The 106,043-nt window shown below is 33.3% G+C and overlaps 2 protein-coding genes and 1 long non-coding RNA gene across 15 annotated transcripts; all 3 read left to right on the plus strand.

Moving 5' to 3' along the window:
• Window positions 1–5,772: 5,772 nt before the first annotated feature.
• LOC127729478 (agrin-like) lies at window positions 5,773–34,499 on the plus strand. Of its 13 annotated transcripts, none has more exons than XM_052237299.1 (18): window positions 5,773–5,964; window positions 6,074–6,157; window positions 8,088–8,193; window positions 9,035–9,142; window positions 10,446–10,559; window positions 13,518–13,631; window positions 14,070–14,183; window positions 17,353–17,466; window positions 18,393–18,506; window positions 20,644–20,757; window positions 21,128–21,241; window positions 21,612–21,725; window positions 22,096–22,209; window positions 24,108–24,221; window positions 27,491–27,601; window positions 29,602–29,703; window positions 30,170–30,239; window positions 34,320–34,499. In XM_052237299.1, exons 2-17 carry the CDS (start codon window positions 6,091–6,093, stop codon window positions 30,210–30,212), a joined length of 1,677 nt encoding a protein of 558 aa, XP_052093259.1. In that variant the 5' UTR covers window positions 5,773–5,964; window positions 6,074–6,090; the 3' UTR covers window positions 30,213–30,239; window positions 34,320–34,499. The 13 variants fall into 13 exon arrangements, with proteins under 13 accessions (XP_052093259.1, XP_052093258.1, XP_052093265.1 ...); XM_052237298.1 differs by having other exon boundaries at window positions 5,773–5,883; XM_052237297.1 differs by lacking the exon at window positions 5,773–5,964 and having other exon boundaries at window positions 5,979–6,157.
• A 7,792-nt stretch (window positions 34,500–42,291) lies between these two features.
• LOC127729498 (peptidyl-prolyl cis-trans isomerase-like 3) lies at window positions 42,292–66,776 on the plus strand. The gene is made up of 6 exons (XM_052237339.1): window positions 42,292–42,347; window positions 47,275–47,349; window positions 49,153–49,246; window positions 54,815–54,882; window positions 60,984–61,102; window positions 66,385–66,776. Exons 1-6 carry the CDS (start codon window positions 42,345–42,347, stop codon window positions 66,509–66,511), a joined length of 486 nt encoding a protein of 161 aa, XP_052093299.1. The 5' UTR covers window positions 42,292–42,344; the 3' UTR covers window positions 66,512–66,776.
• Window positions 66,777–67,276: 500 nt separating this feature from the next.
• On the plus strand, window positions 67,277–69,899 carry LOC127729503 (uncharacterized). Its single transcript, XR_007994654.1, has 2 exons — window positions 67,277–67,781; window positions 69,719–69,899. It is a non-coding gene; the product is annotated as an uncharacterized LOC127729503 (long non-coding RNA).
• Window positions 69,900–106,043: the final 36,144 nt, after the last annotated feature.

Genomic DNA, 106,043 nt, shown 5'->3' on the forward strand with positions numbered 1-106,043 from the left:
GTGAAGGTCTTTAACAAGTGTTCAAGTCTAAAACAAACATTGAGAAGGAGGTTCCTGTGAAGGTCTTTAACAAGTGTTCAAGTCTAAAACAAACATTGAGAAGGAGGTTCCTGTAAAAGTCTTTAACAAGTGTTCAAGTCTAAAACAAACATTGAGAAGGAGGTTCCTGTGAAGGTCTTCAACAAGTGTTCAAGTCTAAAACAAACATTGTAAAGGAGGTTCCTGTGAAGGTCTTTAACAAGTGTTCAATTCTGAAACAAACATTGAGAAGGAGGTTCCTGTGAAGGTCTTTAACAAGTGTTCAATTCTGAAACAAACATTGTAAAGGAGATTCCTGTGAAGGTCTTTAACAAGTGTTCAAGTCTGAAACAAACATTGAGAAGGAATTTCCTGTGAAGGTCTTTAATAAGTGTTCAAGTCTAAAACAAACATTGAGAAGGAGGTTCCTGTGAAGGTCTTTAACAAGTGTTCAAGTCTAAAAACAAACATTGAGAAGGAGGTTCCTGTGAAGGTTTTAACAAGTGTTCAAGTCTAAAAACAAACATTGAGAAGGAGGTTCCTGTGAAGGTTTTAACAAGTGTTCAAGTCTAAAACAAACATTGAGAAGGAGGTTCCTGTGAAGGTCTTTAACAAGTGTTCAAGTCTAAGACAAATATTGAGAAGGAGGTTCCTGTGAAGGTCTTTAACAAGTGTTCAAGTCTAAAACAAATCAAAAAGATTCATTAGAGTCAGTAGATATATCTTACATTACAACATAAGCTCATCATTAAAACTGGCATTGTTGTTACATGAACTTTCATGTTCTAAAAGGCCTCCAGTAGAGATGGTACAGACTAATAAAGGTCTCAATGTTTTGTTGTTATTTGGAGACTTTGATGTTAATTTCAGATCTTGGATATCCTCTTTTTAAAACACAACATATATAATTTTGATTTTGGAAACGTTTATGACCTGATTATAAGTATAGGCACTTGTTTTAAGTATTGAATGCTTCTTTTTGTAAATTTAATAGGGTGTAAAAGTGTTGACCGAAGTACATTTTGCATGAAGTGCAGGAGTGCTTCATTCTAAAAATGTGCTCACGGTCAACGCTTTTACAACCCTATAAAATTACTAAAAGAAGCATTCAATACTTATAATTACATTTTTTTGCTAGGATCATGAAAACATTTCTATCAAGTTTTTCTTTTATATACCTGTGCACTTTATTGTGGAAGCTCGTGTCATCATGAATGTTACATTTTATTTTGAAATGAATGTTAATTTCAGAATGACGCGAGATTACTGTTAGCCAATCATAAAAACGTATTATAATGAAACATACATGTAATGTAATTATTGTATAAAGCATTATAGGTAGGTCTTTGGTTAATTTTAAGTTTTTACATGCATCAACTATTTGTATAAAGCTTAGTATTTCAGGGGTTAGAATACCTGAATCCTTCATACTTCATACATTGTACCTTGTATAAAGATGTGTTATGTTACAAGTTATGCAATCTCACATCCCTAGGTCAACTATCCTTGGGGAGAAAGCCTTGCTGGCAAAGAGGTCTGTTAAAGGCGATGAACACTCCGCATTGATGTCTCAACAGCTTAAATTTGAAACAACAGTATAACTATGCTAGTGCAAAAATTGGTTCTAACATTGCTGGACTGAATTCAAGACAAACAAATATATATGTATACATGTATATATTTTATCAGTGAAGTTGGGGCTATATTGCAATCAATGAAGTTGGTCCGTCTGTTTGTCCAACAAATATTTTTTTTAAACTGAACAGAATGACTTCCTAATTGGTCAGCAGCTTGACAGTGATAAGTTGTAATGGTTGAAATTGAGAATGGAAACGGGAAATGTGTCAAAGAGACAACAACCCGACCAAAGAGCAGACAACAGCTGAAGGCCACCAATGGGTCTTCAACACAGCGAGAAAATCCTGCACCAGGAAGCGGGCTTCAGCTGGTCCCTAAACAAACATGTGTACTAATTCAATGAAAATGGACGTCACACTTAACTCCAAAACATATAAATGAACTAAAATTAAAAAAACATACAAAACTAAAAAAGTCCAGAGGCTCCTGACTTGGGACAGGCGCAAAAATGCGGCGGGGTTAAACATATTTTGTGAGATCTCAACCCTCCCCCTATACCTCTAGCCAATGTAGAATAAACAAACTCACAGTAAAACTCAGTTTAAAAGAAGTCCGAGTACGATGTCAGAATAGGTAACAATAGAAACTAAATGACAACGATACATAAATTAACAAAGGACTACTAGCTATATATATATATAGCAGTTACTGACATGCCAGCTCCAGACCTCAATTCAACTGATTGAAAGATTATGTCTTCATGGTTGTTTGCTTTTCTAATCTGTCTAACACAATGTGATTAAAATGCACTCAATCTGGTTGAAAACCGTCACCCATTTCCTGTTTGCAGATATTTTCGACTTTTTTAATATTTGTATAAACTTAATATTTTCGTCAAATAAGTCTAATGAAGCACATATAAGTGCTTTTGGTGTAGCATGCATAAGTGTGTTTGGTGAATCATACATTGGTGAGTCTATTGTAGCATACATCAGTGTGTTTGGTGAAGCATGTATAATTGTGTTTGTTGAAGCATACATTAGTGTGTTTGGTGTAGCCTAGATAAGTGTGTTTGGAGAATCATACATCAGGTATCTGATGTTCAGTAGTTGTCGTTTTTTGATCTGGTTCATAAGTGTTTCTCGTTTTTTATATAGATTAGACCGTTGGTTTTCCCGTTTGAATGGTTTTACACTAGTAATTTTTGGGGCCCTTTATAGCTTGCTGTTCGGTGTGAGCCAAGGCTCCGTGTTGAAGACCGTACTTTGACCTATAATGGTTTACTTTTATAAATTTTTACTTGGATGGAGAATTGTCTCATTGGCACTCATACCACATCTTCTTGTATCTATTGGTGAGTCTGTTGTAGCATACATCAGTGTGTTTGGTGTAGCATGTAAAATTGTTTTTGTTGAAGCATACATCAGTGTGTTTGGTGTAGCCTAGATAAGTGTGTTTGGTGAATCATACATCAGGTATCTGATGTTCAGTAGTTGTCGTTTGTTGATCTGGTTCATAAGTGTTTCTCGTTTTTTATATAGATTAGACCGTTGGTTTTCCCGTTTGAATGGTTTTACACTAGTAATTTTTGGGGCCCTTTATAGCTTGCTGTTCGGTGTGAGCCAAGGCTCCGTGTTGAAGACCGTACTTTGACCTATAATGGTTTACTTTTATAAATTTTTACTTGGATGGAGAATTGTCTCATTGGCACTCATACCACATCTTCTTATATCTATTGGCGAGTCTGTTGTAGCATACATCAGTGTGTTTGGTGTAGCATACATAAGTGTGATTGGTGAATCATACATTGGTGAGTCTGTTGTAGCATACATCAGTGTGTTTGGTGTAGCATGTATAAGTGTGTTTGTTGTAGCATACATCAGTGTGTTTGGTGCAGCCTACATCAGTGTGTTTGATGAATCATACATTGGTGAGTTTGTTGTAGCATTCATCAGTGTGTTTGGTGTAGCCTACATCAGTGTGTTTGGTGAAGCATACATATGTGTGTTTGGTGTAGCACACATATTTGTGATTGGTGTAGCATACATTGGCGAGCTTGTTGTAGCAAACATTAGTGTGGTTGGTGTAGCATACATAAGTGCTTTTGGTCTAGTATACATCGGTGTGCTTGGTGTAGAATACATAAGTGTGCTGGTGTAGCATACATTAGCAAGTTTGTTGTAGCATACATCCATGTGTTATGTATAGCATACATATTTGTGTTTGGTGGAGCATACATCGGTGAATTTGTTGAAGCATACATCAGTGTGTTTGTTGTAGCATATACATCAGTGATATTGTTGTAGCATACAACTTTATGTTCGGTGTAGTGTATATAAGTGCTTTTGGTCTACCATATATAAGTGTGTTTGGTGTAGCACACATCAGTGTGTTTGGTGTAGCATACATTTGTGAGTCTGTTGTAGTAACACACTGGTGTAGCATACAAAAGTGTTTTTGGTGTAGCATACATCAGTGAGTTAATTATAGCATACATCAGTGAGTTTGTAGTATCATATGTAAGTGGTGTTGGATGTATCATACATCAGTGAGTTTGTTGTAGCATATGTAAGTGTGTTTGCTGTAGTATACATCGGTATGCTTGGTGTAGCATAATAAGTGTTTTTGGTGTAGCATATTACCATAGCATACATACGTGCGTTGTGTGTAGCATTCATAATTATTATTAGTGTAGCATACATATGTGTTTTTTGAAGTGCGTTTGGTGTAGCATGAACAAGTACGTTGGGTGTAAATTATATAAGTGCGTGGAGTGTAGCATATATATAAGTACTTTTGGTGTAGCATACATAAGTGCATTTGGAATAGCATACATAGGTACGTTTTGTGTAGAGTACATAGGTACGTCTTGTGTAGCATCCATACGTTCTTTAAAAGCTTGACACATGGTATAGCACTTTATTTTTCGAAGACCGTTGGTTGACCTTTAAGATTAAAGCATCTTCTCTTTTATTGTGTTGTTCTTGCTCTCAGGGTTATACCCCATACCTCCTTTCAATCATACAAAAGGTAGGGCCAATCTCCCCTGTATTTGTTTTAGTAGTCACGTGGTCAAAATCTGAAAATTGTTTAAATCGAACATTGAAAACAAACCTGCAAATTTTACATGTTTTTGTAAAATTTTGCATCGAAGGACGTCTTTAACCAAAATTAACTATTGCATATTCGAAAGACAATTTATAGCTTTACTTTTCTCAGAACTTTGGTTTTGGTTAAGGGTGTCCTTCTTTACAATTTGGCCACATATTCAGTAACTCACCAGAAAGTTCTTAAAACTCATAAGTTTACATTTGAATCTAAGATACTGTGAAATTTTGAAAAGATTGGAGGACATTTAGAAATTGGCCCTGGTGTGAAATAACTTCAGAGGAAATTGGACCTATATACATGATATACCTCTTTCAATTTTAATGATGACTACAGTTCAATAAACAGTGTTGACAATTTTCAGTATATTATATCCCACATCTTGCACCTAGCTAAAATATTACACATCTCTTCTTTCCCGAACACAATGCCTTCCAGGCAATGTAATTACATTATCTACCGCGAAATCGTGCCTTCGTTTTGTTCAACGCATTTAACATAGAAATTTTCGGTTTTATTGTATCAAACGTTTTACAACATAGTTTAACCTTAGAGCAACTTTTAAAATATTTGATAAAACAAAAATGGCCTTACAGTTTTCTTTGGGAATTGAAGTGTAACGTAGATGCAAAAACTCATGGACGTTTTCCCTTTGGCTATTTGATAACAAAATTCTGGAATTTTTTTTACTATAAGATATTCATAGTTTAAAAAAAAGCAAGCAGAAAATAAGTGAAACGGTAAGCACATTTTAAATTCTAAGAAAAACTGTAAGTTATTCATTCATCAATCTCCTGACATATATACAGGAAGAAGCGGTTGTAATTTATAAATGAAAACTCGAAAATAATGAAACTTATTTTGGAAACATTTGAGTTTCGTATACAATGGTTTTTGGTTGAAAAGCGTATTTATCCGTATTCTTATCATACTATTAGTCATACATTTGTATTGAGCGAATGAATCACACGAAATATATCTAAAAGTGCATTATATACCTTTTAAAATACGAAAGATAAAATTTAATATCCTGTTTTTTTTTTTTAAATCCGTCATATGATTGTTGCGTAATACTTGGACAGAATGGTAATGAAAACCACAATCTTGCCAATTTCCGAGAAATCTTTTGGCAAAGTAATGATTTATATATGGATGTGGTTCTAAAGTAAACATTTTTAGGTATACACTTATCTGAAACATGACAAATTACATATAAATATGTGTTAAAGGCATTGTAATAAAGGAAGAAACGTAAGAAAGGTAATACACGGATAACAGGTGCTTAGTGTCGCTTTAAAATGTACTATGAATGGAAACAGTTCTGTTTAAAGAAATATTTTTCATCTTTTCAATAAGACCTTTTTTGTAGATTCTTTTACATACAACATGGATTTCGTTATATTGGTACCAGCGATGATAGCAGTAATATTAATTCAATCGTCAACATCAACCCGTAAGTTTTTGTGTCATTTAGACAACTGTGTGTATTGTTTACTTATGACTCTTATATATATTTCTTTTATGATAACGGCATATATGAGTTTTTATAACTTTTACAATATTCTGCTGAATACTTTTAACTGTGTTATGGGATCACGAGTTGGTTGACCGATATGGCTAACTGTTTCACAGATGACGAATGATATGTTCCTACTGGCGTAACCACAGTCACGTCCTCTTTTTCTCGAATGTGACCTACCAAATTAGACTTATCACCAGGGTTTTCCTTCGCATGCGACGAAAGTCGCGTAAAGCGAGATATAGGGATTGCTTTTCCGGGTCATCGTCGTCGTAGTTGGCGTCAACGATTGTTAAGTTTTCTGCTTAAGTTAGTTTGATAGGAACTACTTGTAATAGATCATTGATATTTAATATAAAGTTGCATTACTATCAATACATATCAGTTTGACGACTATTTCAAGTACCTGCCCCCTAGGTCATAGTTCAGCGACTTTGAAAATCATGAAACAATTTTCAATGTAAAGTTTTCTGCTTAAGTTAGTTTGATAAGTACTACTTGTGATAGATCAATGATATTTTCTATAAAGTTGCATTACTATCAGTACATATCAGGTTGACGACTATGTCGACTCCATGCCCCCGTAAGTCATGGGTTATAGGTCCAGTGACTTTCAATTAATTACCAATTTTCAATGTTAAGTTTTCTGCTTAAGTTAATTTGATAGGAACTACTTCCAATAGACAACAATATTTTCTATAAAGTTACATTACTGTCTGTACATATTAGTTTGTTAACCATTTGGAGGCATTTCCCACTAGTTCATGGTCCAGCAACCTTGAATTAATTAGCAATGTTGCTGTCCATCAGATTGTCTTTTTCTGAATTTTATGCCGACAGGCGAGACATATCTCTGTGTCAACAGTTTATATACATGAGCAACACCACGGTTGCTACATGTGGAACAGGATCTGCTAACCCGTCCGGAGCACCTGAGATCACCCCCGGTTTTTGGTGGGGTTCGTATTACTCAGTCTTTAGTTTTCTATGTTGTGGTTTGTATACTGTTGTTTGTCTTTTGTTCGTTTTGTGTTTTTTGTCATGGCATTGTCAGTTTGTTTTCGACTTATGAGTTTGAATGTCCCTTTGATATCTTTCGCCTCTCTTTTAATGTATTGGTCTTACCTTATTTACTTGAACGGTAAAGTGACATTAATGACTTCTTTTAAACTGAGTTTTACTGTGTGTTTGTTTATTCCGCATTGGCTAGAGGTATAGGGCCAGGGGGAGAATTGAGATCTCAGAAAACATGTTAAACCCTGCTTCGTTTTTGCGCCTGTCCCAAGTCAGGAACCTTTAGCCTTTATTAGTCTTGTATGTTTTTTTAATGTTGGTTCATTGGTATGTGTCGGAGTTAGCTAGGCTTGTATACATTGTTGTTCAGGGGCCAGCTGAAGCCCGCCTCCTGGTGCGGAGTATTTCCTCTCTGCGTGAAGACCCATTGTGGCCTTGGGCTGTTTTCTGCTCTTTGGTCGGGTTGATGTCTCTTTAGACACATTCCCCGTTTCCATGCTCTATTCTATTAAGAAGTTCACTTTCTTGTTCTTAAGTGGATAGCTATAACATTGCTAATCAACATCTAATTGACTGACTTGAACGGAACAATATCGGCCATTCAGCAGTTAATAGAAAACACGTTGCACGAATAATAGCCCTTTTTCAGTTTTCTTCTAAACAGAATATTTCAACCCTGCACGTTGAGATGAAAAGATCTATATTTGACACACGGTCTTAATCGAGGGCTTGACCAGCAACAAATTCTCATTAAAACCTCATCGTCTATCTGTTTATTTCAAAAAATGTTGTCTTGATTTTGTGAGTTTTACTTGAGATGGAATGGAAAAGTACACTATTCTCCTTACAGCTATTGTAAAGAAGACGTTTGATTCGCTCTGTGAAAGTGTATGGGACCCAATATGTGGATCTGATGGTAGAACATACCATAATAGATGTTACTTAGCTTTAAATCCGTAAGTTTATATCAGATTTGTAAAACCTCTATAATTAATCAAAATAGTTTGTTATTTCAAGTCTTTCAAAATTGAATGTTTTTGTGTTTATGTAACAACAATTTGTATATCTTTTCACCCTAAATTGGCTTGTTGTTTGGATTACGACATACTTATGAATATGTAATAACAGACCTTGTTTATCATTCAAATATTCGATACTCCCAACCCCAAACCATAAATACACACACACACACGTATCTCCAAAGCTACAGCTGGTTTTTATTCCAGTGATATGTATTAAATAGTCCATACTATTACTGCACATTCAAAAAGAGAGAAAACATCAAGGTGGCATTCGAAAATCATAAATCCATTGAAAACAGTCAATACTATGGCCAAACATTAAAACGACGAATGGACAAACAACAATAACAAACATTACATATAAAACTATAGACTGAGCAACAAAACTCCCACCAAAAAATAGGTTGAACTCAGGTGCCTTGGAAAGGCAGCAGTTCTTGCTCCAGATGTGGAAATACGTTTTCCCCATGGAATATGCTCCTTCCACCCTTAATGTTCTTTCCAGATGAAGAACGGCAATGCACGCGTATTCGTTTACTAATATAAATAAATATACAATAGGAATATAAATATTATCATGTATAATACAGTTGTATTATTTCGCGTAGACACATTCAATAAAAGTGTCCCCAAAACATGTACAACTTCGCATCCTGAGATATGGAATAACTTTAATTTAAACTTTATTAATTATGATTGTGATTAATGGTATCATCAATTGAATATCACGAACTTTAGTAGGAATCAATTATAATAATATGTATATTGTTTACAGTTACGTCAGCTTCGTGCACCAAGGGAGATGTCGATGTACTCATCTATATCAACCTGTATGTGGTGTTAATGGAATCACTTATAGAAACGACTGTGTTCGCGATTTAAAGTAAGTTTTTATATTCTATGCAAGTATAGTCTTGTTCGTAATTTCTGCACAGAAACATTAATGTAGAAATAAGGAAATGTGATATGATTGCCTCTGTGACAACTATATCTAACAGAGTCCAACTGATGTGAATGTAGTAAGTAAATATAGTTCATTGTACGGCCCTCAACTATGAGTAAAACACATACTAGTACCGTATATTCAGGTATGAAAGGCTCCTGCCTGACAATTTGTTTTTAAACAATTCAAACGAGAATTTTCCTATTTTTAGTTCTCTTGTCAGATTATTAACATGTTACTCTCTATTCATCGTCTAGCGTTATCATTTGTGTATGTCAAACGTTTCTACTATTACAGAAAACATAGAAACAACCGAATAGAAAAATGTTTCTGAGACATTCCTCAACAGAAACTATTTCCTTCCAGAATACTAGGAATCGGTATGATCCAAGGCTATTGTCTTGGTGTTGTGTTGTCTGTATGATCCACTGATAATGTCTTGTTGTTGTGTTGTTTGTATGATCCACTGCTAATGTTTTGTTGTTGTGTTGTTTGTATGATCCACTGATAATGTCTTGTTGTTGTGTTGTTTGTATGATAAACTGCTAATGTTTTGTTGTTGTGTTGTTTGTATGATCCACTGATAATGTCTTGTTGTTGTGTTGTTTGTATGATAAACTGCTAGTCTTTTGTTGTTTCGGTGTCTGTATGATCCACTGCTAATGTCTTGTTGTTTTGTTGTCTGTATGATCAACTGTTATTGTCTTGTTGTTGCGTTGTCTGTATGATCCACTGTCAGTGTCTTGTTGTTTCGGTGTCTGTATGATCCACTGCTATTGTCTTGTTGTTGTGTTGTCTGTATGATCCACTGTTATTTTTGTTGTGTTGTCTGTATAATCCACTACAATTGTCTTTTAATTCTTTGTTAATTTGTTGCCTTCTGTACATTTATCCATCACAAAAAGATATGAAATTCTCTAAGGGGATGACTTAAGGCTCTTATAGCTTTTAGGTTTTTTTATAACGGACAGTTTTCATCTTTGGTACTACATTTTGAGTACGCTTTATTACCTACGTGAAACAGGCTTTGCTATTTTACAAGTATAAGTATATCTTTATCATAAACATTTGTAGTCTGTTTTTATTTCCAGCAAGCAAACCAACATCGATCTCTATCAAATACAATATTATTTATTTCCCCCTAAATTTCTCACCAACTTGAAAGCCTATTGTCTCTGATGAGTCTTTAAGACATTATAGAAATACATTTGAAATAAACATCAACATTAATAATGCTTTGTAGTGGAGTAAACTTAGCCTATGTAGGAACGTGTATACTAAGCTGTTCCACGGAGTATTTACCTGTCTGTGGTGTCGATGGACAAACATACTACAACAAGTGTTATTTAAAAGCTGTGTAAGTATTCAAGTAATATAAAAATAAGAAAATGTGGCATGATTGCCAAAAAGACACCAATCAAAGACAAAATGAGGTGGTTGTAAGCAACCATAGGTCACCATACATCCTTCAACAATGAGCAAAATCCATACTCTATAGTAAGCTCTAAAAGCCTCCGACATGACAAAATGAACAACAATTCAAACGAGAAAACAAACGGCATAATCTATGTACAAACAATTAACATGATTAACGAGAAAAAAAATGTGGATGACAGCAAACAACGACAACCACTGAATTCCATTCTCCTGACTTTGGACAGTCACATACAGACAGCAAACAACGACAACCACTAAATTACATTCTCCTGACTTTGGACAGCCACATACAGACAGCAAACAACGACAACCACTAAATTACATTCTCCTGACTTTGAACAGCCACATACAGACAGCAAACAACGACAACTACTGAATTACATTCTCCTGCCTGAACAGCCACATACAGACAGCAAACAACGACAACCACTGAATTACAGGCTTCTGACTTTGGACAGCCACATACAGACAACAAACAACGACAACCACTGAATTACATTCTCCTGACTCTGAACAGCAACATACAGACAGAAAACAACGACAACTACTGAATTACAGGCTCCTGACTTTAGACAGCCACATACAGACAGAAAACAAGGACAACCACTGAATTACAGGCTCCTGACTTTAGACAGCCACATACAGACAGCGAACAACGACAACCACTGAATTACATTCCCCTGACTTTGGACAGCCACATACAGACAGCAAACAACGACAACCATTGAATTACAGGCTCCTGACTTTGAACAGCCATATACAGACAGCAAGCAACCGAATAGAGATATAGAGATAACCACTGAATTACAGGCTCCTGACTTAAGACAGCCACATACAGACAGCAAACAAGGACAACCACTGAATTACAGGCTTCTGACTTTGAACAGCCACATACAGATAGCAAACAACGACAACCACTGAATTACAGGCTCCTGACTTTAGACAGGCACATACAGACAGCAAACAACTACAACCACTGAATTACAGGCTCCTGACTTTAGACAGGCACATACAGACAGCAAACAACGACAACCACCGAATTACAGGCTATTGACTTTAGACAGGCACATACAGACAGCAAACAACGACAACCACTGAATTACATTCCCCTGACTTTGAACAGCCACATACAGACAGCAAACAACGACAACCTTTGAATTAAATTCCCCTGACTTTGAATAGCCACATACAGAATGTGACAGGGCTCAGATTATTTGCGAGCACTAAACCCGACCCTTTCCTAGGACAGTGGCGTAACAGCAGAATATGAGAACAACATATAAACAAGCAGTTAAAAAAAGATTGATTCCTCAGATCGACACAATCCACAAAGCCAACTTACAAGAAAGCTAAATGCACTTAAATGTACTCTTAGTTACTGATAGCTACTTAAAAGCTTATTATTAGGTTATTACAACAAGTGACACCTTTTCATACTTTATTGTATATATGAGTATAAGCGAATGACATTTAGGTCACTTAACATTTTAATTATTTCATCTACACCCCTGTCAATTTGAACCAAATTTGGCCGAATTAATATACGGAATGGTCCTTATTGAAACTTTGTCATTTTGAATCAGACGAAAGGCATGGAGGCCGGTGGTAAACGTTAATTTCGATCAACCAATTTTCTTTTATTTCTTTTCTCAAACTGTAAGACGAAATGTTTAAAAACTTTGAGGAATTGATGAATGAAAGATTTTCTATTAACGATCTATCTTCATTTAATGTTGATATGAAGGCGAACAGGATGGCATTGATGACGTGGTTCCTATTGAAACCCTATGCAAAATAATATTTCTCTATCAAATACCAGTAAATGAAAAGATAGCTGACCGAAGACAATCTTTGATTTTGATTGTATTGATTCTAAAGAAGCTTCTAGTCTGATACTTGAAGGCAAAATAACTAAAACATCAGGAGCTAAATTACTGCAGAAATCATCGTTTCTTGAACAATTTGATATTGCGGCCTCATGTTAACGGAATGGGATGGAAACTAGCCGCGGCAACATGTGTAAACTTGTGAGATCGGCGATTAATGCTTCCACAAATCCTTAGTTTTCATTTTGAACTTAAATGTATTCCTGATATACAAATAGTCATGCTGTTTTGCATTATTTCTGATGTCAAAATTAAAAACAAATAGATATCTTCAAGTTTAAGATATGAACTTTTTTTAATATATTAATGTGTTAAAAATTTGAGTTGGAGTCTAAATAAAATCATCATAGATACCAGGATTGAAATTTTGTATTTGCGCAAGACACGCGTTTCGTTTACAAAAAACTCATCAGTGACGCTCGAATCAAAAAAAGTTAAAAAGGCCAAATAAAGTACGAAGTTGAAGAAGATTAAGGACCAAAAATTCCTATAAGTTTTGCCAAATACAGCTAAGGTAATCTATTCTTGAGGTAGACATATTGGGAATACAGAGATGAGAAACTTTGAATATTACAACTCTATACTCTAAACCAATGGTTATACTATTATTTATTGCTAATGTCATTGTATTTTAACGCTCCAGAATAGTTGGATGAAATTCTGAGGGAGTATATAATTTAGAGCAGTTAGATATACTTCTGAGATAGATTTGTAGTCTCTCATATTTGAAAGAAGCAGTAAGATGTGCTGTTATATAACATACTAGACTCTCATATTTGATAGAAGCAATATTTATTTTGTTTGTAGATAAATGTTCAAAAAGAAGTTATCATGTATATTATGTTTCGATGGAAATTAAATTGGTGAACAAAATGTAGTAAATGTGTAGAGTTTGTACTTGTTGTCAATAGATTATTCACTGGTTTCAGAAGGAGTTTGACGTGCTTATGGGGAAACTGTTTTTATACCGTCGTTATACTTTATTGTTTCAGGGGCGTTGGGTGTGCTTATGATGGAAAGTGTGTCCAGCAATGTCCAAGTGAATACGACATTGTCTGTGGCACTGATGGCCTTCTTTACGTCAATGACTGCCATAGGAAAATGAAGTAAGTTAACGTTGGAATGATTATTCATAAGTGGCCTCTTATTAGAGATTATTTTTCTTATTAATTTTAACTTTGCTTCTGAATATTCCCCATAAAAGTAAACGTGTATGGAAGGCAATTTTATCAGAACAAAATTCCGAAAACCAAGGTCTTCCATTGAAATATAGGACACGGGAAAACAGAATTGATTTTAACAGAGAACGCGCATAGAAATGAAAACTACAAAAAAATTGTTAAAAAGGATATAACTTTCAAATGAAAAAATCTAACACCCAACCCTGAAACCACCGCTTCCAACGAGAACAAAACAAACATACAATACATAGAAAGTGTAAATGATAAGGTATACAAAAACTCATAAAAATACCAGGCTTATAATTGGTACACCAGACTCGCGTTAAATCTCAGATACTTATATATACATTGTGTCTCTTTTAGTGGAGTTGGTTTAGCAGACATGTCACTATGTAAAGATAAATGTTCATTAGAGCTGGTCCCTGTATGTGGAGTGGATGGAAGAACCTATGACAATGACTGTATCAGACAAGCAGCGTAAGTAAAATTGAATTAAGAGCAGTAAAATATGCCCATGTTTTGCGATTACCTCGTGTTCATTGGAGTTTGTTTGATTTCAAAATATAGTTTGAAATCTTTCCTGCTATTATGACAGAAGAAAGCAAATCCCATGAGGCATTCATTTAGATAGATTATGAAATAAGATGATGTACGATGAAGTCTTGCTCTTGGGTGAGTACTGTGTCAATATTTTGAGTGTCGAATTAAACCATATAAAAGAAACAAAACAACAAAAATTAAACTGACTAGTAAAAGATAGGTGGAAGATACCTAAGGAAAATCCAAACTCATAGGTTGATAACAAACTGACAAAGCCATGGCAAAAAATATAAAACGACACAAAAAAACATCAGTATAAAAATACAACATAGAAAACTGAAGATAGAATAACACGAACTTCACCAAAAACTAGAGATGATCTCAGGTATTCCAGATATATTAGCAGATACTGTTCCACATGTAGCACCCGTCGTGTTGCTCTTGGAAGTACACACTCGGTGATAAGTCTATTTTGTTGATGTCAGAAAAGAGAAAACGAGGACGTGATAATAGTTATAACAATTGAAACCTCTCCGTTATCATCTGTGAATCAAATATTCCAAAACGGTCAACCAACTCATGATGACGTTCGTAAAATTTTCGAAGGGATGGCTTTAACCATTTGAAACCCTTGGTTCAATAGCTTTCTTGTAAGCAGTAATAGTCTTAGTTAGCAGTGAGGAGAGTTGATAAATATTTCGGTCGAAATAAGGAGGTTGATTGCCACAAATATAGGCAAATGACTCTTATACATATTTCAATCAATATTGTGACGTGATATTAAAGGACGGAGCCGTCTTTATCGGCACATTATAACACCAAAAAGGTTTTACTCGAGATTGAAAGTAGAAATAGGCTCTCCATTAATTTTTTATTGTTCATATGACATAATCCGACATTAATCTATGCTCTTGACGTGATATTTCCTACTATGAAGGTCTTATAAATAAAGTGAATATTCTGTGCAGTCATTGCGTCATGTTGTGTTATTTTCAGATATTGAGGAATCACAAATCAAGCATGTATTAATATATTTCATTTTATTTTAATGCAATTCTATGCGACTGTCATACAATTGACAGGTTTGGCTAGCTATAAAACCAGGCTCTATCCACCATTTCTACATAAGGAAATGCATGAGCCAAGTCGGGAATATGACAGTTGTTTTCCATTCGTTTGGTGTGTTTAAGTTTTTGATTTTGCCATTTGATAAAGGACTTTCCGTTTTAAATTTTCCTTGGAGCTCGGCATTTTTTGTTATTTTACTTTTTAATAACCCAGGAACATACATTTCAAGGAATCTCGTTGTGTCACCGGTCATGACTGTCAAATCCTTTCTGTAAGACCGACTACGTCGTTTTAACATACTAGTAACATCTGCTCTATCTTTTTGCTTTTACATATCTCAGTTTGTTTGTTACGTTCGTGCATGTTTTTAACGGTTGTTTATATTCCCGATTTTGACAGTTTGTCTGAGTGTAGTTACGCAGGGCGGGTGATGCATGCATAACATGACACGCTTACCCAGTCGACGTACATGGTTACTCTCCTATTGGAGTTCCCTTGCAATTCCCTTGGTCTTTTGTCGAGTCTGCGACTTCTGTTGCAGAAAGCGAGACATATATAGGGATATTGATTCGGCGGCGGTGGCGTTAACTAACTACTTAGAAGATTAATATTTAAGAAGGTAGAAGACCTGGATGCTTCATACTTTGTATATAGATGTCTTATGTCTTACAGTTTCCGTCTGTCATATGTCCATTGTCCTTGACCTCATTTTCATGTTTCAGTGACTACTTGAAAGAAAGAGCTCAGTTTTTTTGTAAAGTTAATTTCTCTCTTATTATGAGTAATATGATAACTATATTTATTATGTGTGTACCTTGCAAGGTCCTCATGTCTGTCAGACAGTTTTCCCTTAACCTTGACCTCATTTCATGGATCAGCGAACAAGGTTAAGTTTTCGTGGTCAAGTCCATATCTCGGATACTATAAGTAATAGGTCTACTATATTTGGTATATGGAATGATTGTAAGGTGTACATGTCCAACTGGCAGGTGTCATCTGACCATGACCTCATTTCATGGTTCAGTGGTTAAAGTTTAGTTTTTGTGTTTTCGTCTGTTTTTCTAATACTGTGTGCCATAGGTCAACTATATTTGGTGTATGGAAATATTTTTCGAAGTCAGTCTGGCAAGTTTAATTTGATATTGACATCAATTTCACGGTTCATTTCTCAATGTTTAGTTTTTGTGTATTGGTCTGTTTTTCTTAAACCATAAGCAACTATATTTGGTCTATCGAATGATTGTTAGGTGATATGCCTGTCTAATAGGTATCATCTGACCTTGACCTCATTTTCATGGTTCATTGGTCAATGTTAAGTTTTCCTGTTTAGGTTTGTTTCTTAGATACCATATGCAGTAGGTCGACTATATTTGATCCATAGAATGATTGTAAGGTGTACATGTCTGTCTGGCAGGGTTCATTTGACCTTGACCTCATTTTCATGGTTTGGTCTGTTTCTTGTATACTTTACAAATGCTATAAGCAATAGGTCAAGTATATTCAGTGTATGAAATGATTGTAAAGTGTACATGTATTTCTGGCTTAGTTAATCTGACCTTGACCTCATTTCTTGGATTATATCAAGTTTATGTGATACTTGAAGTAAAACTTTATATTTAGGACTATCAACATAAAGTCAATGGTCAGTAAAGCAGGCGATACATTTCAGTGTGTGCACTCTTGTTTGTTTTTTATCTTGACTTGTTATTCATTAATTTATCTAAGAGATTTGAACATTGGAAAAGTAATGTTATCTTAATATAAAGACTTCGAAAGCTCAGCTTTCAGATCAAGTTGACTGTCGCCAGCCACTGTTTGCCGGTTTTTCCGTTTAGCCAAAATCGAGATAGATCTTTTTAAGAAACATAAACACGACTTAACACTAACTCAGAAATTTTAACTACTTGAAAAAAAATAAGTACTTTAGTGACATGAAACAATTGTTATCTTCTTTTATAGCAGTGAATTTGGGTGTCCTTGACATACACAAAATGAATGTCTGTATGGATCAACTTTATTGATTTCTTTTTTTTAATAGTGGAGTTCAGTTATCATCAAAAGGGACATGTCCAGTTATCTGTACAGATGAGTATTCCCCAGTTTGTGGTGTAGATGGCAACACATATGACAACGATTGTAAAAGACAAAATGCGTGAGTGTTTTTCCATTTGTATCAATCTAATTTGACATTAAGGAATTAACTACAGAAACCTGGAATATCATGACATAAATGTGCATTGTATTGAGTTGTATCAATTCCCTAAATGTTTAATTTCCCTTTTTTACTGTCTTTACTTGGACATATGAAATTAGAAGCGACTTCAGTATACCGACTTCTTATTAATTGACAATACATTCATCAGTTGATTCTTTTCTCAGTGATTGGCGATAGGTTATCGTTTTTTTATGCATATTTAACGGAATAAAGGATCATAAAATATATATAACAGTAGAAAATAAACAAAGATAATGTTAGTGCGACCTTTACAGTTTTCCAAACTGCTGAAGTAGAAAATTTATAATTTCTAGAGGTCCACATAACATCTTCAGTATAACAACACACTACATGTAACCTTCCGATATTTTCTACTCAGAAGGTCTTATGGACAAAGAAAATATACTGTGTCTTCATTGTGTGACATTTTGTTTTTTTCATTCCATGAAGTTTCTCAAGTAAACATACATTGTTGATTTTAATGAAGCAACACAAATATGTTTCCAGGAATCTATTAATACCGCCATTTTGCATTTGATCGTGCCTGTCAAATCATTTCGATGGAACCTTCTATGCCATTTACTGCCGTTTTAAGACTAAGAATATTCGAGTTGCAAACCAAATGCATAGCCACCCTGCCGCCGGTAACTTGTTGTGGCGTGTCACTTCAATCAAGTTCGAAGTTATTTTTAGAAAAACAAATACGACTTGATAGAAATTAAGAATTTGTACGACTCGAAATCTAAGCAGTGTTAGAGTGATAAGAATACAATAAATTTTATCTTCTTTTGTAAGGATGGGTTGAGATTTTCTTTAAATACACGTAGGAAATAATAAGCTTTATTGATTTTCTATTTTCATAGTGGAGTTCAGTTAGCGTCAGCAGGGGCATGTCCAGTTATCTGTACAGATGAGTATTCCCCAGTTTGTGGTGATGATGGCAACACATATGGCAATGATTGTAAAAGACAGAAAGCGTGAGTTTTTTTTCCATATGTATCAATCTGATTTGAAATGACTGCATAAGGTAAACAAAATTCAAGATTATAACATACTCCATTGATTGTAAAAAAAAAGAGGCAAAAGACACCAAAGGGAAAATTAAAAAAAAAAGACAAGTCCAGGAATAACGTACTATACTAGGACAAAAAAAAAACAGAAACCACTCAGAGCCAAATGGTTAGATTTCCCTATATTTCTACTTCCCATATTTCTTCCTTTACCTAGACATTAAAAAAGTAAGAAGCGACTTCGACTTCTTATTAAATGGACAATACATCCATCCATTGATTCTCTTCTCAGTAAAAGAGTTGTGCTCCTTGGAAATATCAATTATATGGAAAATTGTATTGTGAGCCTCCCATGTGTACAATTCTTGCCAGATTTTTATGGAACTAATATCATAGGTTTATATCAGCAATATTACGGACAATAACGGAAATATTTTCTGATCAAATATTTTTAACGAGTTATGCCCCTTGAAAATATTATATCGGGAATTGCATTGCATTTGCTCTCAAGTCTTCATTTCTCAAAGATATTTATAAATAAAGGCAACAGTAGTATACCGCTATTCGAAATTCATAAATCGACTGAGAAAAAAACAAATCCGGGTTACAAACTAAAACTGAGGGAAACACATATAAGAGGAGAACAACGACACAACAGAAACACAACACTAAAATGCAACACACACAGAAACGAACAATAATATAACAATGGCCATTTTTCTGACTTGGTACAGGACATTTTAAGAAAAAATGGTGGGTAAAACCTGGTTATAAAGCTAGCTAAACCTCTCACTTGTATGACAGTCGCAACAAATTCCATTATATTGACAACGATGTGTGAACAAAACAAACAGACACAATAGGTAAACGTGTCACATATAGGGGTACAACAGCAACACGAACTATAAAAAGTTTTATTATGTGGTCATTTTATGAATTTCCTGTTTACAAAAGTATGAATTTTTCGAAATTCTAAGGATGTTCTTATCCCAGGCATAGATTACCTTAGCCGTATTTGGCACAACTTTTTGAAATTTTGGATCCTCAATGCTCTTCAACTTTGTACTTGTTTGGCTTAATAACTATTTTGATCTGAGCGTCACTGATGAATCTTAGACGAAACGCGAGTCTGGCGTATTAAATTATAATCCGGGTACCTTAGATAACTATTTACACCACTGGGTCGATGCCACTGCTGGTGGACGTTTCGTCCCCGAGGCTATCACCCGCCTAGTAGTCAGCACTTCAGTGTTGACCTGAATATAAATTATGTTGTCACTTTATAAATTTCCTGTTTACAAAAGTATGAATTTTTCGAAATACTAGGGATTTTCTTATCCCAGGCATAGATTACCTTAGCCGTATTTGGCACAACTTTTTGAAATTTTGGGTCCTCAATGCTCTTCAACTTTGTACTTGTTTGGCTTAATAACTATTTTGATCTTAGCGTCACTGATGAGTTTTATGTAGACGAAACGCGCGTCTGCCGTATTAAATTATAATCCTGGTACCTTTGATAACTATTAAAGAACAAAAAAAAGTCTTTTTAGTTAATGCCCTTGAACCTTGGACATATTAAATATGTGCAACGTGGGGGACATTGGAACTCTGGTCTTTCATCATATTTCAATTTCAAGGAATCTTTTAATGTGCCATCTTATTTTATATAAGTTGGCCTTTTTCTTTTTTAGCCATGGCGTTGTCAGTTTATTTTCGACTTACGAGTTTGAATGTCCTTCTGGAATCTTTCGCCTCTCTTTTGCAGATGGTCGTGCTTATCAAATGATTTCGATGAGATCAGCTATATAGTTTATAACCATTTTGCAAATGTTCGAGTTGCGGAACAAGTTTTCAGCCAAGCTGCCGCCGGTAAGCGGTTGTTTCGGCGTTTAGCCACTAACACATTCGAGCATTTTTAAGAACCACCAATACGACAGTTAACACATTCAGATTTTTAACGACTTGACAATTGACTAGTTTTATAGTGATAGGAAAAATATGTTATCTTCTTTTATAAAAGTTGGTTGAGGTTTCTTTAACATACACTAAAGAAATATCTGGTTTAAATAACATTATAAGCTTTATTGATTTTCTATTTTCATAGTGGAGTTCAGTTAGCGTCAGCAGGGGCATGTCCAGTTATCTGTACAGATGAGTATTCCCCAGTTTGTGGTGTAGATGGCAACACATATGGCAATGACTGTAAAAGACAAAAAGCGTGAGTAATTTTCATATACCCGGTATACAAGTATATCTATATCTTATTTGAATTTACTACTGTAACTAAAATTCTAAATGCTTACAAGACAAAATACAATTTTTTACTATTACTTGACTTCATTGATTATAAACACACAAAACCAAATAGAAAAAGTCCCGAGAACAACGTACAACACCATGACATGTAACAAAAAAAATTACTGTTAACAATAGGTACCGAGTAAACGTACAATATAAACATTCATGAAGATAAATTCTGAATTAAGATATCGATGCACGATGCAGTGGATTGAGGTTTCCTTTACATACACTAAAGAAATGTCTGTATCTCATGACAGAATTAGCTTTACGGATTTTTCTGTTTACAGTGGAGTTCAGTTAGCTTCAACAGGGACATGTCCAGTTATCTGTACAGATGAGTATTCCCCAGTTTGTGGTGTAGATGGCAACACATATGGCAATGACTGTAAAAGACAAAAAGCGTGAGTAATTTTCATATACCCGGTATACAAGTATATCTATATCTTATTTGAATTTACTACTGTAACTAAAATTCTAAATGCTTACAAGACAAAATACAATTTTTTACTATTACTTGACTTCATTGATTATAAACACACAAAACCAAATAGAAAAAGTCCCGAGAACAACGTACAACACCATGACATGTAACAAAAAAAATTACTGTTAACAATAGGTACCGAGTAAACGTACAATATAAACATTCATGAAGATAAATTCTGAATTAAGATATCGATGCACGATGCAGTGGATTGAGGTTTCCTGTACATACACTAAAGAAATGTCTGTATCTCATGACAGAATTAGCTTTACAGATTTTTCTGTTTACAGTGGAGTTCAGTTAGCTTCAACAGGGACATGTCCAGTTATCTGTACAGATGAGTATTCCCCAGTTTGTGGTGTAGATGGCAACACATATGGCAATGACTGTAAAAGACAAAAAGCGTGAGTAATTTTCATATACCCGGTATACAAGTATATCTATATCTTATTTGAATTTACTACTGTAACTAAAATTCTAAATGCTTACAAGACAAAATACAATTTTTTACTATTACTTGACTTCATTGATTATAAACACACAAAACCAAATAGAAAAAGTCCCGAGAACAACGTACAACACCATGACATGTAACAAAAAAGATTACTGTTAACAATAGGTACCGAGTAAACGTACAATATAAACATTCATGAAGATAAATTCTGAATTAAGATATCGATGCACGATGCAGTGGATTGAGGTTTCCTTTACATACACTAAAGAAATGTCTGTATCTCATGACAGAATTAGCTTTACGGATTTTTCTGTTTACAGTGGAGTTCAGTTAGCTTCAACAGGGACATGTCCAGTTATCTGTACAGATGAGTATTCCCCAGTTTGTGGTGTAGATGGCAACACATATGGCAATGAATGTAAAAGACAGAAAGCGTAAGTGGTTTTTCATATGCACCAATCTGATCTGAAATTACTACATATGTATATCATTCGAAATGCTTTTAATATAAAATACAAAGTTTATCTATTTTATGACTTCATTGTTTGTAAAAAAAAGATTCCAAAAGGAAAATAAAAAAAATCATATACCAAAACATACAATACCTAACAAAAAACAAAAATAAATAAAAACACTGAAAGCCAATCTGTTTGACTTGTTGTGATATTGTGGCTCTCAGAATGCAAATCATATCCTGACAAGCCAGAAACCTTAAGTATCTTTTCATAATTATGCAGTTTATAAAGTTGTAACAATTCCCTATTTCTTTACTTCCCATTTTCTGCCTTGAATTAAGATAGAGAATTAGAATCAAATTAAAATTAAACACATCCATCAATCGATTCCCTTTTTAGTAATTGGCGATAATCTATCTATTTATTCATAGATATATATCATACATATACATATAAAAGCAGATATGAAATAATGTCAGTACCAATGTTACCAAACTACTGAAACAGTCAAATTCAGATAATTTGAGGTCAGCATTATGAAACTTCGACAAGTTAAGAAATCTCTGACTAGAACTATGTACATTACCATGTGGCTGGTTATGTTATCTTTATGTATTCACCCCTCTCATATTTAGGTGATTAACAAAACAAAGGAAGCATGCAATAAAAAAATTCCCGAAAAATTTACTAGTTTCCAAAAACACAGGTAGAAGTTAATTGAAACAAAATAATATAAAATAATATAAGTAAAATTCATGAAATAAAAAAAAAATCTACCAATGAGAATACGTACGAAAATGCATTACATGGTTGATAGCACTACATCCTTAAAAAAAGATATTGTATTCGACAGGTAACACTCAAATCTATGGGCAACATGAATTCAGGAGTAATAACATGGAGTCCAGTCGCTAATTTTACAAAAACCCTAAAGATAAAATTAATTTTAGCTCTTCTAAAATTTTCATGACTTAGTTACTGGTATTTTTCTCGTAAGATGTTTTTGGAAAAATGTCGCACATATTATAGTTAGATCTTCAATAAGATTATTGAAGTTTTTGACTTTCAAATAGTTTGACACGAGCATCACTAAATAGACATTAATTATCTAAATGTGCATCTTGTACAGTTAAATGTGTACTATTAATGTTATAACTACACCTAGGTCGATACCTCTGCTGGTTGACTGTTAGTCCCCGAGGGAACCACCAGTTCATTAGCCAATACTTCGGTACAGGCATGCGAACATGAATATTGTTTTATTTAAATTTGCTGTTATATAATTTCGAAATCTTTTTATATTAAGGAATGTATCTCCTCCCGCAAGCAAAGCACTGATTCTTTGTACGAGTTTGACTTTACTTTTGGTGCCTTTTGGTTACATGAGCTCTTCAAAGTTTAAATAAGGTTTTGGACCTTTAAATAGTTTGGCTTCGAGCATCACCGAAGATACATACATTGTCGAAATGTTAAATTGGTACCGTTAATGTTGTCATAATTAATCATTACACATATTAGTATCTATTCTTTAAAAAACTGTCAGGAGTAACCTCCTCTATCTCTCCGAATATAGTGAGTTTACTCTAATCATTGAAAACCATGTAATGAGCTGAAGAGCATTGATAAGATTGAACTGTAAATAATAGTCATACAAGTCGAAGGTTTGATGAGCTACAAAGCATTTTTAATATCTGATCTTTAAAATGACTGTGCAAAGAGAAGATTTTGAATGTCAATCAGTGCGAAAGTTAAGAATAAATTGTTAAAGACATACCTTTTCCCTGAAGTGATCTGTGTATATAAACATTGGTGTTTTGGAAAAAGTTTTCATTTTGTTATTGTTATAATAAGAAAAGTTTTTTAACCAATTATTTTAGTAAAGTTGAACTAGCATCAACGGGTGAATGTAAGAAGTCGTGTACAAATGATTTTAATCCTGTATGTGGTAGTGATGGCTTAACATATATGAATCAATGTTGGCTGAAAGAAGCGTATGTATTTGATATTCTCATTTTAGCTCGACGTATCATAGAAGTGTTAAATTATTCTTTGAAAAATCGTATTAGGCTTTAGACAAAATAAAACATACGCATAAACTAAGTTTTTAAAGAAATAAAGAATATATATTATACTTATTTTTATGTGTGTGGCATATGGTAGTTACAACAACAAAAAAGTGTACACAAGTAATAAAGTCTTGATTCTGAATTATAAGAAGCAATATTCAGGAATAAGTTGAAAAAATCTGAGCAACTTTTTTGGAATGTTTATTTTTTAATTTTTTTAACTTCATAATCGATTTGCTTGAAACGGTTTTGATTCTAACGCTACTACTTATGGGTCTAGTTTATAAAAAAACGGAGCATGGAATATTGAATGAGCCTTTTAACCTCATCACATCTTGATATATGGATAAAGGATACGGGGTATACGTCAATGAGACAACAACCCAACGTCCAAAATAATTCAAAGACATCTAGAGACAGATGTCCATATTATAAGACTTTTAAAAAGTCTATATATGTAAATTAATTAAGCAGAAAGAGTCAAAGATCTGCCTTCAACACCAAGTTATCAAAATATCTAAACAGACATTTATATATGGCATGACGTAAAACGTTTGAGATGTCTGTAAAAGCAAGTTTCATTTTTGTTTAAGTACACGTATGTCTTCGTTCAAACCTCCTTTGATCTGTCTTTTGTCATATTCAAATGGGTTCCTGTTATTTTTGAAAATTGGGGTTCGTTAAATCTTAAATTGCTTTTGTTTTTATATATACACTACTGTTCTAGACTTGTGACGAATTAGAGGTTGCCAAATTAAGGAGTGATTCGTGGCAAACTAGACAATGATAAACTGAAGGTTGACAAATTGAACAGACGCCTTTATATTGTTGAAAAAGTGACTTGTGGCATATAAGAGGGTGACAAAATAAGAAGTGATTCTAGCAAACTAGCGGTTGACAAATTGTATAGGCAGCTATCTGTTGTTGAAGAAGTGACTTTTGGAGAAACAAAGCTTGACAAATTATGTAGATAGATGTCATATTTTTGTAGTAACTCTTGGCAAAATAGATGTTGACAAAATAGATATAGACACCTCTCTATTTTTGAAGGGACTCGTGGCAAATGAGTGGTTGACAAACTAAGAAGTGACTCGTGGCAAATTAGAGGTTGAAGAATTGTATAAACTGAACACATGTTTATTGTTGAATAAGTTAATTGTTGCAAATTAAACTTGTATCAAACATGTCTACTGTTGAAGAAGTGACTCGTGCTGAATTAAGTTTAGAAAAATTGTATAGACACCTGTCTATTGTAGAAGACGTGACTCGTGGCAAATTAGAGGTTGATAAATTGTATAGAAACATGTTTATTATTGTAATGACTCGTAGAAAATTAGACGTTGACAAATTGTATTGACACCTGTTTATTTTTTAATTGACTCATGGCAAATTAGAGGTTGGCAAAATAAAAAGTGACTCGTAACAAATCAGAGGATGGCCAATTGTATAGTCAACGACAATTGTATAATTCATAGTTGAACAACGCTTCTATCCCATCGAACTTTAGATAAAGAATACAATTTAATCTGTCTGTATACAAATTGGCAATGAGTGTCGGTTGAGAACAAATCTTTACAACAAAAGATCAGATTCAAGATATTTTTATTGTGAACTTTTCAATTCTATTTAGCAACATTCCAGCAGTGCCTGTAGTGTATATCTCCAAGTTCACACAATATTTTACAGATTGCGTTTCTTATTATGATTTCTTTGATTGAAGATTGTTGCTTACAAAAAAGTTTTTAAACCAAGGGTTTCTAGTGGAAGAGTTGAATTTATCCCTTCGACAGTTTTATAGACGTCATTATGATTTGGCTAACCGCTATGGAATATCTGTGCCACATATTGCCACGAATATTTTCCACTTGTTAAAACCACAATCATGTTCTCTTTTCTGAGTTTGTGATGTCATTGAAATAGAATTATTATTGAATTCGAACTTACCAAGGGCAACACGACGGGTGCCACATGGGGATCAGGATCTGCTTACCCGAAGCACTTGAGATCACCAATGATTTGTTGGTGTTTATGTTGCCCAGTCTTTAGTTTTCTATGTAATGTTTTTTGACTGCTGTATGTCTTTTCTTTCATATTCGGGTGGGGTTTTTTTTTGCCATGATTTCGTTGATTTCTTTGAAAATTGAATTTTGATTGCTCCTCTGGTATCTTCGTAGGCTGGTTCTCTCCCTTGTATCATACGGATATCTGTCAAGTATCTTCCGCCTCTTGTTTTTATTAAGATTATATAGAATTTGTATTCATGCAACTGACTTGTTATTGTTTAGGAAAGTCCACATTCTCAGTATTGGTGAATAGTAACACAATAAACGTTAAAAATAGTCCATGATTTAATTTTATTTAAAATAATAATTAAATCAATTATATTAATTACATATATAGTAATGTCAAAACATATTATAATTATGTTCAATTAACGCTTTTCTTTACGTTATCGAACATAAATATATTATTTTAACAACACTTGAAGTAAAACGATGTAAATTTCAATTAATAAACCTTCAGCTCTCATTTCATTTTTTGAAATTTAGATATGAATTAAAGTTGATTTTAATCAATTATCTCTATTTACATTGTTAATCTTGGTGTTAAAACGAAATGTATTCGCATAAAAGTCATTTTGCCAACTACATAATACACAAGAATAAAACAGAGCGTCGTCATTAAAAAAGAAAAAATAATTTTAAGTTCATGGCTTCAAATTACATTCAACCAAAGTATAGCACTTTCCATGCATCCGTAATGGCATTTTGGAATATCATTCAAATAATGTAATTTCCTGTTAACCAGCACACATTCAAAAATGTCAAATGTAAAAAAAAACCTTTCCTTAACCATTACAAATGAATTAAACGTATTTATAAGAATTAAAAAAAGTAAAACTTACATCTCTTCTGTGGAAGTTTCTAGTACAGGATGTTTAATTCGTGTGACGGATAATACATTCATAGCAGGAGAGACCTACTCTGATAACGCAACCTATTTTACTCCAATTAGTATCCATGCGTTTCCTAATTTGCTCTCCAATATTTCTTTGTTTCAAAATATGAGACTTTGACTAAACTTTGGCATACCACTTTAAGTTTTATATGTACATACAAATAAACTAAATTATTCTCGATTGCAATAAATGTCAATTACTTTGCTTTCCAATCAGAATACTAATGTAATTTCAGTGGCGTAGATGTAATATCACAAGGCGAATGTCCCAAATGTCCTAGCACAATGAATCCAGTCTGCGGGGCTGATGGGAAAACATATGATAATGACTGCTGGCTGAAAGAAGCGTGAGTTTATTTGGATGAAACATATTTATTTATAAATATTTGCATGATGCGCTTAGTTTGTTTGTATACAAAATATGTAATAAAGTATATCCTTTCACAGAACGGTATTTGCAATATAGAACTGGGCATATCCTTATCTAAGCAATCTCCAACACAGGCTTTCAACATTTCATTTTTTGAAGAAAATCTCTTCAAATCATTATTTGATAATAAGAAGAATTGCAAATTGTCGCTGCATAAATTACTTACTTTACTCTTTACTCATCCATTTGCTGAACCAGACGAGTTGACCATCTATTCAAAAACCATCAAAGTAACCAGGCTTATAATTCTATACACCAGACGCGCGTTTCCTTTTTGTAAGACTCATCAATAACACTCGAATCAAATTTCAAATCAAATCAAATACGATATTAAAGAGAATTAAGATCCGAAAATTTCGAAAATTCCAAAATGATTAATACCATTATACATGCATTCTGAGAAACAGATGCTACACTAAGGTTGCCACTTGATCCATGTTGACCTGACACTATTTGGGTTGTTCTGGTAAGCACCATGTAGTTTTGTTGGTACAATGCTTTATATCTTAATTCAACCAGTTCCCGTCTCGTGTTTGTCTGAAAGTGGCTTCTCTTTTCATCATACATGCTACTGACATCACAAATTATATTGATTCAAACATACGACTTGTAGTTGTTTACATTAATCACTGTACTTTTGGTCTTTGGTGGTTAGTTGTCTCATTTTCAATCATGCCGTACTTCACAATTTATATTGTTGTATAATAGTACAACTTAAATATGCGATAATCAATTGGTCTTTTTGTTTTCAATATAGTTACTAGACATTGTTGGAGACATTCCTATGATATTTTTATCTCCACGTGTTTTATATATAAACAGTGTTAGAGACATTCCCTATGTCATCATTATCTCCACGTGTCTTATATATGCACATTGACTTCAAATTTGCAAATTATATCTCATTTTATTTTATCTTAAAGGGGCATTAGCTACGAGATATAAAAAAAGAATAAAATATGATTTTTTTTTTGTCCAATCATTAATGAAAGTGAAAAAATGAAATAATAATTCGCTTTTAGCAGTCATTTTTGTTCAGTTTTGTCAAAATGAGCCAAGAAACATCGATGATGAATTATTCACTTGCAAGTGAATAATTCGATCTCATTGAATTCGTATTCATGTGACCTTCAATTTAACCCCTTAGCTAGAGATGGATTACGCATCAATAAGGCGTGTTCAGTTATTAAAAGGAAAATAATGTCAAAATTGAAAATGAAACAAGGGTAAACCATTTGATTGACTGATTCGATCTTCAAAAACTCATTCTTATACAGGCAAAAAAACGATGATAAACATATATTTTTAATCTATAATATGAAATCAAACAGACCTAGAAAAATCCAATTGCACGAGTTTGCTATCTATTTATATGTATATTTATGTTTATATCATGTTATATGACCGTCTGCAGTCTTCGGAGGTTTACCTCGATAGTTATTAAGATGGCGTCTAGACTAAAATACACACGAAATACTGATGCATATTATCGAGCCCATGCGTTGTAACTTGTTATTGACTTTTTATAATTTGGATATACGTTTTAGTATGTTATAAATCAAATATGAAAATTTGAGTCATAATCAGTGAACATGAATTTGACAGCTAATGCCCCTTAAAAGTGCGAAGTATTTTAAAGGTTGAATGATAAACAAACAACCATAACTAGCAGTAATGACTAATGTATTTACTTATTACCATGGTATATCCATAGCTAGCAGTAATGACTTATGTATTTACTTATTACAGTGGTACATCCATAGCTAGCAGTAATGACTTATGTATTTACTTATTACAGTGGTATATCCATAGCTAGCAGTAATGACTTATATATTTACTTATTACAGTGGTAAGTAATGACTTATGTATTTACTTATTACAGTGGTAAGTAATGACTTATGTATTTACTTATTACAGTGGCATATCCTTTCATCATCAAGGGGAATGTTGCAAAGGTTACAAACCAGTATGTGGTGTTAATAACAGAACTTTCAACAATGAATGTGAGCTGAATCTCAAGTACGTATATCTATATATAATAATGGCTTGTTGGTAGGTAAATGATAAAAAATTACAATTTCAAAGGTAATTAATTCTTTACTCATATCGGAAATTAGATTGGTCACTTTAAACATTGGAAGATCAAAGTTAAAGACAAAATGACACAATTATATAAACACAAATACTTGGTCCGACCATGGATATTTTTTTGTAAAATTTTAGATTCAACAAAAACTTTATCTGCTATCATGGTGGCATTTACGTTTTAATTGTTTAACTAAAGTTTAAAAAAAGGTTTTTTGCTGCTGAGTTGATACCATTTGACGTTAAGAGAGAGAGAATAACGAAACTATATATTGGCTAAATACTAATATTCATTGTACATGTATTTCTTTTATTCACATTCAAATGTTTTGATATAATGTTCTATTCCAAGGAAAACAAAATCTTAATATTATTTGATTAAACCTGTATTTTATTGCAGAGGCATTGCGAAACAGTATGATGGAGTATGTTTGGCTAAATGATAACACTTATCTGAGAAGATTTGGATGGTAAATGTTCTTTTCTGAACTCAAACAAGGAAATTAAACTGCTGACTGTATAAATTTAAGCTTCGCCAAGTGATAATTTTGATACTGATGAGAAAACGATAAATTTACAAAGAGGATTTATGGGTGATACAGTTAAGGAAAAAGAGATAGAAGATACCATGAGACCAATACAAAATTATAATTCGAAGAAAATTAAGCAACAGCGTGGAAAAACAAAAACATTGAAATCACACTGTAAAGCTTGAAATGGTTTTTTTCATGGATACTAGAACACACCCGCGAAATTGCGAGTCCGTGACTGAATTAAAGTACCTACGCCTTATTTTCAGCCTGGATTTTTAGTATTCGTATTTACATTTGATAAAGTCATGCTGATTATAAGGTTTACAGTTTTCTCGTTTTCAAAATCTTTCTGTTTGAATTCGTTCTGGTTTTCTAACTACAACCGGAAACTTCTTGTAGATATATTTTTTGTATCAATGATTGAATTTAGTAGTGTCAATCCTGTATAATGACAAAGTTCAGGTGTGATTATGACCCGTGTATATATATAGCAAATCCCAAATACACCGTTTGGTGGTGCGCCTGACAGAGGCGGAACGTACAGATTAGGTAACAGGTACTATTGGTATCGGTATCAGATTCGATCCGGACCGGAACTTGTTTATTATTGGTCATATTAATTATGGGGAAAACAAAAGGGTCTGGAATGGTGCAATTTTTAATCAGCACCATTTTCCTATATTAGTTATATATATAAAGTTGAATTCTTTTATTTGTCGTTTTTACGTCATGCCGGCTAACAATTTGGACCTCGTTAGTAGTATAGATAGATCTGATATCTTCAAACAATTAACCCTGTAAAGCTTGAAATCGATTTTTTTTTTATTTTACATGGATATAGATCTGGTAGCTACAAACGATTAACCTTGTAAAGCATGAAATTGTTTTTTGGTTATAGATCATTTGCTCTAAACAATTTATCCTGCAAAGCTTGAAATTGTTCTTACATGGATATAGATCTGATAGCTCTAAACATTTTACCTTGTATAACTTGAAGTCGTTTTTGTTTACATGGATAAAGATCTGATAGCTCCAAACAATTAACCGTGTAAAGCTTGAAGTCATGTTTGTTTACATGGATATATATCTGATAGCTCAAAAACAAAACCTGTAAAGCTTGAAGTCGTTTTTGTTTACATGGAAATAGATCTGATAGCTCCAAACGAATAACCCTGTAAAAGAGGGACGAAAGATACCAGAGGGACAGTCAAACTCATAGATCGAAAACAAACTGACAACGCCATGGCCAAAAATAAAGACAAACAGACAAATAATAGTACAGATGACACAACATAGAAAACCAAAGACTAAGCAACACGAACCCTACCAAAAACTGGGGGTGATCTCAGGTGCTCCGGAAGGGTAAGCAGATCCTGCTCCACATGTGGCACCCGTCGTGTTGCTTATGTTATTACAAATCCGGTAAATAGTCTAATTCGGTAAATCACATTAGTGAAAAGGGAGGGTATTGTAGTTATGACATAAGGAACATATCCGATATCATCTGTGAAACGGTTATTCCATAAAGGTCAACCAACTCGTGATGGAGTCCGTAAAATTTACGAAGGGATGACTTCAACTTCACAATTTGGAACTCTTGGTTTAATAGCTTCCTTGTGAGCAGCAATCCTCTATCAAGGAAGTCATGAACTTGAAATCGTGTGTATTTACATGAATATAGATCTGATAGCTCCAAACAATTAACCCTGTACTGCTTAAAATCGTTTTTGTTTACATGGATATATTTCTGATAGCTCCAAACAATTACCCTGTAAAGTTTGAAGTCGTTTTTGTTTACATGGTTATAGATCTGACAGCTCCAAACAATGAACCCTGTAAAACTTGAAATCGTTTTTGTTTACATGGATATAGATCTGATTGCTCCAAACAATTAACCCTGTAAAGCTTGAAGACATGGATATAGATCGATAGCTCCAAACAATTAACCGTGTAAAGCTTGAAGTCGTTTTTTTTTTTTGCATGAATATAGATCTGATTGCTCCAAACAATTAACCCTGTAAAACTTGAAATATTTTTTTACATGGATATAGATCTGATAGCTCCAAACAATTAACCCTGTAAAGCTTGAAATCGTTTTTGTTTACGTGGATATAGGTCTCATAGCTCCAATCAATTAACCCTGTAAAGCTTGAAGCCGTTTTTTTTTACATGGATATAGATCGAATAGCTCCAAACAATTAACCCTGTAAAACTTGAAATCGTTTTTGTTTACATGAATATAGATCGGATAGCTCCAAACAATTAACCATGTAAAGCTTGAAATCGTTTTTGGATGGACATAGATCTGATTGCTCCAAATAATTAACAAAACTTGAAATCATTTTCTACATGGATATAGATCTGATAGCTCCAAATAATTAACCCTGTAATTATAAAGCTTGAAGTCGGTTTTTTTCTGCATGAATATAGATCTGGTAGCTCCAAACAATCAACCCTGTAAAACTTGAAATTGTTTGTTTATATGGATATAAAACTGATAGCTCCAAACAATTAACCCTGTAAAACTTGAAATCGATTTTGTTTATGGATATAGATCGGATAGCTCCAAACAATTAACCCTATAAAATTTGAAATCGTTTTTACATTGATAATTATAGATCTGCTAGCTCCAAACAATTAACTTGAAATCGATTTTTTTTATGGATATAGATCTGATAGCTTGAAGTCACTTTTTTACATGAATATAGATCTGATAGCTCCAAAAAATTAACCCTGTAAAACTTGAAATCATTTTTTTTTACATGGATATAGATCTGATAGCTCCAAACAATTAACTCTCTAAAGCTTGAAATCGTTTTTTTACATGAACATAGATCTGATAGCTCCAAACAATTAACCCTGTAAAACTTGAAATCGATTTTTTTACATGGATATAGATCTGATAGCTCCAAACAAATAACCCTGTAAAGCTTGAAGTCGTTTTTGTTTACATGGATATAGATCTGATAGCTCCAAACAGTTAACCCTGTAAATCTGCAAGCCGTTTTTGTTTACATGGATATAGAGTTGCTAACTCCAAACAATTAACCATGTAAAACTTGAAATCGTTTTTGTACATGGATATAAATCTGATAGCTCCAAACAATTAACACTGGTAAGCTTGAAATCGTTTTTTTTTTTACATGGATACAGATCTGATAGCGCCAAGCAATTAACCTAGATGCCATTCTCAAAACACTTCACATAAAGCTAAGGAGCAACACAAAACAAACCCCAAAACAAGTGTTTAACCACGGAACGATTTGAAATAATTAAGATTTAAATAAGTACTAGCAAGAAAGTAAGATAAAAACCTTTTCAATAGGCTTTTCAGAAATGAAATTGCATTCAGTGAATAATGACTCATTGTGAATACAAAGAGGTAAATAGCTACACACGATGCAACAGAGATGCACATAAAAACACCAGACTTCAAGTAGATACATGTACATATAAAATAATAATATGTGCTATGATTGTCAATGAGACAACCCTCAACCAGAGACAAAATGAGGTTAAAGTTAGCAACTTTAGGTCACCGTATCACCTTCATCAATGAACATCACCCATACTGCATAACAAGCTATAAAAGGTCAAACAATAACGAATGTAAAACAATTCAAACACGATAACTAACGGCCTGATTTGTACAAATCAATAAACGAAAAACAAATATAATATATATAGAACAACAAACGACAACCACTGAATTACAGATTCCTAAAAACATTTGACGGACACATACAAAACAGTCTGAAAGGATACAGAAAGAAGTTTATTTCATATTAATTCTTATCTGATTTGTATTACTATGATTGGTTACAGGTTCTTCCTGAAAATGATGACCCGGATTTGTTAAAGTTAAATCGATTTATGAATATTGAACAGCGGTATACTGCTGTTGCCTTTATCTTTGTACTTAGCTCAAAACTACGAACGTTTTTGAATACAAAGGAAAATAAAAGTTCTTTTTTAACATATGAGAAAAATGTTGACTTCTTATTATGTTTATTTTAGAAATAGAATATTATATTGTCTCCGTTGGAAGAAGAAGAACCTGCTTTGCAGCCAGTGAAATATGGAATATCTTATGTCAGTTAGAAATCCAGATTCATCATTTAATTTTGTATTGAACTACTTCTATTTTATATCTAATTTGTATTGTTATTTTTTAAATAAAGACTTTTTAATGTTGAATCTTATTCTGCTTAATTTCCACAATCGTTTAGTTTTAACTTGTTAGACATTTAAGTAACAAGATAAGAAAACAAACAAAATAGAAATGAAAAGATGACACAATAAATTACAACAAACCAATTATCAAAATACTAAGAAATTACTTTAATCCCGTCTCATTTGTATGTACCTGTCCAAGATATTTATGGTTTAGGGTTTATCTGAATGGTTTTGTACTTTATGGGATTTTGTATTGATAAAATATATTTTATGGCCTCTGTAAAGGATTTTATAGTTCATTTTTCTATTTTGCCGTTCATTATTCTATTGTGCAGTTCATTATTCTATTGTGCTGTATTTGTGTTTTGTCGTAAATTATTTTTGGTGTTCGTTGTCATTCTGTGGTTTACATGTTGAAATGGACTATTCTATTATTCATTTATGTATGTCTCTGTCCTAATTGTCTTGCATTTATTTGTACTGTATTCCTGTCACGTAATGTTGTCATTTTAGCGGTATTTTTAACATTGCCATATAAGCGGGAGGTTTGGCTAGCCATAAAACCAGGTTCAACCCACCATTTTTTTCTTCTTACAATGTCCTGTAACAAGTCAGGAATATGACAGTTGTTATCACATAGTCCGTTTCTATGTATGTTGGCGTTTATTTTTGTAGCAGTTCCGTGTTTCTGTTGTTCCGTTTTGTTTATTCTTATAGTTGATGTGTTTCCCTCAGTTTTGGTTTGTGACCCGGATTTGTTTCAGTTAAATCGATTTATGACTATTGAACAGCGGTATACTACTATTGCCTTTATTATAATTTATGGGATTTTGTGTTGATAACAGATATTTTATGGTCTCTCATAATGGTATTGTTCATTAGAGGATTTTGTGTTGGTAACAGATATTTTATGGTCTCTGTGAAAGTTTTTGCACTTTATGAGATTTTTTGTTGATAACAGATATTTTATGGTCTCTGTTAAAAGTTTTCTACTTTGTGGGATTTTGTGTTGCTAACAGATTTTTTTATGGTCTCTGTGAAAGTTTTTGTACTTTATGGGATTTTTTGTTGATAACAGATATGTTATGGTCTCTGTAAAAGTTTTTGTACTTTATGGGATTTTTTGTTGATAACAGATATTTTATGGTCTCTGTTAAAGGTTTTGTTCTTTATGGGATTTTGTGTTGTTTGTTGTTAGCAACTTTAGTTCACCGTACCACCTTCATCAATGAGCAGCACACATACCGCATAACAAGCTATAAAAGGTCAAGCAATGACGAATGTAAAAAATTCAAACGCGATAAATAACGGCCTGATTTTTATACAAATCAATAAACGAAAAACAAATATGATATAGAAAAACCACTGAATTACAGATTCCTATAGACATTGGGCGGACACGTACAAAACTGTCTTTATGGAAACAGAAAGTAGCTGATATTATATTTATTCTTATCTAATTTGCATGATTAGAAATCCATTACTATGATTGGTTACAAGTTCTTCAAGAAAATGATGTAGTTTGCTCAAAACTATGGACGTTTTGGAATACAAGAGAAAATAAAAGTTCTTTTTTAACATATGAGAAAAATGTTGACTTCTTATTATGTTTATTTTAGAAATAGAATATTATATTGTCTCCGCTGGAAGAAGAAGAACTTACTTTGCAGCAGTAAAATAGGGAATAATAGTATCTTATGTCAGTTAGAAATCAAGATTCATCATTTAATTTTGTATTGAACTAATTCTATTTTATATCAAATTTGTATTTTTAAAAAAAAAAAGTCTGTTTGATATTGAATCTTATTCTGCTTAATTTCCACAATCGTTTAGTTTAAACTTGTTAGACATTTAAGTAACAAGATAAGAAAACAAACAAAATAGAAATGAAAAGATGACACAACAAATTACATCAAAGTAATTATCAAAATACTAAGAAATTACTTTAATCCCTTCTCATTTTTAAGAACCTGTCCAAGATACTTATTGTTTAGGGTTTTTCTGAATGGTTTTGTACTTTATGGGGTTTTGTGTTAATAACAGATATTTTGTGGTCTCTGTTAAAGGTTTTGTACTTTATGGGATTTTTTGTTGGTAATAGATATTTTATGGTCCCTGTTGGTGGTATTGTCCATTAGGGGATTTTGTGTTGATAACAGATATTTTATGGTCTCTTTGAAAGTTTTTGTACTTTATGGGATTTTATTTTGATAACATATTTTTTTATGGTCTCTGTGAAAATTTTTGTACTTTATGGGATTTTTTGTTGATAATAGATATGTTATGGTCTCTTTTAAGAGTCTGGTACTTTAATGAATGTTGTGTTGATAACAGATATTTTATGGTCTCTGTTAATTGTATTGTCCATTAGGGGATTTTGTGTTGATAACCGATATTTTATGGTCTCTATGAAAGTTTTAGTACTTTATGGGATTTTTTGTTGATAACAGATATTTTATGGTTTCTCTTAATGGTTTTGTACTTTTTGGGATTTTTTGTTGATAACAGATATTGTATGGCCTCTGTTAAAGGTTTTGTACTTTATGGGATTTTGTGTTGATAACAGATTTTTTATGGTCTCTGTGAAAGTTTTGAACTTTGTGGAATTTTGTGTTGATAACATATATTTTATAGTCGCTGCAAAGGCTTTTGTACTTTATAGGATTTTGTGTTGATAACATATATTTTATGGTCCCTGTTAATGGTTTTGTACTTTATGGGATTTTGTGTTAATAACAGATATTTTATGGTCTCTGTTAATGGTTTTGTACTTTATGGGATTTTGTGTTAATAACAGATATTTTATGGTCTCTGTTAAAGGTTTTGTACTTTATGGGATTTTGTGTTGATAACAGATATTTTATGGTCTCTGTTAATTAAAGGGTTTGTACTCTTTGGGGATCTTGTGTTGATAACAGATATTTTATGGTCTCTGTTGAAGGTTTCGTACTCGATGGAATTCTGTTATGATAACAGTTATTTTATGGTCTCTGTAAAGGCTTTTGTACTTTATAGGATTATGTGTTGATAACATATATTTTATGGTCTCTGTTAATGGTTTTGTACTTTATTGGATTTTGTGTTAATAACAGATATTTTATGGTATCTGTTAAAGGTTTTGTACTTTATGGGATCTTGTGTTGATAACAGATATTTTATGGTCTCTGTGAAAGGTTTTGTACTTTATGGGATTTTGTGTTGATAACAAATATTTTATGGTCTCTGTTAATTAAAGGGTTTGTACTTTTTGGGGATCTTGTGTTGATAACAGATATTTTATGGTCTCTGTTAAAGGTTTTGTACTTTATGGCATGTTGTGTTTATAACAGATATATTATGGTCTCTGTTAATGGTTTTGTACTCTATGGAATTCTGTTATGATAACATATATTTTATGGTCTCTGTTAATGGTTTTGTACTTTATGGGATTTTGTGTTCATAACAGATATTTTATGGTCTCTGTTAAAGGTTTTGTACTTTATGGCATGTTGTGTTTATAAAAGATATTTTATGGTCTCTGTTAATGGTTTTGTATTCTATGGAATTCTGTTATGATAACAGTTATTTTATGGGCTCTGTTAAGGGTTTTGTACATTAGAGAATTTTGTGTTGATAACTGATATTTTATGGCTTTTGTTCAAGGTTTTGTACGTTAGGGAAGTTTGTGTTGACAACAGATATCTTATGGCCTCTGTTAATGGTTTTGAACATTAGGAAATTTTGTGTTGATTAAGCAAATCAAAACAAACAATACTTATGGAACAACATTTTAAAAGACGCAATCTTGATAATGTCATACAAGATGCTATATTTTGTCTCTCCCGTAACCATGTTCCAAAAGAGTTTTGCGTTATTTTGAAAAGATTTCGCTTAAATTTTAAGCTTGTTTTTCATGGCAAATAAGATTGTTTCCAAAACTTCTGTTTCATTCTGTGTAATGATAGATTATTTTTCATTCTGTGTAATGGTAGATTATTTTTCATTCTGTGTAATGGTAGATTATTTTTCAATTTTCCATGTTGTACTGAAAATACCCCTGACAATTGGTTTTCAAATTTTTTGAAAATAACCACCAGCAACGTAGGTCTATACTGAAAATGTTCAAAATAAGTGTAAAATAACCCATAAACGTCGACTGCGATTGCGCAATAATAATAATAATAAATTCTTTATTTAAAGAGGGTAACTCAATTAGAAGTAGTCTAATTTTCATTGAGGCCCTCAAACAAAATACATGTATACAGTTAACATTCATACATTCGATTCATACATTAAAATACAATATATATTACTAGTATATACACAATTCAATCATTCAAACATACAAATGGCAATTAATGGCAATAATTGGTAAAGTTTTGATTAAATTTTCTTATTCATACAATAAAAGAAAGAAAACAAATTATTCGACTTGCATAGAATTTTCAAGAAAATGATTATAACAATGTTTCTTAAATAATTCCACATTTCGACATTTTTTTATTTTGAGTGGTAAATTATTCCATACCTTTGTTGCAGAATAATGAAAAGATTTTTTATAAAAATTTGTATTTGGTCTTGGAACAAATAGATCATTATTAGAGACAGATCGTAAGTTGTGGTGTTGCACATCATTAATATTTAGCATTGTTAAGTATTCAGGTGTTAGTCCATTTACAATTTTATACATTAGAATTGATTGTTGGTATTTTATTCTTTTTGTAAAAGATAGCCATTTTAAAGATGAAAACATAAAATTAGATGGAACAGAAATATCGCATTCAAGTATAATTCTTGCTACTCTTTTTTGAAGTTTTATGATTCTATCTGAATCTTTTTGTAATAAATTTCCCCAAACTGAACTACAATAGTCTATATATGGTAGAATATATGCATTATAAAATAGTTGTCTTGTGTGTATAGGCAAATATACTTTAATTTTAAACAAAAGTGATATTTTAGATGAGATAATCTTGCATATACGATCAACATGATCCTCCCAGCTTAAATTTTCATCAATGTCAATTCCAAGTAATTTGAAAGAATGGACATTTTCAATACATGTTTCATTGACGGTAATACATAATTCTGATAGTTGTGTAAGTTTTTGTTTTGAACCCAATTTCATACACTTTGTTTTTTGTGCGTTAATATTCATACTGTTATTGCTACACCAAGATTGTATAGCATTTAAATCATTTTGCAATATGCTGTTTATTTTTTCAATGTTTTTATTATGAAAATGCAATGTTGAATCATCAGCATATAAATCCATGTCGGATTGTTTAACATGAAGTGGTAAATCATTTATATAAATTAAAAATAACAGAGGACCTAAAATAGAACCTTGAGGCACTCCATATTTTACAAACGATTTATCAGATTTAATGTTAGCGTATTGAACTTCTTGTTGTCTCTCAGACAAATATGATTTTATCCAATCTATCGAATGTTCTCTGATATCATAAAATTTTAACTTTTCTAAAAGTATGGCATGGTTAATAAGATCAAAAGCCTTACTGAAATCTAAAAACACAGTACCAACTATTTCTCCATTGTCTAAATATTTTAACCATTCATCAATTAGTTTAGTCAGCGCTGTTTGACATGAATGACCTTGCCTGAAACCTGACTGAGCGATATGTAACATTTTTTTTATTATTTAAGAATGCATATAACTGTGTACATACATGTCTCTCAAAAACTTTAGATATGGTATTTAAAATAGAAATTGGACGATAATTGGAGGGAATATCTGTTGGTCCTCCTTTATGTATAGCAGTTACTCTTGCAAGTTTTAATTTTTGCGGAAAACGATTCGACGTTATACTTTTGTTTATTAGAAAAGTTAGTGATGGCGATATTATCTCTGCACTTAGCTTTAAAAGTTTTGGACCAATTCCATCTAAACCTGCGGATTTATTAATATTAAGGTGTTTTAGTTGTGAACACACCTCTCCAACAGAAATGAGTTTTAATCTAAAAATTTCAGTTTCCTTTAATTTTGTACTAGTAAAAGTTTGTAGCTTAGAAAAATTCATATCTGAAATTTTTAGTATTATTTCCAATAAGTTTTTCAGCTACGGAAGAAAAATGAACATTTAGTGTATTAACAATATCTTTGGGGTTATAAACAGTTTGATTTTCATACTGCATTTTAGGTGGAAACATATTATCCATTTTTGGATTTAACTCTTTAATGTGATTCCATGATGATGCCAAAGACTCCGACCGTCAACCAGATAAGATTATTATTTTAATCTTTTGTTAAATACATACCGGACTTATTATAATCTATATTTACTTATTTATCTTGGCCTGTAAATATTATACGTTTATACGTGACTTGACCTATTGTAAAAAAAACATTTTTTTTTAGGTATTTGTTTAATTGGAATAATTCAAATAGGAATAGACAGATCTAAAATAAGAAGTTACCTTCCTTTGAATCAAAGCGACTTCGTTAAAACGCTGCAATTTTTTTTTTTTATAATAGATCAAGTCTGACGTATAAACGTATAATATTTTTTTTTATCTGTAACCTTCATGAGTTTTGATTCCACCATATGATTGTTTCATATTATCATGATTTAAATAAAAAGCCTCTGCATCCGATTGGTTGATAAACTCAAAGTTCGGGACAATCCACGAAACAGTTTCAAACTGACTAGTAGTTTCAAAGGAGACAATTTCGCCTATTTTCATGTGATTTCTAACATTTGGCAATCATACCACATCTTTTTATTTTCATCAACATGTATGTTTTGGAGACAACTAAATCCACCCATATGTATAGAGGCTTTACTGGAAAGCTAAGCGCCCGGATAGAATTTTCTAGGAAAATAAGTCCATGGTTAGTCATATATGTCTGGTATTTATTTTCATAGGAAAGTTATTCAATTACTTCATTTTTCTGCTTGATAAAATTCCGAACATGTACTATTTAAGCTCACGTAAGCAAAGTCTTAGGACGTTTAACTCTTTGTCCATAATCAAATAAACGAAATATTATAATTCAAAATATATTTCGGGAACTCTCCTGAAAATGAGTTAATATAATTGAAAATGAAAATTCAGGTTTCCTAGTTATAAAAATCTATTTATAAGTTGAATAAATTTACTAGGAAAATGAGTATAGTTTCTTTATATCAAATGTATTAGATATACATTTATGTCTTGAATGTTTCCGGAGAATATTATTGAAAATCATACTCCATTAACATGATTAATATACTATCCTAACTATTAAAATACAATCTGACATCTTTAGTTGTAAACCATATGGGATCATTCATATTATCTGAGACTACTATAAAACATATATATGTGTTATAACCAAATATTATTGGACAAAAGAAGCTGAAAATCTATGACCTACTGATTGACATATAAATTTCTACCCTTTGTTATATTACCACCGCGAAAGTGCACCCTTTGGATGTATTTGACATTCCTACCAGCAGGCACGTACGTGTTAACCTTTATATAGGAAGAGACCTCCCTGTACTGTATTTAAGTATCAGAAAATCGGAGCAAAGTTAAAATAGCAACAAAATTTTAAAAAGTTTATAAAGAACTTGGAGAATGATGGTCGAAAGTGCAGAATAAAGAGCAAAACAAAATAAAGGAAAGAGAAAACTTGGCAAAAATAATAAAGAATAGAGAATAATGGGTTGCAATGGGCAACAGGAATAATGTATAGACAAAAATGGTCTAAAAATTACTTTTTGTCGCTTTTCGACTCTTCTTGTCGCTTCCTAAATCCGTCTTGTCTCTAAATAGTGAGACCGCATTTTTTACATGTTCATATCTGGAATAGTTTTATTTTACAAACAACACAAAGTTTCCGGTTGATTTCTTCCTAGCAAGATTACGGAGATAACTAATATGGTAGCTTTTATTTGATCTTTCAATGAATTATAAAACATGATACAGAAATTCTATATATCATAGAGGGTAGAAAAGGGTTATTTTCGTTCAACGTGTTTTGCCATTTTTATTTCACGTGCAGCCGTGAAAAATGTTCGTTATTCACCGTGTTTCGTGAAATCGGTAAAAGATGAACGTGCAAGAAATTTTTAATTCTTCGTTCATCGTGAAATGGCAATTTGTATTTCGCGTTCTTCCGTGCAGATAACCCCCCCCCCCCCCTTATGCCCATCATGATACCAAATGTAAAGATGAACGTTTTTCTGGCTTACTTCTATCTGGTAGTGGTGTTGCCTATAAGTATGCTTACCAGCTCAAGGCAGGTGCAGGGACAGTCTATACTAAAGTATCTGGCAGATGTTACTGTCATTCTGTGAAAGAGGACGAAGTTTGTATAAATTATCGGGTAAACAGACAGAAAGTCACAGGACATTATAAAGTCACAAATTCGATAGGACAAAAAGTCACAAACAGTTTGTTGACAATTGTTTGAATATATAAGAGAAAGATCTGCAAATATTTTCTTTTTATCACATATATTCATTTTTAAGTTTGGGGAATTGTTCATAAGCTTTACTAAATGAAAATTTATTAAATTTTAATCGTGCAAAGGATATATTTCTTGGCACCATGAAGCCATTTAAAGATCAAGCCTCTTTGACATTTTGTTTTCATAGCATTTATTTGATCATTATTAATATTTATTACATAAATTTTAAATACAAAGTTGCTTTATGAATAAAAGTTTAAGAAATAAACCAAGATATTTCTTTTTAAATTAGTTTTTTCTTGTTCAAAGAAAAATAATCTCAAAACTGAATTGTGCTGTGACTTTCTGTCCTACATTCAATTATCGCTGCTGCATAACTCGGCCTAAAAAAAACATTGGCATATAGCAAACTCAGACTATAACAAACTCGGCCTACCTTTATTTATAATATGAGCAGGTGTTACCAGTAACCTGTGAAAAGGTATATAGCGTTGTTTGTAAGGACATTTATGCAGTTATGTAGTTTGGGTATCCAATACAGTGATGGAAGATCCAGTCCTTCATCTTTAGTTGAATTTCCAAAGGAACATAGAACAGGCCTAAAGCATGTAAAGGTCACATTCCTTTCTTTGTAGAGAGGTCACTTTAAGGTTCATCATAACAAAAGGACAAATATGGCTGTATTTTACACTAAAAACTACTCTGAGTACAGACTTACCTGTCCAATTGGGAAAGTTTTAAGGCCTGGCATCCACTAGATATATATAAGGTGTAAAAATAAACAAACACCTCAATTACTTTGATACTGTCCACTCAGTTAAACCCTTTAACTCACCTATAGTTGTGTAGATACCTGTTGTCTATGTCAATCAAGGACAATCAATACAATACAGTTTTTACCTGAGAGGGAGCATCTCAAAGTTGTATCACAACTTAGTTATTTTTTATACCTTCTGCATGAAGGAAAAAAAATGCCCATCAAAATCCAAAAGAGATTTTAATTTTCTGAAACACAAAATGCATTTAACTTTTATATATCTAGTGGATGCCAGGCATTAAAACTTTTCCAACTGGACAGGTAAGTCTGTACTAAGAGTAGTTTTTGGCATGTAAATACAGCCATATTTGTCCGTTTGTTATGATGAACCTTAAATCTTATCAAGAAACAGTTTTAATAGGACTTCACAGAGATAACACTATTTTTCACATTGAATAATTAAATAACCTGTCAGATTTAACAGTGATGACAAGGCCTCTGAATGCTTTTAGGGGGGCTTTATATAACAAAAACTTATCTTAAACATATTAAACTAATTAAAAAAATGAAATTATGAAAATAAAATAAAACATACAATCCATACATGTGAAACTCCCGACGGGAGTACAAAAATCCCGTTTTCAGGGGTCTCCTCCTGTCCTCCTGTTGAAGAGAAAAAAATCATGTGTATAAAATATTTCATGAATGAAAACTTTCAGCCGCCATATCCCCGGTGTAACTGACATTACCTGAAGTTAAATTTTACCCTTTAAATCAAAGAACATGCATAATTATATGGCTTCACTTGCCAGCTTGGGTGTCAAACATACAGGTAATCAACGATTTTTACCTCAGGCTAACTGCCGTTGTGTAATAAAAACTTTGTGTATTTAAAAATAATTGAAATAAATTTTGGGTTACTTCCCTTGCTTTATGCTGTTTAAATTATTTTCCTTTAAATAATGTAAATTGTTAAAAGAATATAAATGAAATATAAATTGAACAAATAATCATAAAAGGATGATAATTAAATGATTTTAGATGTCTTAGGACAAATAAAAAATAATAATTTGGAAATTATTTGAGGGTTCTATATACTTCTTTTCAAGGCTTAAATTGAAATTTATATATTAAGTATGACCTCAAGTAAAGTTAACTTAAGTTTCATTTGCATGAAAGAAAATTAAAAAAAAATAATCTATTCAGGGAATGTTTTATTGAATAATGATCAAACAAAAGTTAGATGAAATTACAAAACTTCCAAAAAAAAAAAAAAAAGAATGAGAGGATGAATAAATTTAAAGAAAATTTAATAGTACAAGGGTACTATAAACATATTACATTCAGATGGAAAGTTGAAGAAAAAACACTTTAAAAGACAATTTAGTACATCACACAGTACCTTTAAGACAAAATTTATGTTGATAAAAAACCTCCTGATCTGAGTCCTAATCTCCTAACCAAAATTTCCCAATCTCCTGATCTGAGTTTCACAGTCCATCACATGTATGACAATCTAAAACAAAAGAAAAATTAATTATAAAAAAAGATATGACTAAACAATAAATACTATATATACATGTACATGTAACATTTAAATCAAACAATACATTTGAGAGTCTATATTTTGATAACAATTAATAAATTTGGAAACATTTACCAAAAGTAAACACCAGTACATGTACAATGTATGTTGATGGTTTTCTTTAACTGAAGAAGAACTGGAATCAGTACCCTGACAACCCAAAAACTGCTGAAAACTGGTTAAAAACATGAACACTGATAGATTTTATATCCAAAAACTATAATGCATATGGTTAAACACAGCTTATATATAACAAAGACAATAACTTTGAGATATATATATATATATGTCACTTTTACTCAATTAAGGAATATTTAACTTTAGGAATATGACTCTAAATTGTTCCTTGTATAACTATATAGCAATGTATTTATTGGATAGAGTTATCCACTATTTTGTTTTCAAGGAACTGGCATACAGAACACAACAATTGTTCAAAAATGACATTAATCTCAAAGTTATAGTCTTTATTATCAATATTTGCAATAAAAATCCATATAAATTAGAGTTTTTCGGGTAATATCTTTCATTTTTTTGAGTTTTTAACAAGTTTTCAGGGTTATCAGTGCACCAAACCGGAACCCATATAAGTTTACAAGTTTATAATTGTATGGCTTATTTCAACCCAAAGACAAATGTTCAAAGGTAATAGGTTTGAACAGATAAACCACAAGTTGATTGTCACTCAAATGCCCATTTTTTTTTTACCAAAAAAAATTCTACACATGCCTTGTAAATTGTATTTAAGCTTAACCTTTTGTCATTAATTTTTAACATGTTTAAACTGAGAACCAGATTTTAATGAACATGTACATAGAAGTTATTTTACAGGGATTTAATTGTACATAATGTTTTAGTAAAATTGAGAATGGAAATGGGGAATGTGTCAAAGAGACAACAACCCGACTATAGAACAGACAACAGCAGAAGGTCACCAACAGGTCTTCAATGCAGCGAGAAATTCCCGCACCCGGAGGCGTCCTTCAGCTGGCCCCTAAACAAATATATATACTAGTGATAATGAACGCCATACTAAACTCCAAATTGTACACAAGAAACTAAAATTAAAAATAATACAAGACTAACAAAGGCTAGAGGCTCCTGAGTATTCATTTTATTATTAACCAACTTTTACATGGTTTTAAAGCTTGGTGTACTCCAACTATTGGAGGACGATATAGAGGAAAGAATATATTGATTACGAGGATTTAGAAATCATTCGTCATGTTCGTTATATCAGAAACTTCGCTGTAAACAAATTCGTTATATCCAGACATTTTGCCATGCATTTATGATAGATTTATAAGCGTAAATTGACTATAAGTGTGTTCGCTATAATCAAGTTTTAATGTACATTCTAAGAATTATTTTTCTTGATCTCTCCACATGAACAAGGTTAATCATGTTAATAAGGAAATACATGTATATTAAAACAAAATAATAAAGATTAAAAAAAAACCAACTAAAAATCGTGTGAAAAAGGTTTGATCTTGTTTCAGTGTTTGTTAAGTAAAGTAACCAATTAATTTGGAAAGTCATTTCAAATAAAAAACAGAAATGAAAAAAGCATTGAAAAGCATTTGCCTGATCTATCATATATTCTAAGAATTATATTTTCTTGAACTGTACACATCAACAAGGTACCTATATACGAGTAATCAAGCAGACACACAATTAAGCATAGAATATTTTAAACTTTTATCCTATTGTCTCAGACCTGTCAATTTTCCCTATTTATGGTGGGATTTCCCCCATGTGAATTGTTGACTTTACACTTGAAATTGCTCCATTGTATAAACTGAAACTTTAAAACAGGCATCCAAAAGAGTCAGAAAGGTATTGAATATGAAAATAAGGAGATGTGGTATGAATGCCAATGAGACAATTATCCAACAGAGACCATAGGATGCGATTGTAAGCAGCTATAGGTCACCATACACCACAAATAAGCACATATTTACTCTTGCTTAAAATACCTCCTGAAGATGTTTAGAAGTTGACTGGTATGTATCATGTGTGTTGTAGGTAATAAAGATATTATTTTTACTATTTTTAGTCTGTGACTCTTCACACAGACCTTGGAGATATAAAGATTGAATTGTTCTGTGAGAGCTGTCCAGTCACATGTGAGGTAATTAAAGGATAGATTTTTGCTTTGTCATCAGATAATACTTTGACTGGCTTATTAGCTGACCTAGTCATGCTAGTTGTCGTCCTTAACTTTTATAAAAATCTTCTTTGAAACTATTGGGGCAAATTTAACCAAACTTGGCCACAATCATTATTGGGGTATCTAGTTTAAAAAATATGTCCAATGACCTGCCTGCCAACCAACATGGCTGACATGGCTTAAAATAGAACATACAATGTAGGGGAAAAAATTATCTGCAAGATGAGATCTTCAAATAAGTTAGCATGGCTGAAATCCTCAGACAATTCCTTATTGGGGTTCTTGCTCTTGAATGATGATTTCTTAAAAATTTTTGTGTTTTTGTTTAAAGAGGCACTAGCTACTAGATATAAAAAAAATCTAAAATATGATTTTTTTTTGTTCAATCATTAATGAAAGTGAAATAGTGAAATAATTATTCGCCTTTAGCAGCCACTATGATTCAATTTTGTCAAAATAAGCGAAAATATTGATGATGAATTATTCACTTGCAAGTGAATAATTCGACCTCATTGAATCCATATTCATGTGAACTTCAATTTAACCCGAAGCTTGAGATGGATAACGCATGAATTGTGCATGTAACATTATTTAAAGGAAAGGAATGTCAACATTGAAAGTGAAACAAAGGTAAATCATTTGATTGACTGATTCAATCCACAAAAAATCATTCTTGTACAGGTAAAAACAATGATAAACATATATTTTTAATCTATAATATGAAATTAAACAGACCTAGAAAAATCCAATTGCACGAGTTCGCTTAATCTATTTATACCTATATTTATGTTTACATCGCTTATATGGTCTCGGAGGTCTTTGGAGGTCAACTTGATAGTTAATTAGATGGCGTCTAGACTAAAATACACATGAAATGAAGCTACATATTATCGAGCCCATGCCCATTAAATTGTTTATTTTAGACTTTTAATAGTTTGGATAAATATTTTACATTGTTATAAATCAAATATGAGAATTTGAGTCAAATCGGTGAGCATGAATTTGACAGCTAGTGCCCCTTTAATATCTTAAAACTATAATAGATAGATAGATAGATCAAAACTTTAAAAGCCAAAATGATCAACAAATCAAGATCTGCAAATAAGTTTTCATGATAGAAATTATCAGTCTATTCCTTATTGAAGTTATTGCCTATAATGACAACTTTTCCAAATTTTTTTGCATTTTGCCTATTATTTTGAAAACTATAATAGATAAAAAAACAATTTTTAAAATAGCGAAAATGATCAGCAAGACAAGATCTCACAGCTGAAATCTTAAGTTGACTTGTTATTGGAGTTATTGCCCTTTAAAGATGATGTTTGCCATTTTTTGGAGATTTTATCTATTATCTTGAACATGTTGAAAAGTATAATACATACAAATGCAGATAGAAACTTTATAAAGCAAACATGATCAGCAGGAGTCAGGACTAGATCTACAAATATGTCAACATGACTGAAATTGTCAGTAGAGTTATTGCCCTTTCATTATGATTTTTACCAAAAAGTGGCCATGGTTGACGATGTAGAGGAGTGACACAGGCCTCTTAGTTCTAACTTTGCTACAATTTGACAACTCATAACAGTGGAGTAAACCTGGGTTAAACAGGCTCGTTCAGGACAGTACTTCAGTAATTATAATTAACAGTGGAGTAAACCTGGGTTTAGTGAAATAATTTACATCAATAATTACCTTATTTAAGTCTATTACTACAGTACAGATATTAATATTATTTACCTAAGTGACTTGGTTTTTTTACAGAATTTTTTAGCATTGTGTGCAAGTGATTACTATAATGGATGCATATTTCACAGAAATATTAAAGGATTCATGTTACAGACAGGTGATCCAACAGGTAAATAGAAATATTAAAGGTTTCACACTACAGACAGGTGATCAAACAGGTAAATAGAAATATGAAAGGTTTCACACTGCAGACAGGTGATCCAACAGGTAAATAGAAATATTAAAGGTTTCACACTACAGACAGGTGATCCAACAGGAAAATAGAAATATTAAAGGTTTCACACAACAGACAGGTGATCCAACAGGTAAATAGAAATATTAAAGGTTTCACACTACAGACAGGTGATCCAACAGGTAAATAGAAATATGAAAGGTTTCACACTGCAGACAGGTGATCCAACAGGTAAATAGAAATATTAAAGGTTTCACACTGCAGACATTTGATCCAACAGGTAAATAGAAATATGAAAGGTTTCACACTGCAGACAGGTGATCCAACAGGTAAATAGAAATATCTTAGGTTTCACACTGCAGACAGGTGATCCAACAGGTAAATAGAAATATTAAAGGTTTCACACTACAGGCAGGTGATCTGATAGGTAAATAGAAATATCCAAGGTTTCACACTGCAGACAGGTGATCTAACAGGTAAATAGAAATATTAAAGGTTTCACACTACAGGCAGGTGATCTAGTAGGTAAATAGAAATATTAAAGGTTTCACACTACAGACAGGTGATCCAACAGGTAAATAGAAATATTAAAGGTTTCACACTGCAAACAGGTGATCTCAAAGGTTTAACAGAAATTTGAAAGGTTTCACACTGCAGACATATGATCCAACAGGTAAATAGAAATATTAAAGGTTTCACACTACAGACAGGTGATCTAACAGGTAAATAGAAATATTAAAGGTTTCACACTACAGGCAGGTGATCCAACAGGTAAAGAGAAATATTAAAGGTTTCACACTACAGACAGGTGATCTAACAGGTAAATAGAAATATTAAAGGTTTCACACTACAGGCAGGTGATCTAATAGGTAAATAGAAATATCCAAGGTTTCGCACTGCAGACAGGTGATCTAACAGGTAAATAGAAATGTTTAAGGTTTCACACTACAGGCAGGTGATCTAATAGGTAAATAGAAATATCCAAGGTTTCACACTGCAGACAGGTGATCTAACAGGTAAATAGAAATATTAAAGGTTTCACACTACAGGCAGGTGATCTAACAGGTAAATAGAAATATTAAAGGTTTCACACTACAGACAGGTGATCCAACAGGTAAATAGAAATATCCAAGGTTTCACACTACAGGCAGGTGATCTAACAGGTAAATAGAAATATCAAATGTTTCAAACTACAGACAGGTATGCAATAGGTGTTAAAATTAAAGGTTTATATAAACAATACAATTGATAATGAAAAATAAGTCAAGTGAAGACATAACTTATCCTGATTAATGTCAATCTGTTTACTAACAAAACTTATCATATGCTCTATACATGTACTAATTATAACGAGGACGGAAGAAGGTACAGGTACTTGATGTACCTATTAATACATGTTGATATGTTAATAAAATTTGTTTTTAGAAGAAGAAAAAACACATACTTTTAATATTTTTGATACATGTACAAGGAATATTACTTTTGTGTAAAAAGAAATATTAAATTAGGGTTTCATTTATTTTTCAAAACAAATGAATACATGCATTTACATGTAGGTGTAATACCACCATTGATTTTCCCCTAGATTAGTCTTTGTTAAATTTGCACTTTTCAAAAAATTGTGCAGAATTTATCTTTGTTTCAAATAAAGAAATACTTGGCATGAGTAAAGTTTGGTCCTGTCCAGTACTATAGAAAAAATTTCACATAACATTTCATTGCATATAAGAAAATAACCATCACTGGAATTTAACCAATCAAATTTTCCCCCTTTTTTAACCTGTGTACAAGCTTTAGTAACCATGTAACCTCAAGTTTCCAAAATATTCTATAGAAACCCCAAATAAAAAAATAATGGTGCTGTGAAATACCCAAGATATATGTTTATGACCCAGAAATGTTTTACTGCAATGAAATGTAGGATCAATTACCTACAACTGTCAAATTCAAGGGAATATTTTTTTTCGACCTATTTTCGTATGCAACCGGATGTGACGTACTATGATTTGGTGGTATTACACCTAAAGAAGGCTTTTTTGTTAAATAAACTGAATGTGACTTTTTTCCTTTGTAATACTGGTTATTTCAAGCATTCCTGTCAAGTTTTGTCATAATCAGTTCAATAGTTTGAGAAAAATCTAGTATAATGTAAGACGACATCTACAGCGATTCGAGCTAAATTTCTTCGAAAAATCCAAACCAAGCCGCATCATGATAGAATATAGTGTGGACCAATAAATGATTAAATATTTATCTCATCTGCCTACAAACAGTTGAATATGATACAAAAGATGACTTTAGGATGATAAATACTATTAATGGACCTCTTTGTCTTCCTTATAAGGTCTCTTTTGGTCCATTTATACCTCTCATTTCCTCAAAATTTCTACTTTATAGGCCAATAAATAAAAATTTTGGGGTAACTTTCACTCATTTATGATAGAAATATTATAATAAATGATTAATTGAAGTATTCAAGCTGAATGAACTATCCGTATAAAAGTTTACTGTCTCCAAGGAGGTTTCAATAAGTCCTTACGTAAAACTTAAATTAACGCCGCGTTCCAGAGAGGGACATAAAAAGCTTCTCTTTTGGTGAATAATTTGTTGTTACTGCTTTAAAAATAACTTCATTTACTTAAAACTATATATTTATTAAAGTATTTCTTAGGAACAATTTTCTAGTATAGCAGAATATAAGAAAAAAGGAGAAAAAGCTCCCCAAAACTCTAAGTATGGCTTATTCTGTCAACTAATATTCATGGTAAAGTCCTATTTCAAGGAAATTTTCTCATAAAATGTGTTTTGGAGACTCAATCCACTCAGAATATTTCATTATTAGTAATATTTCACTTAAATAGCAAGAAATTTTAACACATGAGAGTACTCACAAGGTCAAAGGTGCATGTACAGCTTCCCATATTAGGTGTAATACCACCATTGATTTTCCCCTAGATTAGTCTTTGTTAAATTTGCACTTTTCAAAAAATTGTGCAGAATTTATCTTTGTTTCAAATAAAGAAATACTTGGCATGAGTAAAGTTTGGTCCTGTCCAGTACTATAGAAAAAATTTCACATAACATTTCATTGCATATAAGAAAATAACCATCACTGGAATTTAACCAATCAAATTTTCCCCCTTTTTTAACCTGTGTACAAGCTTTAGTAACCATGTAACCTCAAGTTTCCAAAATATTCTATAGAAACCCCAAATAAAAAAATAATGGTGCTGTGAAATACCCAAGATATATGTTTATGACCCAGAAATGTTTTACTGCAATGAAATGTAGGATCAATTACCTACAACTGTCAAATTCAAGGGAATATTTTTTTTCGACCTATTTTCGTATGCAACCGGATGTGACGTACTATGATTTGGTGGTATTACACCTAAAGAAGGCTTTTTTGTTAAATAAACTGAATGTGACTTTTTTCCTTTGTAATACTGGTTATTTCAAGCATTCCTGTCAAGTTTTGTCATAATCAGTTCAATAGTTTGAGAAAAATCTAGTATAATGTAAGACGACATCTACAGCGATTCAAGCTAAATTTCTTCGAAAAATCCAAACCAAGCCGCATCATGATAGAATATAGTGTGGACCAATAAATGATTAAATATTTATCTCATCTGCCTACAAACAGTTGAATATGATACAAAAGATGACTTTAGGATGATAAATACTACTAATGGACCTCTTTGTCTTCCTTATAAGGTCTCTTTTGGTCCATTTATACCTCTCATTTCCTCAAAATTTCTACTTTATAGGCCAATAAATAAAAATTTTGGGGTAACTTTCACTCATTTATGATAGAAATATTATAATAAATGATTAATTGAAGTATTCAAGCTGAATGAACTATCCGTATAAAAGTTTACTGTCTCCAAGGAGGTTTCAATAAGTCCTTACGTAAAACTTAAATTAACGCCGCGTTCCAGAGAGGGACATAAAAAGCTTCTCTTTTGGTGAATTATAAATTTGTTGTTACTGCTTTAAAAATAACTTCATTTACTTAAAACTATATATTTATTAAAGTATTTCTTAGGAACAATTTTCTAGTATAGCAGAATATAAGAAAAAAGGAGAAAAAGCTCCCCAAAACTCTAAGTATGGCTTATTCTGTCAACTAATATTCATGGTAAAGTCCTATTTCAAGGAAATTTTCTCATAAAATGTGTTTTGGAGACTCAATCCACTCAGAATATTTCATTATTAGTAATATTTCACTTAAATAGCAAGAAATTTTAACACATGAGAGTACTCACAAGGTCAAAGGTGCATGTACAGCTTCCCATATTAGGTGTAATACCACCATTGATTTTCCCCTAGATTAGTCTTTGTTAAATTTGCACTTTTCAAAAAATTGTGCAGAATTTATCTTTGTTTCAAATAAAGAAATACTTGGCATGAGTAAAGTTTGGTCCTGTCCAGTACTATAGAAAAAATTTCACATAACATTTCATTGCATATAAGAAAATAACCATCACTGGAATTTAACCAATCAAATTTTCCCCCTTTTTTAACCTGTGTACAAGCTTTAGTAACCATGTAACCTCAAGTTTCCAAAATATTCTATAGAAACCCCAAATAAAAAAATAATGGTGCTGTGAAATACCAAAGATATATGTTTATGACCCAGAAATGTTTTACTGCAATGAAATGTAGGATCAATTACCTACAACTGTCAAATTAAAGGGAATATTTTTTTTCGACCTATTTTCGTATGCAACCGGATGTGACGTACTATGATTTGGTGGTATTACACCTGTATATGACTTCAGTTTTGAAAATGGTCTTCATACCTTAAGAAAATAAAGGCAAACTGTCCTGATGTGTCAAAGTCTGATATATACAGCCATTTTTTGTTCAGATTCACTATATGCATATTTTTTTATAACTCTTTAATAGTGAATTTTTACCATAAAAGAAAGGCAAAAAGATACCATAGGGATATACAAACTCGTAAGTTGAAAACAAACTGACAATGCAATGGCAAATAACTAAAAACGATAAAAGACAAACAACAGTACACGAAATACTGGGTGTCCTCCCATGTGTCTGTCCAGTCTTGTAAGTGCTCTTACTTGTACAATTCTTGCAAGATTTTTATGAAATTCATATCAAAGGTTTATATCAGCAATGTATCAGAAGAACTAAGAGCAGTGTTGATCAACTATTTATAATATGCCCTTTTGAAATATAAATTATTTTAAACATTGCCCTCTCAAGCCTATACTAGTATTTCTCGAAAATTTTTAATAAAATTTATATCACATGTTTATATCAATAATGCCTTGGACAAGTGCATCAGTGGGGAACATTGAAAAGCTGTTTATTTTATTATTTTAATATTACATTTGTTGTTTAATGTGACCTTGAAATCCATTTTATTTGGTATGAAATGAACAAAAGTACCTTTTCATAGTAAGTTTCATATAAATGAATAACGCCATATGGAACATGTTAAATAAGATATGCTGTGATTGTTTTATTTGAATTTTTTAGGAACAGGTAAAGGTGGTAACAGTATATGGGGCCAGAAATTTGAAGATGAACTCCGAGATAATCTTAAAGTAAGTCCTGTGATCTGTTGTCCCAGATTCTGAACTCAGAGATAATCTTAAAGTAAGTCCTGTGATCTGTTGTCCCAAATTCTGAATCTGAGATAATCTTAAAGTAAGTCCTTTGATCTGTTGTTCCAGATTCTGAACTCTGAGATAATCATGATAATCTTAAAGTAAGTCCTGTGATCTGTTGTCTCAGTTGAACTCTGAGATAATCTTTAAGTACGTCCTGTGATCTGTTTTCCCAGATTCTGAACCCGAGATAATCTAAAACATGTTAGAGTAAGTCCTGTGATCTGTTGTTCCAGATTCTGAATATGAGATAATCTTAAAATAAGTCCTGTGATCTGTTTTCCCAGATTTTGAATCCAAGATAATCTTAAAGTAAGTCCTGTGATCTGTTGTCTTATATTCTGAATCTGAGATAATCTTAAAGTAAGTCCTGTGATCTGTTGTCTTATATTCTGAATCTGAGATAGTCTTAATGTAAGTCCTGTGATCTGTTGTCCAAAATTCTGAATCTGAGATAATCTTAAAGTAAGTCCTGTGATCTGTTGTCCCATATCCTGAACTCTCTCTCTAATATGTACACAGATTCTTTTATCTTTACTTATATTTGAATGAACCATCTATATATAATAGGGATGTCAACTCTTCGAACAATTACTAATCGAGTACTCGTTGGTTTTATCGAGCGATACTCGAGTACTCCCTCGGGAATATATTTACAACATGGAAACACAAAAATACGTATTTTACATTCTGTGGTTTGTAACAGTTGATCAACGGACAAAAAACCATCTACATAAGTATCTGGAACAAGGAATTACACACTATAATTAAAAGCTCATTACTTACAAGTACTAATTAAGTAAAAAACAATAATCTAATCAATATAATTTAATGACCACCTACTGTGGATTCATTATTATTCGTTGGATACCAATTTTCGTGGATTTCGTGGTTACAGGTGAACCACGAAATTAAATGTTCGATGAATGACAAATTTTCTATAGGCTTATATGCAGACTTCGGCAAAACCACGAAATTAAATATCCACGAACATGTAAGTTTTCCTTAATCCACGAAAATTGGTACCCACGAAAATAAATGAATCCACAGTATATAAAAATTATAACAAGGAAAAACCATATCAAACAATAGTATTTGGTAATCGTTAAGAAAACACATTTAATGTTTACAAAGGCGTAAGGATTAGAAGTTTAACTGTTTACTGAGGGTCACCAGAGGATGCAACAAATTTATTTTATTTGGAAACATTTTCTTGTCAACTATTATTGGGGACAGTCGGTTTTGCAATTTTGTAACTAACAGTCTTGCAAACGAAAATATTTGCTCTTACGGTACCGATGTGACGGAATGGCTACGACATTTTTAATTTAAAGTGTTAGACTAGGTATAGCCCACGTATTTTTGGAGGCATTTTAAATGACAATTTAGCACAAGCATTCGAAACAAAATGTATTTTATTTACATGTACTAGTATGATTAATCAGTCATGCCTATTTAATTTTTCCAAGAAGATCAAATTTATATAAAGAAGACAGCAATATTCTAACAGGAAACCGATTAGTCGAGTATCGTTTTGGTATTCGATACTCGGTTCTACCGAGCGATACTCGAATACTCGAGTACTCATTGACATCCCTAGTATATAACTTTACTTGGAGCAAATTTATTTTAATAGGAAATGATAAATATACTTAACTTCATGGTATTCCAATTTTAGTCCTGTGTAGGTTATTTAAGAGAAAATATCCTCAAATAATTGTCACTGGAACAATTAGGACTGAACATGGCAGCCAGAGACCAATTTTTGTCTCACCTGCAAAGAAAGTCACAGAATGCGAGACATAGGGATTACAACCTAAAGGCGGCGGCGTAAACTATTTGTATGAAGCTTTTTATTTCAGAAGCAAGAAGGCCTGGATGCTTCATATCCTTGTATGCAGATACCTTATGTTACAAATTTGTGTCTGTCATATGTCCATTGTCCTTGACCTCATTTTCATGGTTCAGTGACTGCTTGAAAAAAATTACTGTTTTTTTAAAAAGTGAAATACTTTCTTATTATGAGTAATAGGATAACTATATTTGGTATATAGGTTCCTTACAAGGTCTACATGTCTATCAGGTAGGGTACACCTGACCTCAAACTCAATTCAAGGATCAGTGATCTAGGTTAAAGTTACATGGTCAAGACTATATCTCATATACTATAAGTAATAGGTCAACTACATTTGGTGTATGGAATGATAGTAAGGTACATGTCCAGCTGGCAGGTTTCATCTGACTTTGACCTCAATTCTATAGTTCATTGGACAATGTTTTTTTTTGTGGTTTGGTCTATTTCTCAGATACAATAAGCAATAGGGCTTCTATATTTGGTGTATGACCGTGATGATAACAAAATAGATATTAATACCAATAAAAACAATATTCAAAGATCTAGTTACAGTGTTGAATTGGTAACCTTTTAGAATAAGTTTATTTAAAGGATCGATAAGTTTACCAGGATCGTTTCTAAATTTCGGGGCTGGTCTGTTTCTCAGATACTAAAAGCAATATTTCAAGTATATTTTGTGTATGGAACAACTGTAAGGTGTACCTGTCTGTATGGCAGGTTTCATACAACATGTATGACCTTGACCTCATTTTCATGGTTCATTGGTCAATTATAGTTTTTTGTGGTTATGTTAGTTTATCAGTTTCTATAAACAACAGGTCAACTTTATTTGATGTATTGAATGATTGTAAGGTGTTCATGTCTGTTTAGCAGAGTTCATGTTATCTCATTTTCATGGTTCATGGTTCATTGGTCAATTTTAAGATTTTGTGGTTTGATTTGTTTCTCAGGTTTTATAAGTGATAGGACGACCATATTTGGTGTATTGTTAGGTGTACATGTCTGTCTGGCATTGTTCACTTCGACCGTGCCTTCATTTTCCTGGATCATTGATAAAGTTAAGTTTATGTGATACTTGTAGTAAAACCTTCATATTACAGACTTTCAACATGAATTCAATAAGTAAAAATGACATTTTTATCATGTGCTCTATTGTTTTGATTCTCCTTTTCTGCAAAAAAGACTTATGGTGTTTATATATATCAAGTTGTTTGCTATGCCAGTGTCTGTAGTGACGTTTTGGATTTCGATGAGCGTAATCTATGTATAATTGGTAAATTTTTAAGTCAGGGATTTCGTTACCACAAATTACTTAAAACCTTTACTAGATTCTTCCATAGATATAAAGATTTGGTTTTGGAGTTTGGCTGTACCTGCAGAAAACTTATTTCAATCAGGATAGCACATCCTAATTTTTACGGAGATGTTTTTTACCGAGCCTGGAAATTTAGATATGATCCAGGTAAACTTATCGATTCTTTAAATAACATAGTCTAAAAGGGTAACCAATTCAACACTGTAATTAGATCTTTAAATATTGTTTTTATTGGTATAAATATTGATTTTGTTATCAGTAAATTAACACCAAAGTAATATTATTGTTATATACATATACATATGCACATTCACAGTGCTACAATCTGTCGATACCTGTATTTTGCATTGCATAAATTCAGGGTTAGGGTTAGGGTTAGGGTTAGGGTTAGGGTTGTTTTTCTCTAACTGTAAATAAAGTCTTTACACTTAATCCATTTGATGTTGGATGTGTACTGATTGATGTTTGAGTCTTAGATACATGATTTTTATATTAATTGTTATTGGCTTTGAACTAGCTGTTAATAACCGCGAGTACTCTCATATCTGTACTTAGTGTCATTTTTGATGTGGGGATGTATAAGTACCCGGCCACATCTGGTCTATGTTTCTATTACTTGTTTTTCTGCTTTGTATCGCTCTGATGAGTTAAGCCCTTTCAACTGATTTTTATACGACCGCAAAAAAATTTTGTGGTCGTATATTGGTATGACGTTGTCGTCGTCGTCGTCTTCCGGCGTCGTCGTCGTCCGAAGACATATTGGTTTTCGCACTCTAACTTTAGTTTAAGTGAATATATCTCTATGAAATTTTACCATAAGGTTCAATACCACAAAAGGAAGGTGGGGATTGATTTTGGGGGTTATGATACCAACAGTTAAGGAATTAGGGGCCAAAAAGGGGCCAAAAATAAGCATTTTTGTAACTTCCAGACATAACTTGTGTGTTAGTGTATGGATCTCTCTGAAATTGTACCACAAGGTTTCATATCACAAAGGGAATGCTGGGATTGATTTTGGGGGTAATTGCCTCCAAATTTTAGGAATTAGGGGCCAAAAAGGGGCAAAAAACAAGCATTTTTCTAGTTTCATGACAATAACTTGTGTGTAAGTGTATGGATCTTTATGAAATTGTACTACAAGGTTCCATATCACATAGGGAAAGCTGGAATTGAGTTTGGGGGTAATTGCCCAAAACGTTTAGGAATAAGGGGCCAAAAAGGGGCCAAAAATAAGCATTTTTCTAGTTTCCAGACAATAACTTGTGTTTAAGTGTATGGATCTCTCTGAAATTGTACTAAAAGGTACCATATCACAAAGGGAAGGCTGGGATTGATTTTGGGGGTAATTCCCTCAAAATTTTAGGAATTAAGGGCCATGAAGGGGCAAAAAAACAAGCATTTTTCTAGTTTCAGGACAATAACTTGTTGTAAGTGTATGGATCTTTATGAAAATTGTACTGCAAGGTTCCATATCACAAAGGGAAAGCTTGGTTTGAGTTTGGGGGTAATTACCCTAATCGTTTAGGAATTTGGGGCCAAAAAGGGGCCAAAAAACAAGATTTTTTCTAGTTTCCAGACAATAACTTGTGTTCAAGTGTATGGATCTCTCTGAAATTGTACTGCAAGGTACCATACCACAAATGGAAGGCTGGGATTGAGTTTTAGGGTGATGAATCATAAGGGGGTTCAAAAAATTTGGAGGGGGATTTTTTTTTCCTTTTTTTTCTTTAAAATTTTCCACTTTAAATTGGTAATGTTATTTCTGATTTATATATAAAAGCGAATAATAATGATATGGTTTGAATAGGTTAATTAAAAAATTTTAAGTTCTTAGACCACATTCATTCTGTGTCAGAAACCTATGCTGTGTCAAATATTTAATTACAATCCAAATTCAGTGCTGTATTCAAGCTTGAATGTTGTGTCCATACTTGCCCCAACTGTTCAGGGTTCGACCTCTGCAGTGGTATCAAGCTGCGCCCCAGCGGAGCATTTTATTACAGTTTGTTCATACATTGTGCTGTTAGGGGAGGGTTGGGTGCCCGCAAGCATGTTTAACCCCTCCACATTCTGTATGTGCCTGTCCCAAGTCGGGAGCCTGTAAATCAGTGGTTGTCGTTTGTTGCTGTATATCATATTTGTTTTTCTTTCATTATTTTGTACATAAATCAGGCCGTTAGTTTTCTCCTTTGCATTGTTTTACATTTGTCATTTCAGGGCCTCTTATAGCTGACTATGCAGTATAGGTTTTGCTCATTGTTAAAGGCTGTACGGTGACCTATAGTTATTAACTTCTATGTCATTTGGTCTCTGGTTGAGAGTTGTCTCATTGGCAATCATACCACATTTTTTTTTTTTTTTATATTTACAACTATCAGTTAGAATGGCTTACAACTTTAGGGGATTGATGAAAACCCATCTGATTTTGTCAGACGTTATCGTCACTTGAACAATTAATGGTAAAATTGCTAAGTGAATGATTCAAGTCCCTATTAGGTCCTGTTTTTCTCTGACTGTTAATGAAGTCTTTACACTAAATCCATTTGATGTTGGATGTGTACTAATTGATATTTTAGTCAACATGATTTTTTTTACTGTACATGTACAATAAGCTGCAAAAATATATTTAAAGGACATGTACGATAAGCTGCAAAAATATCTTAATAGCATCGTATTTTACCTGGATGGCTGCACGCGCCTAATGAAGCTAATTTGTTTAGCAAAATATTGCGTGAATATATAAGATACAACAACTATTTTTATAACACTCATTAGTGTTACATTCTTAGGCATTTATATATAGATATATATATGTTGATAGTCACTGGGAGAGCACTCTTCTAGAGAATGATATTTTTCATATTTCAGCACAATGTAAGAGGAGTAGTTTCCATGGCAAACAATGGTCCAGATTCTAATGGTTCACAGTTTTTTTTCTCATATGCTAAACAGCCACATCTAGATATGAAGTATACAGTATTTGGAAAGTAAGCTTAGATTTTGAAGTTATTTTTTTTTTGTCTAAACCCAATAATTTTGATGTCATAGGTAGTACAGTATTTTATATATCTTATGATCCTTTGCGATAGATATTTAGCTAATCTGCAATCAATTCCATCTTCATGCCTAATATATCATGTACTGTGTTACAACTCTAGATTCTACTGACGAGGAAAGGTAACACTAGGCCACCGAAATCTGAATTATTAGTTCAGTCTATGTGGCCGAGTGGTCTAGTTATGTATATATATAATTACTCTAATTATCAGCACAACAATGTTAAATCTGCAAATTTACGGAAGCAAATTTTTGTTCTTCCCTCACCGGTATTCGAAATTCATGCTATTGAGATATTGAGACAACACCACCTGCACTGTGTCCAGCGCTCTAGACCACTCGGCCACCTAGACTGAACTCAGCTTTTGGTTGCCTAGTGTAACCTTTCCTCGTCAGTAGAATCTAGAGTTGTAACACAGCAGGCATGGGGCAAATTACATTGCAATGTAATGCATTATATTACGATTACTTTGCCATAACCATGAACTGAATTACAATTACAATTGCATGTATTTATCAAAGTAATGCATTAAATTACAATTACTTTTGCAAATTAATGCATTGAATTACACATTACATAAGTAAATTTTATTATCAAGAGAAAAGAAAAATAAAATATTTCGAAAAAACAACGCGAAGTCACAAAAGATTCTAGCATATGCAGTAACTGTTCCATGTATTGAATTTTAGTATACATGTACAAAGTCCATTACATTTTAACATCATAAGGGTTTCGAAGGTTTCATCCTTCATGCACATTCTATGTTTCAAGGTGTACATCTCTGTGTTTTTTCTAAAAAAAATATTACAGAGATGAAGTTTCATACTTATTTTATACTTTATGTTAACTTTACTTTTATAAATGTACACATTTTTTTTTTATTTCAATCAAAATATTTACTGAGAATTTCTTTCTTAATTATAAAATAAACATAGACATGATAGATCTTAACCAAGTATCAAAATGGTTAAAAGATTGATTTTAAAACAAACTAATTAGTGTTTTATGACAAAGTTCAATTGTCTGTAAGTATCCATTGATCTTTTGACAACAATTGAACACTTTTAAAGTCATGCTTTTCAAATATCAATCTTTTTATGCAGGAAAATGTATGAAATAAAATGATATAAAAAAAACTCAACATGATATTCAGTATTGTTTTATTCATTTAGAATTGTAATTTGGTCATTCTAGTATTTACCTGGGGCAAAGCTTAATCCCCAAATTCTGTATAGTGTAAAGTGTGAAAAATAAATAGAAAATAGAAAAATCAATATTCAAATGATTATGTTCTTAGTTAATCAAGAAATCTTAAATTCTGCTTTAGTTAAATCTCCAACAATCTGTTAAAGATATATAGTATGTGAAAAAAGTAATGTCATGTAATGCATGAAATTACACAACTTTTTGCTAAAGTAATGCATTAAATTACAATTACATGTAATGCAAAAATTGCTGCATTACACATTACATACAATTACTTGGAAAAATGTAATGCATTACAATGCATTACAATTACAAATTTGCATTACCTCATGCCTGTAACACAGTACAGGATATATTAAGCATGAAGATGGAATTGATTGCAGATTAGCTAAATTTTCTATCGTAAAGGGTCGTAAGATGCAGTCACGGAAACAATTATTTGATAAGTACGTCTAAACAAGTGACAACTCTACGACAGATCCATCCATATATTTATATATTTACACAAGTTAATGAGGCCAGTCTCGCATGGCTTCATAAGTTCATGAGGCCAGTCTTCCATGACTACACACGTCAACAAGGCCAGTCTGTGTTACTTTGTTTTTGCCTCGCCTTGACAGAGTCAAAAAGTGAGACATAGGTATGCTGTTTTTGGCAGTGGCGGCGGCGGCGGCAACAATGTTTTAGTTTATGATTAGGTCAGTTTTGTGGGGAACTATTAGTGGTAGGTCAATGATATTTGGTATGCAATTGTATTAGCATTGGCAAAACTCATTTCCATGGAGATTATTTGGCCTTGCCCCCTCATGGTCTATTGACTTTGAAACTTTTGCTAAGTTTACATGTATTAGTTTATGATTAGGTCAGTAATTGGGGAACCGCTAGTTGTAGGTCAATGATAATTTGTATGCTGTTATATAAGTATTGGCACATCTCATTTCCATGGTGATCATTTGGCCCCGCCTCTCAGTCATGGTCTATTAACTTTGAAACTTTTGCTTAGTTTACATGTATTAGCTTGTGATTAGGTAGTTTATAGGGAACCACTAGTGGTAGGTCAATGATATTTTGTATTCAGTTCTTTTAGTATTGGCACATCTCATTTCCATGGTGATTGTTTGACCCTGCCCCCTCAGTCATGGTCTATTGACTTTGAAACTTTTGCTTAGTTTGCATGTATTTGTTATTAGGTCAGTTATTGGGGAAGCACTAATGGTAGGTCAATGACATTTGGTATGCAGTTGTATTAGCACTGGCAGATCTCATGTCCATGGTGATAATTTGGCCCACCCATCTGTCATGGTCTATTAACTTTGAAACTTTTTCTTAGTTTACATGTACTAGTTTGTGATTAGGTCACTTTGTAGGGAACCACTAGTGGTAGGTCAATGATATTTTGTATTCAGTTGTATTAGTATTGGCACATTTCATTTCCATAGAGATTGTTTGGCACCGCCCCCTCAGTCGTGGTCTATTGACTTTGAAACGTATGCTTAGTTAACATGTATTAGTTTGTGACTTGCTATTGGGGACCCACTAGTGGTAATTCAGTGATATTTGGTATGCATATGTATTAGCATTGGCATCCCATTTTCATGGATATTGATTGGTCCTGTACCTTCAGTCATGGTTCATTGATTTTGAATATTTTGCATAACTTACATGTTAAAGAATTACTATTTACATTTGCATTTTACTATCAAAATAACAAAAAGGCGAGACATTTAGAGATTCTTCTCCCTCTGAATTAGTCAGGATATATATACAATTTGTAGATTTCATATTTATACCCTTGCTTTAAAAAATTGGGGGTATACTGTTTTCATGGTTTTACCTCTGTCTGTCCGTCAGTCCGCCTGTCCGTCCCATGAATATTTTTCGTCACATCTTTCTCAGGAACTACATCATATGGATTTCTGAAATTTGGTTTCAGGGTTTATATAAGTCAGCTATACCTAGGATGCATTTTCAGATTCATCACTCAACAACTTCCTGTTTAAGGAACACTTACATATTTTTACACTATTAATGTCCCATGAATATTTTTCGTTGCATCTTTCTCAGGAACTACATCATAAGGATTTCTGAAATTTGGTTTCAGGATTTATGTAAGTCAGCTATACCGTGTGATGTGTTTTTAGATTCATCACTCAACAACTTCCTGTTTACCGAACACTAACATATTTTTATACAACCGCAAAAATTTTTTGGGTTCGTATAATGCTATGATGTCGTCGTCATCTGCGTTGTCGCCTGCGTCGTCATCGTCCTAATACACATTTGGTTTCCGGACAATAACTTTAGTTTAAGTGAATGGATCTGTATGAAATTTTACAAGAAGGTTTAATACCACAAAAGGAAGGTCTGGATTGATTCTGGAGCTTATGGTACCAACAGTTTAGAAATTAGGGGCCAAAAAACAAGCATTTTTGTAGTTTCCGGACAATTACTTGTGAGTAAGTGTATGGATATCTCTGACTTTGTACTACAAGGTTTCATACTACAAAGAGAAGGCTGGGGATGAGTTTGGGGGTTATTGCTTAATTGGGGTGGGGGGGGGGGGGGGGGTTCTGGTTAATTAGTCCCCTACTGACGAAGTCGAAGGGGACTTTAGGTTTGCACTCTGTCCGTCTGTCTGTCCGTCCGTCGTCTGTCCATCCGTCAGTCCGGCAAATCAGCTTTCCACACTTTTTTTCTTCGTTCTTGAAGATATAGATTTGATATTTGGTATATAGTTTTGCCATGACAAGTTATAGATCAAGTTCCAATTTTGTTCCTGTCTGATGATTTAGTCCAGAGTTATGGATCATAACTCTGGACCATATCTAATGTTGGAGTACTATGTTAAACCATATTTCTGTACAAAAGGAGATAACTCATTTTTAAAAGACATTCTTTGGTAAATTATTTGAAGAATTTTTTGGCAGGTTGTTTGTTATTTTGTATAAACTAATTTTCTGAATGCTTTATATATATAAAAAAAATTATAAAGTGAAATCCTTTAATTAGATAATAATCTATTCTTATTAATGTATATACTACATTACATTGTGTAGATAAAAATTGTTGACATTTTATAGATAAGTTACAAATCTATATTAGTTTGTGACAAATAAAAGAAAAAATATTTGGAACTATTAATTATATTTGATTATAATTTGAAAATAGATATACACTGTATTACATCATATCTAATTTTAGAGAATTATTAATCATATCTAATGTTAAAGTGTTTTCCACACTTTTTTTAATCATGCTTGAAGATATTGATTGATAATTGGTATATAGTTTTATCATGACAAGTTATACAGATCAACTTCGAAATTTTGTTTCGGTCTGATAATTTTGTGCAGAGTTATGGTCCTTGGACTTTAAAATTCACTCATTTAATCAGTTTTTCACACTGTTTTGTTCACGCTTGAAGATATTGACTTCATATTTTCTTTTTGTGTACACCATGACAAGTTATAGAACAAGTTAGCTTTTTGTTCCAGTATAATGAATTTTTACCCGGTAGGGGACTCTGTATTGCCATGCAATACTCTCAGAATGCTTGTATTTTTTTCAAAATTTTTCAAATTTCAAATTTTTGAAGAGTTTTAAAAAGATATCTTCAATTGCACAGTATTGCACAATAGATTTTTAAGATCTTTGGCCAGTATTGGGCAATAGATTTTTAAGATCTTTGACCACATTTATTTTGTGTCAGAAACCTATATTATTTCAAAAATTTGATCACAATCCAAATTCAGACAGTATCAAGCTTGAATATTGTGTCCAAATTTGCTCAGCTGTTCAGGGTTCAACCTCAGTGGCTGTATCAGGCTGTGCTCAGTGAAGCATTTTATTACACTATTAAAATTATCCAGTTGCGGCAGAGGTATCATCAGTCAGCAGTAGCTCGCAGTTTCACTTGTTTTTTATTTACCTTGAATTCTATATGTTTCTTAATAACAGTGTTGACAACATTTCATTTAAAAATTTGAATCTTATCCAAATTTACAGAGTAATTGATGGTTTTGACACGTTGGATGAGTTTGAAAAGCAACCAGTAGATGAAAAGACATACAGACCTTTAAATGAGAGTAGAATTCAGGACATTACTGTACATGCTAACCCTATAGCAGGATGATCTAAATCAAGGCTGGTCAAGAAGTACTGTACTATTACTGGTGTAAATTACTGATTGACGCATGGAGGTGTGATTCTGTGATAGCTGATTATAAGTCAGCAACACTCCTACAGAACAGTAAACTTACATAAATAGAGGTCATTTGGATAAGACACATTCATTGCATTCATATCAACATATGTATCAGTTTATAGTTAAAATGTTCTAAAACCATGATAATAATTTTATAAATGTATTGAACAAGAAATAAACAAAAGGGAATTAAAAAGCACTTGCTTTTTTAGCTCACCTGGCCCGAAGGGCCAAGTGAGCTTTTCTCATCACTTGGCATCCGTCGTCCGTCGTCGTCGTCCGTCGTCGTTAGCTTTTTACAAAAATCTTCTCCTCTGAAACCACTGGGCCAAATTTAACCAAACTTGGCCACAATCATCATTAGAGTATCTAGTTTAAAAAATGTGTCCGATGACCCCACCAACCAACCAAGATGGCTTCCATGGCTAAAAATAGAACATAGGGGTAAAATGTAGATTTTGGCTTATATCCCTGAAACCAAAGCATTTAGAGTAAATCTGACATAAGGTAAAACTGATTATCAGGTCAAGATCTATCTGCCCTGAAAATTTCAGACAATTTTGACAACCTGTTGTTGGGTTGCTGCCCCTGAATTGGTAATTTTAAGGAACTTTTGCAGTTTTTGGTTATTATCTTGAATATTATTATAGATAGAGATAAACTGTAAACAGCAATAATGTTCAGCAAAGTACCCAGCAGGCACCCGATGTTGTACAGACGTTGATATTTGGTTGAAAATAGGTCGCAACGTCGGCGACCTAAATTCAACGTCGGTTCAACGTCGACTGGCAAACGTCTGTCGGACGTTATAGAATGACGTCTATGTAACCTTGTTTTTTGGTCACGACCTTATACAACGTTGACACAACGTCGGATTCCAAATGTCGGTCGGACGTCTATATTAATCGAAATAACACGTACCTGGAAATATATACCCAGCAGGCACGCAACCTTTTATTTATATTGGTTTACTTGTGTTTTTGAATAAATTCAACGATTACTGTTGCTAATATATCTAATTGATATGATTAAAGTGAATGAATAAACTGTTTTAAAATTTTCGCCGTAAAATATTTCAATTACACAAAACTGATTTTATTTCAATTGGCGCATGCGTATGAGGCCGACATTTCGAATTTATGTGCGCCAATTTGATTACAACAACAATTTCTACGACGGATGCTGTAAGAAGTGCAAAGTAAGTGTAATTTTCATTTATTGTTTGCTTTAATAGTAGATATATGATAATAATTTAGTGTAAACAGTATTGTAGCTGTAATTAGTCGCTGTTCCCGCAAGTATGAGTGAACAGTGATCTGTGCAGATCAGATTTCGGATCAGATATAATTTATAATTGAAGCCTCAGCGAACAACTAGGTTGACCTTAATCTAGATATATTTGACTTGTAAATTGAAAATTGGGTGAAGGAACTTGTGTTAAAAAAAGTATGAACAATGATTGTAAAAACTTAAGCGTGTGGCAAAGTATTCTAATATTAGTTTAAACATATTTTATTGTTCAAAATGGACAAATGGGTATTAGATACAAGTTTTTCAACTTAGTAACGCTTTCTCCAAAATTCTTTCATTGCAGATACAGAGAGGATGGATTCGTAATATATCATTGAACATCGGATGAAATTAAAGAATTTATTCGTCTTGCAAGTATTGAAATAATCATTTATAACCCCTTATTGAAGTTAAATTCACCTATGTAAATTTAAACGATAACGTTTCGTTCTTATTTATATATGTTGATGCAATTACAAGTCAAAGATTTACAACACATGATATTTTTGACCTTGAAATACATTTAAAACAAACAAATTCTTCTCTACTCTACACTCACAGCATGTATTCCAACATGTTATCGGTGAAGTAATATACAGATAAGAAACACATGTGACCATAGCAAATTAATACACAGTCTGACCAATTTCAAAGTGGTTTATATGTTAACGTCGAAATAGATGATGTATTTAATACCATGAATACTGATGCTTTATCCGTATTTAATTATTACAGCACATAAAATTCAAGGAAAAAGTAAATATTCCTATAGTTTTGGTATCTAAACATAACCCATATACATGTAAAATAAAAAAAAGTATCACAAAAGACTGGTGAGGAAGAATGTAAACAAAGTTTCAATGTTTAACTACTTCTTGCGTATAGCAGAAATATGCCAAAAATATCTATTGATGAAGAATTAAAATATACAAAATAAAATATATCAATATAATTAATTATACATGAAAAATTTTGAATTATAGTAAAATTATAGGGGTCTATCTGGCAATGTAGGATACATTTTTTATGGGTGTGTTTTATTATACAAAATGAGTGTTTGTCAAGATCTCGGGGCTTGTGGTGCATTATTGTTTCTCAAGATAAGAGACCGTCAAGATCTCAGTACTTGCAATGCATCAATTATTGTTTCCCAAGATGAGTGACTGTACAGATCTCGGTGCTTGTAAAACATTATTGTATCTCAAGAGTGACTGTCAAGAGCTTGGTGCTTGCGGTGCATTATTGTTTCCCCAAGATGAGTGACTGTAAAGATCTCGGTGCTTATGGAGCATTATTGTTTCTCAAGATGAGTGACTGTCAAGATCTCGGTGCTTGTGATGCATTATTGTTTCCCAAGATGAGTGACTGTCAAGATCTCGGTGCTTGTGGGGCATTATTGTTTCCCAAGATGAGTGACTGTCAAGATCTCGGTGCTTGTGGGGCATTATTGTATCTCAAGATGAGTGACTGTCAAGATCTCGGTGCTTGCGGTGCATTATTGTTTCCCAAGATGAGTGACTGTAAAGATCTCGGTGCTTGCGGTGCATTATTGTTTCTCAAGATGAGTGACTGTCAAGATCTCGGTGATATTTCAAGATAATTTGAAAAAAAATACTTTGTATTTTCCATCATTGATCTGTGTTTCCAATGTATGATCCCTTGCTTTATAAAAAAAATATATAAATAATATTTTTACTATACCTAGAACAATTTGTTATTGAAGTCAGGGGTTTAACTGTTTGCCTCAAAATTTGCTTAAAACATCGATAATGCAGCACTAAAGACATTCTGTTGTTAACACTAAACTGTTTGGTTTTCACATAAATTAAACATTTTTTATTTTAGAAATGGTACATGAAATACAGGTAACAGCAGCTTACCTGAAGTACCCATCTGGCAGAATGGGACGAGTGGTCGGAAGAAGAAAGCTGAGACATCAACTGATGAAGCAGCAGACATCAATAAAATGGAGCAGAAATTTGACATTGATGTTTTCAAAAATACCACATTAAAATATGTTGATTCATTCAATTATTTATTGTTTTGTTTCAACACATATTTCAAGTGTTCAAAGCTCATAGTTCTGCTTTTTAGAACTTAGCTAATTGATATTTGTTGGTTTCTCCTAAATTTACTTGGCAAAACCTTATATGTCCACTTCAGGCTCTGCATATCAACTCAAAAATATAATTTACTGGTCAAGCCCGGACAATGCGACTATTTTTGAACCCCTGGTCAACAGCAGATTGATGTGCAAAGTAGTTGTGGAGACATGAATTATAGGGTTACCAACCTTTGTTGGAAGGAATGATTTTCTGAGGTTTTAAAGATGTTGAAGCACTTATTCAGGACGTCAACTTTAATATATGAATTATTGTTTCATTACCTTAAGTTGTCCAATTTAAGAACGTTAATAAGGATTTACGTTGGTCTTTAATTAGCTCTGAAGACATCTGAGGATATTTAAAGAGGTTAAATAGTGGTTGTTATGACGTTGATTAGACGTTGTATAGATATCTGAGGATAGTTAGAGAGGTTTAATGGTGGTTGATAGGATGTTTATTAGACGCTGTGCAGACATCTGAGGATATTTAAAGAGGTTTAATGGTGGTTGTTAGGATGTTGATTAGACGCTGTGCAGACATCTGAGGATATTTAAAGAGGTTTAATGGTGGTTGTTAGGACGTTGATTAGACGTTGTACAGGCATCTGAGGATATTTAAAGAGGTTTAATGGTGGTTGTTATGACGTTGATTAGACCTTGTACAGACGTGGAACATCCTTATTCGTGTTCATCCTGTTGGTAGATCTGATGTTGTACCAACGTTGTACTGATGTTGTAACTACGTTGTACAGACGTTGAACGGACGTATGTCATGACGTTGGGTAGACGTCAGTTTTTTTACGTCTAAAAAATATCATATACAACCAAAATCTAACGTAGGCGCAACGTTAGGGTCTGACGTCGAACTGATGTTTATACAACGTCAAATGTCTGCTGGGTAAGAACTACAAATAAGTTGTCATGACCAAAATTGTCAGTCGACCCCTTTAGGAGTTATTGCCCTTAATAGTCAATTTTTAACAATTTTTTGTAAATTTTTGTAATCTTTTACAAAAATCTTCTTCTCTGAAACTACTGAGACAAATTTAACCATACTTGGCCATAATCATTATTAGGGTATCTAGTTAAAAAAATTTGTCCGATGACCCTGCCTTCCAACCATCATGGCCGACTTGGTTAAAAATAGAACATAGGGGTAAAATGCAGTTTTTGGTCTATATCTCTGAAACTAAAGCATTTAGAGCAAATCCGACAATCCGTTGTTGGGTTGCTGCCCCTGAGTTAGTAATTTTACAAAAATTTTGTTGCAGTTTTTTGTTATTATCTTAGATATCATTATAATATCTAATATCTAATACTATTAATTATGATTTAAACCTTATTTTACATGATTTCCAAAGCATCAGTAAATACAGGTGAGCGACACAGGCTCTTGAGAGCCTCTAGTTTTTAATTAATTGATTTTTATGATTTAGTACGGATAGATTTGACAGATAAATATTTGATGTTATAATACTTCACGATTCCTTTCTATACGACTGCAAAATTTTTGTGGTCATATTATGTTATGGCGTTGTCAGTGTTGTCTATGTCCGAAGACATTTGGTTTCCAAACAATATTAATAACTTGAGTATAAGTGTATGGATCTCTATGAAATTGTACCATAAGGTTCCATACCACAAAAGGAAGGTTGGGATTGCTTTTGGGGGTTATGGCCCAAACCATTAAGGAATTATGGGGCCAAAACAAGAGGCTCATGAGAGCCTGATATCACTCACCTGGTTGTAATTTCAGTTTCAGGCATTTGACTTATTTGTAGATCTTACTTTGCTGAACAATTTTGTCATTTACACTTTCTCTCTTTCTATAAATGTACTGGCCGGACCAGCGAGTTTAACCAAGATGACTGGGTTTATGTAAAGATAAAACAATCAGGAGCTGACTTTTATTTTACTACCAATCCAAATGGTGAAAAACTGAAAATACAAATATAAATACAATTTTACAATGTGTTCAATGATAATTAAAGTCCATTAAAAATACGGATAAACAGTTCGTAGATTTATAAAGCTGTTAATGTTCTTTATAATAATAAATAGATGAATATTCTTGCACACGTCGGGTTCTGTCTGAATTAAATTGTGTAATCGCAGATACGAACAGTTTGAACGGTTAAATGTTCATAGTTTCTTTATAACATAGGAAAACATATTAAAACAGTTCATCGCTGATGTAAAGACATAATTTGTAATGTTTTAAAGGTAACTCACGCTGTGGTTAGCCACGAATTGTTCCTTTGGACAACGTGTCCGCTGAATGTTCCTTGCAGTTGTGCACATGGCCTGCTGAGCAGTTTTCGTCACTCAGAAGAGAGGGGAAAGTAACATGGGTTCCTACACTGTCCTGTATAAAACTCCTAAAACTGGAGCATATAAAGTGATGTACGCAATGAAACATAAACAATATAAAATGATGATCACATGAAGAACAAATGATGAATGAGTTCCAGAACACTCCCCGTCTGAGGTCTATCTGACATCACTATTCCATTATTAAAACAAATAAAATGTTAAATATATAACAGCCTTCCAAAGTTCCACTTATATGAACTTGGAAGTAATCCAACGGGAGGCTGGGTATTTCACAGCTTCTTTCCTAGATAAGGTGGTGTTTCCGACGAGATCGCAGCGATCTAAGATCCAATTCCATGGCTGTAGTTCTGATGGATGAATCTCCTTTCGACACAGATATGCGATCCAACGGGGACGTCTTGCAAAACGGACGCTTTCCTTTACGTTTACGGCATACAGTAGACCAGCCGTTGCCATGTTCCTTTTCTCTGTGACTTAAGTCCGAATTGTCTATTCTACTTTCCTCTTGTCCTTGCGTATCCAAAGGCGAATTGAAGCTTTCCTTGGGAATAAAATGTTTTCGGATGTACTTTTCTTTGTCCGCATTCACTTTTGGTGGTGTTGCTTCCGAAATGAACTTTTCGGATTCTGCAAATCTGACGATCGAAGTCGCTGATTTCGTTTTTGGATGCCCATGTAAACGGGGATATTGTTTAAACGAATCAGTTCGAATTCCATTTGACTGGGTGTTGGTTTTATTACACTCAGGTAATTTCTTTGTATGTGGTTTCACAACACTGCAAGCTGGATTTGGTTCCTTTGTAGTGAGTTCAAGGTGAACATGTTGCTTATCGGAGCGTATTTCACCAACGATAATCCAACCCAGGTTTAACTTTTGCGCAAATGGAGCCTTTGGTGGTCCTAGACGTTGATCAAGGACGTGATGTGCCTCTATTAGGTCTCTTCCAATGAGCAATAGGATTTTGCATTTTCCATCAATAGGGAGATATTTTTTTGTAGTTCTTGCAAGTGTTGATATTGCAATATATCCTCAGTTGTAGCAATTTCGTTCCGATTATTGGGAATGTTATCGCATTCAATCAGTTCAGGCAGATTGAATCTAGTATTGTCTTGTACAGACTTTACGACAAAGCCGTTTCCTCGTTTTCCGGAAGTAACCTTGCTGCCGGAGCATGTGGATAACATATAGTCTTTTGTTTCTTCCTGTACGTTGAATAGGCTGAAGAATTCAGGAGCGGCGAGAGACCGGTTGCTTTGGTCGTCAATAATTGCATACATGCGAATTACTTTGTCCTGATTATTTTTGTGAAAGACATTCACAGGGAGTATCTTGGCACAAGATTTACTACTGTTGCCATCTTTACAGATATCTGTGCAAGTTGAACTAACAGAGGTTAGCTTGGTTTCAGCTAACTCAAGTTGCTCCCCGCCGTAGGCTGTATCAATTAGCTCCCCGCCGTCGACTGATCTAGGCGGTGAAGGCGGTGCACCTTTGGGTTGGTACACTCGATTTGTGTGTAATGCGGTGGTGTGTTGTTAACTTCCGCATTCATTGCAACTGATACTTGCCTTGCAATCACGACTTCTGTGCATAGTCGAATCACAGCATTTGTAACAAAGATTGTTTTGCCTCAACAGTTCCTTGCGTTCCTCGATTGATTTGGCACGGAACGCTCGGCATTCGTTTAAGGTATGCTTTGTATTATGCAACATGCAAAGATTTTGTTGTTCACTGCTGTCTCCAGGTTGCTGTTCAACTGCTGTCTTATGAACATTGACTTTAGAATATGTTTGAGGTGTGAACTTTGGCGCAGCACCTTTTGTACTTGGTGTGACTCTTGACCCAAAAATGAACCCAGGATCGTTCTTTATTTTGCTAATTTCTCTGATGAAGGCAGAGAATTCTGTGAAAGGTGGAAATGCAACTTCATATTTAGACTTGTATCTTGAAGCCCTTGTTATCCACTTTTCTTGGAGTCCGTATGGCAGTTTTTCCACTATAGGATTTATCCCGGATGAAGAGTCGAAATACGCAAGCAAACATCCCAGCTTGGGAATTTCCTTGTGATATTCTATTTCTGAGATAATATCTGACAAATCGTAAAGGAGTGAGTTGTCCTTATTCGTCAGTGTTGGGAAGTTGACGAGTTTGTTAACGAGAGACGCCTCCAACATTTCTGGAGCACCATATCGGTCGTCAAGTCTCTCCCATAGTCTCTGTAGGCCTCTTGTTGGGTTGTTGGCATTTGATGCCCTTATACTCATGGCATGTTTGGCAGACTCTGGTCCAAGCCATTTAATAAGTAGGTCTATCTGTTCCGAGTCCGAAACTTGTAATTCGTCTATGACGTTTTTAAAGCAGGCTTTCCATGTATGGAAGGATTCTGCCCGGTCGTTAAAGCTTGTTAGCTGGGAGAACAACAGGTCCTTGCGTAGGAGAAATCTGGTTATCTCCGACGTAGGATTGATTTGTTGCTGGTATGCAACAGGGTTCTCTTCTATTACGCCTTGTTTTTGGTGTGAAACAGGGATCTCTTCTATAACGCCTTGTTTTTGTTGTAAGACAGGGATCTCTTCTTTAACGCCTTGTTTTTGTTGTAAGACAGGGATCTCTTCAATAATGCCTTGTTTTTCTATGCCAGTTATTGTTCCCAGATCTGGGAATACATTAACTTCTGGTGACTTAGCATGTGTAGGCAAGACCTCAGGTGTTTGTGATGGCAAGTTCAGTGTCACAGATGGCACGAACGCTGATGCTTCATGACTCAGCTCAATCTTAACAGGAATTTGTTTTAACTTTTGAGGTCCTGTTACTTCCTGTACAGCAGTTGGTACAGGATGTTTATTGATGAAATCTTGCACACGCTGAAGAGGGTCTTCCGTTTCGCCAGGGAGATCGCTAAATGCTTGGCTGCCGTCGTGTTCAAGGATACGAGCCTCGGCTTCTGCGGCTGCAGCTTCTCTTTGTGCTTCTAGAATGTTCATAGCAGCCTTAATTTCGGCTTTTTCTCGTATTGCACGTGCAGCCTCTTGTTCCATTATAGTTTTCCTGCGTACAGCCTCACGTTTCATTTCAGCTTGCAGGTGTGCAGCCTCGGCTTTTCTACTTGCGGCTTCTTGTTCTAATTGAGCTTTTCTTTGAGCGGCGTCCTGTTCTTCTCGGATGGCTTCTTGCTCCGCTCTGATGGCTTCTTGTTCCGCTTCAGCCTTTATTTCATTTTGCTTGAAAAGAGCCTGTTCTTCTATCATTGCCTCCTGCTTTAGTAGCAAGGCCTGTTTTTCAGCAAAGGCTATCTGAGATCTATCAGCCTCTGCTTTGGCACGCTTCCTCTGTGCAAGACTTGACATGTTAGAGACGTTGGAGCTCCCACTGTGCGAGGTTTTCTTTCCCTTAGATGTCTTGGTTTTTGTAGATTTAGCCTTTGTCAGGGTGAGGCGATGCTCGTGTAAGGTTTCAATTGCTAGGTCAACTTTAGACATTCGGATATCTGTTGAAAGTTTACACGTATCAATGTCTTGAAGGCTGTCTAAAGTTCTTTTATTTTTAAGAAATTTCAAGTACTCGTCTGTGAGCCTCCGATAATTAGTACAGGCTTGTACAATTCTATTTGTGCTGTCAGCAATTGTTGGAGGTCGTTAGGAGGCGTGGTCGTTTCCAATAACTGAGATTCTAGGTCTGACCATAGGGCCTCTAAGTCATGATAGAACTTGTCACGTTTTTCTGTAAAAGCTCCTTGTCCCTTTTCTGTGAGTTCACGTACTCGCCTAGTCTCGGCATCTTCATCTAAAGGTGTTGTAGTAGACGGATTCTCTATTTGTTCTTTAGAGACGTCTCCCTCTGGATTTTGAATCTCGTCTTGCTGTTCCGCGTGGCTGGGATCCATGATGTAAATCAACTAACTGTAGGCAATGTTTGTTCAACGTTGTTGGTTTGCTGCCTAGGACACACAAGCTGTGTTGCGTAGTGTCAAGGTAACAGCTACGAACGATGCTCCGTTGTATTTCCTGTTCAGGAGATGTGTAGACAAGTTGTTGTCAATTTACTAGCACGAAACGTTGTCTTTGAAACTACGTTATAACTTATGGGTCTGCTGACTGTCGTGGAGTGGCGTACGTTATCCAAGAAAAACAACAGGCAAGTTGTAGCTTTTTCACTGTACTGGCCGGACCAGCGAGTTTAACCAAGATGACTGGGTTTATGTAAAGATAAAACAATCAGGAGCTGACTTTTATTTTACTACCAATCCAAATGGTGAAAAACTGAAAATACAAATATAAATACAATTTTACAATGTGTTCAATGATAATTAAAGTCCATTAAAAATACGGATAAACAGTTCGTAGATTTATAAAGCTGTTAATGTTCTTTATAATAATAAATAGATGAATATTCTTGCACACGTCGGGTTCTGTCTGAATTAAATTGTGTAATCGCAGATACGAACAGTTTGAACGGTTAAATGTTCATAGTTTCTTTATAACATAGGAAAACATATTAAAACAGTTCATCGCTGATGTAAAGACATAATTTGTAATGTTTTAAAGGTAACTCACGCTGTGGCTAGCCACGAATTGTTCCTTTGGACTACGTGTCCGCTGAATGTTCCTTGCAGTTGTGCACACGGCCTGCTGAGCAGTTTTCGTCACTCAGAAGAGAGGGGAAAGTAACATGGGTTCCTACACTGTCCTGTATAAAACTCCTAAAACTGGAGCATATAAAGTGGTGTACGCAATGAAACATAAACAATATAAAATGATGATCACATGAAGAACAAATGATGAATGAGTTCCAGAACAATAAAAATATAAAAGATAATACAAAACTCAAAACTAAAATTTCCTAAAAATTAACTATTTCTGGACAGTAACCCAACAACAAGTTGTCCTATTGGTCTGAAGATTACTTGACAGGTAGATCTAAACCTGTTTAACACTTTCACCTATGTCAGTTTTGCTATTACTGCTTTAGTTTTTGAGATGAAAGCCAAAAACTTCATTTGACCCCTATGTTCTATTTTTAGAAACTGCCGCCATGTTTTTGAATGGATCAAATATCAGAATACAATCTATAAACTAGATACCTTAAGGAACATTCAATTAAAGTTTTTAAGTATTTGGCAAAGTAGTTTCAGAGAAGAAGATTTTTGAAAAAGTAATTGGACTTTCACAAAAATTGTAAAAAAAAAAAAACGTTTTAAGGGCAATAACTCCTCAAGGGGTCAATTGACTATTGTGATCATTTTGACTTATTTGTAGATCTTACTTAGCTGAACATTTATTGCCATTTATACTTTCTCTCTATCTATTATAATATTAAAGAAAATAACCAAAAACGGTAAAATTTAATAAAAATAAACTATTTCCAACAGTAACCCAATAATGGGTTGTCGAATTCGTCTGAAAAGTTCATGACAGATAGATCATGACGTATTAATCACTTTAACTCTCTTTCACTTTTGCTCTAACTGCTGTAGTTTTTATACGCCCGTCAACATGTCGGACATTAACTCAAAAATGCTTTAACCAATTTGCATAAAACTTTGGTGAATTGTTTATATCTATTGACATGAGCTCCCTTTTGCTTTCATAAAATTTAGATTTTACGTTTCCGAGTTATGGGGTTTTATTCATTAAAAAAGGAGGATTTTCCAGTTTTCGGACAATAAGTCAAGAATGCTTTCACCAACTTGCAAGAAATTGTGGTGAATTGTTTATATCTATTGACACGAGCTCCCTTTCGATTTTTATAAATTTAAGATTTTACGTTTCCGAGTTACAGGGTTTTATTCACTAAAAAGGGGGGATTTTCCAGTTTTCGAACAAAAACTCAAAAATGCTTTCAACAATTCTGATGAAACTTTGGTGAATTGTTTGTATGTATTGATGTAAGCTCCCTTTAGAATTTTATAAATTTTACATTTTACATTTCTGAGTTATGGGGTTTTATTCATTAAAAAAAAGGGGTGATTTTCCAGTTTTCAGACAATAACTCAAAAATGCTGTCACCAATTCTCATGATACTTTGGTAAATTGTTTATATCTATTGATGTAAGCTCCCTTTTTATTTTCATAAATTTCTTATATGACATTGAGAATTAATTGAACTTTATTTGTTTATAGTCTGACAACAGATTTACTAAGTATTGCACAACAGCAAGAAATCTTTAATTGAATATAAATTCAATTCATATAACCAATTTCAAGTTCTTTGACTACATTTATTCAAAACCTATAATATGTCAAACATTTAATTACAATCCAAATTCAGACCTGAATCAAGCTTGAATATTGTGTCAATTTTTGCCCCAACTGTTCAGGGTTGGACCTGTGCGGGCATATCTAGCTGCGCTCAGCGAAGCAGTTTATTGAGATGTAAGCCAAAAAATGCTTTTGTCCCCTATGTTCTATTTTTAGCCATGGCGGCCATGTTTGTTGATGGATCAAAACTTCGGATACAATTTATAAACTAGATACACTAAGGAACATGCTGTTAAAGTTTAGAAGTATTTGACCTAGTAGTTTCAGAGAAGAAGATTTTTCAAAAAGTAATAGACTTGCACGAAAAAATGTAAAAATAAAGGTTTCAAGGGCAATAACTCCTTAAGGAGTCAATTGAGTATTTTGATTATTTGACTTATTTGTAGATCCTACTTAGCTGAACATTTTTGCTGTTAACACTTTATCTCTATCTATTATAATATTAAAGATAATAACCAAAACAGTAAAATTTCATAAAAATAAACTATTTCGGACAGTAACCCTACAATGGGTGGTAAAATTGGTCGAAAAATTTCATATCAGATAGATCTTGACTTATTCATCACCTTTACTCCATGTCACTTTTGCTCTTACTGCTATAGTTTTTGAGATAAAAGCCAAAAACTGCATCTGACCCCTGTGTTCTGTTTTTAGCCATGGCTGCCATATTTGTTAAAGGATCAAAACTTTGGATACAATTTATAAACCAGTTACCCTAAGGAACATTCAGTTAAAGTTCAGAAGTATAAGGCCCAGTAGTTTCAGAGGAGAAGATTTTTAAATGTTAGCAAACATGATGAACAAATTGTGTGAAATTGTCTTTAAAGGGCAATAACTCCTTAAGGGGTCAATTGACAATTTTGGTCATAACTTTTTTGTAGATCTTACTTTGCTGAACATTTTTGCTGTTTACAGTTTATCTTTATCTTCAATAATATTCAAGATAATAACTAAAAACTGCAAAATTTCCTTAAAATTACCAATTTAGTGGCAGCAACCCAACAATGGGTTGTTTGATTCGTCTGGAAATTTCAAGGCTGATAGATCTTGACCTATTGAACATTTTTACCCCCCATGTCAGATTTGCTCTAAATGCTTTAGTTTTTGAGATATAAGCCAAAAACTGCATTTGACCCCTATGTTCTATTTTTAGCTATGGCGGCCATGTTTGCTGATGGATCAAAAGTTCGGATACAATTTATAAACTAGATACACTAAGGAACATTCAGTTAAAGTTTGAAGGTATTTGGCCCAGTAGTTTCAGGGGAGAAGATTTTTGAAATAGTTTTAAGACAATGGACGACGACGGACGATGACAGACGCCAAGTGAAGACATAAGCTCATATGGGGCCCTTAGGGCCCCACTGAGCTAAAAATAGGATTTTCATGTTTCAGGACAATAACTTGAGTATAAGTCTATGGATCTCTTTGAAATTGTACCACAAGGTTCCATACCATGAAAGGAAGGTTGGGGGTTATGGCCATAACCATTTAGGGAAAAGGGGCCAAAAACAATACTTTTCTAATACGTTGTTTAAATGGCGTATTTCTTGACCAATTTTAATGGGGTTTAATTCAAAGTCTTCAATTCTTGGTGTTCTTTGATATGCTGAATCTCACCATGTATATAGATTTTGGATTGTGGGCCCCGTCATTTAATTGGTCCACATTGAGATCTAAAGGGTCCAAAATTAAACTTTGTTTGATTTCAACAAAAATTGAATTATTTGGGTTCTTTGATATGCTGAATGTAACCATGTAATTTAGATTTTTGATTTTTGGTCCAGTTTTCAAATTGGATCACATTAAGGTCCAAAGGGTTTGATTTTAACAAATATTGAGTTCAAGGGTGTTTTTTTTTATATGCTGAATTATTTAGATTTTTGATTTTGGGCCAAGTTTTCAAAATGGTCCAAATCGGGGTCCAAAATTAAACTTTGTTTGATTTCAACAAAAATTGAATTTATGAGGTTCTTTGCTATGCTGAATCTAACTGTGTATTTAGATTTTGGATTTTGGGTCTCGTTGTCAAAATAGTCCACATTGAGGTCCAAATGGTCCAAAATTAAACTTGGTTTGATTTCATCAAAAATTGAATTCTTTGGGGTTCTTTGATATTTGATATGCTGAATCTAACCATGTATTTTAATTTTTTGGATATTGGACCATGATAGGTAAATGTCCAATTTCAAATTTTTAAGTTCTTAGACAACATTCATTCTGTGTCAGAAACCTATGCTATTTCTAATATTTAATCACAATCCAAATACAGAGCTGTATTGCACAATTAATAGAAATTGTTAGTAGATTCATAGTTAAAAATAGATATAGCATCAAATTCTAATTTTAGAAATTATGTATAAATATAGTTTGAAATTTACTGTTCATTATAAGATATTTTGAAAATCAAGACAAGGTAAGTTTAATAGATTTTTTAAATACATTGTATTAATGATGAATGATATTTTGGAAATTGTTTTTTTTTACTTTTTTTTTTGGTAATTTTTTTGAAGAACTTCGTGGTAGGTTTGTTTGTTATTCTGAATAAATTAATTTTCAGAATGATATATATATATATATTTTGATGAAGCAAACCCCTTTAAAAACATTGCCCATTAATAGATAAATAAATTAAATTCTTGGTGTACTTGGATATGCTGAATCTAACCGTGTATTTAAATTTTGGATATTGGACCATAATAGGTAAAAGTCTAATTTCAAATTTTTCAGTTCTTTGACCTCATTTTTTCAGTGTCAGAAACCTATGCTGTGTCAAATATTTAATCACAATCCAAATTCAGAGCTGTATCAAGCTTGAATATAGTGTCCATACTTGCCCCAACTGTTCAGGGTTCTACTTTTGTGGTCCAATCAAGCTGCACCCCACGGAGCATTTTATTGGGATAAAGATGACTTTCATGCCTTCTTACGACATTTATTACCAGTTACCAGTCAGGAAATTACTATTACATGATTTGGGTTAAAGATGACTTTCAAGCCTTCTTGAGACATTTATTACCAGTTACCAGTCAGGAAATGACTATTACATGATTTGGGTTAAGATGACTTTTAAGCCTTCTTGAGACATTTATTACCAGTTACCAGTCAGGAAATGACTATTACATGATTTGGGTTAAAGATGACTCACAAGCCTTCTTAAGACATTTATTACCAGTTTCCAGTCAGGAACTGACTATTACATGATTTGGGTTAAAGATGACTTTCAAGCCTTCTTGAGACATTTACTACCAGTTACCAGTCAGGAAATGACTATTACATGATTTGGGTTAAAGATGACTTTCAAGCCTTCTTGAGACCTTTATAACCAGTTAGCTCATTTTTGGCAAGCAAGAAAGTCAAGCTCATTTTTTTTTTCCAAACAGACAAATTCGTACCAGAAGGTGAAACACAAGTGAGCGTGTCTTATAAATTTTACAGCTTAAACTATATGCAATTTGTTAACTTGTAGTTAAGGTAAAAACGTTTCAGAATAAAATTTGTCATACAACATTTTAAACTGAAAAATAAGTATTAACACATACCCAACTCCAAGGCAAATTCAAAAAGTGGAAAGTTCATAAAACTTTACAAAGTTAAACCCTCCCATATATCAATGAACAGAACGAATGGAAAAAACTGCCAAATTCATGACTTGGTACAGGTTTTTTCCAAAGAAAATGGTGAGCTAAACCTGGTTTTATAGCTAGCTAAACCCCTCTATTGTTTGACAGTTGATTGTATATAGATATAAGATGTGGTATGAGTGCTAATGAGACAACTCTCCATCCAAGTCACAATTGGTAAAAGTAAACCATTATAGGTCAAAGTATGACCTTCAACACGGAGCCTTGGTTCACATCGAACAGCAAACTATAAAGGGCCCCAAAAATGACTAGTGTAAAACCATTCAAACAGGAAAACCAACGGTCTAATCTATATAAAAAACGAGAAACACTTATGAACCACATCAACAAACGACAACCACTGAACATCAGGTTTCTGACTTAGGACAGGTGCAAACAAATGCAGCGGGTTTAAACGTTTTAATAGGCGCCAACCTTCACCCTACCTGAAACAATAGTGTAACATCACAACATAGAAAGACACACTATAAAATATCAATTAAAATGCCTAACTCAAACAAAAGACATATTAACAAAAACAAGTGACCATAAGTCAGGAATCTGATGTTCAGTAGTTGTCGTTTGTTGATGTGGTTCATTAGTGTTTCTCGTTTCTCGTTTTTTATATAGATTAGACAGTTGGTTTTCCCGTTTGAATGGTTTTACACTAGTAATTTTTTGGGGCCCTTTATAGCTTACTGTTCGGTGTTAGCCAAGGCTCCGTGTTGAAGACCGTACTGTGACCTATAATGGTTTACTTTTATAAATTTTGACTTGGATGGAGAGTTGTCTCATTGGCACTCATACCACATCTTCTTATATCTATACACTGAACGAATAAATTTGATCTATGACACAATGTAAATACAAAATTAATAAAACAAGGGGGTCATATGTTTAACAATATCAGAAAGACAACCATATAAGCTTGGACAAAATGCAGTCAAATAAAATAACGTACATGGGGAAATAAAAAAAATTAACAATAGGGAATGAAAAATCGTCTCTTTTGTTGTAAATTTTAGCATGGAGTTTCCCTTAAAAAATTGTCTAAATCTAGAAAAGGACAACTACTGCTGTTTATGTTAGATTTTTTTAAAGTAAGTTCCTTTGGGTAAATTTCGGTAGTATATTAAGAGAACTCTGGATTATTTAATGAAAAAATATCATCAAGATAATGGTAGGTATTGTTGAATGTATCAACCAAATGTAACAATGACGTGTCTTTACTGAGTTTGGTCATAAACTGAGATTCATAGCAATACAGGAATAAATCTGCTATTAAAGGGGCATAGTTAGTGCCCATAGGAATACCTACTACCTGTCGATACATTGTATCGCTGAAACATACATATATGTTGTCCAGGAGAAAATTTAAAGCTTCAATCATATCTTCACATTTCCAGTAAGTGCATCTAGCATACTTTCCTTTTTCGTTACAGAAAAAGGCTTTAAACGAGTTACAGCAAATAAAGTTGAAATGAGATTTTTCAAAAGACCATTTAATTAAATATGAAAACTTTTTCTTGATAAAATTGTGTGGAAGTGTAGTGTAGAAAGTAGTTCCTTTGTATTAACAAAATTGGATCAGCAACCCAAACAGACATCATTGGTTATCATGACAATAATTGGTGTCCAAACTGTGTAAACATATGTCACAGACATACAACACAACTGACATAAAAAGGCCCCAAAAATGTCAAATGTAAAACAATTCAAATGAGAAGACTAACAGCCTGATTTATGTACAAAACAATGAACGAAAAACAAATATGATATACAGCAACAAACGACAACTGAATTACAAGCTCTTGACTTTTTATTGGAAGGGGTGGGGACAATTAAAAAAGCAAAAAGAAAGTAGAAAAAAGTAGTTTTGACTAAATTTGAGGTATCATATCTTTTTGTTCTTCATGGCATGATGCACATTTTTAACCGGATTTTCGAAGTAAAAATCGGTTATTGATTTGGGGATGTAGGGCGGGTGGGCGGCTGACAAACAGTGTCCGTTCATTTACATGAAAAAGCTTTGAAGAATTTTTTTTCAAATTAAGATATGCTGTTTCCTGTGACTAAATGAAGGCCAAGTTCAATTTTCAAGATTTTCGCTTTTCTCGTTGTTCAGTTATAGCCCTTTCCCAAGAATTCAATTTTTGATGAATTAATCCATTTCTGTACAAAGGGAAATAACTCATTTTTTAAAAGATTTTTAAAAGACATTGTATTAATGATAAATGACATTTTGGATTTTTTTTTCCTTCGGTAAATTGTTTGAAGAATTTTGTGGTAGGTTTGTTTGTTATTCTATATAAACTAATTTTCTGAATGCTATATATATATGTATATTTTTTTTATGAAGTGAACTCCCTTAATTAGATAATAATCTATTTTTATTCTAAGATATATTTCATTACATTTAAAGTTGTTGACATTGATCATAGATAAGTTGCAGATCTGTATTAGTTTGTGACAAAAGAAAGAACAAATATTTGTAACTATTAATTATATTTGAATATAATTTGAAAAAAGATATACATTGTGTTACATCATATTTAATTTTAGAGAATTATTAATCATATACTATGTTAAACCATATTTCTGTTCAAAGGGAAATAACTCAAACTTATTCCATGAACACACGATAACATCAAAATTTCTTTATAACTATTTTTTTTAAGGTAATGTGTGTTATGAAGGTAGATGTGACAGTTGTTATGTGGTATTTTATTTTTGTTGTGTGTATTAATGTTTAATTTTTACCTGATCCTGTCTTGGGTTCAGATTTGCAAATATCATTTTCATTATTAATTAGATAATAATCTATTTTAAATATTCAATCACAATCCAAATTCAGAGCTGTTTTAAGCTAAAATGTTGTGTCCATACTTGCCCAACTGTTCAGGGTTCGACCTCTGCAGGAAAATCCGGTTTGCTGTCACTCGACAGCCTCTTGTTTCCAACTTAAATCACAATTTCACATCAATACATATCAGGCATGTACATGGAAAATAATTTCTATGTAGCATTTTATTTTTAATTTTTTTAAAGATCAGCCGTTTTGCATGTAAGCCTATATATGGAGCAGTCAATTACAAGACTGTAACCTGGATAGTAAAATTCAAAATTAGAGTTATCTTGCTTTGTTCATGATTGTAGTTCAATCGTGGTCAAAAGAATTCCAATGCTTAATAAAATGCAATGTTTAATTTGTATTTCCCAATTCAACATGACTTCAATCTTTACCCTTCATTGCTCAAAAGTGCTTTGATTTTCTATTCCTGCTTAAAAGAGTGGGGGTATATAGAAATCCTCATGGCCATCTGTCCAAAGAGTTATGGTACTTGTTTGTTGGAAAATTTCCAAATGTTGTGGTTTCTGGATGATAAATGGAGAACCCCTTTATGAAATTGATTGAAATTTTAGTGGAATGTTATTGGCCACAAAACAAGCATTTTTCACAAAAAGTTTGCAAATTTTACCAGAGTTATACCCCTTTGTTATATGAATCTACTTTTGTTTTCCTTTCAAACTTGAAATAAATACTTGTGGTTTGTTTCGTTTGTTTGTTTAATATCAGCATTTAGGTGAGCACCTGACTCAAATTTAAATGAAGAAGATAACATTCAGGTAATGCTTGTTTCTATATTCACCATTGCACTCCACAGTTTTCATCATTAGGATATTTAACATCAGTAAATGAAATATAATAACGCTACCTGAGATGGTGATAGCAAAGATTAGAAGTCAATTTCTAAGTTGCTATAACTATGTGGGCTATATTTGTTCAATGGAATTGTTAGATGTATATGTCTGCGGTTTATTTATGGTTGAGCATCTTTGATATCATGATTGGTTTTACTTGCATATACTATCAGTATTTGGTCAATTGTATTATGCTTCTGCTTAGATCTACATGTCTGACATACAGGGGTCTTTTGATCTTTACATGTTTACAATGAACAGGGAGAAGGTCAGTGTCTCAGTTTCTGTAACGAGGCAAGTATATTTGGTCCATAAAATCACTGTTAATTGTAATTGTCTGCCTGACGGGGTTTACCTGACGTTGACCTCATTTTTATTGTTCATTAATCAACAAACGTTTTTGTGATGTGATACTTTAGTTTTATATTCTGAAGAACTTTGGTAAGTTCCTAAGTAGAATCCAAATGTCATATGTTCTCATGTCTCATTCTGGTATATGTTTATATATTCTTTGACCTCAATTTTAATGTTTTGATTTTTATTGTGAGATTTTTTTTACTGGCATGACTAATAGGTCAAATTTATCTGGTTTCTAAAATTCTTGTTCGGAAAACATAACTGTGAGTCAAAGCTTAACCGATCTTCACAACATTTTTATGATTTTTATTGATCAGCATTTAGTTCAGTTTTGTTAGTTTCACAGTTATTATAAATACTAGGTGAAAAAAATTCGGGCCTTAGAACTGTCATGAAATAGAACATGTAGATTCAGTTCCTTCATAACATAAGTTCCAAAATGGAAGAAATATTCTGTAATTTCCACTGGAACAAATATTACAGTATTTGTTCCTAACGGAATAAAAATTGAAAAATATTTGTTCCAACAGGAATAGATATTATGTCATTGTTTATAACAAAATTTCCAGTGGAACTTTTGTTAAGCGGAACAAATATACGTTCACAGCCCTATCGTTAAGTACACGTGTCTTCCTGGTCGGGTTCATTGGAACAAATATACGTTAATTCACAGCCCTATGGTTAAGTACACATGTCTTCCTGGCCGGGTTCATTGGAACAAATATACGTTCGCAGCCCTATCGTTAAGTACACGTGTCTTCCTGGCCGGGTTCATTGGAACAAATATACGTTCACAGCCCTATCGCTAAGTACACGTGTCTTCCTGGTCGGGTTCATTGGAACAAATATACGTTAATTCACAGCCCTATGGTTAAGTACACATGTCTTCCTGGCCGGGTTCATTGGAACAAATATACGTTCGCAGCCCTATCGTTAAGTACACGTGTCTTCCTGGCCGGGTTCATTGGAACAAATATACGTTCACAGCCCTATCGTTAAGTACACGTGTCTTCCTGGTCGGGTTCATTGGAACAAATATACGTTAATTCACAGCCCTATGGTTAAGTACAAATGTCTTCCTGGTCGGGTTCATTGGAATAAATATACGTTCGCAGCCCTATCGTTAAGTACACATGTCTTCCTGGCCGGGTTCATTGGAACAAATATACGTTCGCAGCCCTATCGTTAAGTACACGTGTCTTCCTGGCCGGGTTCATTGGAACAAATATACGTTCACAGTCCTATCGTTAAGTACACGTGTCTTCCTGGTCGGGTTCATTGGAACAAATATACGTTAATTCACAGCCCTATGGTTAAGTACAAATGTCTTCCTGGCCGGGTTCATTGGAATAAATATACGTTCGCAGCCCTATCGTTAAGTACACATGTCTTCCTGGCCGGGTTTATTTGAACAAATATTCGTTCACAGCCCTATCTTTAAGTACACATGTTAGGCCGGGTTCATTTGTGATAAATATCATCTGTGGGATATTAAATACTTGTGGAATATCTGTGGACATTTTCCTTGTGAACTCTATTCTAAATATTGGATGTATCGAAATGTTGAAAGGTTACCATAACGAAAAACGACCAAAAAGACAAACCACAGTCCACAAAAAAAAACAAACATAGAAAAATAAAGACTGAGCAACACGAACCCCCAAAAAAAGCCGGGATGATCTCAGGTTCTCCGGAAGGTTTAGTAAGTAAATCTTTTGTAAATTTGTGAAATAATGCTTATTCTGTTAAATTGTTGGTTTGACTATTTTTTCCGACGCCTTATTAAATGAGTGATAACAATTGCGAAGTCCAAGGTATACTTCTGATTTTCTATTTCACAGTGATTTCTAGATCTCAAGAATACCTATTTCTTTATGTCAGCATATACACATGAGTTTTACATAGACTCATGATAAACTTCTAAGTCGCCATGCCATATACTTGACAACATTTATATAACTTCGGGTACATCTTTCAGAATATGTCTTTCTATAATACTAGGTATATTTCACAATGTTTTGTTTTTATTTTCTGCCTCGAAATGTGCTTCACTTCTCCATTTATTTATAATCTAATCGTTTATTATTATTATGAGGCTAGTACTACCTGATAAGCTCCCAAAAGTTTGTTTTTTTTACAGTCATATTTTGCATCCATGTTTGTTGTAATTAAACATTTTGTTTATCAGATATACAAAATTACAGGAAATGTAATAGTATGCTCCTTAATTTGATTGGAACATTTGATGTATACATTTGTTTGCCTATTTGCAGTGTGTCCTTTTGTGCATTTATTTACTAGAACACACGTAATCTAGATCTTCTATAGTCACCATAATCAAAGTGTTTCTTTAATCCAGCTTGTCATATCTCAGTGAGTGTTTCTATATTTTGGATATTTTTCTCCACGATTTGCATAAAACTTTACAAGAAGAGGAATAACCGCATCAGGGATTCGTATGATTGATTTGAACCTTAATAACAAAATAGAGTTTGTGTCTAATAATAAACAATCTGCTTTCAACTCGTTAATTTCACTTGAAAAGTCTCTGTACCATAGGGAAGAGTGAGGAGTTTTTGTCTTAAATGAGACGAAAGTCGCAGCATGCTAAACATAAGAGTATGATATCTGGCGGCAGTGGCAACGACGGCCTAAACTATTTGATAAAGCTTTATATTTCAGAAGGTAAAAGACCTGGATGCTCATACCTTAAATGCAGATGCCTTATGTTACGAAGTTTCCGTCTGTCATAAGTCCATTGTCCTTAACCTCATTTTCATGGCTCAGTGACTGCTTGAAAAAAATGTATAGATTTTTTGTCATGTGAAATACTCACTTATAAATAGTAATATAATAACTATACTTGTTATATTGGATACTTGATTTTGGAATTACACAGAAACTAAGGTTTCAATTCCCTCAGGCAAAGTTGGCCTTAGATGGATTTGGCTATTTTTTAGGTACTTTTTGGTTTATAGCTCTTCATTTTTTTGGTCATTATACATCCTTGGCTTTCAAAAATTCGGCTTTGAGCGTTCCTGATGAAGGTAAATCCGGAAAAGCGCTTCGGACGCATGAAATTTATAACGTGTCGTTTTTATTTTTTTTTTGAGTGCGGAAGGTCGTGGGGTCGATCCAAGGCCGAGTCAAACCAAAGACTTAAAAATTGGTATTTGCTGCTTCTCCGCTAAGCAAGCGGCATTTAGGAGTAAGTGCAAAGACTGGTCGGTCCGGAGTCAGAATAATGTGTAAGTGTAGGGTGACATGTCTTCCTGGGGACGGTTACCTTGTGACCAAGCACGTTAAAAATCCGGCTCATCGTATCATATCGTATAAGTTCAAAGTAAGGTTCAAAAGTCATAATATATTAACATTTTCTGGTCCTGAATATGCATTTAACTTGCCACTGGACGTTAAGCAGCCATCCATCATCATCATCTCTCTTCTATTCACATTTTATGTTAGAAAAGTTCTTGGATTATTCAATCTAATCTAAATATAGATCTCGGATTTCGTTATACTACGTTATACTACATACGAGACGAGACCTCGTATGTAGTATAACGTAGTATAACGAAATCCGAGATCTATATTTTAATTAGATTGTTGGATTATTGTAACTTTGATGCTTTTCATTCACTCTTGAATTCTGTTGTAAAGATTATTCTGCATAATATTTCACAAAGCGTACACCAACGATATTCTATTGAGGTAATCCTCAGTCTGTGGTAACCAAATCCTGTAGGGACTGTAGATTTTTTTAATGACATGAAATCTGACCCATGTTATCACCGTTGTATGGTTCCCACTAACTGATTTTTACCGACATTCAATGATTCTATTTCCTTTGGTATTATGATTCTGTAAATTTTAATGGCACAGGTCTATTGTTTAAATGACTGGCTAAGGACAGTGTATTGAAATGCCTAATGAACACGTCAACAAATACCACAAGAATCGCTTTGTTCAAATTTAGTGCTCGATTTCATTTTCACATATCCATGTCATTAGCTCAGTAGTCCGTCACGGCTTAAGTGATGTAAACTATTATTTTTTGTTAATTATCAGTTCATAAATTATTAAAAAAAAAAAATTAGAAATTCAGGTTCCAACTCCTTCAGGCAAAGTTGACCTTAGATGGATTCGGCTATTTCCCTTGGCTTCGCCCTTTTTGGTCATTTATAGTTCCTTAATTTGTCAAGTACTTATACATCCTTGGCTGTCAATTTGAGCGTTCTTGACGATGGTAAATGTATAAGAACGATACGGATGCAACTGATTAATAAAGTGATTTTTCCATTCAAGGGCGGTTGATCGTTAAGGAATAACTCTTTCACAGATGACGACGGATATGTTCCATCTGTCGAAACCGCAATTCCGTCCTCTTTTTCCTGGAATGTGAAATAACCGAATATACATCACCCAGTGTGTATACCTACCTAGATTTAAAAACCTAAAATAACACACTGAGAAATCGAAATTACACACTGAGATTTAACAAAAATGAAAAACACAGACTGAGAATTTAAAATTACACACTGAGATTTTAAAAAGACACACTGAGATGAAATAAGTTGAAAAACACACACTGAGAATTTTTCATTACACACTGAGATTTCCAAAATACACATTGAGATTAATATGCAGATTACTAATGAATATTCATGAGATGAATAATTCAGCAGACTCATATCTTGGTCTCCCGAACTATCGTCATTATATTGAAATGCGGTTCCTTCAACCAACATTCGTAATAAATTTCAAGACTTAACATTGTTTTTTTGCTAACTCATATTCATAAGTGTCTATAATTCAGATTATTACTAACAGTGTATCGGGATTTTTTGCTTAAAACTGTTTAAGCATGCGTCCCTTTTCAAAAGTTTTTCAACTGTTACCTTGATTTCGCAAGTTAATCTTTTATATTTTTGTTACGTTATATGCTATAATAGTCACTTGGTTAAATTTCCACTGCATTGTTTGTCTTTTTACAGATTGTCCCAATGTTTTCTTGATAAAGTTTTTCACCATTTGGTTATATTTTGTAATGGAATTAAGTGGGTATTTTTCTTGTTTTATTGGTCTTTGATAGCGTAGTTTTTCTATACGTTGTATTTCTAATGTTTTTTATAAAACATTTGGCGCCAATTTGAAAGACTAACGAGTTCTGTCCGCAAGTTGTTTTAAGCTTGTAATAGATTCAGATTAAGTATGCTTATTAGATATGTGCGCATAAAAAGTGCGCACTAATCTCAGTGTGTAATTTTCAGTTCTTAGTGTGTAATTTCAAATTCTCAGTGTGTGTTTTTCAGTTTATTTCATCTCAGTGTGTCTTTTTTGGAATCTCGGTGTGTAATTTTCAATTCTCAGTGTGTGTTTTTCTTTTTTTGTAATCATCAGTGCGTCTTTATGAAATCCCAGTGTGTAATTTTTAATTCTGAATATGTGTTTTTAGGTTTTTTAATTCTCAGTATGTAAATTTTTCGAAAAATGGTTTAAACATACTTTTAACAAGAACGGCTAGTCATATAAAACACATTCTACTCACAAAATATTTATGAATAAACATACGAAAATACAACAACAGTGAATTGTTAGCGTATAAAGAAATATAGCAACATAAAAGATAGAGAGACGAAATAACTATTTTGTATAAGATCGCTTCACAGCACCATCTCTTGTCCATAATAGCGCTTGATAATGTGTGAATAAAGCTAGATTTCTCCATGTGTAGCTATTTTTATCAACATAGTTATCTCCTTTATACCAACGCCACTTCTTTCTACTACTTGAAAGTGTTTCTCTGCGCATTCGATTAACAATATTTGGAAGTCGAGAAAACGAAATTTTTTGCGGAAGTGACATCTGGTGATATCCGTGTGTTCCAGTGTTTGGTCTCTGGAGTGGAAGTATTTGTACTTTTCCTGACGATTCTTGTTGACTTGATTTAGGTGGCGACCTTGGAAGGTGTGGTATTGGTGCTTTGCCAACAACTACTGCCATTTGAGGTTCTCGAACGTTCCTGAAAATATCAACGAATAAGATAGATATGTTATCCTTGTAAAAAGTAAAATAACAAAAATACCGAACTCCATTCAAATCAGAAAGTCCCTTATCAAATGGCAAAATCAAAAGCTCAAACACATCTAACGAATGTAAAACAACTGTCATTTTCCTAACTTGGTACTGGCATTTCCTTATATAGAAAATGGTGGATTAAACCTGGATTTATTGCTAGCTAAACCTCTCACTTGTATGACAGTCGCATAGAATTCCATTAGTTTCTGTCATCTAAAAGAGAGACATCTGATACTTTAAAGGAGCGAGGGCAAATGCGACAGAAGAAAGATATAAGATATTATGACTAAGTATATCAGATGCTAAAACGAAGAATATCAGATGCTCCAAAAGAGGGATACAAACAAAAAACCACAAAAGATACCAGGCTTATAATTTGGTACCCCAGATGTGCCTTTTGTTTTCATAAGATGCTACAAGAAACGGATATTAAATAAAGGCAACAGTAGTATACCGGTGTTCAAAAGTCATAAATCGATTGAGAGAAAACAAATCTGGGTTACAAACCAAAACCGAGGGAAACACATCAACTATAAGAGGAAAACAAATGAACAACAGGAACACCGAAGTGCAACAAAAACAAACGCCAACACACATAGAAACGAACTATTTGATAACAACTGCCATAGTCATGACTTGGTACAGGACATTTTAAGAAAAAATGGTGGGTTGAACCTGGTTTCATGGCATGCCAAACCTCCCGCTTTATGACAATGTTAAAAAATGTCGCTAAAACACTACCAGACAGAAATACAGCACAAACACACGCAAGAACATTCATAACAGAGAAACGCACATACAAATCATATAATAGTCGACACAATGTGCAAACCACAGAACAACAACGAACATATTCCATAAAAGAAAAACACCATAGGATATCAAAAACAGTGACGCGCTTACGTAACTTACATGCAATCTCGAACATTGTACAATTATTTTTACAATATTCGTCCAAACAATTTACATGCCAATGATGGTATGGAAAGGCAATTTTATTATTATTTGGACTACAAACGATAAGACATATCAGATTATCCAACCGAAACCATAACAGAAACATCAAAATAATGTTGGATGTACAAAACACCGAGACACGCCGCACAGCAATGCAAATTCACATTCAGTATAACAGTCATATTCGGGAATATGACAATGATGGTATTGAAAGGCAATTTTATAATTATTTGGACTACAAACGATACGACATAACACATTATTCAACAGAAACCATAACAAAAACATCAAAAATAAATACATGAATGTTGGATGTGCAAAATACCGAGATACGTCGTATAGCAATGTAAATTCACTCTCGGTATAACAGTCATATTCGGGAATAGGTCACGATCGGTACTTAGCAGACAGACGACATAGATGTTAAACCACAATCTAAAAATGGCAAAAATGTCATTAGTTAGTTTAGACACAGACACATCGTATAGATCAACCAATTCGTGATGGTGTCAGAAACGTTTCTGGAGAGGGATATCAGACGTACCAGATGATTAATATTTGTAGATGAAGTAAATTGATACTAGACGCTGTAGATAGAGGATAATAGATTCTGCCATCTTTACTTTTGTTATAGCATTACGTCGTATTGTTAAGTGGTTAAATCCGATACAGAACCACTTTTTTTTGAAATAAAAAAAAATTATCAAAGAAGCCTATAAAATTTACGTATCGTTTACATCAAACTCGCCAATTTAGCTCTCAACTCGAAACTCGGAGCATTCAAAATCCCCAAAATACCTAAAGGAAATGCCAAATCTGACAAAGGTCATCTACCATAGGAACTAACACCCTAATGTTAAACCTAAATTTAGCATTTCAAACAGTAACTTGACAGAATATGACCGCATCAATGATATTTCAGCGCAGGAGTGTCGACTACTGGAATAAAAGTTCATAGTGCACGTCATGGAACATTTTACAAGATTTCGAAGAGAATAATCAGTTTGAAAATTCTCAACAATTTTGGCAAAGCCTATTGCATTAATTGATACTGTTTTTGTTGTTGTGTGTTTCTCTTTATTGTTTGTTTTAATTGTAATTTCAGTTAAATTGGTTTTAATAATAATTTGAGTTGACTTGGTTTTAATTATAATTTGAGTTGACTTGGTTTTAATTTACAATAATGCAATGACTTACCTTTCACTCCTAATTATTACAGTTTATAATATGTATCAAGCTTCGAAAAAAACATATAGTTAAAACACATCGGCTCCATGCCAGAAATTTAGAAAGAACTAATGTACTACATATCAACCAAGCTTTATATCGTTTTGTTGGGAATTGTGTTACTAAGAAAACAATAACATCAAGCTCTAAATTAGTATCAATGCATTTTCCAAAGTTTAATCAAGATTTTTGTTATTTGTTTATGCATTATGCAATCGCCTATTTGAAAGTCATATAATGGTATTATATAACTTTACAACATCTAGCATTTAAACAGTACAATCATATCTTATCTCTAACTTCGTACTTACCAATAAAACACAAAATATACTTCACTAGATAGAATAAAATGGTCCTCCAATATTAAAATTTATAAAATAATAAAACTGATCGTATAAAAGATTACCTTTTGTAACAATATAAGATTAAATCAACGTTAGAATAGGATTATCTATAAATCTTTGTTTAAATCACTGTTCAACTTGTCGGGTTAAAACAGAAATTTAATTACATTCAAGTGGTATAATTAACAACAAAATTGATTGGTTGTCATTTAATACGTTGGTGTTCAGTAGTTAATCAATACATTTTAAAACAATTTTCTATCGTTTTTTTTTTCATTTCAAAAACAAGTGTGAAATCTGTGATTTGTTATGTCAATGAGAATTGTATAATATGTATAAGATTATTTTATAGAAGTTTTCGTCAATTAAGATATTTGGAACAGGAATAATTTTGAAATGAACTTAATTATTAATGTTTTATTCGCACATGTTAATTGTCGTATAACAGTTTTGCTTTAGTCCGAAATAGTAAGAAACAAAATCACGTGGCGCAGTGATTATCTTTGATCTTTTGTTCTTTAATCATGCAATAAAACATTTAAATCTCGGTGATCATCGATCTGTTGCCTCTAAAGGGAGACTAAATGACAGGTGATTTAAATACTAAACACTGGTATTGTGTTACTGTAACTCGGTCATTTAATTCTCTCACACGTAGGAATTTAATGCAATCTTTGGTCATATATTTGTCTGAAGGAAAAATTAAACAATAAACAACAATCATTTCACGTAAACACTAACACTGTAACAGTTATAACAATGTGATCAATATACATGCATTGAAATAATGGAAAATTAGCGTGTAATGGGTAGAATTTACTATCTTTTCAATTGTCTAGAGAAAAGGGGAGAACATTATGACTTTTTAAAAGTATTATTATTATGCATGTACCCAAATCATCATTTCTATATTTCAAACTTACTTTATTCCAATTAAGGAATACTCTGTTATGTCATTGTAAAAGAGGGACGAAAGATACCAGAGGGACAGTCAAACTCATAGATCGAAAACAAACTGACAACGCCATGGCCAAAAATAAAAAGACAAACAGACAAATAATAGTACAGATGACACAACATAGAAAACCAAAGACTAAGCAACACGAACCCCACCAAAAACTGGGGGTGATCTCAGTTGCTCCGGAAGGGTAAGCAGATCCTGCTCCACATGTGGCACCCGTCGTGTTGCTCATGTTATTACAAATCCGGTAAATAGTCTAATTCGGTAAGTCACATTCGTGAAAAGGGAAGGGTATTGTAGTTACGATATAAGGAATATATCCGATATCATCTGTGAAACGGTTATTCCATAACGGTCAACCAACTCGTGATGGCGTCCGTAAAATTTACGAAGGGATGATTTCAACTTCACCATTTGGAACTCTTGGCTTAATAGCTTCCTTGTGAGCAGCAATCCTCTATCAAGGAATTCATGATAGGAAACAGAAGCCCGGGAATATCGTATCAATTGGGAGATATATACTCCGTATGCAGGCGCTGCTGGAATGTTGCTACATAGAAATGGAAAGTTCACAATTGGGAAGGTGAAATCATCTCTTCTGTTGTAAAGTTTTGTTTTCAACCGACCCTCATTGTCAATTTCTAGATGTAAGTCAAGATATGAGGCAGACTTAACTGTATCTGTAGTATCCTTTATCTCTAGTTCGATGGGATAGATTCGTTCAACATAGTCACCAAATTTTGTATTATTTAGTGAGAGAACATCATCTATATAGCGGAACGTAGAGTTAAAGGAAATCTTTATATTTAGAACAACTTTTTATTAATCTGTTTCGTTACTTTAGAAATTAGCTAAAAGTGTCAATCGCACTGGAATCGGTATCGCGCGAAATTTTCTTAAATTTTGGGATCCATATCCACCAACTTACATAAGAGGGAAAATAATTTTTACAAAGGGTCTGGTTGTGCCTCTGACTGTATATGCAGTTTATATTGTCTGCTATGTATTTTTTGGCCGAATTTCAAATATTGAATCTCAATACCTTCAAATATATTGAGAGATTTGGTATTTAAAAAAACTGACCTAACCCCTACTTTCAAGTGAAATGTGATTTGCTAAGTCAGATAGTCAGGATGATATTTACTTCGTATCCGCAAAATGGACACTGAATAGTGCTTTACAAAGTTAATAGAATATCAAGGCAACATTAGTTTCACGATGGCCAATAATATGACATTTATTTCACATATGATTAATTTTTCATAAGTACGAATAAAAGGAAATTCAAGGTATACGTCAAAAAAGCATCAACGATAAAAAACCAAAATAGTTTTGTGTTGTCTCTTATTTGTGGGTGTCTATTTTGAATTATTTTAGTAGATAGCCAGTATGAATAACAATGCAGAACAGTATGCAAATATTTTGATGAATTATAAATGAAACATGGATATTTAAGAGACCCAAATCTGCCTAAAGCCAAACCGTAGATCGAGATTGGAGTATACTTCTTTTGGTTTCTTAATGATGAACATGACTTTAAATCTTATTCCAAGTATAGTTATATTGTAGTTGTAATCAAATCCATTGACTTCGGCCGCCATATTTTGTCAAATAACGGTACATTAACAACTGTCATACAAGTACACTCATATTAGTGGTTAGAACTAAAGTAACCTTTTTAAAACCTTCTTTGGTTGTGTTCTAATTTTGTTTAGTTATATATTAATTGGTTGGTTTTTTGGATATCTGTCTTTGTGGTTGGAAACAAGTTTATTCTTGTAAACCCAATTATTGGTTATCAAAAGGATCAGTGGTAGCCGGTCACAGCTTATAATCCTAATGGGGTTGCAACTTAGTAACTATAGGTACAAATACTGAGTTGTTTGTTCTATGTGATGTAAGTGTTGCAACTCTACTTGGAGAAATGGTTATCTTTTGGTGAAATCATGAGAACAAAACGGAAAGTAAAGCGTCTTTGGCACGCATCGGGGACATAATGCAAAACGATGGAAGCAATTCGGATGTTAATATGAAAAACCAAAACGTCACACTCAATAGCAAATTCAACTAAAAACTCTCGGATTTAATTTTCATTGAACAAAGTTTGTCAGAATATTAATCAGATATAAGATACTGTGACATGATTTACAAAAAAATCCATAAAAACAAAAATGGAACAAAACTAGTTTCCATGGGTTATTCCTCTGGTTTCTATACTAGTATTCAATGATGTACGTAAAATTAGAGGCTACAGTAATTTACCGCTTTTCAGATCTTGTAAATCCATTTAGAAAATAGAAATAATTTAAACTACTAGTAAAACATTGTAAATAATATAATGACATAAATTAGAAAACCGCGAACAATGATATATGAAATAAGTATAAATGGGTAGTGAATTCAAATGAACTATAAAACGTTTAATATCTATTTCAAACGGTAATTGACACTTTAAAGACTTTATTACCGACATCGTAACCGAAATCGTAAATCAGTCTGCTCAAATGATAGCAGATAAATGATGACCTTATATTGTATTTCAACTGTACTAAATATATATAGTTTTAAAACATAGCAAATTATTTCCTAATCAGAACTTCAGTGCAGGGGATGGTTCAATCTCATTTTGGTGGTGGTGGGGGGGTTTGCACCAATCTCAAACTGCCGTTTACTTTGTGCTTAAACTATGTTGGCTATTCCTCTTATACCCGAAAGTTTGTCATGTGCAAATGCAGACCAGGGCACCTTATGTATATTATAAAAAAAAACGTTTAGAAATTTTTCGCATCGCATTCCTAGAGAAAAAAACTATCAGTGTCGCGTTCCTACTAGTCTCAAATCCTGGATCCGCGGCTGTCAAAATAGAATCCCGAAAAAATTTGTGTAAAGAGCTTTCGTGCCGAAGTACATGAAAATAAGGTATGATACACTTTGGTTGATTTTTCTGCAGCATTGTTCTTTTCACAAAATATAATTACATGAGTGTCACTGATGTAGAGGGAACTGTTTATCCTTCCGCATACATGGAGTCCATACCTGCTTTTTGTTGGGACTCGTTTTCTCAATCTTAATGTTTCTGTGTAATGTTCTATGGACAGGTATATTAGATTTTTCTAAAGCACTGCTAACTGATAAAAATTCGTAAGGGTTCCGCGGAACCCAGTGTCTCGCCTACTTTTGCTGTTAATCGCAGGCTCAACAAAAATGTGGAAAAAAATTAATAAAAATATTCCTCTCTAAACTATCTTTTGATTGTAAGTAGCTTCTGTCCAAGTTTAGTAAAAATCCAGGATAGTTTATGAATCTAATAAATGTTTTAAAAACTTAAACTGCAGACTGAATGTAATGTTAACTGGAAGAAAAACTAAGTCCATTTATAAGTAAAATACGGAAAAAATGGAACAAAATTTTAACAAAATTTCCATCTAAATACTAGCTTTTAATCATAAACAAGCTTCTGTCCAAGTTTGGTACAAATCCAAGATAGTTTAAGAAAGTTGTTAAAATTTTAAAAACTTTAACCACAGAGTGAATGTAATGTTAACTGGAAGAAAAACTAAGTCCATTTATAAGTAAAATACTGAAAAAATGATTTTTTTTTTTACAAAATTTACTTCTGGATACTATCTTATGATCATAAACAAGCTTCTTTCCAAGTTTGGTAGAAATCCAGGATAGTTTAAGAAAGTTGTTAAAATTTTAAAAACTTTAACCACAGAGTGAATGTAATGTTAACTGGCAGAAAAGCTAAGTCCATTTATAAGTAAAATACGGAAAAAATGGAATTTTTTTTTTACAAAATTTACTTTTGGATACTATCTAATGATCATAAACAAGCTTCTGTCCAAGTTTGGTAGAAAACCAGGATAGTTTAAGAAAGTTATTAAAATTTCAAAAACTTTAACCACAGACTGAATATTTGTGGACGCCGCCGACGACAACGACGACGACGACGACGACGACGCCGACGGAATGTAGGATCGCTATGTCTCGCTTTTTCGACAAAAGTCGAAGGCTCGACAAAAAGGAAGCTATCAATGTGTTTTATTGCTGTGTGACCAAGTGAAACATACGCTTGATCATACTCCCCATCATAGTATTAGCATTTGAAAATTGTTCTTGTTTTCCATTCATAGACGATAAAACAAATTATCATCAAGACAAATAGCAAATGAAACATTTAGGATGTATTTTCTGTTAAACCCGCTTAACACACACAACGTACGTACGTTTCAATCCAACATTGTACTGCTTGATACTTTAGTTTGGGAACACATGATTTATTTATCAGCTGTAACTTGCTTTGAATTATCTTTCAGTAACCGTGAGTACTGTTATATCGATATTTTGTATCTATTGTTTTTATGTTAGTTGTTTTGTTTGTGCTTCGTACCGATCTATTGAGTAAAGCCATTTGTAACTGATTTTTACAGTTTGTTATTTTTTTGTGCTGTAACACCACTATCCAAAGTTAGGGGAGGGTTGAGGGCTTACAAACATGTTGAACACCGCCACAATCTTTATATGCCCGTCCCAAGTCGAGAGCCTGTTGATATGATACTCCAGGGCTTGTATTTCCTATCGTGATTTCCTTGATAGAGGGTTGCTGCTCACAAGGAAGCTTTAAAACCAAGAATTCCAAGTGGTGCAGTTGAAATCATCCCTTCGTAAATTTTACGGACGCCATCACGAGTTGGTTGACCGTTACGGAATATCCGTTTCACAGATGATAGAGGATATGTTCCTAATGTCGTTACTACAATCCCGCCCCCTATTCCCGATTGTGACCTACTGAATTAGACTTATTACCGGGTTTGTACTAACATGAGCAACACGATGGGTGCCACATGTGGAGCAGGATCTGCTTACCCTTCCGGAGCACCTGAGATCACCCCAAGTTTTTTTGTTGGGTTCGTGTTGCTCAGTCTTTAGTTTTCTATGTTGTGTTTTGTGTACTATTGTTTGTCTGTTGGTCTTTTTCTTTTTTAGCCATTGCGTTGTCAGTTAATATTCGACTTTTTGAGTTTGAATGTCCCTTTGGTATCTTTCGCCACTCTTTTACAACCACTGGGTCGATGTCTCTGCTGGTGGAAATTTTGTTCCCGAGTACATCATCCGCCCAGTAGCCTTACACGCATGAATTTACGAAGATCAAAGAGAATACTGGCTCGGACGTCGCTCAGTATAAAAAGGTCCGAAACAGACGTCACCATGGACACGGTGTCGTCTGATATGTCAGGTGTCCCCTCATCACCAGACGTGACAAATATCCCTAACATGACACATTCAGATCATCATACTAATGACAACGGCAATCATCTACGTACGCAGCCGTGTTCAGTCTACAAGACATTTTGGATTTCGATGACTCTGAACAACATTGTCTCATTTCGAAATGTGAAGCCACAGGCTGCAACACCTGTGGAATTTTAATAACAGATGCTCAAATCACTAGTAATTTAACCAAAAGTCTTATTTTACCAGAAGCTACGATGATCTGAACTGTAAGTCAACAAATGTCGTCTACGGATTAGTGTAACCTTTGCGATTGGTATACGTCGGTGAAACGAAAGGAAGGTTAAATAAACGTATGTGCGGCCATATATCAGAAATCAACAAGAGTGCTAGCGACATTGTTTACCAGCATTTTAACCAGCCTGATCATTCAATCGTTTCTATGAAAGTTCGCATCCTCTAAAAAATATACCACAGGACTAACAATCCTCATCTTGCAACACCTCTCCGTAGACAGAAAGAAGACTACTGGGTTCTACTATTGGGAACTGCAACACCATATGATTGCAATGACAAAATTGATGGTATAGGTATTCTATCTAGTCCTTCCTGTAGCTCGGTGAGTGTGATGAACATTTTCAACTCTACTCCTCGACGTAGAAGCAGTCATGGTCATCGTCATTATACATCACCAACTCTCCATGATGTCTCTATTAATGACCTGCTGCCATTTATACAAAAGCCGTTAGGTATTCATCACATTCGCATGAAGCCTTATGTATTACCCCTTTCAAAACTTCATTCTCTGTACAACTTATGTCTGGAAACCACTGTTACAAACCGTCATTCAAACCAATACAAACGTATAGCTATCATATCGGATATTGCAAGTCACAGACTTTTCAAACCAGTTCCCATTGGAAAAGATGAAAAAGAGAAAAGATCCTTTCTTAAACTTTCCTTTGCCAACACTGGTCTCGATGCCATCAACTTGAGCAATATCCTTCATCATAAACTAGTTCACTCGAAAATACCTCCCTATTTTGAAGATCAGTCTGAACCTATCATGTCTTATACTTATACCAAACCAATTGCAACTAAAATTTTCAATTACAAACACGTGTTGCAGGATCTCAATATTGACGACTACAAGTCTAAACCTCCTGATTGCATCTGTGCTAGTTCCCCATTCATATATAATCCGACTGGTCACGTTATTACTGGTGACCTAATAATTGTCACTAACACTTCACTGCGATATGTGTTACTAGTATCCAAAGGCCCGAAATATCGTGAGCCTAAATCCATCAATTGGAAAAACAACTTCAAAATACTGATGGATTCAGTCGAGGATTATGCCAGGCAATGGGTTAAACACGAGAAAGAAGACGTAGATTTTTTTTCCGAATGGATTAAGGCTGTGAGGTCGTTAATACAAATCAGAATTAAGAAACTGAATGGGTCTTTTAATACGCATGCTACATCAATCTTTAAAGACACAAACAACATCGTTTTAGTGTGTAAATCACATTACATAAACTGTTTGATAAATGAATAAGGTATTGACAATTCACTTGGAAACTCAACATATACCCCCCACGACACTTACTAAAGAGGAAATCCTAGATAAACAAAGGTCTGTTCTATGTTCCTTTGGAATTTCAACCAAAGATGACGAACTGGATCTTCCATCACTGTATTGGATACATAAACTACATAAGTGTCCTTACAAACAACGGTATATTGCTGGGTCTTCCAAGTGCTCCACGAAACCTCTTTCTAAATTATTAACATCAATTTTATCAGCAATCAAAGTCTGGCTTGAAAGTTATTGTGAAACTACCTATTCTAGAGGTGGCGTGAATCAGATGCGGATACTAAAAAATTCCAAAGATCTTTTAGGGTACATACAATCTAAGACTCTTTCATCTTGCAATCGTACTAAAACATTTGACTTTTCTACACTTTACACAAGTATTCCCCATTCCAAACTAAAAGACAAATTGAAAGAGTTGGTCCTGCTTTGTTTCATAAAAAAGAATGGCCGACGTAGATACACGTATCTGGTCTTATGAAGGGATAAATCCTACTTTGTTAAAAATCACTCTGATTCTAACAAAAAATTCTCTGAAACTGACATTATCAAGATGCTTGATTTCATATTTGTTACGTTTGGTGGACATGTTTTTCAACAAACAATCGGCATTCCCATGGGAACCAACTGTGCCCTTCTTCTTGTCGATTTGTTCCTTTATTCATATGAGGCTGACTTCATACAGGAACTTCTTAGGAAGAAAGAAAAGATGTTAGCAGTATCCTTTAACTTTACTTTCCGCTACATAAACGATGTTCTCTCACTAAATAATTCAAAATTTGGTGACTTTGTTGTACGCATCTATCCCACCGAACTTGAGATAAAGGATACTACAGATACAGTTAAGTCTGCCTCATACTTGACTTACATCTAGAAATTGACAATGAGGGTCGGTTAAAAACAAAACTTTATGACAAAAGAGATGATTTCAGCTTTCGAATTGTGAACTTTCCATTTTTATGTAGCAACATTCCAGAAGCGCCTGCATACGGAGTATATATCTCCCAGTTGATACGATACTCCAGGGTTTGTATTTCCTATCATGATTTCCTTGATAGAGGGTTGCTGCTCACAAGGAAGCTATTGAACCAAGAATTCCAAGTGGTGAAGTTGAAATCATCCCTTCGTAAATTTTACGGACGACATCACGAGTTGGTTGGCCGTTACGGAATATCCATGTTTTCTATGTTGTGTTTTGTGTACCATAATTGTTTGTTTGTTAGTCTTTTTCTTTTTTAGCCATGGCGTTGTCAGTTATTTTCGACTTATGAGTTTGAATGTCCCTTTTGTATCTTTCGCTCCTCTTTTAGTACTACAGTATTATCAAACTGGTTATATGCATTCGTTTCGTATTTTGAAAAGTACTTTATTTGAACATTTTCTTTGTTTTTTAAACGTAATCGCACCCTCATATAACATTTTAAGTCATGGTAACTATGTTTAATCACTCGATCAAAACCTGGACCGCACTCAAAAAACCCGGACAGCTCTCGAAAAAACACGGACATATATAAATGAATTTATTCTAAAAATGTCAATGGAATAACAAGAATTTTTGTATAAAGTGTCTGTATATCTAAGGATATATAGATTCCAAATATACATTTCCATTGACATTTGCATTGGTACTTGTATAGAAATAGCTTTATTCTATATTTTGGAATAAAAGCATTGTAAAGCTAAATTAAACTTTTAGAACACAAAATAATGTCGGGGTTATGATTTCTGTTGATCACCAATACTAACTTACCTTGTATGATCTTGTATATTAAGTTTAAGCATCTAGTTTATGTCTTACAAAAAAAAAGTCTGTTTGTTTACATATTTGATCATATTCACTAAAACAAAACGTGGTCACACACGAAAAAACCCGATCAAATCACTTGAAAAAACACGATTCCAGCTGGACACTATACCTACTGTGGTGTGGTGGGAAATAATTGCTTGCATCCACGTGATTTGGACTCAGGTGCATAGTTGTCTCAACATAGTTACAATCATATCTCATTCTTATTTGTGTATTCGGAGCGCTTAAGATGCAATTTACCATTTCATTGTATTTCCAAAGTGCACAACTTCATGAACAATTGTTGATCGGCACTGCTAATTTCAAACTCGTCCGGAACATTGTTGATTCAAACCTTTGATATATAAACTTCATCAAAATCTAGCAAGATTTGTACATATGAGAGCACTTACTAGACTGGATGGATTGACGCACGATCAAACGGGCGGATAGACGGACGCCTGGTACTTCTATATACGCACCGCGGTAGTCGGGTGGCTTTAAGTTTCTTACATAATACATTACAGGAAATGACATATAAATCATCATGATTTCAACTCACATTTTTTTCACAATTGCTCCTGCTTCCTCTACATAACAAAGTTGTATAATGTCGTTAATAGATAAAAAGAATTTTATTGAACCATTAAAGTAAGCTGCAATACAAGGTAACTTTAAGTGTAAACTAATCAAGATAATGATTTTAAAATCCATTGTTCTTCTTTGGTGCTTAACGAAAATATTTAACATGTCGAATTTTATCTGATACATGCTGACGACTGTCGGTATTTATCCAACAAGTTACGAAAACAAAGGTCAAACTTGTTCTATTTTTATACGATTGGATTTTTTTCTGTTTGTGCAATTTTCAAAATGGAAGTATTCTGCGAACTTCACTTATAAGATATCAGATTATTAAACAATTTACATTCTTCTTGATAGACAACAGTTCAATTATCATAAGATTTCTTACCTAGTGAAGAAGACGTATAATGGTACGTATCTCGAATGACCTACATATCGTCCGGTGTATGACCTACATTTGATACTCCAATGTATGCACTACAAACCAGTAAAAGTCTGAAATGGCCAATATCTGTACTCGACTGTACTGATTTTTACTCGACCAGTCTGAATTGGTCTGAATTTTACTCAATATTGCTCGAACCAGTCTTAATCATACTCGACTGTACTGATTTGTACTTGACCCTTATCTATGCTATTGAAAAAAATCTCAACTATTACTCGACCAGTCTGAAACAGTCTTAACCCAGTCTCGACCTGTACTCGACCAATACTTGACCAGCTCTCGACCTATTTTTTCAGTCTGAACCATACTCGACCAAAGGTCTGAACAATACTCGACCAGTCTGAACCATACTTGACTTTATAATTTTGATTGTTAAAATAACTTTCTTCTTAACTGACATGACAACAGCCACAATTAAATAAAGATATATATAAAAAAAAGATTTTTACATCCTTTAATAATACATAATTCTCTTAGATTTGTCAAATCGAGATAGTTAAATTATCTAATTTTAAAGTCTGATTCTTGTTGAATACAGGACTTTTTTGACCTGAAAACCACACCTATACTGAGGGTAATA

The sequence above is a fragment of the Mytilus californianus genome, unplaced genomic scaffold (genome assembly GCF_021869535.1).
Source record: "Mytilus californianus isolate M0D057914Y unplaced genomic scaffold, xbMytCali1.0.p SCAF_2, whole genome shotgun sequence".
NCBI classification, from domain to species: domain Eukaryota; kingdom Metazoa; phylum Mollusca; class Bivalvia; order Mytilida; family Mytilidae; genus Mytilus; species Mytilus californianus.

What these genes read in the sequence shown, in the direction of transcription:
- LOC127729478 (XM_052237299.1), top strand. Translation starts at nt 6,091, where the DNA reads ATGGATTTCGTTATATTGGTACCAGCGATGATAGCAGTAATATTAATT. An exon ending in GATTGTAAAAGACAAAATGC is followed by an intron (nt 17,467 to 18,392) that starts GTGAGTGTTTTT and finishes CTATTTTCATAG; the next exon opens with TGGAGTTCAGTTAGCGTCAG. An exon ending in CAATGTTGGCTGAAAGAAGC is followed by an intron (nt 24,222 to 27,490) that starts GTATGTATTTGA and finishes ATGTAATTTCAG; the next exon opens with TGGCGTAGATGTAATATCAC.
- LOC127729498 (XM_052237339.1), top strand. An exon ending in GCTGTCCAGTCACATGTGAG is followed by an intron (nt 47,350 to 49,152) that starts GTAATTAAAGGA and finishes GTTTTTTTACAG; the next exon opens with AATTTTTTAGCATTGTGTGC. An exon ending in AACTCCGAGATAATCTTAAA is followed by an intron (nt 54,883 to 60,983) that starts GTAAGTCCTGTG and finishes TTCATATTTCAG; the next exon opens with CACAATGTAAGAGGAGTAGT.